This window comes from Musa acuminata, chromosome BXJ1-8, assembly GCF_036884655.1.
Source record: "Musa acuminata AAA Group cultivar baxijiao chromosome BXJ1-8, Cavendish_Baxijiao_AAA, whole genome shotgun sequence".
Lineage (NCBI taxonomy): Eukaryota > Viridiplantae > Streptophyta > Magnoliopsida > Zingiberales > Musaceae > Musa > Musa acuminata.
Genome location: NC_088334.1, coordinates 43,866,129 through 43,979,998, shown reverse-complemented (window position 1 = coordinate 43,979,998; position 113,870 = coordinate 43,866,129). Strand labels below are relative to the sequence as shown.

The 113,870-nt window shown below is 40.1% G+C and overlaps 14 protein-coding genes across 19 annotated transcripts; 9 read left to right on the top strand and 5 right to left on the bottom strand.

The window, feature by feature from the left end:
• The first annotated feature begins 6,440 nt into the window (after positions 1-6,440).
• On the top strand, positions 6,441-11,146 carry LOC135588049 (exonuclease DPD1, chloroplastic/mitochondrial-like). 2 transcript variants are annotated; one of them, XM_065079981.1, is made up of 4 exons: positions 6,441-6,690; positions 7,641-8,262; positions 9,171-9,376; positions 10,682-11,146. In XM_065079981.1, the coding sequence occupies exons 2-4, from the start codon at positions 7,718-7,720 to the stop codon at positions 10,903-10,905; spliced, it is 975 nt and encodes a 324-aa protein (XP_064936053.1). In that variant the 5' UTR covers positions 6,441-6,690; positions 7,641-7,717; the 3' UTR covers positions 10,906-11,146. The 2 variants fall into 2 exon arrangements, with proteins under 2 accessions (XP_064936053.1, XP_064936054.1); XM_065079982.1 differs by lacking the exon at positions 6,441-6,690 and adding an exon at positions 6,719-6,827.
• A 935-nt stretch (positions 11,147-12,081) lies between these two features.
• Positions 12,082-18,273, top strand: LOC135588047 (calmodulin-binding protein 60 B-like). The gene is made up of 8 exons (XM_065079980.1): positions 12,082-12,727; positions 12,812-12,887; positions 13,181-13,233; positions 13,844-14,334; positions 15,346-15,506; positions 15,584-15,784; positions 17,354-17,531; positions 17,619-18,273. The coding sequence occupies exons 1-8, from the start codon at positions 12,636-12,638 to the stop codon at positions 18,110-18,112; spliced, it is 1,746 nt and encodes a 581-aa protein (XP_064936052.1). The 5' UTR covers positions 12,082-12,635; the 3' UTR covers positions 18,113-18,273.
• A 1,147-nt stretch (positions 18,274-19,420) lies between these two features.
• LOC135588046 (uncharacterized) lies at positions 19,421-26,660 on the top strand. 2 transcript variants are annotated; one of them, XM_065079978.1, is made up of 9 exons: positions 19,421-19,704; positions 21,108-21,238; positions 21,340-21,425; positions 21,618-21,712; positions 23,310-23,406; positions 24,591-24,705; positions 25,144-25,298; positions 25,394-25,519; positions 26,167-26,660. In XM_065079978.1, exons 1-9 carry the CDS (start codon positions 19,523-19,525, stop codon positions 26,365-26,367), a joined length of 1,188 nt encoding a protein of 395 aa, XP_064936050.1. In that variant the 5' UTR covers positions 19,421-19,522; the 3' UTR covers positions 26,368-26,660. The 2 variants fall into 2 exon arrangements, with proteins under 2 accessions (XP_064936050.1, XP_064936051.1); XM_065079979.1 differs by lacking the exons at positions 21,618-21,712; positions 23,310-23,406 and having other exon boundaries at positions 19,422-19,704.
• A 966-nt stretch (positions 26,661-27,626) lies between these two features.
• LOC135588045 (uncharacterized) lies at positions 27,627-32,943 on the top strand. 3 transcript variants are annotated; one of them, XM_065079977.1, is made up of 6 exons: positions 27,627-28,318; positions 28,738-28,860; positions 28,954-29,012; positions 29,118-30,884; positions 31,908-32,067; positions 32,145-32,943. In XM_065079977.1, exons 2-6 carry the CDS (start codon positions 28,764-28,766, stop codon positions 32,804-32,806), a joined length of 2,745 nt encoding a protein of 914 aa, XP_064936049.1. In that variant the 5' UTR covers positions 27,627-28,318; positions 28,738-28,763; the 3' UTR covers positions 32,807-32,943. The 3 variants fall into 3 exon arrangements, with proteins under 3 accessions (XP_064936049.1, XP_064936048.1, XP_064936047.1); XM_065079976.1 differs by having other exon boundaries at positions 27,628-28,318; positions 28,703-28,860; XM_065079975.1 differs by having other exon boundaries at positions 27,629-28,318; positions 28,697-28,860.
• Positions 32,944-33,700: 757 nt separating this feature from the next.
• LOC135588044 (BRCT domain-containing protein At4g02110-like) lies at positions 33,701-45,441 on the top strand. The gene is made up of 10 exons (XM_065079974.1): positions 33,701-34,009; positions 34,094-34,183; positions 34,259-34,363; positions 35,271-35,372; positions 36,958-37,042; positions 37,960-38,026; positions 38,141-38,185; positions 41,919-44,042; positions 44,301-44,517; positions 44,708-45,441. Exons 1-10 carry the CDS (start codon positions 33,908-33,910, stop codon positions 45,248-45,250), a joined length of 3,480 nt encoding a protein of 1,159 aa, XP_064936046.1. The 5' UTR covers positions 33,701-33,907; the 3' UTR covers positions 45,251-45,441.
• A 355-nt stretch (positions 45,442-45,796) lies between these two features.
• On the bottom strand, positions 45,797-49,377 carry LOC135588042 (uncharacterized). 2 transcript variants are annotated; one of them, XM_065079972.1, is made up of 7 exons: positions 49,246-49,377; positions 49,077-49,138; positions 47,733-47,789; positions 47,064-47,111; positions 46,396-46,452; positions 46,091-46,153; positions 45,797-45,984 (listed from the first exon to the last, which is right to left on the bottom strand). In XM_065079972.1, exons 2-7 carry the CDS (start codon positions 49,119-49,121, stop codon positions 45,979-45,981), a joined length of 276 nt encoding a protein of 91 aa, XP_064936044.1. In that variant the 5' UTR covers positions 49,122-49,138; positions 49,246-49,377; the 3' UTR covers positions 45,797-45,978. The 2 variants fall into 2 exon arrangements, with proteins under 2 accessions (XP_064936044.1, XP_064936045.1); XM_065079973.1 differs by having other exon boundaries at positions 49,077-49,260.
• Positions 49,378-53,895: 4,518 nt separating this feature from the next.
• LOC135584908 (bZIP transcription factor 53-like) lies at positions 53,896-55,161 on the top strand. Its single transcript, XM_065081450.1, has 2 exons — positions 53,896-53,951; positions 54,218-55,161. Exon 2 carries the CDS (start codon positions 54,447-54,449, stop codon positions 54,879-54,881), a length of 435 nt encoding a protein of 144 aa, XP_064937522.1. The 5' UTR covers positions 53,896-53,951; positions 54,218-54,446; the 3' UTR covers positions 54,882-55,161.
• A 400-nt stretch (positions 55,162-55,561) lies between these two features.
• LOC135680362 (uncharacterized) lies at positions 55,562-56,356 on the bottom strand. Its single transcript, XM_065194243.1, has one exon. It carries the CDS (start codon positions 56,354-56,356, stop codon positions 55,562-55,564), a length of 795 nt encoding a protein of 264 aa, XP_065050315.1.
• Positions 56,357-57,150: 794 nt separating this feature from the next.
• On the bottom strand, positions 57,151-62,149 carry LOC103995316 (ATP-dependent Clp protease proteolytic subunit 5, chloroplastic). Its single transcript, XM_009415880.3, has 9 exons — positions 61,881-62,149; positions 61,691-61,795; positions 61,473-61,590; positions 61,315-61,407; positions 59,099-59,144; positions 58,861-58,933; positions 58,050-58,084; positions 57,875-57,963; positions 57,151-57,581 (listed from the first exon to the last, which is right to left on the bottom strand). Exons 1-9 carry the CDS (start codon positions 62,021-62,023, stop codon positions 57,381-57,383), a joined length of 903 nt encoding a protein of 300 aa, XP_009414155.1. The 5' UTR covers positions 62,024-62,149; the 3' UTR covers positions 57,151-57,380.
• A 1,225-nt stretch (positions 62,150-63,374) lies between these two features.
• LOC135680361 (pectinesterase inhibitor 12-like) lies at positions 63,375-64,049 on the bottom strand. Its single transcript, XM_065194242.1, has one exon. The coding sequence runs from the start codon at positions 64,047-64,049 to the stop codon at positions 63,375-63,377; it is 675 nt and encodes a 224-aa protein (XP_065050314.1).
• Positions 64,050-70,733: 6,684 nt separating this feature from the next.
• Positions 70,734-71,909, top strand: LOC103995490 (glycine-rich cell wall structural protein-like). Its single transcript, XM_065194241.1, has one exon. It carries the CDS (start codon positions 70,734-70,736, stop codon positions 71,907-71,909), a length of 1,176 nt encoding a protein of 391 aa, XP_065050313.1.
• Positions 71,910-84,116: 12,207 nt separating this feature from the next.
• Positions 84,117-86,987, top strand: LOC135680360 (uncharacterized). Its single transcript, XM_065194240.1, has 4 exons — positions 84,117-84,445; positions 84,541-85,654; positions 85,733-86,131; positions 86,235-86,987. Exons 1-4 carry the CDS (start codon positions 84,117-84,119, stop codon positions 86,985-86,987), a joined length of 2,595 nt encoding a protein of 864 aa, XP_065050312.1.
• A 15,430-nt stretch (positions 86,988-102,417) lies between these two features.
• Positions 102,418-110,520, top strand: LOC135588040 (importin subunit alpha-4-like). The gene is made up of 10 exons (XM_065079970.1): positions 102,418-102,752; positions 106,685-106,781; positions 106,877-106,968; positions 107,067-107,198; positions 107,313-107,498; positions 107,732-107,895; positions 108,016-108,094; positions 108,358-108,486; positions 108,708-108,835; positions 109,888-110,520. Exons 1-10 carry the CDS (start codon positions 102,528-102,530, stop codon positions 110,264-110,266), a joined length of 1,611 nt encoding a protein of 536 aa, XP_064936042.1. The 5' UTR covers positions 102,418-102,527; the 3' UTR covers positions 110,267-110,520.
• Positions 110,521-110,799: 279 nt separating this feature from the next.
• On the bottom strand, positions 110,800-112,348 carry LOC135588041 (uncharacterized). Its single transcript, XM_065079971.1, has 5 exons — positions 111,855-112,348; positions 111,634-111,758; positions 111,366-111,554; positions 111,213-111,264; positions 110,800-111,131 (listed from the first exon to the last, which is right to left on the bottom strand). Exons 1-5 carry the CDS (start codon positions 112,125-112,127, stop codon positions 111,012-111,014), a joined length of 759 nt encoding a protein of 252 aa, XP_064936043.1. The 5' UTR covers positions 112,128-112,348; the 3' UTR covers positions 110,800-111,011.
• Positions 112,349-113,870: the final 1,522 nt, after the last annotated feature.

Genomic DNA, 113,870 nt, shown 5'->3' with positions numbered 1-113,870 from the left:
CATTTAGAGGTTCTAAGGCTTGAGATGATTACCATTTTGGATCATGTCATCAAGCCCATTTTCTCTCTCATACAACGGAGCTTACTTTTGTAAGGATTTTGATGCAGTGGGAATAGTTATATATATATATATATATATATATATATATATATATATATATATATATATATATATATATATATATATATGTATTTTAATGATAGATGAATGAAAAGAGAAAAAAATAAATTGACGAAGAGAAGTTCGTCTATCAATCGTCAGATACGTGATCGTTGATTGTGGTATGATATCTAAATTAAAAAAAGAAAATAAAAGTTATCTCACTTATGTACTCACGTAAATTATAAGTTATTTCCCCTTATTAAAGATTAAACGAAGATTCATGGAGATAGTTAGGGGCTGCTTCTTAGTAGAATATTTCATAAAATATTTTGTCTCTTAATCATGTATAAAAATTTATTTTAACACAATAAAAGAGGATCACTTTTTGACCATTCGTATCTAAATACATTTACATCAAATTATTAACTTAGGCATTAGAGGGTTCAAATAAAAAAATATCTTTTGACCTCGATCTTCATCTAAGTGACACGTTATGAGTTTAGTGTTTTCATCTTAAATTCACCTCAGATAACCCTGTGCACACGGTTCTGGATCACGTATGGCTAAACGGGATATTAACAACATCTTCTCGTAACATTTTTTGCGCCAGAAGGAGGGCCCAATGTTGCAAGAACACCCACTTGTTGAACATTTTAATGAACACTTAAACGAAAAGGCTTTGCCCCTGACCCATAATACTTTCACTTAAAGGGGACAACAATTACCCTTTTTGCATATGGATGCATCCACCTTGACACATATGTTAATGTGATATTAGCATTTATTCAATTAACCAAGTTTCTCACCCTCAACGACGGCCCTAGGCCACCTATTTGTCCTCAACAAAGTATTTTTAAACCTTACTTGGCAAGTACAGATCCCTAACAAGCAAGATATAAGCCATCAATTTGCTTTTGCCCTAGTTAGCGTAATAGCCAATGCCACCAGCACTTGTCGAGATTTCCTAACCCGACATGGTGCCGACATTCTAAGAACACTTGAGATCTATCGAATTGTCGGCCAAGGTAGTACTTTAGTCCCTAATCGTAGATTTCAGCGGGTCGCACCACCACTCAAACCTACCAAAATCTAAGGCTCGGTCAACAAACTCAACGAAGGATTTCTTGTGGATCCAACTATAACAGATCAATTAGTGTTTGGAGGAGATGTGATGATGGCTCCAATAATCAAAGGGGGAAGTATTAATCGACCCCACATCGAGTTGGTCATCATTCACCCAGAAAATTTAAGATGAACTAATTCCAATGAACTTTCATCACCTATCCTTATAAGCGTTCGATGGTAGTGCTGACCTAATGAATGCATTACAGCTTTTCACGCTCAAATATTATAATATGACATTTCAGACACCTTTATATGTCACACCTTTCTGACTATGTTAATAGGTCCAACACGAGAATGTTATGCCCACCTAAAACTGCTCTCCATTAGTTATTTGCCTAACTTGTGAATGAGTTTGAATTTCATTTCCTTGGGAACATATGCCCATGGCCTTTAGTAACAACACTCCATGGACTTAGGCAAGGGGAGAACGAAATACATGCAAACTTTATTGCTTGGTTTACAAATAAGATCCGAGGTGTGGTAGATGCCCATATGTCACTTATAATATAGACATTCATGATAAGACTCAAGCCCTCTTGTCTCTTTTGGTTATTAATAGAAAGACCACTAGCAATTGTACTCGAGATACTTCAAATGGCTAATCAGTATGTTATCATTGAGATAATAGTTTCAGGCATGTGTGAGAAGTCACACAAGTGATCGAAGCAAGATTGGCTACAATCAACCCTAACCTTGAGGTCGATGCAGAAGAGGAGAAATCAATAACCTAAGTTATCTCACCCAAGTTCCAAGCTAACCCCCTTAAATATGACTAGAATTAATTTTTTTCATAAATAAAAGAGAAGAGGCTCTTAAAACACCCTCACCCGATGAAGACATCATTGGAAAAAAGAGACAGATCCAAGTATTAGTTTTACTAATATTATGGTTATAATACGAAAAATTATTATAACTTGAAAAAGCATATTAAAGAGCTCATATGTCAAAGACACCTTGAGCAATTCATTCAAAAGCACTGAAAACCTTCACCCCGACCTCAATATTATCATTATTGAACCTATCTTACAGGAGGGGCAACTTCTCGAGTTATAAGACTTACATCTGAGCTATCATTAAATAGTGCATAAGGATAGAAGATGACTCAATATAACTTTTAACGAGAAAGAGACGAAGTATCTTGACTTGAATGCCTTGGTTGTTTCTATGAGGATGATCAACGCTTAGGTAAAAATGTCATGATTGACACAGATAGCTTTGTTGATATTCTCTACTTTGATGCTTGCTAAAAACTTGACCTATCAACAAATGACCTTATCCCTATGACTTCCTCGTTGACGAGATTCACTAGCGATTCTATTTCACCTCTTAGGGCTATAAACTTGCACATCACATTCGGAGACGAGCCTTGCTCCAAAATTATAATGGCTAAGTTTATGATGGGGGATACTCTCTCGGCGTATAATGTGATCATAGGATAATACGATCATAGGCCAATCTACACTGAACAAATTGAGAGCGGTGGTGTTGACCTATCACACAAAGATGAAGTTCTCGATGAGAGCTGACATTAGAAGAGCTAAGAAGTAACACAAGGAAGTCACACAGTACTACTCGATGATAATCTCCCTATCGAAGAAAGCTCGACTAGAGGCACTACCTATAGACTTCATTAGTCCATCCCACATCCTAAGTCATTGGAGCCACTAATTGAAGTGCCCCTAGACAAAGCCAGACCCGATTGAACTGTCAAGGTTGGGGCAACACTTTCCCGAAGAGAGACGAGTACAACTTATCAACTTTCATTAGGAAAATGCTAAGATGTTCACATGATTGCCAAGAGATATATTAAGAATCAACTCTATCGTAGCCCAACATCAACTGAACAGTTCTCCTAAGCACAACCAATGAAGTAAAGGTCTCGCAAGTTTGCTCCTAACCACCAGCAAATAATTAGTGACGAGATAGATAATCTGTTAAGAGTAGGGTTTATTACCGAGATGTAGTAACCCCAATGACTTGCTAATGTTGTCCTTACTAAAAAAGCTAATGAAAAAATAAAAAATGTGTATTGACTATACTGATCTCAACAGGGGATACCTGAAGACTACTATCACATCCCTTGAATTGATCAGTTAGTTAATATTATCTCGGATTATGAGCTCATCACTTTTATGGATGAATTCTTAGAGTATAACTAAATTAGAATGACAACAGAGAATTAGGAAAATACTTCGTTCATCATGGACTAAGGCATATATTGCTTCCAAGTCATGCACTTCATGTTAAAAAATATTGAAGCAACATATCAAATTATGGTGAACAAGATGTTCAAGCATCATATAGGAGAAATGTTGAAGCTTATGTGGATGACATAATAGTGAAAGCAGAATGGCCAATTTGTAACTAGCAACTTTGGCCAAGACATTTTAAGCTCTAAAACAGTTTAACATGGGCCTCCTCCACCTCCATCCATAAGGGAAGTTCAATAGTTAATAGGTCAGAATTTCCTCTACTCTTGGGTTGTCTAAGGATGAAGCACCAACCTCCTCGGCCATTTGATGATCATGAGATTTGGATCAGCTTATGAGAGAAATGAAAGACATCCCGACCTACAAAGATAGAAGAATGAGGTGCTGAAGAGCTGATGCATATGGAAGATGAGACACCCAAGAAATGACTTGCCTTGAGATAACTTCTCATGATGACATCTTACAATAATATCTTCAAAAAAAAGACCAAGGATCAACTTACCTTATAGAGGAGAATTTAGGCTAAGAAGATAAAGCTCATGAGAGAAATCACAAAGACTTAAATAAGATAAAGAGCTTCACCCTCATAGACAAGAGTGATTTATAGGGAGAGAATCAATCTCTTTCCTATAGTATTGGATATAAGTATTCCTTCAGGGTAGGAAAACCTAACCTGTATGAGAATAAATCTATCACTACGAGAGGCACAAAGGAAAGAGAACCCAAGGTAGAGAGGTTAAGCGTCGACCTCTCATTTATCCAAGGTGGGTAGGCCACTGCCCAATGTAGCCGATCGACATGGTGTACCATGTAAGTTGGAAAAACAAAATTGATTGTAATATATGAGCACCTTGAGTAAAAACAAGCCTCCTTCACCCAAGGTAGGGAGGTCGGGCACCCGACCTCCCTCTTTTGCCATCACCAAGCTATGGAGGTCAAAACTTGACCCCTCCTCATTATCGAGGTGAGAAGGACAGACACCCAATCTATCATTGCTAACCTCCACACCTGAAGGAGAGATGGGTTTACATCGATAATGATTGATCTACTATCGAGGAGGGCCTATCGGCGAGGAATGACCATTTGTCAAGGGACAAAGGTTATCGATTCAAGGCATAGGTTAGGCAACTCCGATCCCCTTTGGCGTTTGTCCAATATACAAAATCGAAGAACCAATCGTGCAAGGGAGGCAAATGATAGGGTTATTCGACACGTATCATTAACCAATTGTCATTTGACACATAACCTTTGCATGATATCCAAGTTAGAAGAAGAAAATAAAGACTACCCCTCATCTATTTGCCCACGTAAACAAGGGTCCAAAGCATGCAATTGTTGGTTGTCTCCTCTATCTCCCACATGGAGAAAATGCCAATGAGAGGTTGTTGGAGGCAATTAAGGGTGCATCTACACAAAATATTTCACAAAATATTTTACCCTTTGACAATTATGTATAAAGCTCATTTTCAACATAATGAAAGGGGATCATTTTCTTATCACCTACGTACACACTCGCATGCTTAAAATTATTAAGTTGGGTGTCAGAGAGACCGAGTTAGGAAACATCTCTCAACCTTGGTCTTTATATATGTGACACCTCATATACTTTATGTTTCTATCATGGAAGCACCTCGGGCTAACGAGGACATCAATAACATCTTCTCATAACAGAAAGATAATAATAAAAATAAAAATATAATTATTTGACTCACTCTATCTGAAGTAGCAAAATGCTAATAAGAAGGTTTTGTACCTTGGTCCTCATATAAGAAAAGCTCAATTTACTCATTCGATGCATTATAATATTTTAATATCTTTTTATAAGTTCAAGATAAAAAAATATAATTATATTAGATCAAATATATAATTTTTTTTCTTTAATAATATAATATTTATGACTTGATTTGAAGAATATTTTTTTGATAATATTTTTGATCGATAGACATTCATTCTTGTAAAATTAAATATTCATAAGATTTTCAATCAAGATTTATAATATTCAATCAATATCAAATTTATTTTATTTTATTTTTCTATACCTTAAATAGATATTTATATCTGACAATTTATTATGAAAGATTCCTAAACTAATCAAATTTATTTAAATAAAAAGTTAAATTAAATTACATATTTCACTAGCAAAAGTTTACGATCTAAAAATTAAAACAAATAAGTTGTAACCTAAACAAAATAAGATCACCAAGGCTAGAAACTAAGGCATATGCGAGATGTTTAATATGGACCCTACAAAACCAACGATCGTCATTGTGTTTGAAGCATTGTGAAGCGACAACACTATGTGACAATATAGACTCAAATCAACCATATTACTTGAAAATTTTACATCATATAACTATTGATGAATAAGACTATATTTCATTTTTGAATGAGATTTTTACTCATAACCTTTTTATTATTATTTATAATATTTATTTTATTTTTTAAAAAATATCCCTCTAAACGTAAATTTCATCTTATTTTTAGTCCTATTTTTTGATACAATCGGTAATGATCCAAGTGAGTGAGTTTAAGGGGGATGGCCCCTATAAAGATTGTTAACAGAAGCGACAACAACTGTTCGAATGGTTGTCGAAGTCTGATTACCTTATGATGTTAGAGGCTTCTTTAAAATAGACTATGGAGGTGACAAATGAGAAGAGCATTGGAGGCATCAACATCAAGTGGAGAGGCGTAGAAGGGCGAGATGAGCGACATATATAACGAGCGATGTTGGTATCGAATGGATGAAATAAGGTATTACGGTGAAAAATAGAAAAAAAAAAAAGTAAGATATGTAATATTGGAGTTATAAATAAAAAATATTATTTTAATTTTTTTAAAGAATTTATTAATAGTAAATTATTGTCAATAATAAAAACAGATTGAATTTTAACCAGTTTTACAAATACTAATTGAATTAGAAAAACAGGCTGACTTTGAAGCTTCTGTTACAAATCCCAATTAAATTTCAACCAATAGGAGGAAAAAAAAGGCAACACGGGATATCCCCGCTTAAATCGCTTCCGAGACCGTGTCTTCTGACCGGAGGCACGTGCCGTGTTGAGTGGTTCTTGCCCCTTGATCCGGAGAACACCACCGAGCTCACGCTTCTCCCACCCCCAAGTCTACGGCCGTTTCCTCTCCCCACAAGCCAAGCAAGCTTTTCTATAACCACCACTTGCCCCACGCCGTGATCGTTCTCTATACCTTCCTTCCTCGGCCGTCCACCCTCTGTCGCGTGCTACTTTTCCTGGTACTTCTTCTTGTCTTAGATCCGCTCTTGTATGTATGATTTCTCTTGTTCTTCGAGTGGGTTTGTGGGCAGTCTCTGCTGGGATCTCTCATTCTGGAATTTTGTCGAGCATATGGCTTGTGGTCACGATTTTTGTGGTTTGTTGATTGATTGTCCGTGTTGACTGTTTTATATGTTTCATATGCAGTGTAAGGACATTGTAGCAATTTCAGAGATGCTCTTTGTGGTTTTATGTATCTTGTGCGATTGTTCTCTTTCAGGCATTTCATCAAGCATGGAGTAGCATATGGAAAATTGGCATATATAAGTTCTTTTTTTTGTTTGACGGTTGTTATTAGCATTTATTGTGATACTTTGCATGAATATTTTATTGTTGTATTAACACAATAAATCGCTTTCTGGATGTTCATGGAAATTCTGCGGTATCATTTAACTGTTCATTAAGGAATGTTTTCTTGTAGTGATGCAGGAATAACAGAACTAGCGGTCATATCTGTGTTATCGACTATTTTATTATAATCTTTGTATTATAGTTCATTCATTACGAGGGAAGATATTGGGTTACTGTTGCGTTACAATTTATTATTTTTTCATGGTAGTATTAATGCATTAATGTTTATGATTTAAATGAGACGTTTTTCCAGAATGCCTTTTAAGTATCTGATATTCTGATGAATTTTGGAATCAAGGGCATAGTACATCTTTGGTCAATAACTGTTACAGGATTTGCATAGATGTGAAGCAGGATTTCTGTGTTGGTCAATTTGGCAGTCTGGAAAACCTTTTTATGGTGGAAAATCGATCAAAATACTATACATGTCTTAAGGCCTTTGCCCGAATAAATCTCAGTTTGATTTGATCTCCTTACATTTGCATTTAGGATTAAAACATGCTAAGTTGATGCAGATTCTGGGAATTTTAGCAGTACACTGATGCACTTTTGTTTGCAGAACTCCAGATGTTGGTGATTTTCATATGAGTTTTGATGCTGGGAGATCCTTGATGCCAAATCCACTCTCTTTAAAGAATGTCCTTAGCTGCTATCTGGTCAGCAAATTTATATCAATTGTGGAACAGTCTCGGAAGCAGTTCAACTTTCACATTTCTCAGATTTAGTACGACATTGGTTCCTGAGAAACCTTATAACACTAGGCGACGTCAACTGCAACAGTTAAGACGCCTAGTACAAGTGTTGAGATGGGAACCACGGAGTTTTATTACATCATGTAGCCATCCTGAGTGGAAGGTTGAGAAAGTAACGGTCAGATCATCAACAAATAAAGATATCAATCAGCCAGAACTTAACAAACTTAAAGCTGTTCAGTGTTACCATATCCAAGAAAATATTTCTATCAGGAAAGCCTTTGACCGGCCTGCAACTATTCTCGTTTTTGATATTGAAACCACTGGGTTCAGTCGTCAAAATGAAAGGATTATTGAGTTTGCACTTCGTGATCTTATTGGTGGCAAGAACAGTACATTCCAAACCCTTATAAATCCTGAAAAAGATGTATTAAATGCGTATATTCATGGAATTCGCACTTATATGGTCAACAAGCCTGATGTCCCAACGTATGCTTGTCTATTCTTGAAGGCTTTAGATTTGCTTATCTGCTTGTTATTATCTCTGTTGGAGTAAACAATTCAATTTATGGTTGTTGCCAAAAAAATGAACCATTGGTAAATTATTGTGGTGCTGTTAAATTTTCTATCTCAACAGCAGAGTTTGACATAATAATTTTCAATTAATTGCTTCCAATATTCTAAATCATTTTTTAATGTAAATGCTTGAACAAAGTAAATTTATTGTCTCATTTATATTCATGCACATAGAGTTGGGCATGCATGTATACACGTACACACAAGTAAGAGGCACACAAACACAATAGACTGTTCTGAATTTGCATTTTTAGCATATTCATGGTTGCAACTGATGTGCATTGCTAACCATTTCAATTTTGGAAATGCTTCAACTGTGTATATAATGTAGTATGTAAAGATGGTTCATTATTCATATCCAAATATCCATAATGTAGAGGACATTGTTCTTTCCATCGGATTTCACATACGTGGTATCAGGTGACATTTCCATTTCATTGAACATTTGATCTCCTTATTGATGGTATTATGCATACATAAAAAGCATGGTATCTTGAAATAGAAGTATGAAGTTAATGCTACGAGGCTGCGAGTCAGCCATGTGACAACATGTCAAACAAGGAAATTTTGGAAATTTTGATGGAACCAGAAGATTGTCATCTTTCCTAGGGTACTGCAATTAGTTTGAGAAAGATCATTCTCATTCTTGCTTTTCTGAACAAGGATTGGCTTGTAAGGTCCAGCATGTGCATGCTTTTGTTGAAATGTTTATTTTATGTGTAACATTTTCTAAAATTGAACTTTCCTGTTGCTGGTTCCATGAAAAAGTTTCGATAACTATGCTCTATTTCCTCTATCTTACTTTCATTATTTTAGCATAGGTTTAGGGAGCTAGTTCCTATCCTACTGCAATACGTTCGGAGCCGCCAAGTGGACGGAAGACCAGTAATATGGGTTGCTCACAATGGACGTCGGTTTGATGTACCTTTCATGATCAAAGAATTCCAGCGTTGCTCTGTGGAGATTCCTCCAGACTGGATGTTTGTTGACACTCTTCCACTTGCACGCCAGCTGGTGAAAGCAGATGGTAGGTCACCGATTCATTTGTCCTATTTCTTGTAGCACAAATTTCTTTCCTAAATTACAAATTACTGATTCATTAGTCCTATCTGTTGATTGTATCTGATACCAGTGTCGATGACATTGACCAGAATAAAAGGGCATTTCATTAGAAATAATAGGTTCTCATCTATTTGATAACTCCAAGAATCAATAGATTCTAGAATATTTTGTGTGGCTAGCTATTACTTTGATCACGATTAGAATACTTAGTTAGTTAGCTTGTGTTAATTTGGTAATGAGATGTCACAGTGTAATAGTCCTAATGTCTCTTAATTGATTAGGTCATTGTCAGTTCTTCAAAAGTGGCAGTACTGGACACAATATGGTAATTCAGGTTGCAAGCCACATTTCTTGATTAGCCAATATCATGCAAAACTGTAAAATCTACAAAGTTGGTATTATGAAATTTGAGGTTTTTGTTGTATTAACTTAAGTTTGATTCTCGTTGGTGTTGGTTTATAACAATTTTGGTATATCCTGAAAATATATATCACATTTTTTTGTAATCCGTATAAAATTGTTTGTTCTACCTCTGCAGTAAAAAAATTGAATTTCAGAAATAACTTCAAGGTAAGTTAACTAGATCATGATACTGTTTTTCACCCCACTTCCTCTAGTGGATGTGCTCTTATTGTCTAGTGTGATTTACAAAGTCTTGCTAGGTTAAACTCACTCAGGACGCTGACTTGGGGGTGTTGTAACTTGACTCAACACAGAAAACTTGACATGAATGCAACACAAAATTAGCAGGATTGGGTGGGTTTGGATCATAAATAGGTTGACATGATTGACCCAACTACTAGAAGACTATAGGAACTGACACCAGTGACTTGAATCAACACTGTTAACTGTGTTGAATGTGCCATTTTTGGATTAGCTTATCAATCTCAACATTTTTGTCTTGTAAAGGGGTAGGTCCAATTTGTCGAAAATGGGTCAATCATGCTGTTCTTTGTGTGATTGATGAGATTGAGTTTGATTTTGAACTTTTGGCATGATTCCTAGGTCACATAGGTCTGGTATAAGTCTCTCAACCTGACACTAGGATGCATGTGACCTATTGACAACACCCTAGATCAGACTGTGCCTTGCTGGAAGTAGTTTAGGATTAGATAAAAATAAAATATACTATTATCGAGTTTTTACACGGCAAAGACATTACAGTCTTGTTGTTTTTATTTATTATTTATGAGAATAAAAAAACCCAAATACCCAGCCAAGTTTAATTATACTTTTTAAACTAGTTTTGTTTTTTTATTCAACTTTGCAGGATCAAAGCTTCCTTCCTTTTCATTGAAGGCACTTCGTGAGCACTATGAAATTCCTTTAGACGGACCAGCACACAGAGCAATGCAGGATGTAACGACACTATGCTATGTACTCCAGAGAATTACTTTTGATCTGAAACTGTCTGTTCCCGAGCTCATGAATGGAGCTTTCCGGGCTTCTGACATCATTAAAATTCTTCCTGAGAAACAAGATGGAGCTGTCTAACTCGAAATAATAGAAACAGTAATTTGCTTTACTCAACGATGTAACATCCGAAGTGTTACATTATCAGTCATCATTGTGTAAGGGTAGTTTCTGATTGTTTATCGTGTGGCCACTATGGAAATTAGTTATATTTTCATAAGTTGCACTTTGAATGTGTTAGAACTCTGTGTTACTTACAGAAATGGGAATTCTTGTTGTCTGATGAAAAATGTTCTCGAGTAACATGATTTGTCTGTTCTAATTTCTTCAAAGTGTTTTCTCTTCCAATAGTACTGATAAAATTGAGAGTGAGCTAATTTTAGTTTTCTGTTTGATGTCGTCATAAATTTTGATCAATGTTATTACATCTAAAGGCTTAAGTCAGTATATGAGATAAGATCTATATGCTTTTATATTCTTAACACTCCCTAAACTGAATATATTTATTTTATATTAATCTAATTAAAAGTATAATTGGCATTGCTTATATTTTAGATCCATTTTTGCAATTAATATGGTCACATGGCTTTGGATTTAGTTGTGGGTGTGGGAGTTAGAATACTGGCTACGATGTTTATGGTATAAGGATGAATAATTTAGTATAAATATACGCCATCCAAAACCTAAAATCTTGCATATATCCATTGGTGGTTGAGCTTGTTTGACCTTTAAACTTTATTTTACATTAAATTATCTAATAATTTATATGACATTAAAAATATTATCATATTTTAGGCATTTTATATAGTTCTCTAACTTCAACAACATAATAATTTTTCATACAGATCTTGACAATAATGGTGCATATGAAATACCTTTAGTATATGAAGGGATATATGTGATGCATTAAAATTTATAATGCTAAATTTGTTAATTTTCGATTATGCAAATATATATATATATATTATATTTATGCGTGTAAAACAATAACGTGATTTCAATGGAAGCATTGGCTTGGCCGTTGTTAATGCCAAACGGAATAAATACTATTTCCGCCACGTTCCCAAACGCCCACTCTTCTTCTGGCCGGGGAACTGACATTAACCCTGGTGGGTCTATGCGGGACCCATGAATAGGCCATTACCATGTCTCGGGTGAGCAAGCGGGTAAGTGCAAAATTTTTCAAAATAGGGTCCACTCACTAAAAGAATGTCGAAGGGGACATCGAAAGCGGGGGAAAAGGTACGGAATAAAGCGCGCAAACCACAAGCGCTTTCCCCGAGCTTTTGCTCATTCGCTGCCCGCTTTTACCTCGTCGACCGGCATCTAGGTTTCCGAATCGATTCCCCCATGTGGGATCCACCCCCCTATCGCTTCGAGGTATTCGATCGATCGCGACGGGCCCCTCACGTTCCCCGACCTCGATCGGCGCGCTCCGCCATCTTCCTCGCCCCTTCTCCGAATCTTCGCCGTTTTGGGTACCGTCCAGGGTAGATTCTGCTCCAAAACAGCACCTGTCGATGTCGTTTCTGCGGTCGGTATTCCGCAAAACCCTGAACTCGCGACCTGAGTTTGGATTGTTCGGGCCAATTTCGCGACTGGAAGAATATTGGAATCGTGGTCCCTTTTTTATGGGACTTGATCGATCTCTTTTCCCCACGGACGGGTGTGTCCTTTACGGTTTGGGAAGTTTCGGCGTGTCTTCGCCCCTAAAGTAGTCTTTTTTGCGCTTTCATATATGTCAGTGATTCCAACATCGTGCTACATTGACGCTGTTAAGTGTTCTGCTGATATCACCCCTTAGTTTCCTCATGATGGGTCTGAAGAGGGGTGTGGGAGGGGAAGGGGTAGACGATGGGGTGCCGTTGGTTCCCGAAACAAAGCGACAGCGAACCTCCCTCGAGTGAGTAGATTGTATGATTGAGTTAATGGAAGTCTTATAATTATTGGCTGATTCTTTGTTTTATTTGTGGTTTCTTCAATGCAGTTCTATGAGAGTAGTGATGGCGACGCAATATATACTGCAGCATTTGCCAAAGATAGAACCTTTTCTTCGAAGTGTGGTAAGATTAGGTTGATTGTCATTTTTCTTATGAAATTCGTACTCTCTGGTTATTCAAGTCTGTTAATTACCTTGCAGTTTTTATGTTATATGTGCATAATTGTGGGCTAATTCTCTATACGAATGGGCATCCTTTTCTAATAGCCCGTTCTTTTGGTGATTTTCTGGCACATAACACCTTTATCTCGGAAGTTGCATGAATCTGAGAGATATTGCATTTTTTATGAAGCTAAAATCATCCATATCAACTTTCAGAGGTGACTTCTTATTTAGTGATCTTTTTTTTCCTGCAAGGTGCAAGAAGAGGTGCAAAATGCTATATGGCGTAATATGCACTTACCTCCCAGGTAGGGTTTTGGGTTAACCGTGATGCTTAATTAAGTGTATTCGCCATGTCAGACGTGGTAATATTCCTATTAGAGCATGAGAATTTTTGCTATTATCTAGTTGACATGGTATGCTTTGATTCATAATACATTTGGCTAGAACTTTCAAATTTTCTTGTTATATCTAAATTTAATTTCCTGAATCCTGAGTCAATAGAACTTGTGAAAGCCAAGATGGTACTCCTGACAATGACATTTGTTAATTATGATTTTCTTTTTTTTTTTCATTGATTTTTGTTACACTTGCCTTTGATGACTATAGTTTTCTGTTTTACTTCTTATCTACGATTATTCCAACTCTCATGGTCCCCTCAATTGATATGCTAGCTGCTTCATTCAAACTATTGAAAATGTACTAACATTTATTTTCATTTTGAAGTATAAACGTATCATACGTTGATAGTCATGAATCATGTATCTGTGTTCTTATTCCTGCATAATCTACCCTAGTAAGACAAAGCATGCATTAACTTGATGAGTGATTAAATTAGCTGGTAGTGAAATGTCCTATATATTTTTTTTGCTATTATGTAATTGTGTGTTCTTTTCTTTTATATTTTGCATGTTATAGAGTTCCCCTTAACAAGATTCAGACAGCTGTGAGCAATCGATACCGTTTACAGTTTCGGAACAGCTTGCCTAGAACACTGTTTACGAGCAGCAAGATAGAAGCTGAGGGCCAAAAGCCTGTTGAGATTGTTGTAGTTGATTCTGACTCAAGAGAGATTATCACATGTGGTCCTCTTTCTTCAATCAAGGTTGAAATTCTTGTCCTTGATGGTGATTTTGGTATCGATGGGCAAGAAGAATGGACTGAAAAGGAGTTTGGTGATAGCATAGTACGGGAAAGAGAGGGCAAAAGGCCTCTGCTGTCTGGTGAACTGATGATCACACTGATCAAAGGGGTTGGTTGTCTTGGAGATGCCAACTTTACTGATAACTCCAGTTGGACAAGAAGTCGAAGGTTCAGACTTGGTGCAAGGGTTTCTCAAAGCAGATGCATCGATAGAGTTCAGGAGGCAGTAAGTGGAGCTTTTCTGGTGAAGGATCATCGTGGAGAATGTAAGTTTATCTAAATTTTACATGCTATGACTTTGCAGATTTGATGTGTTATCAACTTTATTGACAATCATGATATGTAATATTCTGGACATCATGTGCAAGGATCCTCGAGGATTTGTTATATTTCCTTGGGAACTGAACACTGGCAACAGTACATAACTAGTGCACCATTTCAAGTTAAGATGTCCTGTGTTATAATAGAAATCTATTAATTTGATAGCCCTGATGTCTTTGGAAAATCTATCAACTTCAATGGGAACATCCAACTGAACACATTATCTTTGATGCATGACAAAACTAAGGTTACTAGTTTAAAGAAATATTTGTGAACTTAACTAAAGAAACTACCATGGGATTTTTTTTTTACTTAAATATTCTTTTTTTGCCTTTTTTAGATATTAGTAGCTTACTGGCACAGGGTTTTTTAAATTAGGCTCGTATGTGTAACCTGGAAATAATTTTTTCTTCGCTCAACCAGCTGTTGTTTCATAGTCCTTGTTTGCCTTTTATTTATTTGTGAAAGTTTTTTATATGGTAATTTGAAAATACTTGCAATTTCTATAAACAATGTGAACAGAGTATCACTACTCTGTGTAAACAGGAAGAACAGAGCATTCAAGACATGATATTAAACAGCTTACTGGAGATCTAGAGGTCACTTCTGATCATTGTAGGAATCAAGGACCAACCTGATAAAAAAATTGCCATTTGCGTGTATCCTGAATTTATGTAATGTCAGTTAGTGAAGACACTATGGTGCCATTATTAGAATCATAACTTATTTTGTATCTCTTTGCTCTGATGATATGTTGAACTTTTAAATATTAACCAATCTATTGTATTAAAAACAACAACAAGCCAATCTATTTGATTGGTATGTATTATTCGCCTTCTCATTGAAGTCCATTGTTTAATGCAAAGATAAGTCATAAATTACATTTGGTCTACTCCATTACTTTTAATCTCGCAGCTGTTTACTCATAAATTATATTTAATGTGTTTTGATTTCAGTGTATAAAAAGCATCATCCTCCATCATTGAATGATGATGTATGGCGATTAGAAAAGATAGGTAAAGATGGTGTTTTTCATAAAAGGCTTGCAGATAGTGGAATAATGACTGTTCAGGACTTCCTGAGGAATTTTATAATGGATCAGAATACGCTGCGCCATGTAAGAAAGTCAATTAGTTCCCCGATACTGAGTTATTTTTTAACTAGTAGATTCTCATTTCTCTTTCTGACCTGTAGATACTTGGTAGTGGGATGTCAAATAAGATGTGGGAGGCAACAGTTGAGCATGCTAAGAAATGTATTGTTCCAGCAGAGAAGTTATACTCTTACAACTTTAGTCAAGGAGTTGTGCTCCTGTTTAACTCTATATATGAGCTTCTTGGGACAATAATTCAAGAAAAATTTTACTACCTGGATGAACTTCCTGCAACACAAAAGGTTTGTATTTCATTCTATGAGATTAAACAAAATTATTGTTAGTGATTCCTTTATTTTGTAATTAGTTATCACATTTGTTATGTACTAAAGAGAATTGCCAAGAAGATAATTGTATATTTTTTACAAAAATGAAAAAGAACCTACGACACTTAAATATATATATGCTTGCAATATAGATTTTTAAAATATATGGTATAGAGAGATATTGGCTTGGTATTCCTTCTTTAAGTTAGTCATCACACTTGTTATGTACTGGAATAGGTTCACCGAGAAGATAGATTTATATCTTTTGAGAACGGACAAGAAGAACTAAGACATGGAAATTAATATATGTTTGCAAATTTAGATTAAAGAATATGGTTATAGATTGATGCTTGATATCCAATTGGTAGGATTGAGGCTTCAGTTCTAGAGAATCAAAATCTATTATGGAGTTCCTAAAATGGAAGTCCTAATTTGTTGAACATGATCTCAAATGTATAGGTATTTAGGAAACAATGATATCTTTTGATGATCTTTTGCATGTGCTTCATGCCAAGACAAAATAGATGGTCATTGCTGTAGGTCATTTAGTGAAGGTCCAAACAACTCAGGCTCTCTGGATTGTATTAGAATCAGGAATCAACCGGAAACTGATTGGAAGTGCCCAAGTCTGATGTATTTTGAGATTCCTATAGCCTTGGAAATCTATTGGGGGCTATCATAGTTTTGATTGACCTATTTGTGGAATTTGTAGTTCTTGCCTTCTCGGTCTAATTTTTTATAGGTAGAAGAATTTGATGATTAGTTTACCAATGAAACATCCTGGTCCTTGGGTAATTTTGTGCTATTTTGGACATTGACGAATATATCAAACCCTAAACAAGTGATATTAGAATTCCCCGGTTTAATCTCATATTGGATGAGGAAGGACAATTAAGTTGGTTTATAAGAACTAGTAATAACAAGAATATTTTAGATAGGAGAAGCCTGCTAAATTAATCTTACAATGGAAAATGTGAATTTTCTCGAGAATTCATTGCAAATTAAGAATTCTTGCATTCATATAGAATATGGAAAAACTAAGATGATCCAGTAGGACCATCAGTGGATATGTGGTTACTCTACTAGCAGTGTAACAATCACTTATCACAAGCATTGATTTATTTGCTGAAGTCCTATGATGAAAAGGTCTAGCTGTGAAGCTGAATGCTTCGTATAAGTTATATAGCACATTATGGATGACAGGGAATGGTGTATAACAAAGGTGTTAAATGAAAGGTGCAAATCTTCTACAACCATAGTTTTGGAGGTTATCGACAACATTTGGTGCTTTTTGTTGCTGAAGGTGAACATAGCTTTTGTATTTGCTCTGGTTTCTAAATTATTCTGTAGGGAGAATAGAAAAGATGAGATCACGATAGTAGTCAACGGAAAAGACCAGTCCAGGATGGTCAGCATACACAGGCTTGTAGAGTTTCTCTACAGCTTGGATTGTAGAGGATTTCAAGCCATTATCTAACCACTAAAGTCATTTGCTGTGTGTGAATTTCCATATTCATACTAGACAATCGCATGTGGTTGTTGCAGGTGTTGATTGACAAATTAAAAGAAAATGCTTATAGGACTCCGGGTCTCATCATGGAGTTCATTCAACCAATGGTTGACAACCGTCAAAGGTTGCTATCACCTGCAACCAACACTTTTACTATCCCAGATATAGGCTGCTTGGATGAACACATTCCCTATATTCCCCTCACAAATCAAGGTAATTGTCATCCAAACTTCTAAATCAATTCGTGTTATGTTTTATACCTGTTGTGGGATTGTCTGTTCATACATGTACTTTTGTCAGGCGATCCAGTTCTTGATATGGGTTTACTGCATCAACCCATTCAGGCAGGGATTGGCATCATAGATGATCTACCTGAAATGAAAGACATGTTGCCTGAGATGGGTTTTCGTCTGGCACAGAGATCTGATTCCTTCCAATTAAACACTAACACAGGATTCGATATGCCATCAAGCAATCCTGCAACTCTAGTAGATGACCACCAACTGATGAGTTTCAACGCTCAGGCTGACATGTGCTCTGGTCAATTCCCCATGCTCTGGGATCAACACAATGGCTTGGTTCATGTATCAGATAGCAGTACAAACAGAAGCTGCACCCCAAATGTGCCTGATGCTGGTGCCACGACTTCATCTAGCAAGTGGGTTAAGTTGAAAGCAGTATCAAAGTGGATGGCGATTGCACGGCGCTCCGCGAGAAGAGTTGCCTACATGAATTCGGCTTACCCGACGGTATCATCGAGCATGTGTGCTGATACTTATGAAGGTTGCTGGTGAGAGGTGTCATCGCATAAGCAACAATGACGATTTATTGCACCTCAATGGCAACTAAGTAGGATTAGAGGATAATGATAACTTTATTGTACATCAACTACGAGAGGAGATCTGTATGTTAATCTTTTCCTTAACCAGCAGTTTAAGTTGTGTATTCACAGTGATGGTGTGATTGTCTATGACATCCCGACTCAGTTGTGGGTCTCGTGCGTAAGAGTCCAAAAATGTCCGAGAGGATGGTTTGGGTGTTTGTTGAAGAGCCAACTTGTAGGAAGACCAGAGTTGAGTGGGGTGCCCGACCCGATCCCTCCGACGCTTAAGGTAGGACTAGGGTGGAAAGTAGAATCATATGTAAACAATAATTGATATTGATAATAATAAATTGATGAATTTTATAACGGTTTGGGCTCGAAGGAATATTATACGATAAGAGCAAAATATTTTCTTCTATGTTCATAATTGTTCTTGTGCTTTGGTGGTTGTCATGTCATTTGGGTTTTGTCACTTTTGTCGACTGATTAACCATGTGATGAACTGCGATTAGGAGGTGAATTTTTCTCCTACATTTCTTCTTCAGAGATGCACCTTAGGGTCTTCTAAGGCGATGAGGCGTGTTTAATGCTTGTTTGGTACATAATGATTTGGTTTTCGAGTATCCAATATCCAATAATCTTGATGTGTCGTGCTTTGACTTCTCTACCCCAAGAGTGTCTCGGGCACAAGGTCATATGAAGGAGGTATCTTGTGTGTATTTTTATACTTAGCTCATGAAGGCATTTTGCACGTATTTTCATGCTTGGCTCGAGAAAGACGTTTGGACATATTTTTATGCTTAGCCTAAGACACGTCAGACGTATTTTCATGCTTAGACCGAGGAAAGCATCTCATATGTATTTTCATGTATAGCTCGAGGAATGCATCTTGAACGTATTTCTAAATTTAGTCTAAGAAAAACTCCATGAACGTATTTTCATACTTAGCTCGAGGAAGTATCTCTGACATATTGTTGTGCTTAGCTTAAAAAAGGTGTCTTGGGTATATTTTCATGCTGCTTGATTGTAGTTCTATTTGGTTCGATATCTTCGAAATTAGATGGGCTTGGTGCTTTCGAGATTGGATGAGTATGGTATTGATTGAGATTAAATTACGATAAATGTGAAAAAAATCTCGATTGACTTTAAATATGTATCAACATCGGTTAATCGAATTCTGATTTAGCATATGCAAATTTTATTGATGTTGCGTGGTGTTTTAGCATGTTAAACAGAATGCTCCACAGCTTGTGATGTATATTAGTAACCATGCGTACGAATGCTTACGGATTCATCAACATAGAGTTAACCACAACGGATCGAGGGGATAAGGTGTCGTCGCCTCGAGAGACCTCCGACGAAGGAGAGCGCGCAACAGGAGATGGAACGGAAGCTTTCGAAAGCGTCGCGATCGCTGACCTCGTCGGCCATCCAAGAGCTCTCCCACCTCGCCCAGCGGTGCGGGGCCATCAACCTCGCCGAGGGTTTTCCCGATTTTCCCGCTCCTCCCCACATCAAGCGCGCCGCCGTCGCGGCCATCAACGCCGATCTCAATCAGTACAGGTCATGTCCTTTCCTAGGTCTCCTCTTCTTTCCCTGATTCCTTCCTTCGAATAGCTTCTGTTTGGGCTGCTATCTGCTGCCGCTGCCGAGATATCTACTTGGGTGGTCGAGTTCAAGTTTTAGTATGCCCATCTCCTTCTAGTGTCGGGTGGCGATGAATTCGGTGTTCGGAATGTTGGTACTTGATGCCAAACAGTGATAAGTAGAATTTAGGGAATGCTTGGAATCAATCTATTGGAGCTCGTTTTGACGGTATTCAGAAATGATGACTATATGAAGTTAAATCGATTTTTTTTCTTCTGTTAGAGTAAGCATGTGGAAAGTTAATCCATTACAACCTTGACAACGCTCCATTTGAATTGATATGTTTATGCTTTTGATGCAACAATTGAAGAAGCAATATTTGCTGAAATATCACCATTCCATTGTACAATTGTCATTTGGCTTATGGTTTACCAACTTACCATCACTTGCTAACTGTGATGATCAGTATATTAGACTTTTCATGGAAGCCATTAGTTATCTTGCACTAACAACTTTTCTGCAACATATTGCAGAAAAGCATACCTGCAGGACTTGATATAGTTTGTTTGACACTTGATTGTGTAATTGGTTCCATTGCAAACAGTTTTAGAACTCCAATTCTTTGTCAATTTCTCAAATGAGTATGGACCTGAACTGAAATTGCGGTTGTGCTACAATTTTCTTTCGTAAAAGCTCAAGTTGTGACCATATATTTGGTTAACCTGGTTATGCTGTAGTTGGCCAAATGCATGTGCTCAATTCATACAATAATTCCCTACCATTGTTGGAAAGTACATATAAATGATTGATTTAACTCATTGTGATGCTTCAGGTATAACCTAAAATGCCACTGTAAAAGCCAACATTGAGCAATAAATATACATTGGAGCTTTAGGTACCTTGTACCTATCTCTCTTTGGATGGGATCTTAGTCCAACTAACTCTCAGAGTTTCATATAGCCAGACTTTTTTTTTCCTGATCCCTCTGTCTCTATTATCATCAGTTGTACTCAGTCATGACACATACTTTTTATTCGCTGGCAAGTTCAAGTACTCTTTTGCAAATCCATGAATCAAATCTTATTATTCTTTCACTTTGGAAAGAAACCAGACCAAACATCTTGTTGATTATCTTTTAGAAGATCTAGAAAAAAATTATGAAATGTCACATTTTAGGCACATGCTTATGATTTGGTTTTTCTGTTGTATGAAAATAGAAGTAAACCTGATTGAGAAATTGTATTTGCACTGATTAGTTAAAATTGTCAGTCTCCAATACATTAAAATTCAGCTTCCAGCAAGATTTTGTCAGTGAGTTCTATCATTTAAAATGTTTAATTACCTGTAACTGATATCAAATATTTTTTTTTTCCTTCAAGGCATGTTCAAGGCATTTGCGACCAGTTGGCAGTAATGATGAAACAAAATCATGGTCTTGATGTAAATGCTCTTACAGATTTTGTGATATGTTGTGGTCAGTCAGAGGCCTTTGCTGCAACCATATTGGCAAGTATGGATATTTCTATCTGTTTTTCAAGTCTTTAAAGAAAGAACCTTACCTGTGTTCTTGAGATTCTTAAGTGTATAATTATTGTTTATATTGTCTAGCAGCAATTGATCAGGGTGATGAGGTTCTGCTCTTTGATCCTGCTTACGAGACATATGAGTCATGCATAATTTTAGCTGGAGGTATCCCTGTAAGTTAAATTGTAATTTCAGTAATTTTGGAACTTGCGAAAAACAATTAACAACACTGCTTGTACATCAACGTTACTCTTCTGCACCTGTGATTTCATGACGAGGTATATCTTTTAAAGTTGTTTAAGCTGTTCTCAAGTCACTTGACGCGTCATTTGTCTACATTTTGGACCTTTAATCTATCACCAAAGGTCAATGTACCACTGGAGCCACCTCACTGGACACTAAATGTAGATAAATTTATGAAATCCTTTACCAGTCGAACAAAAGCTGTGGTTTTGAACAGGTCAGTACTATATTATCCAAATACTTATATAAGAGCACTTCCTTTGCATTTTGTTCAGTTTTGATAAAATTATAGATGACAAGGAATAAACTTTTAATACAATGCTGTCGAATCGATGTGAAGCATTAGTTCATTTTTTGTGCATTCTGGTTTATTTTAGTAGCTTATTTCTGCACTCATAACATGAAATATTATTTTTTTGTACTTTGCATTTTTCTATCCTTCATGTTTTAATTTCTATCATTAAACTGTTACCATTCAACCTAAAACATTTGAGATGTTTAGCTATGAAACATCATGTTGGATATGCTCAACTGCATTAGTTCCTCATATAAGTCTTACCTTTGACAAAACTGTGTATCTTGCATGTGCAATTTGATTCCAATCAATGATTTTGTTCATGGTATTGCATGTTGTGCTGACTACACATATCAGCATGAAAGCTTCTAGAAAACTCTTAGATGTTATTTATGTTTTCATAGACTGTTGCTACATAACTTATAATTTAAGAATCTCTTTCTGACAAGATTCTCTTTGATGCTGTGAAGGGGTTCATCTTTGATGCTAAGAACATCTAGTGACATAAAAGTTATAATGATATTATTGTATATTATAAATTAGAAAGCAGCTAACATCGGGATAAAATAAAGAAAGGAAATTGTGATCTTCCTACATGAATGCATTCATGTGTAATTCATTGTCTTCTGCCACAATTCAGTGATAAGAATTACCTGTGCCAGTGATGGTCACTAGGTTGGATGAATTACCCGTGTCATGTTTCCTAGAAACTGTCCCCCATATTAATACATGTAACTTCTTGTTTTTCTCAATAGGTTGTACTAGCAATATTCGTCGTTTCGGGTACCGGACCCATCTCGGAGATTTGTTGGATCAATGCATACCAGTCTGTACCGATGTACCAACACATGGTACATCGGTAGGTACCGGTGTTTTGGAGAGAAAGGAAAAGAGGGAGAAGAGGAAGGGATGGTGGAGGAAGAAAGAGGGAAGAAGAGAAAGCGGTGGAGGAGGAAGAAGGAAGAGGAAGAGAAAGAGATGAAGAGACATACCTAAGAAGTGATTAGGACAAAGATCATATGTGACGATGTGCAGCCAGGTCGTGGCAATGCGTGAGAAGCAGAGGCATCGATTGCGGTGAGAAGATGGAGGGGAGAAGTTACAGCATCAATCACGGCTGCGTGAGAAGCAGAGGTGGCACGGAAGTGGGATTTAGGGTTTCCCACTTTCCCTTTTATATGGTGGACCGGACTGGGGGTGGGTCCGCGTATCGGTTAGCGCTTGGACTGGTATGTGCTGCTCATTTTGTACTGGTCCGGGCGAAACGCAAGTCCTTTTGTAGTTCATCTTAGGTGTTTTTTCCAGTTGTTGGTGGATCACTTGCTTTTGAATGATGTTATCTATCCAAAGGTGTCTTATCTTGTCATCTAGTTCATTCTTAAAATAAGTATGAAAAAATTTCATGTGTCCTATCAACTTTATTCTTACCAATTCTTTTCAAAGTGCATAATATTAAATGCAGTGTTGTATTTTCTTAGAAAATTAGATTGTACCAAACAACTAATTAGAACTGGTACAGTCCACACAATCCAACTGGAAAGGTCTTCAGTAAGGAAGAGCTTGAAGCAATTGCTGCAGCTTGCTGCCAGATGGACTGTTTGGCTATTACAGATGAAGTATGTAATAAGATTTCTTGACTCTGTATTGGAACTGTCCCTTTCAAGCCAAAGATTATCTTTGTCATTGGGCTACACATCTGTGGTCTGCCTGCATTTTTGGTTATACAATTTTTTGCCATTGCAGAAATAAATAGCTCTTCACGTAACATAGTTGACTGTTAATTTTAAATGTGGACTCAGTCTCAGACAGAAACACATAAAAATCTTTCAGATAGTGGATTCTGAAAATTTTGGTATGGTATTTATCTATTTAAATTATATAAATAAACTTTTCATATATGTTGGATAACAAGAAATGGCAAATTTGCTTGAGACAGTTCTTGACTAATTGTTCCCTCATCTGCATATCCTAGTTACGTTACTACCTGTAAGCATACATAATGAAAAAGCATAAATAGTTGTAGTCTTGCTAAGTCTTAACCATAAACCAAATTAGGATCAAATAAGACCCAGCTGATATATCGAGTTTGGTGTGTGGATGTTGCCTTTTTTATCATCCAATTGATGCATAAATTAAATTAGCCACTGGAGGTCTATGATTTGGTGATGAACGTGGGAACTCTAGATTCTAAATTTGTTAATTATTTTTGACCTTGCTTGGCAGATATGAGGCATTAATGTGAAATCTCCTTGGTGAATTTGCAATTTATAGAGGTGTTTCCCTATGTATAGCTTTTTCTTTTTGGTTTTTTATCTCCATGTCTGACATTTATCATTATCTGAATCGAAGTATTGGATTATCTAATTATCCAATAGGAAATACGAGAAACAATAGGTCTATGAATGATATTTCCATCTTGCTTGGTCCTTCAATTTCATATATGGTATCTTGATAAAAAATATTTATAGAAGTACTGAATTATGAGAGGGACAAAAAAATAAAGAACCAACCCTGATGTCATAAGATGACAGTGGACCTAATTTAGTCAGTAACAAGAACAACTAGCCCAAAATCTTAATAAAAATTGCATGATTATCCAAATAAGTGATCAGATTTATCTGAGAATTCAAGTATCACATTGTATGGATAATAATTTGATAATCTATCACTTCTTTAATTGTGTTGTCTTACACAGCTTCAAGTATCATCGGTCACTACCAACAGTGTTGTAGGATAAAACTTTAGCCTGTAAGTCAACTTGTTTTATCATAATAATCTTTGTTTTTAACTTTTATTTCAGGTGTACGAATATATAACTTTTGATTTGCAAAAGCACATATCCCTTGCTTCCCTTCCCAAAATGCAAGAAAGGACAATCATCACATCATCCTTGTCCAAAACTTTTAGCGTAACAGGTGAGCAGCAGAGGCCACAATCTGATTGCAATGTTGCAAATGCTCTGGGTGTCCTGTTCACTGTCATGTATGCTTATGCTGGCAGCTGAATATGGAAATTTGGTAGCTTGCTTTTGTGAGTTATCTTCCTTAATTTACATTTTCAAAAGAAAAACTATTTGTGAATCAGCAGCTATGATGAATTATTGGCAACAAATTATTTGCAAAGTAGAGCCTTAAGATGCAAGCCAATTGATGACAGCTAACTTTATTTATTTTATAAATCCTCCAAATTGTTCTTTTGTTCAATTCTTGTTATGTTCTAGTCCAAATTCCAACTAGATTTGTCTTTTGTATCTTTGATATCCCAAAAAGGCCCTACTCTAGAGGGCTATTTTGCAAGTTACATCATAAACTATTCAGGCCAATCTTTTGGGTATTATGATTGAGAGCTAACAGGTTGGAGGATTGGCTGGGCTTGTGCACCGACCACCGTTGCATCAGCGATAAAAAATATCCATGTCCGCATCACAGATTCAGCTCCTTCACCTTTCCAGGAAGCAGCCTTGGCAGCCCTGCAGAGTCCACCAGGATATTTTAAGTCTCTGAAAGCAGTGAGCAACTGATCTTACTTTTTCTTCTTTTTATGTGGTTGAAATGAGACTACCTTCAGGAAGGCCTTCAATATTTTTGTTGCATAACACTAAAGGAATATGAGGCGAGAAGAGATTTTATAATCCAGATGTTATCTGATGTTGGCTTTCAAATAAGCTTCAAACCTCAAGGATCAGTTTTCGTGTTTGCAGAGCTACCAAAGAATTGGCTAGTTTCCGATGTAGGTGACATTGCTTTCTAACTTGTAAGGTCTTAACAATTTTTGGTCATTCTTCCTGTAGAATTATATAATGCAAATTTCCATCTCTGTGCAGCTAAATTCTCTAAATGTGAATTCTGAATGTCAATCTACTTGTTTATATAGCCTGTACGGTGTAGCAGCCAGAAGTCTTTTTCATGCTATTTTGCACGCACCAGAGAGCATTCACATGTATGCAGACGCAAAACTAGCTTTGTTAGTTGTGTTCTTAGATTACATCCGACCATATCCATAAGACAAAGTTGCTAGCAATCTGACACATAAACTTGAATATTAGATAATACCCAACATAAATATGATATCTCATATCATCGAGATCAACATTTTCACCCTAGGTTTTCCAGTCTGAGGGTTTGTTATATCTGCAGCATAGTAGAGAACTTGAATGCTCTCCATGGTGATCTTAACATTCCTATGAGAGAACACATGTACTTATCAATATTACAAAAACAGAGCTTGCATATGATTCAGTTTTGTCAAGAAAATATTGATCCAGCTCTTTACAGCAGCTTATCTGACATATATTATCACATTCCAACAAATAATTTTGTATAAATTGCATATATATTCCTGCTGACAAATGTTTGCTTAATGTCTATGTTTTGTAGATCGAATTTGTCAAGGTACTAATTGAGAAAGCGGGAGTGGCAGCTGTTCCTGGATGTGGATTCTTTCATGGAGACATTGATGATCAGAACCTGCGAACAAGATATGTTAGGTTCGCTTTCTGTAAGGGCAGTGATACTCTGAATGCTGCTGCTCGGAAGCTGCAAGATATTGTAGGGAGCACTGGACACTTGCAGCTATGACTAAAGGTAGTTCCTGCTGATTCCAACTAGCTAGTCGGCCTTTCTTGGAAGAGTTATTTACCACATTTCATGGCTGGCTAAATTGCATCCATTGGCCAAATCAAGATCACGGGTCCTTACCAGACTGTTGCCATCCATCAGTTGGAATTAGATCACTATTTCCCACTTTTTCTTTCCGAGTGCTAATGCCAACTTCAAATGCACTCTAGATGATGAAAGGAATATAGCTATTAAAATTTTAGGTAGAACTGTGGATTCTGTTTATGTTTTCTCAAGCAGTTTTTTGTGTGAAATCCATTGTTGACTATGATTTCTTTAGAAGATACTGGTGACTACAAATCATTGGGACTTTGAAAGGTTTCATCGTGACACCAACTTCACAATATGAAATGGATTAGGTAGCCAGTCTTTCTCTACTGCTCCATCTTTTTCTCTGGTCATGGGTATGTAACTACTAGTGCTGGCAATATTCCTTTGTGATAAAAGCATGTTGAGCAATTATGTGTCTATGTGGATTTGGAAAGGGTTATAAAGTAAAAAGTGATGTTAAAATATTTAGTCATTTATTACATGATAAACCGTACCGGCATTTCGAGGTTGGTTCGGTATGGTACGGTACCGATGTATCGAGCGGTATCCCAGGGTATATCGAACGGTACATCAGCACTTACCGAGTGATTTTCTCTTACTGTAGCACTTCTACAATATAGCATTATAGTACTGTAGCATTGTTATAGTGTATTATTATAGTACTATAGCATGGTCCATCCGGTAGCGGGCGGTTCACGTACCGGTATGTCATTGGATCGGTACGTATCGTCCGTACCGGATGGTATCATTCAAAATTACATGTCATGCCTTCAACACCTTAAGTATGTAGTATCAAAAGAAAATAACATTATATGCTGCTTCCTTTCAACTTGATGTTTGTTCAATGTCGAGTAATAGCGACTATAGCTATTTAAACGTAAATAAAAGAAATGGCTAAATTGATATTTTAAAAAAATAAAAAATATTATATTAAATGATGTATTTGAATTTGAGACTCATAATTTATGCGACAATGGACAAACTGATGCATTTGCGATGTTGCTCGATGCATTTCGTCGAATGTATCTTCAATCTCTATTTTAGTACAAAATTCTATCCTCACATCTTTCACTTCAAAAATATTGTCGTGTTTCTCATCTTAATTTGATAAATCATGTCAAATTTTGTTGTAGGATTCAGGTGAAGAAGACACACAGTCGTCAGTGTGTATTTAAAGCTTTTCCTGCGGTCATGGGGTGCCGTTGCTGCTGCGGACCAGAGACGCTGCACTCCAACACGGTGCGCGTCATTGTCCTCTTCCTGCGGGGCCCTTCGTTGCCACGTTTGTTCGAACTCGAATCTTGGAGCTCCACGTCCTCCGATCCTGATGTGGACCCCGCCGGACCTTTCAACCACGCGACACCACGTCATCGACCGGGGTCGTCGTGCCGTGGAGCCCAAGCAGTAGATCCCGACTGCCCGAACCGGTCCCGTAACACGAGGAGCCCTCGATCCGCCGTCCTTTTTCTTCGTGTTCCGTGATAAACGGACGAGATGGTTTCAGGGACGAGAAGCGAAGGGCCCGATGCGTATCCGCACAGACCGACATATAGGAGCGGTTGGAGCAGACTTGGGAATCGTTTGGAATTTGAAATGGATCTCCCTCCTCCAAAAGAGCCGTTGGGTTACGGTCTCCCCCTTTTAATTTAAGTGTTTTCTTGCTATATATTAATTCCATGGCGTTTCTGGCCATTACTTTATCAACCCGATCTCGCTCTCTCTCCATTGACGGTCTCAGGGCTAAACCCGATCTCTCGCCACCAACACCCTTGGCGTAGCCGGGACTCACGGGCGGTTCTTGGAGAGAGCAAGGCGGGGCGTGGCGGATCCCGTTGGGCGATTGAGTTCCCTCTGGGTTCAGGTTGGCCCTTCGGTTTCGGAAAGTTTGTTCTTCTTATGGTGAAATGGATCGGTTGGAAGCAAACTGTGATTTTTGGAAATGTTTTTCTCTTGTGCTGTTTTCTTGGTTTGTTCATGCGTCGACTGGTTTGAAGATTTAGATCGATCGGGCTCTTGTGGGATTTATTGAATAGATCTAAAGCTTGTACTTTGTTTCTCATTTGTTCTGTGAAGTTCATGTCTCTCTCTGTTCGAATCAGTAATTTTCTTGTGTTCTTACTTGGTTAATTTACTAGTTGAGAGTGCAAATGAGTAGGATCTGCGCTATTGATACCTTTGGACAGCTGAAGTTGTCTTCTTGCATTGAAGTACTTCGATTGTTTTCGTTCCTTTTGTGAAGTTACAGAGACGATGCGTTAAGGGTGAAATGTGCCTTTGAAGGGTTCATAAACACTGGAAGATTCACAATGGGAGGAGAAAGGGGTGGTTCGAAGACTGGTGGATTCTTTCACCTCTTCGATTGGAACCGGAAGTCAAGGAAGAAATTGTTCTCCAATTCACCTGGTAAATCTACTTGCCCCGTTCGCAAATCACGATGCTTAGTAATTCTTCCCTTCATAATTGGAACTGGATTCTTTCCTCATGTTTATCATGCAGAGGCCACGAAGCAAGGAAAGAGAAGCAACGATACTTTGCCGGCAACGCAGCTCCATTTGGTGAGTTGTCTTGTTGCACTTCGTCAAATGGAATTATTTTCTCTATAGGTTGACTTACCTTGGTTTATATTCATCTTTATTACTCACCTGTTATTGTATTGCCAGCTTGATGAGGATGAGATACTTGGAATAGCGAGTGTCAAAGGAAGTAGTGACTACAGTTGCGCTTCATCAGTGACTGATGAAGAGGGCAATGGGACAAGAGCCCCAGGAGTCGTAGCCAGGCTTATGGGTCTCGATTCGATGCCAACAGTGGGTGTCTCAGAGCCTTACTCCACTCCTTTCTTCGACACACGATCTCTTCGTGACAGCCATGGCCAAAGAAGTCCTGATTTCTACACAAATGAAAGATGCCACCATGTTCCTCATAGAGCTGAGGGATGTTTCAGGAAGACTATGGAAACAAGGTCTCAGAAGATGCCAAGCAGCCCAATAGAAAGGTTCCAAAGGGAGATAATACCTCCAAGGTCAGCAAAGCCTCTACCACTAAGCCACCACAAGTTGTTGTCACCAATCAAAAACCCAGGTTTCAGCTCAGCTAAAAGTGCAACACAAATTATGGAAGCAGCTGCAAAGATTATTCAGCCAGGGCTTCAAGTTCATCCCAATACAAAGGGAAAAATAGGGTCACCTTCAGTACCTATAAGAGTTCGTGATCCAAAGGAAAGCATGGCAGCTCCAGAGAGGACATCGCGGTTGTTACAATTATCCAGAACACCCATTGACTTGACTAATGTAGAGTTCTCTAGGGAACAGCCCTTGAACAGGAACTGGAATAGGACAGAAGAGATTGTGGTAGTCAGGTCCTCTCCAGATCCTTATGAAATCAATGCAGCTGGAGCAAGAGCTAAGGGTAAATCCATTTCTTTAGCGATCCAAGCTAAAGTTAATGTTCAGAGAAGGGAAGGCTTAGGTCCATCAACTAGGAGTACAGCAGTTCAGAAAGAGCAAGAAGAATATAAAGCAAACCAACCATTCAGGAGCCAAGCAAACAATCAAAAGAATAGGCCATTGAAGAAGTCCTCCCCGGCCAGTGTTTCTGGTGTCCTCAGACAAAACAATCAGAAACAGAATTGCCTATCAAGTAAAGGCAAATTGGGTTCAAAGCAGTCGATTTCTCATCAGCAAGGAAGGAAAGTTCTATCTGGGGATGCCTCCTCTGGAAAGAATAGGAATGTAAACAAGATTTCAGGAAACTCCAGAGTTGGATCCAGGAAACAAGTTCTAGAAATCACAGGCCTTGATACGGAAGGGTCATCATCCAGTAACAAGGACTTCCCGCAAAAGAAAAGGTTAATAGAAGGGAGCTTCAACCTTGAGAAGAGTTCACAAATAGATAACGGGCTTATGAACAGACATGAAACACATGTTAAACCTGATATTGTAGTAGATGAGCATACGAGGCGTTCTGAGGATAACAGAAATGCAACAGATATCATATCCTTTACATTCACATCCCCGTTGGTAAAAACATTTGGTGGATCTCAATCTAGCAATTTGATGGTGGATAAATGGGATAAAAAGAATGGAGGCTGCTTTGAAAAGAATTTTTCGGATGTAAACAGAAAAAGTCTGCCATCTCCAGGGTTGAATGTTTTAAGTGGTGATGCGTTGAGCCATCTTTTAGAACAGAAACTACGGGAACTGACATCTGGGATTGAACCATCCCATAACTTCATAAAAGCAGCAAAGTTTGCAGCTCCTGTTCCTATTCCACAGGATTCAAAATCTGGTTCCGATTGCTTGAGCTCTGTGACAGCAGACCATGAGGAGTTCCCAGTAAGGCCACCCAAAGATGGTCTTGGCAATTTATATGACACTAGCATTTTGTCGACAAATGATCAGGTGACTGGAATCAAGAATAAGCTGCAGGTATGTTTAATGTTTCCTGAATTATTTACCATATTACAATGATTTATGTTTATAAATTCTTTTTATTTTGATAAACACCAGAATATTTGTTTTGGTTATTTTGTTTAGTAGCCAAAACAGCTTTACCAACAATGGTCAGGAATAATTCTTATTACACCACTAGAAATTGTCTGAGCCTGCAACATGCTTATCATATTAATGAGTATATAAACAAATTTTCATTATTTTATTTTAAATTTATGATAAAGTCAGTAGTTTTAATCATGCATGTCAACTAATCTATTAACTTTTGAAGAATATATGCCTAACTCATAGAAAAAATTCAGGTTGGATATTGTCATTGCCTTTTACAATTCATTTATGCAATCTGGAATGGTTTAATTGTTCTTTCAACATAAAATGCACAAGTTACTCAGGGTTTTTAACTTGGTATATCTGCCAGACTAGAAATATAGTGCCTTTTGGACCATGCATTACATGAATATTTTTAAGTTGTCTCTGCAGTTTTCATGTGTCTTAGGTACCAAAATGATTTAGTTTATCAATGAGGTTTTGGCTCTTAAGATAGAAAAGACCAGATTCTAGTGTACATATTTATGCTTGACCCCATGATTATTATGATGTTAAAAATTCTTGCTAGCTGCTTGTACAGATAGTGTAGAGAATCACACTATTAATCTTTATTAAGCGGGCTAATTGATAAACTACTTCATTTATACTATATAGAAAATACTAACATATCTACTTGGAGAAAATGTGCCGACAGTTGAGTTTTCCATCACATCCTGTAGTCAACTGCTTCTCATTGAGGGAAAGTATGCTTCAGATTTAGTGACGGGAACATTTGCATGAGTTGGGAGCTGAATGGCTTATTCTTGATATTTGAAGCATCTAATTTAATAACAACAAGAAGCCATAGTGTCTGGGGTGGCCCTTTAAGTACTATCTAGTTGTAGAAATTAATTCCCGTGGCAAGTTAAAAGTTGTGTTAACTCCTCCTGGCACATTTTAACACTATTTCAGGTAGCAGAAAGGATTGAACACAGCAGCAGCAGTAGCAGCAGGAGCAGTGATGCCCGCAAGGAGGTGACCAACTACCATCATCACAGTCCACTTTCCATATTTGAAGCATCCTTCTCAAGTGAAAGTTGGCAGTTATCTGAGAGCTCAGGAAGTACAGATGGTAAACATAATTTATTTAATCCGTCTACTAATTTAGTTTGTTGTTATTACAATGAAATATTCTGTTTATTTCCCCAGGAAGCAATCTGTGTCCATCTTCTGTCAATGCTCAGAATATTGTTGACTTCAATTCTTCAAGGAAATTAGCTGAAACAGAGCCCGAATTATCTGATTCCGCTTCTTCCTTATCTAAGGATCTAGTGGAGCGGTCACAATTCAGTGGTGCAGACAATAAGAAAGCAGACGAACAGGAATTAACATATGTGAAGGAGATATTGTGCAACAACGGATTGACATACAAAAATTTGGGCTCATATTATTTAACTCGTGTTGGTGAGACATTTGATCCTATTCTTCTGAATGACCTTGAAGACAGCAGAAGTAAGAATGGGCAAGGAGAGGTGATAAATGATAAGGCAAGGAGCAAGTTATTGTATGACTGTGTGCAAGAATGTATGGACTTGAAACATAACCAGTACTTCAAATCAGGATATCAAGCATGGGTCAAAGGAACAACGATCACTAGAAAGGATTTGGCCGAAGACATTTACGATGAGATTTTAAGATGGAAGAACATGGGAAACTGCATGGTAGATGAGCTTGTGTTCAATGACATGGGCACTCACTTGGGAAGGTGGGTAGATTTTGAGCTTGAGGCATTTGAAACTGGCAAACAGATTCAAGGACAGATACTGAGCTCCTTGATTGATGAAGTTCTAGCTGATTTCCGCATAAAGTAGAGCATCATTTCTACCTTACCTGCTGCCTAAGTTAGCTGATTCAGTCCACTTAGCTTTGTCTAATAGGATGGATGTCAACAGAATGTACTGCTCAAACATGATTCGTAGCTGATGTATCCATTAATTTGATTCAACTAGATGGAAAGTATAACTAGTCTCCTGTTGTCTTTAAGCCTAGTTTATTTGGTGGCATATAATGAATTCTGTTGTTACAGTAGCAAACCATTCTTTGGTTTGCTCTCTCTTACTGCTGCCTTCTTTTAAGACAAGTGGGATGTTGAGATATGTAACGGAGGAAGAAATCCTTTCTCTCAATCAGCTACCATCAATGGGATGTGTTGCTCCAATTGGATAGATTAAAATTATTTTTATCATATTGTAAAAGGAGTGATGCTTTGAGGAAAATAATGGAAATGAGAGTATTCTCTGATGAAAAGTGAAAACAAAGGTTTTTTCTAAAATTTCATTTAATATAAAGGCATTCGCTTTTGAATATATACATATATGGATTATCAAATTTTATTTAATACAAAATATTTCATTTATATTATTATTTTAGTGTTCTATTTTTAATTTTTTAGAAAATTTATTAGACCTACAATCGCACTAATTGATCGATCCGTCGGTTCGGCCCATGATTTAATGACATGAGGTTTGACTAAGCCGATTCCGGCAACTATCATATAATGTGCCAACTCGGCTCCGCACCCGAGCCGGGCCAAGACAGCCCCAACCCAAGCGACCGGGCACGGACCCGAGCCGGCCTCGGGCTTTCCGAAGCAAAGCGAATCAGCACGTGACATGGGACACGTGAGCAGCTATTTTTCACGACAAGCCTCTTCTCCCGCCCAACGCTCCCCAAACGAAACCCCAACTCAAAAATCCCCCCTCACTCGCCCCCTCCCCACCAAAACCCCGCTCCCAAATCTTCTCCGCGCGCTTCGCCTCCTTCTTCCCCCACTGAGAAGCCGCCTTATTCCCAATCCAATCTTCAATCCCCGCCTCCTTGAGTTCCTTCGGTCGCAAACCCCGCTTCTTCGATCACCTGGGTTTTAGTTCTTCCGTCCGATTAGGGCTCCGTCGAACGTCCCCGGTCCCCAAATGCACCGATCTCATGGATCTTCGAGTTCAAGCGCCCCGGATAAGATCTTCGGTGGCGTTCGGTTCGTTCTCTTCGGTTTTGACACGGTATCGGAAGCTCAGGTTGGTCCTGCCCTGATGATCTCTTTTCACCATCGTACAAATTTGGCCATTATTTTTTGTGTTACTGGTATTTTTTTGTTTCAGTATCGCTCTGAGCTTGTGCGAAGAGGGGGAATCGATGTCGGTCGCTATGATCGGAGTTGTACTCATGTGATCGTGTCTGGTCGCGTCTATGTAAGTCGTACGATTTGATCAGGCAGGGTTGCTTTGTGAATAATCGATTAGTTACATGCTGATGTTCTCGTGAAGGAGGATCCTGTATGCGTTGCTGCCCGGAATGATGGGAAAATACTGGTTACTGAGTTGTGGATTGATGTCAGTTTGGACATTGGAATGCTTGCTGATGCTAAAAGGGTCAGTCTCTCTCGTCCTTTCTCAAGTTACGATGTTATGTAATTTGGTCATTAGATGCTTTTGGTGCAACTTGTCTGCATGATTGAAAGCAATTTAAGAATAATAGGTTGACAGCAAATATCTATAGAAAATTCAGTGTGTTTGCCACATTAATGTGAACAACATTTTATTTCCTTGTCCAGGCAGGCACCTAACTATTAATTTATGCTTGATCCCTGCAATAAATCACTAGATACTTATGGTATCCTGTTTATTCTGTTTTGCATTCAAGTGTTTTAAAATATTGATGGTTATAATTATCTAATTGTATTAATAAGCTAATTATGTCAATTTTGTCGATGCAACTTTGAATATTGATGATGGTGCTTTGTATTGCTGGTTCATTACAAAGGCAAGTTTTAATTTCTCTGGATGTTAACCTGAGCCATTACCATGCTTATGCTAATATTAGGGATCCTACTCTTGAAAGGCAAACAACTTTTTTATAAAATGCTGAATCTCTTGTGCTGACATTCTTTATTCGTATTACTTCAATACAGAAGTCCATGAGCCTGAATAATCTTATGACAACACAAGTACAAGGGGGAGACCTTTAGTTATATGACGACAGCCTTCTGTGACTTGAATTCCTAAAATAAAAATAGTGGAATTTCTACTGATTTACATATGTACTATCTTTTGCAGACAACATGCTGGACCATTTCGTGGGCTTATTTAAGTGCAAAATAAATGTGGATAATGATAAAACACTTTTCTTCGTAGTTCTAACTCCTTTGTATTGTGGTTCAATTTGGGATGTCTTATTGGCATCTTCTGCTTGTGTGTATCACAAGATATCCTCCTCATAACTTTTCCTTTCTACTTGTTTCTAGCTACTAGTGATGGTGTGCTCATGTCCTATTTGCAGATATTATATTGCCCTGTAAAAGATCTGAATGGAATTCCTGGCAGTAAGTCACTGCATATTTGCTTGACTGGATATCAAAGGCAAGAACGTGATGATATCATGGTAATACTTGTGTGTTTTTTCCCATTTGATGACCTTGCTGTGAGACAGGCATGCCATTAGCATCTTGCCATGTTATCACTATTGGACATTTTAAAAATGAAATCCAAAAACATATGCTAATGCTCTGCATATTTAAAGAGTTATGCTATATATTTATTATGGACAATTTTTTTTTTTTTAGAAAAGCTTGCCATTAACTTTTCCAACATGGTTGATCATGGAATCCATAATTCTGAAATGTTCCTGAAATTGAAATGTACTTTGACTTAAGGAAGGATCTTACTCTTAAATTAGTAAATATCATAGACAATTGTCTTCTAGACTTGTTATTTCTTGCACAGATGGGATGTTATTTTTTATTTTATTAACAACCATAGATTTAATTCTCATGCCAAATGAAAGACAATGTCAGATTTCAATTGACAAAAAAAAAAATTTCAAGGATCATGCTTTGTCGAAGTTAATATTAGCAAAAGATTTCACATTGCAAAATTCAATAGATTGAATTGCACACACAAACACACACACACACACACACACACATATAAATGTATGTATGGACCTAGCTTAGTCTATTTATTGATTTGGCAAAGCATGCATTTAGTGTGGTTGTAAGTATACAGACTGAATTGGGATGAGTTTCAGAAGTAATATGTTAACACTAGGTGTCAACTATTAATGAAACTTTGGATTTTCCATCTGCTGAAAAAGCCACTAGGTCTCTTGAGTCATGACAAGTTTCATGTTCTTAGCATATGTTAAAATCTTCAAATTTACAAGGACCAATCATTTAGCTGTCCTACATATTAATATTTAATAAACAATATAAGAACTTTCTAAAGCATGTACCAAATATATAGGAACACATCACCAGTCTGTATGTCTTGGTACCGGTCAAAACACTAGTACTGCTTGGTAGAGAGCAGTTTGCATATTGATATCCTCTCAGACCGGAATGTACTACTTATATTAAGTGGTATACATCAAAATTGAGGACCCTGATTCTGCATATATTATTCAATACTATTGATAGTGTGATGAAGATGTGTATTATAACATAGAACCTGTATGGTTAAAGTGAAGAGAGGCATCAAGAATTTTGTATGAACACTATGTGCCATTTAGATTAATAGGAAGATTTCATTAAACAATTTTTATAGTAGTCTTGCTCTATGGATTTGAGCATTGAGTTGTTAATAACTAGAATGTTGAGAAATGTGTGAAGTTGCTAGGAAATATATAAAAATAATATTTTTATTAATGAATAGTTAGACATAGTATTGGTAGAGGATTAAATGAGAAAACTCTTATATGACATGAATATGTTCCAAGAAGATTTATAGATGATGTAATTAGATGATGTGAGAGAATTAGTATAGTGGTTTGAGGAGAGGTAAATGAAAACCTAAGAAGGTTATACCTGAGATTTTAACTAATGATATTGCCGGATTGCAATAGTTGAGAGTTGAGACATTATTGCTTGTTTTTGTTGTATATTAAAATTGTTAATTTTCTTTCTTACAGCATATTATCTCCTTGGCAATATATTAATGAGTAACACAGCATTACTTCATATGATTAACAGAAAATGGTCTCCTTGATGGGGGCAAAGTTCTCTAAGCCTTTGATAGCAAACCAGGTTACCCATCTCATTTGCTACAAATTTGAGGGTATGTACTACATCTAGCTTAATAAGCAATCCTCATTTATTGCTTTCATACATCAACCGTAATGTTAGTCATGGCAAACTTGATGTGCAATACATGTTCTCTTTTCTTGTTATTTAAAATGTAAACACTAAATAGATTGTGCAAAATGATGCTTAACCTTATGCAATTTCCATCATTTGTTTTGACTATTCTTCTAGTTTACTTCTTTAACATTAGAACTTCATATCTTTTTCTTTGGTAATTCAATTCTGGCCCTTGTTTTAATTATCTTGAAATTGGTTTCATTTAAGCTTGACTTGTATATGGGAGCCATTTATGAAAAATATGGACTCAAAATCAATAATGATCACAGAGTTTGAACAAGGCTTTACTCACTGAAGCTATTCTGTATACAACTTTATGCTAGATGTTTTAATTGTCTAATGTTTCATTTTGTTGATTGTATTAATCTGTTAACTGATTTCTTTATGACAATCTTCTGCTGGCTGTTGGCATGCTCAAATAGTGTCTGTTATTATATATTGTACTGTCTACTTTAAATGGCAGAATAACTTGTGTAGGATTCTTGCTTTTTCAATATTCATATTTGTTGGTTAGTTGTGGTACAGAAGTGTGTATCTTCTTGAGTGCTCAATATTGAGCCCTATAATATGTCTTCATGTTTCCTCTTGGAGGTCTATCTGCATTGTATGTTGCATATGCAAACAAAGTGTGGGCACATTTAATATGTAAGGAAAATCTTGACCACCCTTAAAATTAATAGAAACATACAAGCATCCGAGGCACACACGGTCACACAAAGAGAGAATGGAAAAGTTGATTTCTTATAGTATATAGTGGAGATGCCCAGTAGAATAAATAAATTAAACCTATGGTGAAAATAAATTCTATATTTGACTTGGTTTATTGGCTTTCAGGTGAGAAATATGAGCTTGCTAAGAAAGTGAATATCAAACTTGTCAATCATAGATGGCTGGAAGATTGGTAAAGCAAGATTAATTTCCCCTACTTTTCATAAGGAAACATTTATATGTCAACCCATAGCTGTAGGAAAATGAAAATAAAATGCTGATGGTGTTTTTTGTGATTTTTCTTCAGCTTAAAAGCGTGGGCAATCTTGCCAATAGATAATTATACAAAGAGGTCAGGCCAATGCTCATACTTCTCTTTGTCATTTAGCTTCCTTATGGGCTTATTTGTTTATGTTTCTCATTTAATATTTTTGTTGAGGCTTTTTATTTGTTTAACCTATATATATTTAAAATTTTAAATAGGTCTTTGGTGTCTCCAAGCCTAATGCAGCTCGCTGTCTGTTGGTCTGGATATATTTTACCCCATAGATTTCATAAAGAATGTGGTTTAGTTAGCACATCAGTTAGTAATCCTTGAATGGAGATCATTATAATAATATCTTTATGGGTGCATTAGATATTATTTCATCTGACAAGGAATCTCAAATGAAAGTAAATATTTTACTTCTAGTTTTCACAGCATGGTTCTTGGAAATATCATTTGAGTATGTGCTTAAGAATAGAACACAGCTACTGTTTTACTAATAGTTCCAATGGATGCAAGTATTTACCAGTTAAATTGTGGTTTCTGTTGTTACATTTACTAAATCTACATGTCAATTTGTGTTGTTAGCCCATAACTAGTCATGGATAATAATCTTAATGCTGACGAGAGAGATGCGTTGAAGGGTTTAGGCAACCCAAGGGGAAGTTCGAGCTCTATTTAATACAATGTAGAACTATTTGTTGGAATTTCAAAGGTCCTTGGAACCTCATAATAAACATGGTCCACATGTCTAATTATGATTTCTTGCATTATTATCATGATAATGGTGATATAAGTTACATAACATTGAAGACTAAATAAAATATTTTTTATTAGTCACAAAGGTGGAAGTTACCTCAAAATATTTTAAATTGCCTTCATGATGGATGAAAGCATTAAGGATAAAATTAAGCTGAATTTATTGGTTGCTATGAAGCTACTATATAGGCATTATGGTTGTGTAATTTCATCTCATGACTAAATATTGTTGATTAAATTTGTTGACTTAAAGATCTATTGTGACAACTCAACCATTGTTTCTTTCTTAAGAACAATATAAGTCGAAGTTGCAACAAGTACATTGATATAAATTTTCTTGCTGTTAGAGATCACATAAAGAGGCATGAAATAGATATTCATCATATTAGCATTGAATTAATGATTGTGGATCCTATTACCAAAGGTTTGGCAGCAATACAATATAAAGGTCATGTGGAGCATATGGGGATTATTAGTTCATTTAGCATCTGATGTGATATATTACTTTAAAATTCTTATAAATAAAGTCTTTTTGTGTACAGAAAGTATGCATAGATAAAGTTTGTTGGACCCTAAATGATTAAGAATCATTCATAAAGTAATTGACTCATAAAGTGCTCATTTAGATGGTGTTATCTATTGTAATACATGGAAGGGAGTATTCTATGAATTGGATACAACCACTATGATTCATGTATTGCATCCTTTACATGAGAATAAGTTGTGATGTGACTAGAGTCTTTTTGGTCATTTAAAGATGTTATCATTCATCACCATTTTATGTTGTTGTGATATATGGACCAAGTGAGAGAATGTTGGAATTCCAAAGGTCATTGGAATCTCAGAATAAACATGGTTCATATGTCAAATTGCGATTTCAATTGCATTATTGTCATGATAATGGTGATATAAGTTGCATAACATTGATGACTAAATAAAATATTTTTATTAGTCACAAAGGTGGAGGTTACCTCAAAATGTTTAAAATTGCTTTCATGATGGATGAAAGCATTAAGGATAAAATTAAGTATGATATTAAATATTTTATGAATTGGGGTCCCTTGTCTTGCCTATATGTAGGCCTATGACTATCCATCAATGCATAAGCATCCTTGAAGTTTCATAACGCATAGACTAGAAGACACTCATTGTTCTTGAGTGTATCATCCAATAAGTTCAGTGTTCTTCTCCATAGCTTGTCCTTGGACAACTATGGTGGGAGGAAACTTCATATTCCGATGCATATTCAATTCATAGATTATTTTGCTAAAACTATTCTGATTTGATTCAATTTCTCAAAATCAACCTTGAATGCAGTATATTGAATTCTTATAATGCATCCTTATAGACATTAGTCACAAGTCAAGCACAGTGCAGAAAACAATTATCAAAACAATAAGAACTAGATAGGTGAGAGAGAAAAGAGGACACAAGCCCTTTATAGTGCTTTGATCACAAGTGATTTACACCCACTTCCCAAGTCCTTATGCTTGAGGTACAGATTTACAACCAATAATCTACAACCAAGGCAAATTCTTTAATTCTTTCCCTCTGCTCTTTCTTTTAAGCTTGAAGTTCAGATTTTTTTCTCATGAGAAGCACTTTCTCTCAATCTAATTACTGGCATATAGTACTCATTGACTTAAAAGCTAATCCTTAGCTCTCATAATCCTAAATTCTCTCAGTTCTCATTGAGCTTTATAATCCCATAAGTATACAGATGTTTCTCAGATGATCTAACACAAGGTAAAAAACCTAAGAGAGCTAAAATAGTTTTAGAGGTCATTCAGTGTTTTTCTCAATATCCACATTCAATATATTGAAAGTTGTATGATTTGGTAGCTCAAAGGGCATATATATAGACCGCCAAGAATCAGTTGAGGACTCCAACTGTCAAATTTATTAAAGTCACCAAGGACATATTGGCATGTCCTTGGCAGTGTGTGTGTGTGTATGTATGTATGTATAATCCAATTGTATTATGCAGTAAATTTTTTATCTATGTCATGTAAAATATTCAAAATTTTTATTTTCAGCCTTACATAGTTGAAGTACAAATAGTGGAACAAAAAATTTCTGAAGCGAGAACCATGAGGTGCATGATTAATTCTGAATTCCGTGGTATCATCCTCTCAATATTTCAAGAACTATTTTTGATACTCCCATTTTGCTCCCTACATCGTTTTCTCTCATCTTACTACACAGTGGTGATGACTAACATTATAATACTTAAGATTGATGGCAAATGATAGTTTTATATAGAAGACACAAATTTGAGAGTACACCTTAGCGCAAAGGTAAGGTTGCTCGTTTGGGATTTGGGAGACTTAAGGTTTAAGTAATACTTCTCTAAATACCTTAGTAAGATTGCATTCATTAATTCTTTCCAGACCTCACACTAGTGGGGGCCTCCTTCATTGGTTTGTTCCTTACCAATATCTAATTTGTAGTATATCAGGATCATCCCATATTACAAACTATGTGCAAATTCTTTAATGGATTTAATTCCTATAAGCTTTAATCACCTTTTTAATCTAATGGCTGTAAGTCAACTTATTCACATCAAATTGTTACATTTCCATTGCTTGCCCTTGTTGTTTTAGTAAGAATTTGATGAGTCATTCAGCTTACTTTATGGAACTGGAGATTTGTTAGGAAATACAAAGTCCTTGAGATGTCATGTCAAATGTCTGCAAGCTTGGTTGTCATTTAGTGAAATTATGAACACTAGCTCTATGCTATTGTATATCGAAGCCTTATCTTCACAAAAGCCCTCCATGTATGGAGAGAGGATCCTCGGAAACTTGTCCGTACATAGAAAATGTTGAATAAACACAGAGATGGCCAAAAGTGAAGCATTGTTTCTTTCCATGCCACTAAAAGAACTAACATGCTTTTCTGACTCATGATTCCTATATCCCTCCTTTCATCTTGTCTACATTACCATATCGAATCAAATGCTTCTAAATATGGTACAAAATGGTGTTTTATAATGTTATTTCAGCACTACCATCATTTATCATGATTAGTTTCCTTGTAAATATGTGTTCTATTTGAACAGTGGTTGGGAATTAGAGGTTTTGGAGGCCGAGGCAAAGGATTCAGATGAGGAAACTGAAGATGTTGGTAAAAAGTCAGTGGGGCGTAGTGGTATGGGAAAATCTATTTCTGATGGTGGAGTTCTTTCTGGGGATTCTGATTTGTCTATTCCATCGAGGGGAAAGCTCAGCATTCCAAAAGATACTTTTATGACAATTCACTCAGCTTTTGCTGATAATCATATCATGAATAATACATTATTTACGAGCCCATGCACAGACAACTTTTCTCGAAACACTTTGTCTGAATGCAGTCCTGGAAGCAAGGTCCATCATCAGAATGTGGGGGATGTTGCACAAACTAGCAATGATCATGCCATAAGAGATGCTATGGTTGGTGGGGAACTTTTTAACCAATCTGATTCTGGTAGTTTAAAGGAGGCCTATTCATTGTCTGCTAGAACTGTATCAACATCAAGTATGGTTGGTGTCAAATCAGTCCCTTTCTCAAAGAAGTCTCGGAATAAGTCAGTTTCACCAGAAGAATCACTTATGAAAGTTCATACTTCCCCGAAAGGACTTTATAAAGATTTTGATGTCTTATCATCAGAACCAAAAGGAAGTAGAGCAACTGATAAGCCAGCCAACATTCAAGGTTCAATGGCACATATTGGGATAAATAACGTGGAAGCAACCAGTAGTGTTTTGCCTCAAAAGAGAAAAGTTTCTGTTTCAGGAGGTGGCTCAAAGTCCCCTAAATCTTTGATGCATTCTTCCCTGCAGCGTAAGTCACCAGATACAGAATCTGCACAAGTAGAACCTGTTCTCCTTTCACCTAAAGAAAACAAGTATCTTGTGCCTATGGATGCCAACCACTCTTTGGAAGATGCAGTGCCTTCAAATTCAGTAAATCAACAGACAATTGTCTCTAGGTCCTTTAGCTGCAAGAGAAATTCACTCTCAAATGGGAAGCCTGCTATGATCAAATCTTCAAATGTCATTGAGCATAGCATTCCTATTCTAAAGCAGGGTTTAGATAAGCAGGAATGCAGAAAAGTTGATTTATTCAACATGGCACAGATGGCCACAAATGTAATTGCTTCTATGGATAGCAAGGCACTCCCAAATATTCCTGTAGATGATGAGCTAATGCAGGTAGATGATTGCGAAATTATGAGAAGCACTGCAAACCAGTTTGGTTCCTTGGCTGTTGGCAAACATACTGATGAAATGCTTTGCAATGATAAAAGGCCTGAAATATCTGTGGGTGGTCCAGTGGAAGCTGAACGCAGCACCCAATCTTTGAATGGTGAGACTGCCAGGATTGAAATTCAAAATGTTATGATGAAGGAACTTACACAGAACCATGTATTGCAGCAATTTGAGGCTTCCCTATCTTCTGATGGCAAGGCCATGACAACCAGAAATTTCTTGACCACTGCTAGTGCTGATGCTTGTAAAGGAAACAATATTAAAGTTGCATCTGGTTCATACATTAAGAAGGTTGTTGCCAAGAGGAGTTTGACTAGCAGCTCAAAGCATAATGCATTGAGCAGTAGGAAAGACAAACATGTTGACAATCCAGATAAATATCTCAAGGAAGCTGAAGTCATTTCAGGTAAAGTAGAGAAGATGAAGGTACCAGAGGATAAGAAGGTAAGCAGAAACTTGAGGAATGGTGTGGTTGAGACATTTTCTGATGAAGTTATGAAGGAAAGGGTGGAAGCTGCAGGAGTTTCTATCCCCGCAAATGCCAAAAAGGATGCAACCAGTGATCAGAAGGACATAACATCAATGGATCCAGAAAAGGAGAACAAGCCAGAGGAAGTTTCCCGACTCAGTTCTAACTGTAGTAATAGTTGCAGCAGTAAATTGGTCAACAAACATGATAAAAAATTTATTCAGAATTCTAATAATTGTCAAAAGATTGAAATAAGAAAGACCAAAAAAATTATATACTCGGAACCTGCATGGTTCATTTTAAGTGGACAACGCATTCAGAGAAAGCATTTCCAGGCAGTCATTAGAAGACTTGGAGGAAAAGTTTGCAGGGATTCCCACCATTGGTCCTATCCAGCGACACACTTTATTGCTCCAGACCCAGTTCGCAGAACAGAGAAGTTCTTTGCAGCAGCTGCTGCTGGAAGGTATGTTACTGGAATCAAGTAATCCTGAGGACTGAGTGGTTTATGAATGCTTTCCTATGAAGTTCAGGATTTGCTGTACCACTTAAACAATGCCTTTTATCAAAATTCTCATACTTGATTGACTTTTGTAGCCCTAAGACTTGCTTGATGCTTTTTCTTACGTATGTGGTATAGTAGTTAGCTATAAAAACAACATTTGCCGCTTGGTAGATAACTGGCACCTCATTCACCTAATCTGTAACTGACTTATGAATTCAGGTGGATTCTGAAAACAGATTATCTAACTGCTAGTTGTGAAGCTGGAAAATTCTTGGAGGAAGAGCCTTTTGAGTGGTACAGGAAAGGTCTTACAGAAGATGGTGCGATCAATTTAGAAGCTCCTAGGCAATGGCGACTCTTGAGAGAGCGGACAGGACATGGTGCCTTCTATAACATGAGTATCATCATATATGGAGAATGTATCGCACCCACTCTGGTAGTATCTTGTGGTTATATAGATAGATTTTTTTTCCATGTAATCCTATTATAGTGTCATTTTCCTTATAATAGCCATGAACCCAATGGACATTTATACTTAATAGTCTTGGTCTTCAGTACTATATTCAAACGTTAGTTTTGCTATTAGTTAATGTTCATATGTTTTTGTTGTGCTGTTACTGAACCAGGATACATTGAAGCGTGTGGTAAAAGCTGGAGATGGCACTATCTTGGCAACCTCTCCACCGTACACTCGCATCCTCAAGGCTGGTGTTGACTTTGCCATTGTCAGTCCAAGTATGCCACGAGTTGACTCGTGGGTGCAAGAGTTTTTGAGGCATGAGATCCCATGTGTAGCAGCTGATTACTTAGTAGAATATGTTTGTAAACCAGGTTATTCTCTTGAGAAGCATGTGCTCTATAAAACACACAGTTGGGCTGAGAAATCATTTTCAAAATTGTTGAGCTGCTCTGAAGAGATAAGCGAAGATGCCAGATTGTTGTCAGAAGAAAGCAGTGATGATCTCAGCTGTGCTGTTTGTGGGTCAGCCGGCAGGGGAGAAGTGATGCTTATCTGTGGTGATGAGGCAGGTGCTGTTGGGTGTGGGATTGGTACCCATATTGACTGTTGTGATCCTCCACTTGATTCTGTTCCCGAGGGGGACTGGTACTGCTCTAAATGCAGCAGCACGCACAATAAGACCACCCCCAAGCATGCAAGATTCAGATAATCCTCCAAATCTTTGTGAGTCTTCTAAATGTTCACGGTTTGTCTTGTAAGAATTAATGCTACATGCTTTGCAATGTCGCAAGTACAATAAATATATCATTCAATTTTGTAGCACCTTGTTTCCACTCCTGCCCTTTCTACCTAAAGCTTCATGGAATTGTTAAATTATTGAACATTCAGAGTTTATGCAGGATATGGATAGAAGAATATTTGTGAATAATATTAGCAATCTTTTCCCTTTTTGAATGAATGTCAAATGATGAAGGCGTTATTCGTATATGGATTTTTATCTTCTTGTAATTTTAGTGTTTTTGAAAATATATTGTAAAGTTAAAATCGACTTTGCAAAATTAATATTCACCATTATATATAATTTAGCAGCCAACAATGCAGATAATAAGCTAAAATCCTCACTGACATGATTAGTCCTGTGGATATTGCCGACTTGAAACCAAAGTTTCAGTTATAGAATGCTCCAATAACGAAAAGAACACATCTTCTTTACCACGGTGACTATATTTCTAGAATTAACAAAGGGTTGCAACCGTAGAGAAGTCCATGTTTCATATTCTCAAATAAGTGCAGAATATTTATCACCAACTCCATGACATTTCACATGAATGACTTCATGATTTTTTTAAACTTTTCAGCATATTTCCTTTTTTTTTTTTGGAGGAAGATGAAGGTTTAGCCCACCGATTCATCAAAGACTTCAATTGTACCAGCAGTTTAATCCTGCAAAACAATTAAATTATGCTTACTTAAGCTTGCCGTAAAACTAGCCATTTCAAGCTTATAATGTTGGATAAAAGAGGAACCAAGCTAAGCAAATGACGCTTACTGCATCTTCCACACCAGATGTGCATGTTGGCCTTCGTGGTGGGAGCTGATGATGCGGAGTACGCTGCAGTGAAAATGATGGCGTCAAACTAACAGAGATATATTGAGATCGATGAAGCAGAGTGAATCAATTTTCATGTTCTAGAGTATCATGCAGTGCCCTCTATCTAATTGCTACTTATGGTGAGCTAATACTCAGCCAGACAATATTAACTTGAGAAGGAATTAAGCTAAGAAGGCAAAAGAAATCTAAGATCTCCATGCTGTGACTGTGTGCTGATACAAAAAATGATGAAATAAAGATACCTTCAGCTTGGGCTTCAGAGACTCGATAGCAGTTTTTGCTTTTGGACTAGTTCCTTGCTGCAGAAAGGGAAAAGAAACATAGTTCATGTCATACCAGTCTAGTTATATGTTAACATTATTTCACAAAACCCAAATATAATTTGATTCATTATACCATTTTTTGGATTATTATCTTTCCACTACTATCAAGATATCAGAAAAGAGGAAACTTTATTTCGTACAGCAACAAGCGCGTTGAAATAATTCCCAATGAATTTTTGCGAAAAGGATATGACACAAGCAAAATGCTCCAAAACCATTTTAAGAAACAAATTACCTGAAGAAATTTTGTAGAGTGATATATTACACACCTGATCATGCGAAACCTATTTTTTGCTGTGATAATGGTAAATACCATTTTGGTTAAGATTTTTAGGTGGTGTGGTCACTCACAGACCCGATGTGAAGGGTGAAAAGCATTTTCCATCATAATTGTACTTTTAGATATCAGTGGGAAATAATGAAGTGAAAGCATGACGCGATTGCATTGGATTGCTTATAACGCCGAGTATAATCTGATTTCTTTAGACTATTTTCTGAAAAGGAAAATATTATTGCTGTATCCACTTCTCACACCCTGTATTTGGATATAATCATTTAAAGGTATCATGGAAGTTTAATAAGCTTACCTTGCCGAGGACCCAGTCCGCAGAATCAAAGTAGGCTCTTTCATGGTCCTGCAACCAACAAGAACAATACAAATTAATTATTACTTAATATGAGACATGTATTCTGGTCACCATTCAACTCTAGAGTCTTCTGGGCCATTTCTCTAGATAATTCCATATGATCATCTCCGACCAGTAATGACCATGTACATCAGTATTGGCCAAGATCTGAGACAAAATTATGGTCATAATCCATCAGAGGCAGGTTGCCCTTGATTACACTTGGCCCTTCATTGATAAAAGTCCTCCCTAAATATTTAGTCCAATACCTTCTCTAAAGAAGAATAACCTATCAATGCATCTTGAACAGGCATCTCCAATGAGATTGCTTTCTTTGTGAGCCTAATTCTAGCATGATGAGTGTTGATCCCTTAAAATATTTCTTAAAGAAACCTTAGCTTGATGATTAGGGCAAGAAATAATCAAGTACACTAGACACATGAAGAGCTTTAGATAAACATGCTAGGAGATATAATAAGAAGCTTATGCCACCGAAGCTTGTGCAATAACAATAATAATATCAGAAACCTATGAAAGGCTTGATGTAAGCCAGGAGTTAGATTCCTGAATCTATATGGTTTACCATGCATAAATAGTAGAAACATAATCACTCAAAAGAAACAAACTCACCTTTGAGATTAATGGTTTTTTTGGTGCAATTCCTCCATATTTTTTCTCCAAGATCACCTGAGATTAAGTAGCAAGTGATATGTAATTCAAAAGTGGATAAATAATCCAATGAGAGATGAAATATTTAATTCAAAACAAAGAATTTCTAGCCTAAGATATGTTAATTTTAAAAATGTAAATAGTGAGCCCAAGAAAATTATTAAAAAAACAGCTGTAGGATTTTCCCCTCTCAAGAAATGTATCACAAAGGAAGCCTTGAAACATCCTTCAATGTTTTATCAGAGGATACTTTTTGTGAAGATCTGAAATAATTGAAAGTTTTGTCTTCTTGTGTTCTTTTCATCCCAATATTATTTCCTTGACTTGACCAAAATGTCTCACCGTCCAATAAAAATAAGGAAATTGAAGATTAACTGCCTACCTTTAAACTCATCCGGACATTACAACTTGCATCTTGGATCAGCAGCACACGCCACCAAAAAAAACACAACAAAATAAAACAAAAAAGGGAAGCCATGTCCAAAGCACGACATCGAGACTCACAAGGGATGCACGGCATGACAATTACCTAATGGCTTGTTATAGAGCTTATTTGGTAGATTGAATAATCTCTTCTCCATTTAATATACAGAAACTTACTGCTATCACTTTACAAACTAAAAGCCAATAATTATTCAATGATTTAGCATGGAAAAAATGCCTTCCAAAAGTTATCAACTCTCCTATTTAGGTGGACCAAATCACATATGAAACTCTTCTATTGTGAGCTCTCATAGAGCTGATACCTGCAACTTTGGCATCGTACATGAGAATTTTCAGCAGTGATTCAGTTCACCTAAATAGCTTTAAACCATTCACGAATAGTACAAATTTATTCCAGAGTTTGCCGGTGAGAGCTCGTATTACTTTTGTTTGTTGCCCAATTCCTCAGCTAACCCTACAAGCAAATTGCCAAAATGGAAGCTAGCACTGAAACCATCAAAACTCAAAAGCAGTACCGCGTAACCTGCAACATTCTTTAAATTTTAGGTGGCTTATGAAGCAATAGACCTCAATCTCCTATTTCTTCTCCAAACTGAGTCCACCTAATTGTACATCCTCATTCTTTGTGCCTCCTCAACTTTTCCAATCCTAATTCACATTAATTTTCCTGCTATATAATAATTGCAAGGGATGCCTTAATTCAAACGTAAAAGAATCATGCCTCCAGGATGATCAACCCAAGCAAACATTCTTTCATGTCCACTGACTTGAGAAAAAATCGATCGACTTATGGATTTTAATGCTATATTTACTTGTAGAAGAAAGAAAAAAGAATGACATGACCAGGAATCACAATCATACCTCTTCACCCTGGGAAGCTCTATTCCCCTGATTGCAACCCGCCATCTCCTACCCTCCCCCCTCTACAAACACAAAGGTGAGGCATCAAACTTGATTCCAAATATCTAAACCAACATACCTCTGAGGAGCACAGAAAAGGAAGCGAGGATGGAGGAAGAGGGAGCAGCACCTTGAGACACCAGCAGAAAGAGGAAGAGAGAGAGAGAGAGAGATGTGGCAGCACAGGGAAGGCGAGGGAACATATTATAGTAGTGTGAGGGGAAGGGAGGGAGGGAGGTTGAGTGTGGTGCGGTAAATTGGAATCCAATTAAGGGGGGCGGCATAGCGTGAGAAAGGTCGAAGGGGGAGGGGGAAGAAGAAACCCAAAGCGTGCGTGCGAGGACGTCGGATTCTGGTCCGTGTTGGCTCGTGCCAACTCTTCCCACACCCGCCAACCTCTCACGTGCCGATGATGCGGGCAGCAACTGCCCCGCCGACACTTTTGGTCTCTGCGTTTGACCCTTTCAAGATTCTTCCCCCCTTGGATTTTGTCCAAATCTTGAGAGCCCCAACCCAAGGAAATCTAAAATCCGCCGTCCATGCAGTGTATTTTTGGGGTACACAATTCATTGCAACTGGACTCAGATGGGTACCATGTCAGGCTTTTATGAGTTATATATCAGCAATAACATGCTCATATGGATTCACAACTATTAATCACACATCTTATAATTCATACATCCTTAGGATTCACTTTCTTTTCTATGTATTATGATCCACAATTATAAAAGGAGAGCACTTGAATTATCACCCCTTATGGATGGTAGAATGTCTATCTCCACAGTAGGAGATTACTAGTTTACCCTTTATTCTTTACAAGTTGTTATTCTTCAATGGATTTTTAAGACTTATATATATGTTACTATATTTTCATATGGTTTTATGTCCCTAAGATTCAAATTTTTCAGGTGGTCATGATTCACAAATATTTAAAAAAATTATTTAACAAGATTTGCAATGTCTCATTCACTGTCTTGGATGGTAGCACATCTTTTTCCATGACTCTTCATCTTATTTTTTTTCAAGATTTTTGAGGAAATAAGTTGACTTAAGTAAGTTTTGTATATTGATTTTGGATCTAACAAGACTTCAAAATTATAATATATGGGATGGAGGCCAATATCCCTCTTAAAATAATAAATAAATATCTTTTAATACTTCCATTATGGTTGACTTAAATGATAATTATATCCTACTTATATAAAGTTCAAGATGACTTATGAAGCCTTATATATGTTTGTACAAAGTGACACCAACTTAAGAACATTATTAATCTTTCCCCATCCCTGTTAGGTCTTGTATCCACTTCATGTGTAGGCTACCTTCCACACGATGCAATTACGTTGAGAGATAAATTCAATCAAATTATTTTCAAGAATGGAATAGGTTCCAATATGGACTGAAAATGAAATGTAGACAACCTTGGATATCAAATGACAGTTGGTTATGATCAAGCAAGGATTGAATGCATCATTTCATATGAAAATTTTAGTTTTGTCACTTCACATCAGATGAAAAATATCTATCAATCAATAGAAAGTGAACCAATGCAAGAAGGAGCATTTCTTAGGGAAGATGGATTTCCTTTTCTAGCGGCATGGGCAAAAGGGTCCTTCCACCTTGAAGGATCAACATTAATTGATTAAAAAAAGCCTAATTGACCATAAGCAATTAATGATTAGTTTGTTTATATAAGGAAGGAAATTAATCAAAACCATTTATTTAGATTAGCAAGTTTATCTTGTTCTACTTGTCACCCTTTGTCTTGATTATCATTCTATATAAGTTTTTTTATCAAAAAAAAATATTACTTGATTAATCTATGACAAATAGTTTCATGCTCATTGAAATAAAAAATATCAAATAAATAAAGAGGTATTCACACCTCTAATACAATAAAATTCTTAAAATTATTAGTATACCCTATGTTTGATTAATCTATGCAAGCCAATGTGCTTTCAGATTTTTCTCTCAAGATAAATGAGAGAATTTATATTCAATAAACTCTTAGTCGATTCGAGATATATCCTTATTCATATCTTACTTTTGTATTATTAATAATTACTTATGTATCATCCTACTCAAGTTAATTTATGTATTTTCACATTGGATTATGACCTTGCATGAGCTTAAATGTGGGATCTAGTGATATTTTTTTTGAAAAAAAAAAGGATCAAATAAAATTAAGTTTCACAACACTATTAAATATCTTAGTTTAACATTCTTCATATAAAAATATAAATGTTTTCTTATATACATAAGACTAATCAAGTAGTTAATTTTGTCAACACCAATATAATAATATTACATCCCTTAGGATAATTCATGTACATCTATCTCAGGAGTCACAGATTTTAGTTTGTAGTATATGGTAATTTCACTTTCAGAGACTGTCCTGTAACATCAAATGGTAGGGATAAGTACTCCATGAGCATTATGAGTGGAGTGAATTGGCTACACAACATGTGTTGGGAGTTGTAAGCATTTTGTGGCAGTCAATTGCTGATGGATTGATGTCTGAGATCTACTCTCTTGGCTTTCCATCACTAGTCTCTCTCAGCACTCAAAGATTGCTGCAGGCTCCACCAGTCGAGCAGTCCACTTCCAATTAATGATTTGGTGGGTGTTGTGTTTACGTGAAGGAGCTGCCTCAATCATGACCTATTGTGGAAGGGGAATTAATTGTGAGTTGCTACAGTATAGGGTAAGGTGGATGCCTTGCTTTGCATGAATCAATGGTTTAATTACTAGGTTTTATGGCTGCTAAATGATCCATGTAGGCATTTTGATGACCATATATTGCACGATTCCATCTAATGAGATGGTTAATTTATTGATTTATTAAACCTAAATGACTGATTCAAGAAAAATTAAACTTATGTTCTATCAAATTTTTGATGTAAATCTAGATTTTGAGGTGTTACAATCTTCTCCATTTAAGGGTATTGAAGACTTCAAGAATCAATAGTTTGATTTCTAATGTGAGCAAGTCATCAAGAATTAATTCAAATATAATTAATCTACTAATTTATGAAGCCTAAATCACTAATAAAAAAAATTAATTATAAATTAATAATAATGATATAAGACTAAATTGATAGAAATACTTATAAATCAATGTTTATAAGCTACAAGTAACCATCTATATATATTTGTTGCTTTGATATCATATACACAAAGCCCAAATCTATTATGTATTAGTCTTTTTAATTTTTGATATGTGACTAAACTGATAGAAATAAGTAACTAACCATCTATAAATATTAGCTGCTTTGATATTATATTTGTGGCTACAAGAATCCAACACACATAGCCCAAATCCTAAGAAAATAATAATATTAGGCATGATATGATGTGAGTCTAATGATGAGGACTGTGTTGGGGGAATGGGAATTTAGCTCTACTATCATAAGGCAAGTGGGTAAAGCAAGATGAGTAGTAGCAGTGATGATGTTTGGCATAGGCTTTTTGTTGGAGGATATGTTTCTTCTTCTTCTTTCTTTCTTGGATCACAAATGAAAACTCTATCCTAATCCAATCTATTAACCATCGTTAACACACTCCCTGAGGCCTACGCAACCGCACGCAGTCCCATAAGCCAAAGTCTCAACCTCCATTCAATCGTTTCAGCCACTGTCAACACTTGGGGACTACGCGACTGCATGCAGCCAAGAAACACCCATGTCTGGTCTTCATACAGAAGTACTGATGATTATGATGATGAAATGCTTCCTTTCTTTTAGTGAGTGAGATGGTTTAGCCATTGTCAAAGTCTCCTTCATTCAGAATCATTCCCATCATAAGTTGGGAGTTGATCTCCGATTCCAAGAAACATGAGCCGAGTTGATCTCAGATTCAGCTCAGGAATGCGAGCTTAAATCAGCCAAAGTTTCACGCTTGCAGTTCTCTTCTTTCTTGAGGACTACAAGATTTAAACGTCACAGAGAGAAGAGAAATTGGATTGACTGAAAGCTCAGCAGGATAAGAACTAGGAAAAGTAAATGTGAAGGTTACAGTCTGCTCTCTTTTTCATGCTTCCTAATCTTCCAAGGCCAAAACCATGGACTTGGAGGCATCTTTGCACGGCAAATCTAAGTGACATCCTTTGTGAGTGCATGCATGCGTGCTGTTCTTGAGAATATAAGAAGCTCTCAATTACCTCCATAGGATGATAAATATTTTAATTGAATTATCACAAATCCTACATACTTAGAACTTTTATGAAACTATGTAATCAATAATAAACTCTAAGATCCCCTTTCATATGAGATCAAACTTGATAAGTGAAACTAAATTCAACTGAATGATGCAAATCAATTGGAAAGAACATTATATAAATATTAATTTAACATCGAATTGGATAGAGAGATGTAGATTCAAATTTTGAACAGGCAACCACCTTTGATACTATGATAAGTATTTTTAATTGAATTATCATACATCATAAAACTTCAAATAATTAAAAAGATCCAATGAGCCCCAATTTTAATCTTGATTTCACTTGCTCAAGACTTTGCATCTTTGTCATTTTGACATCTCAATTACTAATCTAACAACATAAGAGGCTTATAAGTTAAGCCCAAGTAATTAGAAGCAGACCAACCCGAAGTAGCCCATTTGCTACTCTCCTCCAACCACACCTACCCAAACGGCAGCAGTAATTATATGCCCAAAATGCCCCCCCACGAAGCAGTGAACAGCCGCTGAAGAAGAGACAAAGATACGCCCAAAATGCCCCTCTCTTCCTCTATAAATAGCCGAGTTTGGGTATCTCTCTGTTGTCTTTTCATTAACTGGCCGCCCTCTCTTCGGTTCAGTCGTCGCCGTCTTCTTCGGGTAAGTCTTTCTTATTTCTTCCCTTTTGTTTTTCCTTTTTTTTTTTTGTTCGATTTTGTTTAGTGGTGTTCTGCTATTTGTCTGATTAGTTTCTAGTAATCCTGCTCCCAAAATCTGATCTTTGGAGGGTTGGGTTTGCCATCGAGCTCCCCTGTTTTTGCTTTGTTCTGAGAACACTACCTTGCTTCTTGTGGGCAACATCCTTTGATGGTTGATTCTGTCAGTAGAAACCAGGGTTTCTGAGACTAGTTGTAACCCCTGCACAGATGTCGAAGTTTGCGCGCTTGATTTGGTGGAGAACCGTCATCTAGTTCTTATGAATCTCGCTATTCTGCGCATCTGCTTCCTCCACTCCTTCTCGGTGGTCTTCCTCTACTGGTTCTACGTCTTCTCATGAAGTAAAGCTCGTGGCTTGATCCATTCATTTCGAGAAAGAACCGATTTTGCCTGATTTAGTTCCAACGAAGTAATCAAACCCTTGGACAAAAGAAGACCATGTCTTCCTTGCCGATCCGCGGATCTACGGGATGTCAAGAGTCCCCCCTGGTCGGTATCGACGAGCACAAGCGAAAACGGATGCTCTCGAACAGGGAGTCGGCAAGGAGGTCCCGGATGAGAAAGCAGCAGCGCTTCGATGATCTGATAAGCCAAGCGGCAGAGCTCAAGAACCAAAACAGCCAGATTGAGATGCAGATCAATTTGCTGACCCAGCGTTACGGTGAGGTGGAATCTGAGAACGCTGTCCTCAGGGCTCAGTTGACGGAATTGACTGAGAGATTGCAATCGCTGAACTCGGTGCTCCGCTTCTTGGAGGAATTTAGCGGGATGGCCATGGACATACCGGAGATACCTGACCAGCTCCTGAAACCATGGCAGCTTCCTCGCCCTGCGCAGCCTATCTCTGCCACAGCCGACATGCTTCAGTTCTGAGTCAGCCTTGTGATAACTTTATGTGGTGTGTCTCTACTGGCTTGGTCTATTAGTTCAGAGCTTGCTTGCTTCCTACTGTTCATACTGTCCTGTCTTCTCTCAGTTTGTCTTTGAATCAGTGTCTTTTGGAGTTCTAGTTCTGCATGCAGTGTGATGAGTGTATGACTGCATCTAGTGACATTATGCTGCTAAATGTCTTTGAGTGGTTGCTTGATGTAATGACACAACTCATGTTTGGCTGAAGCTGTCATGAAAATTTATGCTTCTTCCTAGTTGCTAATTCTCTATTTTTGATATATCCTGCATTGCTATCAGCAATCATTTCTCATAGGTTTCAACTTTTCTTGCTTGTGTGATGGTCCATTGGGTGATGACAAACTGAAAGGGAATGAATGCTTGGTTTATCCATTAGTCCAGTGGTAGCAATCTGTAGTCTTTTAAGCTGTTGTGAGTGGCATATCTTCAATGAGTTTGCCTCCAACAATTGTTTCTTTCAATATGAACCATAGATCAAGGTTATCAATTGTTTACACATGTAAAAACATTTCTTTGATTCATTTCTTTGTTCTCTGCCGTAAACTTAGAGATGAGAAATAGAGTTCCACTACAAATTGACAATAGTAGACGACTCAATGCCATCAACGATATCTATTAGGCATTACTACTTTACACAATATCAATCAAACCTTGTGATCTGCAGTGAGGTGGTCTTCATCTGCTTCTCTACAGCGGCAAAACAAGAACTTCCCTGCGCACAGCAGCCCTTGCACACTTCTCACCATGCCTGTCGTCACAATGGCATGGCTCACAAACCAGCCAACGTAACCATCCAAGTCCATGTCCTTCGTCAACCCTTTCTCTACTGCAGCAAACACCATTCGGGCAATGTCGTTCTGCAGCATCGTTATCCAAAGAGTCGCGAACGCCACTGAGACCACCACTTTGTCGGAGATGTCTTCTTGGACTTCCTCCCCGAAGATGGTGTCGTCGGCCACCCGTTTGACCACCATCCTCGCCCATACCCTCATCGTCCTGTGAAGCCCCACGAAGAGGACTGCACGCTTGATCCACGTAATGCTGTGATGAACGAGCGCGTCGTCGATCGGTTCGGCTCTGGAGGCGATGGTTACCTCGGTGCCGAGGCTGAGGCAGACATGGAAGAGGCACAGGAGAGTCCATGCAACCGCGGCAGGAAGCTTGACCATGCGGCCGGTGAGCGAGTGCACGAGAGCAGCGAGACAGACGACGGAGACGAGTCCGTTAATGACAGGCAGGGCGGCGCGCTGGAAGACGGTAGCGAGGACGGAAGAGGGCGGAATCGAGGGGGTGGAGGCGGCGGTGAATCTGTCGAGCGTGAGGAAGGAGGCGGGGAAGAGGAGAGAAATGGTGATGATGGATAGCGTGTGGAAGAAGTGCTTGAGAAAGCTACGGATGAACGGTTCCTCCTCTTGTCTCTCTGGTTTGCTTAATCCCATTGCTCTCTCTCTCTCTCTCTCTCTCTCTCTCTCTCTCTCTCTCTGTAGGTGGAAGTAAGACTAACGGATTAAATAGGAAGAAGCACAGAGGTGGAGAGCAATGATGATCATGGCGCGCACGATTCTTGGCACTCGAATGCACGTACGTTGATCGCACATGGGTCCGTTGGTTTCTTTGAGACACTTCCTTAGATTGACGCATTATAAATGGAGATGGAATACATGGATTGAAGGAGTAGAATAAAATTTGCACAATTGAGCGTATAGGAATGTGTTTTGCGTTGAAAATAATACGGTGCGAATATAGTTTATGCATGAATTGTGCCACTTGCACATCTTATATTTTCTCCTTTGTTATCTATCCATTCTACAAAGTATTGAAGTCCATTATCTTTAATATTATACCTAAAAGGACAGTTTTATTGTGATTTAACATTAATGACAAGTTAGAATACAAGATTACAAGCACTTACATTTTTATACCTAATTGGCTTTTTTTCAACAAAATAAAAACTTATATCAAAGTCCAGTTTGGATTATTATTATATGTGCCTTTATTCCTTTTTTTTATTAACCCATGAATTCAACCACTTTGACTCATGACTGGGGTAGAACAGCAGGTTACTATCCAGGTTCGGTTTTAAAATGTTGGCTAAAACAAATAATATGTGTGAATCGATAATAAACATCTCTGGGACATCGGGCTCCTACCAATTCGGGGTTTGAGAAGAATCAGAGCCTTACAGACCTCAAAATATAATCAAGATCACAATCATCAATCAGACAAGATAAAATGAAGCAACTACAACATTCCTTTTCTGGACCTAATTGTAAAACTTGTGGGTAATAAAGTCTCGGTATCCATAAAACCATAGACTAATACTACATCTGGAATTGTGCATGCAGTACTTTGCAACACAAATAACAAAAACACTGCTCTCTTGGGCAATTTGTTCGTAGAATCACCCTTCCTCGCTTATGGCCACAGAAGTAACATCTAACAATGCATTTAGCTGATCGGCAATCACTCTTGCGTGGCTGGTAGTGGCTGCAGAGCTTTGAGAGGATTCATGATCACACCATCGATCAAACCATATTCTTTAGCTTCTTTGGCACTCATGAAGTAGTCCCGATCAGTGTCTTGGTTGATCCTTTCAAAGCTTTGACCAGTGTGGTATGCCAGGTATCCATTCAAATTGGCCTTGTGATGAAGCATTTCATTTGCCTGCAAGTCAACATGATAAACAGTGATATTTTATGACAACTGAGTTTGAGACTTTAACCAAGAATCTCTTAAGAATCATCGGGTTCCCAAGCCCTAACATCAAAATGCAAATTAAGACTGGATGATAAATAATCGCTACTTGACACTCTGGCAGGCATCTAAAGTCCACATTCTCACGTCCAGTCAAAGACTGACTAGACATCTCAGGACAAATCATACATCATCCACATCGATGTGTTAAAGTATCTACAGTTTTATGAAAATTTTCACAAAAAAGAAAATCTGGCTTTTACCTGGATGTCTATATCGGTTTGCCCACCCTGAGCTCCTCCAAGAGGTTGATGAATCATAATCCTGGAGTTTGGTAAGCTGTATCTTTTCCCTGCAATAGTTTTATTTGCACAAACATAAAACTAATGGAAAAGCCATTATCAACTTGGTTGAGTAACCTAAGTCTAGAAGACTTACCCTTTGTGCCAGAGCTCAAAATGAAAGCACCCATACTGTTGTTGAAAGATGAAACAATGAAAAAAAGCCAGCTTAGTGGCCAGTGGAGATGGACATAACTAAGAATATAATAAATCAAGAAACACAAGCAATTTCGGTGATGGTGATAAATTGATCGAAGGGGAAAACAATTATAAATGAAGCAGCTTCTATTATAATCACATTTACAGACAATAATGATGAACATAGGCACTAGTAGACACTGTTTATGCCAGTAGGTGGTGGAGATTTTACTTATCCTTTAAATTCATCAGAACAAATTTGAAACGTACTTCAATTTCATTCTGAAACAGTGTTTGTAGGTACTAGAGTAAGATATTGTTATCTGCTAATCCCCAAACGTAAATTCAGAAGTTCAGGGCCCAAGTAAATAGTTATAATTGTCATTGCCAGTGGCCAGACCAATCAATGCACATAGAACAGAAAAGAATTTCACAAAGGATCAACTAGGTTCCAGTCATACACAACCAATATGACACAGAAAGCAAAGACCATATTACTGTCTGAAAAAGACTGCATATCAATTTCCATGTTCTGTACTCTGTATTTGTTGATATCTCTTCACATGGCTCCATGTTTACATGGAAGTTCCAACAAAACCACCAAAAACAAGTGCCTAAACATTTGCGCTCTAATTATACACAAGTAAATTAAGTAGAGCTCGACAAAATGCATTCTCATATAAGGTGGAGCAGATGTGCGTTAGAATAAAATGCGTTGTGCCGGTAGAAACATTACCATTATGTTAGAATAAAATGCATTGTGCCATTACCTGGCTGCCAGACCAACACAAACAGTAGAAACATCAGGCCTAATGTGTCGCATTGTGTCAAATACAGCCATGCCTAGAAATGATACAGCTCAAACACTTTAGAATAAAATGCACAACAGAAAAGTAAAGATAATATTCTTTAGTAAAAGGCCAAAGAATAGTTCACTCTGTGCTCACCACACAGCTGCGTGTAAAGATAATATTAACATACATACGTATAAAGCAGAAGAAATGTTACCAGCTGTAACTGATCCTCCTGGAGAGTTCACGTACATGACAATATCCTACAAGACAACAAGATAATGATTTAAGATGGCTTCCATAACTAAGATGCTCTAGGATTGACTTGTTTATATGAAAGGACTAAAAAAGAAATCATATGAAAATGGCATTTACAAAGCATAGAGATCAACAAAGAAAAATTCCTAAGAAAATTCAGTTAAGAAGGAACAACATAATCAATTGAAGTTTTGAAAGAATAAGATTCATTTTTTTCTTTTTCATCAAAAAATAAATGACACCAAACATTTCACTGAATATCTTACAGAAAGTTATGCATTTAAACAGGAGGAGGCAGATCTCTAATCAAAGCCTGATCATGTAAATACCAATAACTTGAATCTAAAAGTTGAATGATCACATGAGAAACCACAGAGTCACGAGAGAAATCAAGATTCAGAAAACTTTTTTGTACATTTTATACCCTCGATTTCAACAACACAAGACAGCTTAAATATAAAAGTCCTGCTGTAATAATAAAAGAGATTAATATTCATAACATCCTTTTAGCTATCTGTTATGATGGTTACAAAACAGCCAGGTATTGTCAAAATTCTCACACATGGTGGGACACTTTAGTATCCTGCTGTAAAATCATCAAAAGGGCAGTAAATGCACTTAAATTTCGCATGCACACTTATTAACTTAAGATGAAGGAGCAAAGAGATATAAATATCGGAAACTATTGCTTCTTGTAGTTTTGCAGTTTCTGAGGTTCCTGCTCTCATTTGTGTTGTTATTGTTAAGACCCAAGACACATCATATGCAAAATAATTTCATAAAAAATACTTGACACAACACAAAGAGACATGGTAGTCCAAATCTGTGCTCTAATATGATATTGAATCAATCATAAATATACCATAGAAAATTAATGCAGCAAATAAATGATTAACCAAGTTTATAAGTTTTAAAGTGTAAAGAAAAAAGTGAAGAAACTGCAAGATGGAAGAAGACCAAGATAGGAAAAAACAAAAAACATCATTGGGAGACAAAAAGATAGCCAAGTCCACAAGGCTGAAAGGAACATTGTTTCTTTTTTGGCCAAAAATAATCATGATATCATTGTTATAAATGTGTCAACCAATGAAGCCTTTATTTGTAGACTAACAAACTAAAATTGCAGCTTAGGACCCAATCTTATACTTTACAAGTTTAAAATCATCTAGAACTCAGATAAATTTTCTGCTTTATCTTGTCACCATTCTAGCACAAAAATGAAAGATAACCCAAGGTAATGACAAAAGAAGACTTATGTTAAACAAAATCAACATCGAAAAATTAATTAAGTCTAGGAAATAACTGAAAAAAATCTAGACTCAACTAAATCAAATTAAAAAGAAGACATAGTTCTTTGTCCTAGAGTAGGATGCATCAACCCTTATGTTGAATTTTCTCAGAAGACACTTTAATGCCACAAGCCAATCAAGATTCATATCAAATTATAGCAAGGGAAAAGGTTTTTCTGATAATAGATGCATGGATTAGGTCTGCAACAACTTAAACTAAGAGGTTCAACGCACAAGAGCAACATTTGAAAACTATATTGGTCTGTGAACCATGGCCTAAGCTGCTTGTTATTGCATCACTTGTGTGTCCCTAAGACCTGGGAATGGTTCACTTGTCTATGAACCATGTAATAATTCCTAAAATTCTAAAACTTGGTTATCATTGAGCTACATCAGTTCTGAACTATACAGCATTAAGAGCTGGAAATGAAAAGACAATACTATGATAGTTCAACAAATCTCAGAATTACCGACCCAAATTTCCAGTGCCAGTGTGCACCTTATGAATATACATATAAGTAAATATCAAGCTCGTCATAACTTGTGTACATCCAAGATGTATCTCAGAAATAGCTCCATATAGATGTGCTTCTCTTCAACACAAAACAAAGTTACAAGTTATGACCAAGCATAGTGGATATTTACCACTGGTGAGAACTAGAAACAGGAAGCTAAATGAAGTTCCCTATGGATATAACTCAAAATAAGTAAAGTCAATGAAAATGTCTGTTGAATATCCTAGTGGTTCACATAGTTTCGTGTAGTTAATAGGTTTCGAATTAGAGTCCATAGAAGAGCATCTTTATGCATCTTACTGTAATACTTGTGAAAGAAAACTAGTTAAGAAAGCATAGAAAATAGCATATCCATTTGGTAAGTAAAAGACCTTTGTAGGATCAACAGCGTCCAGATATAAAAGCTGCGCTACGATTATATTTGCCATGTCATCGTCCACAGGTCCGCCGAACCGAATAATTCTCTACAAACAAGAGTTGGCTATAAATCAAGAAAATCTAACCACAATAGGATATCCCAAAATCATACATGCTGGAAGAGTTGGCTGATGACGCTCTGAAACCGCTCCTGCACCATGGGCGGCGGCCCCTGCCCTCCCTGTGCCTCTATCGGGAAATAGGGTGACGACGGCATCACCAAATCATCCCTAAATTAGAACCAAATAAAAATCACACACGCAAAAAGGACAAATCTTTACTCAATTCCTAGCAACGCGATAGAAGAAACAAATAAAAAGAAGAAGATACCTGATAGACCAAATCCCTTTCCTCTGAGATCGTTCGGGAGCCCAGGAGTTAGCGGAATAAACGGCCTTGGGAGAGCTCCAGCTGCAGACGAGCCTCCTACCCTTCCTGGTAGAGAAGAAGCGAACTAAACGGTAAGATCAATCATCCTTTAGGAAAGAAAGAAAAGGCGAGAATGGATCAAGAGGGGTACTTGGGAGAAGCGGAGGAGGACTGGGGATGCAGAAGAGGGCTGCCGAATGAGAGGCGAAGGGTTCCCCTCGCGAGGGATTGGAGGGGGGAGGCGGCCGCGGAAGATGGCGCCGTCGTGGTCGTCGTCGCTGCCGCGAACACCATAGCTTCTGCCGGATCTTCCCCTTTACCCGACTCACCGCGCTCTCTCCTCTTATCCAATTCGCAAGGTAAAGCGGAAGCCGTCGGTTGCTTCCCTGAGACGAATCTGATCTGATAAGAGAAGCGAGTCACTTGGAATTAGGTTTCTATTTGGGCGATTTTTCTAGAAAACACCCATATTTGAAGTATTTTTCAATCAATATTTTTGTTTTATTTTTTTCAAATAATGCCCGAAGTTAAGAATAGCGAAACTATCTATTTGTTATAATATTATTGACATGTTACAGTATTTTAACCATCATAACAAAATTACTACAAAATTTACTTGAAAATATTATAAATATTTTTTAAATTTTAATCAAATTAATTATAAAATTATAAATATAATATTATAGTGATATATGACGAATGACAATAAAAAAAAAAGCAGCATATGATATCATTTATAATATTTTTAATATCCTAATAATATATAATAAAATATTATTAAAAAAATATTATAATAGTTGAAGACTTGTTAAAAAATGAGCAAAAAATTTGACATAAAACTTGTAAAGGGTATTTTAGGTTTTTTAAATTGAGGGTATTTGAAAAAAATTAAAAGTGGGTACCTTTTTATTTTCATAAAAACATCTAAAATACCCAAATAATACTTAAATTAAGGATATTGTTTGGAAAATATTCGAGTATTTTCTAGAGAAACCGACCTTTCAATTTTCTTCTCTATTTATCCAATTACATATACGCCCCCACATTTGCTCTGAATTACAAAACTATTCATTCATCTTTACCAACGACAGCGATCAGATTTCACGAATATTAAAGCCTATCTAACCCGCTTAGATCATTAGCTTTGAGATTGGCACTTGCGTCGAGTTGATAATTATTATCAACTATTTTTTTGTGAAAATAATTATCTCATTTGGTAAACAATTGAACTTGACATTCTATTACTTTATATTTAGTAATTAATTTGACATCTTAAAATTATTATTTGAATTTTGTATATAATAAATGTATATTTCACATATACTTTTATGTTTTTATCTTTTCATTTTCTAATTTTAGATAATTTTAAATTATCGTTATCCAATTTATGCATGACATTGGCACCTGACACGATAATACAATCATCATCGTTAATAGCATCCGATAAATTATTAATTAGACCAAATTAGTGATCATAAGATCTAAGATGGCTGATAATTAGGCCAGCTCCCATTTATTGATAATATAGGGAGTCACAAAAGAGGATGAAAACCAATTATAGGCACAAACCACATCTCCATTTGCATGCCACAAACTCCTCCCTCTCACTTTCTCTTCCGCTGCCACCAAGAAAAAGCTGCAGCCATCACTGGAGGATCAACTGGGCAAGAGCGAGGGCATTGCTCACCATCTTCATCAAGAAATCATCTTGCTTGGCCAAGGGATTTGCCTTATAAATCTCCGCGAAAGCATCATCGCATGTGCCGTAGTACGATATGACTGCACTCAGCATGCTGTTGGCTGTGCCTGCATCGTGCCCGGCGACGGCGGTGCTCCCTGTCGCGAGATCATCGAATGCATCATCGTACTGTTTGACGCAGACCTCCAGTGCCTGCTTCACTTGGGGGGTTGTGGTTGGGTTGACGGCAAAGGTCGACGCTATGGCCTTCGCGGTTTGGGTGTGATCGACGGTCATCTTGATGTGCATGGCGAGTAAGGACGCAGCGTCGATGGCAAGATATGACTGGCCGTAAGTAGTGGACGCGTAGATGCAAAGGAATGGGTAGTCTGTGTGGGAACATATGCCAGCGACCTCGCCAATTTTGTTCGTGGGACCGGCAGAGGCGAAAGGGAGGAGGGAAGAGAAAAGGGAGAGAAGGATGAGGAGGAGGTGGCTTGGCCTCATGGTTGCTGGCTGAGGAATGGGAAGCCCGGCGCCGAGAACAAATGCATGCGATCCTAATAAATAGCAGGCGAAGAACTTTGCTGGCCTCAGATTTGTAACTGCAATGCTCTCTATATTAAGCCTATGTGCAACCATATTTATCGTTAATAAATATAAATACATATATTTTCACCAATAAATTTATTTTATATATTAATTGATCTATTTTCAAGATATCATCTCTATTATTATTTGATAGGGATGATTTTATCTTATGCCAACTCATCTGCCACCGAGGTCGACCGACACCTAAATAGGGCTCTAAGTCATTAGCTGACGTCGTACTACATCCCGATGTGCCTCGCATTAATGATATCAAGTGATTCATCTAATCTTATCTTAGACTAGCCAATAAAAAGGCTCAGGGATCAAGTATAAAAAGGAACCCATCAGTTCATACTGAGAGAGGATTCTTTATACACCAACTCAGTCATACAACTTACACTATTATCTTCTCCCTTTCGCTGACTTAAGCATTGAAAGGGCTATACGATTGTACCGGACAACCACCAACGTTGACCTGTCATATAAGATCGTCGATGATTAGGAGGTGACTCTACTATCAGGATGCAGCCACGAGATAACCATCCGCCCATGGACACCTGGATAACCCAGCCCTAAGGAGGAACCTTACAACCAAGAAGGTCCTATATCGCTACCTGATCATCTCAAACCGAGTCCTCACTAACAAAATGACTTCATTTGGTTGAGCCTATACTTTCGATAGTGGACCAACCGTATTGACTCATCAATCGATAGTACTCATGACTCATCTTTAACTAGGATTATATGATTAAGTAGTATATAGTACTAATAATAATAATATAAAAAGTTGAGAATATTCATATTATATCCTATCCAACTTTGGGCAACTTAAGTATTCTAATAATGTTGTGGATGAACTGAATGGATAATTGCACGAGTGCAACATCCAATCACTAAAATAACACCGAGATTGGAAGTTTCTTATTAATCAAATTTAAAATATTATTATTATCATTATTATTATTATTATTTAATATGCAAAAGTTATTTTAACATGAGTATCTTTTATATATTGTAGATTTTAGTTGATAGAATATTTTTTAAAAAATATATGTATAAAAAAGTGAATTCGACGTTAAATCTCCATTGAAAGTGGAAGTTATCACGTAGGCCCTATCTTTAAATCTGACAATTAAGGGTTTATTTGAATTATAGGCTATTTGTCTCCTAACAATTTAGGCAAAATGAAGCTCATATTTGATACAATCAATTTTGATTATAAGTTTGATATGATGGTATCGATCCAACTTGTTTCTGAGAGTTATAGTGTGTGGAATAGATAAAGAAATAAATCTTAAACCAGATCAATCCTGAATTTCTCGAAGGTAAAATAAATATTCACGTCTCATATCACTTATCGTATTCTTGTGTGGAATAGATCATGTTAGCATTGATCTGATTGATCACGGGAGAACGATATCTAGCTTAAGAGCTAAAATCTAATTCAGTAAGTTCGGAATGATATAATTGAAACGTCGTTTTGTATATCATTTATGTAATTACCGATTTGATAGAAAAACATTTTCTTCGAGTGTTATATGTGGATGTAGTATGTACAGTATGTTTTTTTTGCCATGAGTTCTTATCGACCGATGATAATGACAGTATTAAAATTTTTTGTCATTGTCTTTCTACCTTCTATTTATTGTAGTTTAGGATAGTATTAACAGAACAAGAGGGTCAACATTAGCGAAAAGGATTGCATTTGGTGGAGGTTCATCAATCAAGGGGCATTCTGGTTAGTTTTTGTTGGCTTTTCTTGTATAACTTTAGGGAGGAAAGAGAATAATAGAAAGAATTAGGAGTACTTTCAATCGAAGGATAAATATATATTATCCTTTTAGTTATATATGATTAGTATTTTGATTTTTACATTTTTTAAAAATAATATTAAGATTTTTATATTTATGAAAATAAAATATTTTATTATAATTATCCTCACATCATCAATTTTGTAGTGGTAAAAATATAATTTCATATAAACTTTTGACGCTAGCAAGAATGTAACATATATGGTCACCTTTCTTGTTGTTTTTTGGGTTTCTAATCACCGAGATCTTAATTCATCATATATTTATTTTCACAAAACAATTACCCTTAATTTTTTATATGATGTCATGTATACTCTTTTTCTCTGTGTTTTTTCTTTTACTGGCACTATTGTGGTTTTAGCGAATGAAGAACTTTTAGGCATGGTTGGTGATCGACATCAGTATTCTCATTTTCACTTCCCACCGTGAGATGTTTCTCCAATCCCCCCTTCTCCTACTTAGCCTAGGGGACACCGCACTTCCACTCCTCTCCCTTACCCTAGGCGATCGATTACTGGTGGTGCTATGCACATCTATCGAACTCGTCGTCACTCCCACCGTTGTCTGCCTTGCCCTAGTAGTCCGACATCTCGATCATGTTGCAATCCTCCACTAGGGCCTAGTAGCACTCCAATGCCTTGGCGGAACTCCACTCTGCTAATTGTTGCGATGGCAGACCACTAGTCCAAGGTGCCTTCCGGGTACACCACCAAGGCTTGCTTGAAGAGCTTGTCCTCCTATCACGTCCATAGCCTCGACACCGCCCCCCATGAACTGCTTGGAGAACATAAACATCAAATCACTTCACCCATTCGTCTTACTCTTCTTTTGCAAGGAATGGGGGGGTTGGTGGCACAATATTTTTTACTCAACATTGTCATCGGTCTATCATCCATAGCGCAACTGGAGGCACGTGAGATTGGTGCACGAGGGTGGCATTCCAAATGAGATCTGAGCACCAACCTCATGTGCCACCGATGTTGTCGATGGTTTATAGTCTGCAGCGCAACCATAGATGTGTGAGGGTGGTATTCTAGAAGAGATCTGAGTATTAGCCTCGCATGCCACTGGCATTACCGACCTTGTGCCCCACCGACACCGCTATCGTCCACAGAAAAGTTTATAGAAAATTAACTTTTTACCCTTTTTATTCACGATGAAATTGACAACATGTACAAAATTGGGGTAAATGTTTTACTTTCATAAGTGTAGAGATCTCAAAACTATTTTTTAAACTATAAGAACCGAGATGCTAATTCTATTTAATTATAGAGTGTAATATGTAATTACCCCTTTTAATTTACTTTTAGATTAATCCAAAAGCACCTATTTATATTGACTAAAAGATAAAATATAAGTTTTTTAAAACAAAAAAAAATCTACTGTATCCCAAATAAATATTCTCATCCTAATCTATTTATTTAAATCTAAATATTTATTTTTTACTTTATCTAATCTAACTATTTGAATTGATTAACACACCCCCTAATTTGAATAGTCGTAACTTAAAGTTATCTTCGGAATAAAATATTTCTTTCACTAAAGTTTTTGTGAAGATATCAATAAACTGATCTTCGATACTGCATCCATTATTTTTTGCATCTTTAATATTTTTCAGAGTCTTCAATAGTTGCTCATCTTCACTTTTCTAAGAAGACTCGTCACAACCACGTTGTCTTTTGATAGTTGATACTTTTTAGTTCGTTACCCTTTTATCAAATTTTTTATTGAAAGTTATCATCCTCATCTTCATCACTACTGGTGCTCTTCTTTTTTGTAGTCTTTGTAACAAGTTTACCAATGGTAGATGAAACACAATCTAAAACTTTTCGCTTCTTTAATTGTGGCTCCTCATTGCTATCATCAAAACTTTCATCAACTTTAGTTTTATTCTAAGGCATCTTCTTATTAGTTTGAATTTTAAAGAACTTATTATATGAGATAGTTTGTATAGATCTAGAAAAATTTTAATGGTCATAACTTTTATGCTATAATGTCTATTCATTAATAACAATAGCATGGAAGGAGAAATCCAAAAATAATAAATGAAACACTTTATTTTTTTTTTGTTATCCTTAGAATTGCTATCAATTTTTTTTATTTTTTTAATCATAAATTAAGTATTTTTATCATAAAAAATAATATAATATTCTTTTTTCATCGATTGCCCTAACCTAATGATATTTTGTCTTAAACTAGAAATAAACATCAAATCATCAATAAATTTTTTTATCAGATTTGGTGTTCATAGAAATTATTCATTTGCATTCCACTTGAATCTTAATGTCATTTCCCATTTAAATCTGATTGAATCATCGAGTCTTTGAAATAAATTATGTCCCATGTCATGTGATTACTATATTCACTATCTAAAATCCAAATAGATCTAGAATATTCTTTATTAGATGCTATAAAGAAAATATATTCTTCATCTTTTTTTTCATCATTATTTTTCTCATGATAATTTATTTAATTTTTTTCTAACAATCTTTTTCAAGATGATCATATTTTTTTATAATAAGAGCATGGATTTTTATTTTTGTACTAATAATCTTTTTCAATATATATAATCTTTTTATAATAAATTTATTGATAGGTTTCTTTACTACCTTTGTTCGAGTTCCTTTAATCCTCATTTGATCGATCATAACCTCTGCTAATTTATTCTCTCCTTTGAGATCTAACTTTTAAAATTTTCTTTTGGTCCTTTTTTTTTATCTATCTTCATTTAAAGAACATGTTTTGAAATTTTTTCTTAAGATATATTTACTTTTTGTTCATGAGCTAAAAAGGAACCCATTAATTCATCAATAGATAATGTATTTATATCTATAGCTTCTTTTATAGTAGTATAAATTATATCAAATTTTGGAGATAAATTTTATAAAATATTTTCTACTATAATTTGATATTTAAGATTTTCACCATAAGATCTCGGTTCATAATATAGGATATTTTTTAAGAAGAAATCAATGAGAGATTCAGAATCTTTCATCATAACAATTTCAAATTCATATTATAGAATTTAAAGTTTTGAAATATTTACCTTGTTTGTGTCTTCTAATACACTTTTTAGTATTTTTCATACTTATGTTGATGTCATGTCATAATGATTTGGGAAAATAGGGAATCATCTTATTTTGCTTATTGTAGCATATAGCTACATCTTTTTATATATTCTCATTCATCTTATTTTTTTTTTATCTTTAGTAATATTAGAATCTTGTTGATCATACTTAACAAAACCATCTTTTACCAAATTTCATAATCCTAATGAGATAAATAAAATTTTCATCTTAATAACTCAAAATTGATAATTATCACCTTTGAAGATAAGAAGAAGTAGATTATGAGCACTTACTCGTCTTCTTGTTTTTTTTCTAGATCTACTAACAATTTTATTTTATTGATCTTCATAGAACTGTTAGTTTTTCTATAGAATTTCAAGTAGCTTTTGGATTGTTCCAAACGCACCATTTTATATTGATTAAAGGATAAAGTATAAATTTTTAAAATAATAAAAAAATCTATCATATCTCAAATAATTTTTTTCATCCTAATTTATTTATTTAAATTTACATCTTTATCTTTTACTTTATCTAATCAACTGTTTAAATTAATCTTAACAGTCTCGTCATTTTTCATGTCTAATGACATGACTTAGGCAGTAGGAAACTTGAAGAGCAGGCAAGTGTTGCCTCAAGAACAGGGTTTCCTTCACCAAATCTACGACTTGATTGAAAGATACATTCTGCCTAAACGAAGTCACTTTCCAGTACAAAAATGACAGCGTTGTACTGTACAGTAGATTTGGTAATAACTCTCTGCAAGCACATGAGAAAATTAGCCAATTGAATGTGTTCCCTTTCTTCTCTGTCAAGGAGTGTTGATGACATTACACGTTGTCTACCATCCTAGCTAGATTAAGAATCCTGAATTATTTGAGACAAAGGTCACAATAATTCTCATAAAACAAGGAAATGGCAAGCATCACATCTACATTTTTATTCAGCAGTAAAATGTATATCCATTTTGATCAGCTTCCTCCGCCATCTTCTGAGATGAACAGTTGCTGTTACAGGCTACAAAAGCAAGAAAAGTTGGCCTTCTGTTCTACTCTATTTGGTGGCCACAATAGAGGAACCAAAGAGTGTCAGACCCTGTGCATGAATCAGAGTACACCACCAAGTTTCTATCCGTGTTACACAGTATAGTATTAATCGAACTTTTTCTGTGAGCCCCCTGTTGATAACAAAATGAATGGACCATAATCCAGCATCCAGCATGTGATATCATTAAATGCAATGTTTCTTGTTCGCCCGAGCATATCTATCATTTTCATGCAGTCCTATGCAATATCTTGCTGTTATGTTGCCTTTTTCTTTCATCTAATGTTCACTGGCAATATAGGCTTCAGTTGATCGTTCACTGGTAGTCACTTCTCTGTGATTCTACGAACATAACGCTCATAATTTGTTATAAGTGTCTTGCTCTGTGTCGTTTCAAGCAAGGAGAAGGCTGTGTCTTCATGGAGGCTTGAAACCTAGTTTGCCAACGCAGCATGACGTTACGGTTCCAGTATTGCATCCGAAACTTGCAGCGTATACGTAGATGCACGTAACCCGAGTGCGTAAAAACCAGGGAGGGGGCGGCGGTGTCGGAGAGCATCGTGTTGGTTGAGATCGACGCGTGGCATTCAATGGGAATCGCCACTGGCAGAGTGATAAGACTTCACAGCCCAATTCTGTAGACTTTGGTAGGTTCGGCTCTGCTGGATTTGTGGGTATGAACTGTTGTCCAATGCACAGAGAGCTCCCGCCAACCACCTGCATTGAATTCTTGCTCTATATATCTATGCTTCAGTCGCTCAGAGCTAAAACACAAAAGAGGAGCGAGTCCTCCTTTCCTTGAGGGTGTCGAGGAGATGGGGAGGGCTGTGAAGTGCGCGTGTAGCCTCGGACTGATGGTCCTGGCGATGGTGATGGTTGTGGGGATCGCTGAAGGGCGTCGGCTTGAGAAAGATAACTTGCTTGGCGGTGGTGGGATCGGAGGAGGGTTCGGTGGTGGAGTTGGTGGGGGCTTTGGTGGCGGGACTGGTGTCGGTGGTGGCTTTGGAGGTGGTAAAGGTGGAGGGGGTGGTTTTGGTGGTGGTGCTGGTGCTGGTGGCGGGGCTGGAGGTGGCTTTGGAGGTGGAGCTGGTGCTGGAGGTGGCTTTGGAGGCGGCAAAGGTGGTGGTAGCGGGAGTGGTGGAGGTGGTGGTTCTGGCGGTGGATTTGGAGGTGGCAAGGGTGGTGGAGCTGGTGGAGGCGGTGGCTTTGGAGGTGGCAAAGGTGGTGGAGCTGGAGGAGGAGTTGGTGGTGGAGCAGGTGGCGGAGGTGGTGGCTTTGGGGGAGGCAAAGGAGGTGGAGCTGGTGGAGGTGTAGGTGGTGGAGCCGGTGGAGGGGCTGGAGGCGGAGGTGGAGCTGGTGGAGGTGCAGGTGGTGGCTTTGGGGGAGGTAAAGGAGGTGGAGCTGGAGGGGCTGGAGGCGGAGGTGGAGCTGGTGGAGGTGCAGGTGGTGGCTTTGGGGGAGGTAATGGAGGTGGAGCTGGTGGAGGTGTAGGTGGTGGAGCCGGTGGAGGGACTGGAGGCGGAGGTGGAGCTGGTGGAGGAGTAGGTGGAGGGGCTGGGGGCGGAGGTGGAGCTGGTGGAGGTGCAGGTGGTGGCTTTGGGGGAGGCAAAGGAGGTGGAGCTGGTGGAGGTGCAGGTGGTGGCTTTGGGGGAGGTAATGGAGGTGGAGCTGGTGGAGGTGTAGGTGGTGGAGCCGGTGGAGGTGCTGGCGGAGGAATCGGAGGTGGAGCTGGTGGTGGTGCTGGCGGAGGAATCGGAGGTGGAGCTGGTGGTGGTGCTGGCGGAGGAATCGGAGGTGGAGGTGGTGCTGGTGGCGGGGTTGGCGGTGGCTCCGGCGGAGGTTTTGGAGGAGGAATCGGGGGTGGTAATGGAGGGGGCTTTGGCGGAGGAGGCGGCATTGGTGGAGGCTTTGGAGGCGGCAGCGGTGCAGGTGGTGGATTGGGCGGTGGAATCGGGGGTGGCGGTGGAGGAGGAGGTGGTGGTGGGTTCTAAACGGTTCGCACGAAGTTTGAAGTAAGCCTAAGCTATTTATACTCCTATCTCATGTAATGGGAATTAGTATATTCCCAGAAATAAATATTACGTAGTTTATGGATATACTATTCTCTCTCTCTCTTTCTTCTTGTGCATGTGTTCACGTTAAAAGACGATGTACAAACGTCATACATGTGCGCAGCTATCCATACAGCAGCTGTGTGACACGACAACACTGATATGGCGTAGTCCAAAAGATCGGCCAAAGTCTGACCATTGAATCTAAACATGCAGCCGCATAGGCATAGACAGGTACATGAAACGGCATGAGTTCAGCCACGTGCATGATAGACTTCTTTTCGAAAGACCCACTTCAGCTGCGGGCCATATGGGTTGGCCAAATTAATTATATTTAGATTGATGAAAAAATTTATAATCGATTAAATTTTTATTAAATTAAATTTTATCTTTATAAATATATATTGAGTTTGAAGATCTTAATGAGAGAGGTAAAATAAGTGTTCGTGAGAATAATCAAAAGGAAATAATGGCGGCATGATGTGTACGGCCCCACTTGGGCGACGGCCAAAGTCTGACCATTGAATCTAAACATGCAGCCGCATAGGCATAGACAGGTACATGAAACGGCATGAGTTCAGCCACGTGCATGATAGACTTCTTTTCGAAAGACCCACTTCAGCTGCGGGCCATATGGGTTGGCCAAATTAATTATATTTAGATTGATGAAAAAATTTATAATCGATTAAATTTTTATTAAATTAAAATTTATCTTTATAAATATATATTGAGTTTGAAGATCTTAATGAGAGAGGTAAAATAAGTGTTCGTGAGAATAATCAAAGGGAAATAATGGCGGCATGATGTGTCATGACGACGGCCCCACTTGGGCGCCACTGCCCGATGCGGAAGGCAATAACGCTGACTCGACTCGCGCTGACGTCACCCGCTATCAGACAACGACTTCCAACCCCTCACGCTTGATCATGGCAGGGCAGGACGACTACCGACCCTCGCCCATACCCTGTGACGATCCGGTTCTCCACGCAACATCAGTAACGATGTCAGACGCCATCAGAGGTGCGACCTCGCCTCACATAAGCAGGTACATCAGGTAATGATAAGCTTCCCTATAAATACCCTTGCACTTTAAACAGGTGAGGGAGAGAGAAAAAAAGACAACTCTCTACCGCATCTCCTAACTTGATCGTCGGAGGGGTCGGGTCGAGCTCCCGACTCGACCTGTGTGCAGGAACAAGGGCAAGGTCACACCTTCCTGATGTCGCGCCAAGGCTTCACCCCCTGCGCTACGTCCCATCCGGACAGCTTTGACCGGCCACCCCAGCTGTCCCAAGGAGCACCGCGCCAGATCCCCGCACATTCGGACCTGAACCAAGCCGCGTCGGCCCCAAGGCCACGGCATACAGTTGTTCCTCGCAACAAATTGGCGCTAGAAGGAGGGCCCGAATGTCGACCGATCAGCAGACCCACTTCGGCGAACCCGCAGCTACGGGGTCGCGCCCGGTCAGGACCCTAGGGGATCATCCCTCGCGGGAGGAGCTCCGAGACGAACGCCCCGCCACGACTTTGGAGCGATACTGGCGGCTGTTCAACGACCCGGGCTTGTCGCCGCCCGATGCCTCCGTCGGCCCACCACCTGTTTCGCCCGAAGCCTTCCATGATCTCGCCCACCAAGTGCGGGCGCTAGCGGGCGTGGTGCAGACTATCATCCCGCTCGTCTCCCAACCAACGCCCCCACATGCAACCCGACCTCTGCAACAGCAAGAACCCGCCCCCCGGATGCACACGCCGCTCCCCGAGCCTCCGCTGTCGCCTCAAAACCAAATGGCCCAGCTCGGGGACCGGGAGGCGGAAGGCACGTCGAGTCGCCCGGAGCCCGATCAGTCGTTCGCAAACCCGATGAACACCCTGCAAGCCCAGTTGCATCTCTTCAATCAACGCCTCAACGAAGTACAACAAGAGATTTGCAGGTCGAAAGGAGAGCCCGGAGCGGACGGATACCAAGGGTCCCCGTTCGCACCCGAGATTCAAGATCAAGCCATCCCACCATACTTTCGACTCCCATCCCTGGACGCCTATGACGGCGCCACTGACCCCGCGGATCACGTAGCCGCGTTTCGCGCCCAAATGGCGCTATATGGGACTTCTGACGCCTTGATGTGCAGGGCATTTCCAACGACTTTGAGGGGACCGGCCCGCGTATGGTACGACGGTCTCAAGCCCGGGACCATCTCTTCCTTTGACCAGCTCGCCCGGGACTTTGAGCTCAACTTGCTCGCCTACGCCCGCCCGAAGCCGTCCGTGACGTTGCTCCTCGGGCTCAACCAAAGGGAGGATGAGTCCCTCTCCCACTTCTTGAACCACTTCACGACACAGATCCAAGGGCTCTCGGACGCTCACCCTTCTCTATTGATGCAGGCATTCATGATAGGCTTGCGGCCCTCCCGGTTCTTCTGGTCCCTAGTAGAGCGACCCCCCACGACGATACCCGAGATGCTCCAACGTGCGAGCCAGTTCGTCGCCGCGGAAGCATGGATGGCCGGGAGACCCGGGGGACACAAAGCGACCAAGCCAGAGCCGCCCCGACAGCAGCAACCCGTGACATCTCGGCGCAGGTTGGACCGATCCGACCCGCCGACTTCGAGGCCCCCTCTCCCAGCCTTGAACTCGTCCCGAACGGAAATATTCCTTTACATAAGGGAGAAGGGATTGCTCAAAGAACCTTACCCGATGAGAAGTCCATGGGCGTTGGCGAACCAATCGAAGTACTGTCGCTTCCACCGGCAACATGGGCACGACACTGAACAGTGTCGGGAGCTAAGGAGACAAATCGAGGAGCTCATCCGTAGGGGGCACCTCGGTCAGTACCTCCGCCCAGACAAGGAACCTTCGTCACGACCGGAGGGTCCCGTCGAGCGACACATCGACGTAATAACAGGCGGCCCCACGTCTGATGGGGATTCCATGACCAGAAAGAAAGCATACGCCAGAGCCGCTCAACCGAAGCTCCCAGACACACGCCCGGGCCTAACGTCACCTTCCCGGCCAGGCCATCTGAACAGGCCGAGCACGACAATGCGCTCGTGATATCAGCCAGAATCGCCAATGCGCAGGTAAGAAGAATCATGGTCGATACCGGGAGCTCGGCCGACATACTCTACTTTGACGCCTTCCAGAAGCTCGGCCTATCCAGAGACAACATGAAGCCGATATCCTCGGCGCTCACCGGATTCACCGGTGATTCAATCTCACCACTAGGGGCGATCACTTTGCCCTTGACCCTGTTGGGAAATCATAGGGGGGGAGTGACATCATATGCGCAGCGGAAGAACAAGAAAACAAAAATCCCCGATTCCCAAAAAGATGTTCATCGTCGTGCGAAGATTGGTGCGCAAAATCCGCAAAAACACAAAACTGCGTATAGAGATTGTGTTACCTAGGGAGATCGTATATCCCTGTTTCCTTGCAGATTCTTAGGAGAGGGTGAAGGAGGTCAAGCGTCCTCCTCTCTAGCGGTGATCCACACAGCAGGGTTGCGACGACGCTCCTCAAAACTCCAGGCCTACTCTGAGGTGGAGAGGGAGAGGAGAATAGGAAGGGCAAGCAAAGACTCTAGCCTATGAGGCTGTGAATCCCTCCTATTTATAGAGATCCCGTGTCAAAACCCTAATGGGTTCTTTCCCTAGTGGGTATTGGATCTGCATCCAATAAGACAAGGGCTCCGTCGGATATCTCATATCCGAACCTCTACTCATCGCAATGCCTACCATATGTGTGTGACCCTCTAGGCCCAATATCGAGCTGGCCGTGAGTCATACCTGTCAGAACTCCTTCTAACTAAGTGAATTATTATCTCTGTAATAATTCACTCGACTCATCGACTACGGAAGTACTAGGCCACTACGCCGTAGTCCCCAGACGATACAGGGGAATCCAATCCATTGGACCTGTCTGTCCTCAGTTACCATGTACCTATAGTCCCTCATCCATCTAATATCCCAGAGACCGTATATCGAGCATGGTGCTGTCAGACCCATACGGTTTCTACTCGAGTCTCGCTCTAATCGGATTCTCCCGGAGAACTCTTTCTCTCTCAACCCGAATGACCCTGGCCAGGGATTTGTCTGAGCAAGAACACATGGGATATTCCTCTCATGATACCGAGAGTGGATGATCCTCTATCGACACTCAATAGCCCTCGTAAGGTCGACTACCACTCCCAATGACCAGCTGTACTAGATCTGGGAACAGCCAAACCTATAAGTCTGGTATCAAAGAGTGGAGCACTCATACAGGACATCCTTGGTGTCTCAAGTCTAAGAACCAGATACACCACTAGGACTACGGAATCGTTGTCTGACAATAAGGCATCATCAACCATCCAGCATTCCGTAAGCGGATCAATCAGTGAACTCATTCTCCAATGAGCACTTGTACTGTATCCCTAGTGTCCCTACACGAGCAGCTATGAGACCAGCTGCATCCATCATATGGACGGGTATACAGCACACCAGTCTATCCGGTTATCACGATGTCCCTCTCGAGTAACCTATGACCGGGATTATTTAGGATATGTGTTTAAAGGTGAATCGATCTCATTATCGTGATCTCATCACGATCCGATTCCCATTGCACAAATCTAAGGACATCACAATATATATGCATTTATGCAATAGTTATAAAGTGATATACGCCAAAATATAATAAGCAAAAAGATTCTGTATCAAGTCACACGTGCCATCACTCACGTGATTGGCTTGCTGGGCACTTATGACTAGCAATCTCCCACTTGACCTAAAGCCAATCACCTATGTGTCTGATCCCCATCAGACCCCTGTGACGCTCAAAGACAATCTGAGACAATGGCTTTGTAAGTGGATCTGCAATGTTATCTTCGGATGGAACTCTTTCCACTGCTACATCTCCTCGGGTTACGATCTCTCTTATAAGGTGGAACCTCCTCAGAACACTTCTGATGAGACCCGGGTTCCCTTATTTGAGTAATCACCCTATAGTTGTCGCAATATAAGGAAGTCGACTTGTCGCTATCTGTATCGACTCCCAAATCTGTGATGAACTTCTTCACCCAGACTCCCTCCTTTGCTGCATCTGATGCAGCAATGTACTCCGCCTCTATGGTCGAGTCAGCAGTGGTATCTTGCTTGGAACTCTTCCAGCACACTGCTCCTCCATTCAAGGTGTACACATACCCTGAATTTGACTTGCTATCATCGACATCAGATTGAAAACTTGAGTCAGTGTAGCCTTCAACCTTAAGGCTATTACCTCCATATACTAGTAAAAGATCCTTAGTCCTTCTCAAGTACTTAAGGATACACTTTACTGCTTTCCAGTGCTCCAAGCCTGGATCCGCCTGATACCTGCTCGTGACACTCAGAGCATGCGCTATATCAGGCCTAGTACATAGCATGGCATACATGATAGACCCTATTGCTGAGGCATAAGGTATCATATCCATGTTCGCCCTTTCTTCTGGAGTCTTTGGGGACATACTCGTAGAAAGCGATATCCCATGTCTCATCGGTATGAGACCTCTTTTGGAATTTTCCATGCCAAACCTTTTGACAATAGTTTCTATGTACCTGGACTGGGACAAGCCAAGCATCCTTTTGGATCTATCTCTATAGATTCTAATCCCCAAGATATAAGATGCTTCTCCTAAGTCCTTCATGGAGAAGTGTCTAGATAACCAAGCCTTTATTGTGGATAGCATTCCTATGTCATTCCCAATGATGAGGATGTCATCCACATATAACACCAAAAAGCTAATAGCGCTCCCACTTACCTTTCTGTATACACAAGGCTCATCTTCGTTCTTAACGAAGTCATAAGATCTGATTGCCTCATCAAATCTTATGTTCCAACTTCGGGAAGCTTGCTTTAGTCCATAAATGGATCTAAGCAACCTACACACCTTATCTGGGCAGTTCTTGGACACGAATCCCTCAGGTTGCATCATATACACCTCCTCCTCCAGGTTCCCGTTGAGGAATGCGATTTTCACATCCATCTGCCAGATCTCATAATCATAGTGTGCTGCAATAGCCAATAGAATTCTGATGGATTTTAGCATTGCTACGGGTGAGAAAGTTTCGTCGTAGTCAACACCTTGCCTTTGACGATACCCCTTAGCCACTAGCCTTGCTTTATAGGTCTCTACCTTTCCATCTACTCCGATCTTTTTCTTAAAGATCCACTTGCAACCGATGGGTACAATACCTTCGGGTGCATCAACTAGGTTCCAAACCTTATTGGAGTGCATAGAATCCATCTCAGAATTCATGGCTTCTTTCCACTTCCCGGAGTCTATACTCATAATAGCCTCCTCGTAGGTCTGAGGATCAATATCCTCTACATCCTCTGCTCTAATATGTCCCACATATCTCTCAGGAGGATGGGATACTCTATCAGACCTGCGTAAAGTTGAAACTTGTGTATTAGATACCTGAACAGACTCGGGCTGTAGAGTGGTGCTTGAGCTTGGTTCTCCAACCTCGCTCAATTCTATCATTCTCCCACTGTCTCCGTCAAGAATGTGTTCCTTCTCAAGGAACACTGCTCTCTTAGCTACAAAGACCTTTTGGTCCTCGAGATGATAGAAGTAATACCCACAAGTTTCCTTGGGGTATCCCACAAATTTACATCGCCCTGTCCTTGATTCTAACTTATCGGGGTTGTGTCTTTTAACATGGGCAGAGCAGCCCCAAATCTTAACTACTTTAAGATCAGGCTTCTTCCCTTTCCATATCTCATATGGTGTAGACACCACCGACTTAGTTGGAACTCTGTTCAGAAGGTAAGCTGCGGTTTCTAGGGCATATCCCCAGAATGAGATGGGTAGGTCAGCGAAACTCATCATGGACCGTACCATATCTAATAATGTACGATTTCTCCTTTCAGAGACACCATTGAGCTGAGGTGTATAAGGAGGTGTCCATTGGGATAATATCCCATGGTCCTTGAGGAAGTGAGTAAACTCTGTACTTAAGTACTCACCTCCTCGATCTGATCGAAGAGTTTTGATACTCTTTCCAGTCTGGTTCTCCACCTCATTCTTATACTCTCTGAATTTCTCAAAGGCCTCGGACTTGTACTTCATTAAGTACACATATCCATACCTTGAGAAATCATCAGTAAATGTAATGAAGTAGGAGTAACCTTCAATGGCATGAGTTGACATGGGTCCACATACATCACTATGTATGAGTTCCAACAACTCAGTGGCTCTCTCTCCAGTTCCACTAAATGGAGAGTTGGTCAGTTTTCCACGAATGCAAGGCTCACAAGTTGCATATGACACATAGTCGAATGGATCTAGATATCCATCATTTAGCAACTTTTGAATCCTTCTTTCATGGATGTGACCTAGCCTACAATGCCACAAGTATGCACTGTTCAACTCATCTCGTTTCCTTTTGGACACATTTATATTCATGATATGTGGAGTGGTGTCTAACATAAATAAACCATTATGCAATGTTCCTTTCGTGATGATCTTATCATCTAATAATATCGAACAACCATTGTTCTCAAAAACAAATTTATATCCACTAACTGTTAAACATGAAATGGAGATAATGTTTTTGATAATTGAAGGAACAAAATAACATGCATCTAATGCAATAAAAGCTCCACTAGGCAGATGTAGGGCGACCTCGCCAACAGCTAATACAGCAACTTTTGCTCCATTACCCATCTTGAGGTCCATCTCGCCTCTCTCTAGTCTCCTAGGCCTTGCCAGAACCTGCAACGAATTACATATATGATAAGCACTACCGGTATCTAATACCCATGTGTTATCATAAGAGTCTGACAAATGGAGACTGATCATGAATGTACCTGAAGCTTCATCAAGCTTTTGTTTCGCCCTTTCTGCAAGGTACTCTTTGCAGTTTCTCTTCCAGTGCCCATCTTTACCACAGTGGAAGCACTGGCCTTTGTCCTTTGTTGGGTCTTTCTTAGCAACCTTTGCTTTACCTTGTTTGCCTTTGCCCTTTCCCTTCTTAAGGGACCTTTCTGCTTTCCTTTTCTTTCTGGTCTCACCAGTGTAGAGAACTGGCTTCTCTTTCTTAATAGTACTCTCTGCCTCCCTCAACATATTGAGGAGCTCTGGGAGAGTCACCTCAAGCTTGTTCATATTAAAATTCATTATGAACTGTGAAAAGGAATCTGGTAGGGACTGAAGCACAATGTCCACACACAAGTTATCCTCTAGGACCATTCCTAGACCTGTGAGTTTCTCTATCCACTCAATCATCTTTAGGACATGGTTCTGAACCGGTGTCCCCTCAGACATCCTAGCGCGGAAAAGGCTCTTGGATATCTCATATCGTTGAGTCCTTCCCTGTTCCTCAAACAATTTACGGACATGTAGGAGAATGGATCTGGCATCCATCTTTTCATGTTGTCTCTGTAACTCTGGAGTCATAGAGCCCAACATATAGCACTGAGCAAGAGTGGAGTCATCAATGTACTTCACGTAGCGAGCGATCTCATCCTCGCTTGCCCCTTCTTCGGGCGTAGGCATCACTGTATCAAGGACGTACACGATTTTCTCCGCTGTGAGAACAATTCTCAAGTTACGGAGCCAATCCGTATAATTTGGACCAGTGAGGCGGTTGACATCAAGTATGCCACGTAAGGGATTTGAAAGCGACATTTTCTGAAAATAAAGATGTAGCAAAAATGAATAACATGCAGATTTTGCAAGAAATAAACTATCAAGATATGGACTTCTATCTTAATATGCTCCCACTATTTTACTAACGAGTCACGCGACACCCTCAGCACGTGAAACGGAAGTCTCCGGCAGACTTCTAGTGGGGATCAGGATCCAATCAGCGTCTTAGTGTAACCTCGAGGGACTCGACCAATCACACTAAGCCTAAAAGGTAGACAACTCTTGCCGATCACAACTCCTTGTGATTCCCGTCCTGTTCGGCCTCCGAATCACCATGGCCTCGAGGGACTCGACCAACCATGATGCTCGGTTAAGTCAACACCTTCGTTACAAGATGAGTCTGATTTGATGATATACCCTCGAGGGACTCGACCAAGCATATCATGCCCTCAGGTCACCGGTGACATCTCTATGTCGTAAGCAAGATAGCGAATCGCGATATAGGTGAGTCTCGAGGGACTCGACCAACTCAACCTACACCGGGATTCGGTTCCTACTCATAACGATGGAAGGCCACGTGGGTCAATCTAATTGCCTCACGTTTACCGACTTAATATTATCGAGAGATGTTTCTATGATTTGGTCTCCTAATATGACATGTCACACATATACATATTTAATATATATCTACATCGCATGCAAATATATATACATATCTAGTATGTGTATAAGCAATCACACCAGATGATCATGGACCACAACCTAATATGATTAGGCCCGAGCCAGTAGGCCTAATCACTCACATCAAGATCTATGTGTGCAACGGTGCATCTCCATGCCTTGTGATCGTCCATCTCGTCCTCGTCGGTTCCGTCGACATCTTGATGCATCTCCATGCATCACGATCGTCCGTCTCGTGAGTCCCGCTATGGCTTCCACGCTCCCGCTGCGCCTCCTCATGTGATTACAACTTAATCATAGGCACGCAGGCCCGACAATAAACGAGAAATATAATGGAGGTTCGCAGACCTCAATAATAATAATCACAAGTACACACATCACACGGTCCATGATCATCCGTCCACTCATCATACATCACATGTATAAATAATCATCATCATGTAGGACTACTAGATAATAATAAAAATAATAATCAACTAAACCTTTTAATTAATTAATATTTTCTGAAATCAGGGATATATAGGGAATTTCTCAATTCCTAAGGGTATTTTCGTAATTTGGACAAAAGACAGAAACTGGAATTTTTCAAATTCCAAGGGGCAAAACTGTCTTTTGCGCCGAAAACCCTAATACCCTTTCCCCTTTTCGCTGCTGCCGCCGCCGCCACCCTGCCGGCGGCGGCCTGTGCGGCGGGGCGAGGGCACTGCCCTCGCCTGCAGGCGGCACGCCCGCTGGCGGCGATGCCGCTGCGGGTGGGCGCCCTCTTCGGGCGCCGCCGCCTCCGCGGGCGGTGCTGTCCCGCCAGGCGGCCGCCCCTGTGAGGGGGGTTTCGCCCGCGGGAGTAGCGGCGGCAGGCGTCGCTGCAGGTGGGCTCTCCCTTCGGGCGTCGCTGCCTCCGCAGGCGGTGCTGTCCCGCCGGGCGGCCGCCCCTGTGGGGGGGGTTTCGCCCGCGGGAGTAGCGGCGGCAGGCGTCGCGCGTCGCTGCCCTGCGGCGGCAGGCGTCGCACGTCGCTGCCCTGCGGCGGTAGGCGCCGCTGCCCTGCGGCGCCTCTGCCCGTGGGTTGCCAGCCCCGTCGGCAGCAAGCCTGCTGCAAGCAGACCGCCGGCCGGCTGCTGCAGGCATAGCGCTTGCGCATGCGCCGGCGCTGTGCTGCCTGGCTGCGGCTGCGGCTGCCGCTGCAGGTGGCTGCAGGCATGCAGATCGAGGGCAGCAACTGTTGCTGCCCTTCCTCGCTTTTGCGTCAACGATTTTGACGTCAATATTCTTCCTAAACACAACACACGCAGTTCAAAAACCAATCATTCGCACGAACAACCTGGCTCTGATACCACTGTTGGGAAATCATAGGGGGGGAGCGACATCATATGCGCAGCGGAAGAACAAGAAAACAAAAATCCCCGATTCCCAAAAAGATGTTCATCGTCGTGCGAAGATTGGTGCGCAAAATCCGCAAAAACACAAAACTGCGTATAGAGATTGTGTTACCTAGGGAGATCGTATATCCCTGTTTCCTTGCAGATTCTTAGGAGAGGGTGAAGGAGGTCAAGCGTCCTCCTCTCTAGCGGTGATCCACACAGCAGGGTTGCGACGACGCTCCTCAAAACTCCAGGCCTACTCTGAGGTGGAGAGGGAGAGGAGAATAGGAAGGGCAAGCAAAGACTCTAGCCTATGAGGCTGTGAATCCCTCCTATTTATAGAGATCCCGTGTCAAAACCCTAATGGGTCCTTTCCCTAGTGGGTATTGGATCTGCATCCAATAAGACAAGGGCTCCGTCGGATATCTCATATCCGAACCTCTACTCATCGCAATGCCTACCATATGTGTGTGACCCTCTAGGCCCAATATCGAGCTGGCCGTGAGTCATACCTGTCAGAACTCCTTCTAACTAAGTGAATTATTATCTCTGTAATAATTCACTCGACTCATCGACTACGGAAGTACTAGGCCACTACGCCGTAGTCCCCAGACGATACAGGGGAATCCAATCCATTGGACCTGTCTGTCCTCAGTTACCATGTACCTATAGTCCCTCATCCATCTAATATCCCAGAGACCGTATATCGAGCATGGTGCTGTCAGACCCATACGGTTTCTACTCGAGTCTCGCTCTAATCGGATTCTCCCGGAGAACTCTTTCTCTCTCAACCCGAATGACCCTGGCCAGGGATTTGTCTGAGCAAGAACACATGGGATATTCCTCTCATGATACCGAGAGTGGATGATCCTCTATCGACACTCAATAGCCCTCGTAAGGTCGACTACCACTCCCAATGACCAGCTGTACTAGATCTGGGAACAGCCAAACCTATAAGTCTGGTATCAAAGAGTGGAGCACTCATACAGGACATCCTTGGTGTCTCAAGTCTAAGAACCAGATACACCACTAGGACTACGGAATCGTTGTCTGACAATAAGGCATCATCAACCATCCAGCATTCCGTAAGCGGATCAATCAGTGAACTCATTCTCCAATGAGCACCTGTACTGTATCCCTAGTGTCCCTACACGAGCAGCTATGAGACCAGCTGCATCCATCATATGGACGGGTATACAGCACACCAGTCTATCCGGTTATCACGATGTCCCTCTCGAGTAACCTATGACCGGGATTATTTAGGATATGTGTTTAAAGGTGAATCGATCTCATTATCGTGATCTCATCACGATCCGATTCCCATTGCACAAATCTAAGGACATCACAATATATATGCATTTATGCAATAGTTATAAAGTGATATACGCCAAAATATAATAAGCAAAAAGATTCTGTATCAAGTCACACGTGCCATCACTCACGTGATTGGCTTGCTGGGCACTTATGACTAGCAGACCCTAGGGGCCCCGCCGAGGTTGAAGACAGTAATGACCACCTTCTTGGTGATCGACCTCCTCGTCGCATACAACGTCATTCTCGGTTGGCTGACCCTCAACAAAATCAGAGCCGTCGTCTCGACCTACTACCAAACTGTGAAGTTCCCGACCCACGCCGAGACCGGAGAGATCACAGGAAGTCCTCAAGAATCCCGACGCTGCTACCTGACCGCCGTCTCGTTACACAAGAGGGCTAGGCTCGAATCACCGTTGGCAGACCCTCGGGAAACGCAGAAGCCAGCCCCCCATCTTGAGCCGAGGGGGTCCACCATCACTGTGCCACTGCTGGAGGATCGGCCTGAGCAGACGGTTAGGATCAGGTCAGAGCTACCCGAGCAAGAACGAGGACAGCTCGTCGGCCTCCTACAGAAGAACGCTGATGTCTTCGCCTGGTCGCCCTCTGACATGACCTCAGTATCTCACCTGACGCCCGCCCGGTAAAACAAAAGCTGAGACGGCAGGCCCCAGAGCGGCAGGTAGCCGTGCGAGAAGAAGTGGCTCGACTCTTGGAGGCAGGCTTCATAAAAGAAGCCAGATACCCGCAATGGCTATCCAATGCAGTCCTCGCCAAGAAAGCTAATGGAAGCTGGAGGATGTGCGTTGATTACACCAGTCTCAACAATGCATGCCCGAAGGACTGCTATCCCCTTCCGAAGGTCGACCAGTTGGTCGACGCCACGACAGGTCATGCCCGCCTCTCATTTATGGACGCCTTCTCGGGATATAACCAGATCAAAATGACACCCGAAGATCAAGATCACACGGCCTTTCTCACCGATCAAGGGGCTTACTTTTACAAAGTCATGCCCTTCGGATTAAAGAACGCCGGGGCAACATACCAGAGAACGGTGAACAAGATGTTCGCCCACCAAATCGGGCGGAACATGGAAGTATACGTTGACGACATGATTGTGAAAAGCCAAGAGGCCGGAGCTCATCTAGCCAACCTGACCGAGGCATTCGCCACGCTGCGCAAGTTCGGCATGCGACTCAACCCCATGAAGTGCGCCTTCAGCGTCACGTCAGGGAAGTTCCTCGGGTTCATTATACACGAAAGAGGAATTGACGCCGACCCGGAGAAGGTCCAGGCGATCATCAATATGCAATCACCCCGGACGATCAAAGACTTGCTGCGCCTCAACGGAAAGCTCGTCGCCATGTCCCGCTTCCTTGCCCGATCAGGTGATCGCTGCCTCCCCTTCTTCAGGGCGCTGAAGAACCCGAAAGGTTTCCAATGGACGGCAGAATGCGAGGAAGCCCTCAAGCAAATGAAACAACACTTGGCCAACCTCCCTCGGCTTGCCTCAGTCTCTCTCGGGGAGAAGCTGAGCATCTACCTAGCTGCCTCCCCACACGCAGTAAGCTCCGTCCTGGTTAAGGAAGGTTCCGGTGAGCAGCTCCCGGTCTATTATATCAGCCACATCCTCAACGGTCCTGAGGAACGGTACCCACCGATTGAGAAGCTAGCGCTCGCGCTCATATTGTCCGTCCGGAAGCTACGCCCCTATTTCCAGGCTCACCCGGTGGAGGTCATTACGGACTAGCCGCTTCGACAGGTCTTGTCTAAGTTCGATGTTGCAAGATGACTTCTCAAATGGGTGGTGGAGCTCGGCGAGCATGACATTCAATACGTGCCCAGGACAGCTATCAAAGCCCAGTCCGTGACCGACTTCATCGCGGAGTTAACCCAGATCAGGGACGAGATCCTCGGACAGCCCCCCGAGGCTTGGGTCCTGCACATCGACGGATCAACCAACTCAAAAGGTGCTGGCGCGGGGCTGGTGTTGCAGGCTCCCGACGGGCGGTCGTTCGAGCGCTCCCTCCGCTTCGGGTTCCGGGCCACCAACAACGAGGCGGAATACGAGACGCTTCTAGCAGGACTCAAGTTGGCCCTCGAGATGCAGGTGGTCGCCATCCGCGTCCTCACCGACTCCCAACTAGTGGCCGAGCAACTCAACGGGGGATACGAGGCCCGCGACCCGACCATGGCGAAATACCTGGCACAGGTAAAGAACCTGACCGCCAAGTTCCTTCATTTTACATTATCTAACGTCCCAAGGGGAGAAAACGAGTGCGCCGACACACTAGCTAAGCTGGCATCAAAACCAGCCCCCGAAGTCAGGCCCGAGGTCGAGGAGCTACCTGCCCGCGCCATCGAAATCGCAGCCGCAACCTCGAGTAGCGCACCTACTACCTGGGTACAAGAACTGCTCTGCTTCAAACGGGACGGGACTCTCCCGCCTGACAAAGCGACAGCTCGGCGCCTATGCACATGCATGGTACACCGAGGTGGGTAGACGGCTCTACAAGCGGTCCTTCTCGAACCCCCTCCTACGGTGCTTAGAGCCCGACGAAGCCCGGACCGTCCTGGCTGAGGTCCACGAAGGGGTCTGCAAGGAACACATCGGCGGGCGGACCCTGGCACATAAAATACTCCGCCAAGGTTATTACTGGCCGACCATGTGTCGGGATGCAAAGGCCCACGTGCAACGGTGTCACTCATGCCAAGAACACGCCCGCACACCCCGGCTACCCGCAGTCCCGTTAAACCCCATCGACTGCGCGTGGCCGTTCACGCAATGGGGTTTGGACCTCCTCGGTCCCTTCCCCCCAGCTTCGGGACAGCGGAGATACATCGTCGTAGGCGTAGATTATTTCACAAAATGGGTAGAGGCCGAGCCATTGGCGACAATCACGGAACGACAAATAGAAAAATTCATGTTGAAGAACTTGGTGACTCGGTTTGGCCTGCCGAACACCATCATCACGGAATATGGGCCCAAGTTCGTTGGTCGAAAGTTTCGGGAGTTCTGCGCAAACCACGGAATCCAGCTAAGATTCAGCTCAGTAGCTCACCCTTAGACAAACGGGCTGGCGGAGGTTACCAACCGGTCCATCCTAGACGGGCTCAAAAGAAGAGTATCCGCGGCCCGATCAGCTTGGACAGACGAACTCCCGAGCGTGCTATGAGCGCTACGCACCACTCCCAAAACCGCAACTGGAGAGTCCCCTTACAGCCTCGCATTCGGAACTAAAGCTGTTCTCCCACCCGAGGTAGCCATCGCCACCCTTCGAACACGAAGCTATGACAAGGAAGCCTCGGACGAAGGATTTCGAGCCGCCCTCGATCTGCTGGAGGAGCGGCGCGCCGACGCACACGTAAGAGCCCTCTCTTATAAAAGAGCGGTCACGAGAGTTTACAACCGAAAAGTACGACCCCGACCCATCAAACTAGGCGACCTAGTCCTACGGAGGACCGAGGTCAGCGACCCGACCCGGGCACGAGGCAAGTTGGCTCCCAGCTTATCACGGACAAACTTTTAAACAAGGTGTTTAATGTAATGCTTATGTATGTTCGTGTCTTTTGGCATGTTCATGCCTTGTACAGCATGTAAAGGGGCGGCCGAAGGCTTAATAGTCCCATTTTAGTTGGGTTGGTGGCCTCTTTAGGCTTGTAAATAAAGGTTATGTCATGTGGACACGTGCGAGAGATATTCGGTCTGTAATGGACCATTTTACCCTTTGTTGTGCCACTGTTCAGAGCTTGTAAAGTCTATTTGTAATTTGTATTGTCTATGAAGTGTTTTTCGAAGATGTTTGCTTGTGGATCCCGATTGAGGCGTTCTCTCTAACCCGTTCTCTCTTTTGGTGGTCCTAAGGGTCAATGGGAGGCTTCGGGGAGGCTGACCTTTGCGGACGGACACGCAAGGGTGCCACACAATTTAGGAAAAACCAGCTAAGTCCGTGACAAACTGGGAAGGCCCTTATCGGGTGACCGAAGTCATCGGAACCGGTACATTCCGACTCACCACAATGATGGGTCACCCTGCCAAGGACTTGAAACACCCAAAATATCAAAAGGTTCTTTCCGTAAGCAAAGACTTGGCCAAAGACAGAGCCGTACCAGGACGCAGACAGTCAACTGAGAAGAAGAGAGAGACCATGTCCATTCAAAAAGCGCGTTACAAAACAAAGCAAAAAGTACAGAGGTCTTCATTCCTCGGGGGTATCTGGGCTGTCGTCGAAGGGAACCTCAGCTGGCATGTTGGCGCCCAGATCCTCGGGGAAGGAACCAAAGGGATCCTCTACGACCTCCGAGTCAGGATTGTGCGCCTTGAAATGAGCAAGGGCAACTCGATACCCGTACTCATACGAGACCTGCCCGGTCCGAACAAGGCCGAGCTGGAAGCCCGAGGAACCCTTGTAGTCCTCGATCAGCTTCTTATCCCTCCCCGGCCTTTGGCGGATCTCGGCATCAAGGGCCTCGGAGGCCCCCCGCGCCTCGGCTCGCGACTCTTCGAGGCGCCGGATTAGTTCGAGAGAGTTCGTCCTCACCGAGCGAGCCTCGGCCACCGACGCCCTCAAATACGTCTGGAGCTCCGCATTACGCTCCTCGTACGCCTCCAGCCGCGCCTGGAACTCCACGAGCCGCTCCGCGGATGCCTGGAGCTTAGATCGAAGGCGCGTCACCTCCATCTCCAAATCCGAGGCGCGCTGCTCGGCCGCCGCGATCGCCTCGGGACCCGCTCTAGCCCGAGCTTCTTCTGCCTACCTCCGGAGCTTGGCATTGTGGCTGCTCAGGGCGGCGATAACTCATCCCGCGTCATGGACGCGGTCCATCAGCGCGGCAACGTAGTGGTTGCCCTAGGGAAAGGGTGAGGTCAAAACAAAGTCTGTCCAAAAAAACGTACAAGCAGGAGGATGAAACAACACTTACCCACAACACCGACTTAGCGGATTTGCTAAGCAAGATCTCGGAGGACAGGGTGTACAAATCCCGAGCTATGTCGGGATGAAGCCCCCCACGGACGAATCTGGCCGCACAATCCTCGTCGGCCCACACCCAGCTGCCCCGGGTGAGACCGTCCCACCGGCCCACTAACGGATTGGTGCCCGCGCCGCGCGGGAGAGCGCCCACCTCCTGCGCCAAGTAAGGCTCGTCCTCCCTCCCGAGCGGAAGACGGAGAAGCTTGCGTATGGAGGGCTGATGAGGCGCCTCCACCGCCGCATCCCCACTCGTGCCAGCCTCGCCCTCCCCGAGGCTCCCCGCGGCGTTAGCCGCCGGTGCTACGGCGGCTTCCACCACCGAAGTTGCGACCGCCTCAGGACCCTCGCCCGGAAGCACCCGCGCCCTCTTCCGAGCCTGACCGGCCTCGACATCCACGGGGGCCTCCCTAGTACCCGCCCTGGCGACGGAAGGCGAACGACCAGACATGGCCGAAGAAGTTTTTCCTCCATGTAGGGCTTCGAGAAGCACCATCTCTGTGAAGAAAGGCCAAAACTGACAGGTATGACTCACGACCAGCTCGATATTGGGCCTAGAGGGTCACACACATATGGTAGGCATTGCGATGAGTAGAGGTTCGGATATGAGATATCCGACGGAGCCCTTGTCTTATTGGATGCAGATCCAATACCCACTAGGGAAAGGACCCATTAGGGTTTTGACACGGGATCTCTATAAATAGGAGGGATTCACAGCCTCATAGGCTAGAGTCTTTGCTTGCCCTTCCTATTCTCCTCTCCCTTTCCACCTCAGAGTAGGCCTGGAGTTTTGAGGAGCGTCGTCGCAACCCTGCTGTGTGGATCACCGCTAGAGAGGAGGACGCTTGACCTCCTTCACCCTCTCTTGAGGATCTGCAAGGAAACAGGGATATACGATCTCCCTAGGTAACACAATCTCTATACGCAGTTTTGTGTTTTGCGGATTTTGCGCACCAATCTTCGCACGACGACGAACATCTTTTTGGGAATCGGGGATTTTTGTTTTCTTGTTCTTCCGCTGCGCATATGATGTCGCCCCCCATGATTTCCCAACAGTGGTATCAGAGCCAGGTTGTTCGTGCGTATGATTGTTTTTTGAACTGCGTGTGTTGTGTTTAGGAAGAATTTTGACGTCAAAATCGTTGACGCAAAAGCGAGGAAGGGCAGCAACAGTTGCTGCCCTCGATCTGCATGCCTGCAGCCACCTGCAGCGGCAGCCGCAGCCGCAGCCAGGCAGCACAGCGCCGGCGCATGCGCAAGCGCTGTGCCTGCAGCAGCCGGCCGGCGGTCTGCTTGCAGCAGGCTTGCGGCCGGCGGGGCTGGCAGCCCGCGGGTAGAGGCGCCGCGGGGCAGCAGCGCGGGCTGAGGCACCGCAGGGCAGCGGCGCCTGTGGCCGCTGCTCCCACGGGCAAAAACCCCGCAGGGGCGGCCGCCAGCGAGGCAGCACCGCCTGCGGGCGCTGCCTCGCCGGCAGAACTGCCCGCGGAGGTGGCGACGCCCGCGGGGGCGCCCACCTGCAACGGCAGCGCCGCCAGCGGGCGTGCCGCTTCAGGCGAGGGCAGCGCCCCGCCCCTCGCCGCACAGGCCGCCGCCAGCAGGGTGGCGGCGGCAACGGCAGCAGCAAAGGGCAGTAGGATATTAGGGTTTTCTGGGCAAAAGACAGTTTTGCCCCTCGGAATTTGAGAAATTCCAGTTTCTGTCTTTTTGTCCAAATTACGAAAATACCCTTAGGAATTGAGAAATTCCCTACATGTCCCTGATTTCAGAAAAATATTAATTAATTAAAAAGTTTAGTTGATTATTATTTTTTATTATTATCTAGTAGTCCTACATGATGATGATTATTTATACATGTGATGTATGATGTGTGGACGGATGATCATGGACCGTGTGATGTGTGTACTTGTGATTATTATTATTGAGGTCTGCGAACCTCCATTATATTTCTCGTTTATTGTCGGGCCTGCGTGTCTATAATTAAGTTGTAATCACATGAGGAGGCACAGCGGGAGCGTGGATGCGACAGCGGGACCCACGAGACGGACGATCGTGATGCATGGAGATGCATCAAGATGTCGACGGAACCAACGAGGACGAGATGGACGATCACAAGGCATGGAGATGCACCGTTGCACACATAGATCTTGATGTGAGTGATTAGGCCTACTGGCTCGGGCCTAATCATATTAGGTTGTGGTCCATGATCATCTGGTGTGATTGCTTATACACATACTAGATATGTATATATATTTGCATGCGATGTAGATATATATTAAATATGTACATGTGTGACATGTCATAATAGGAGACCAAATCATAGAAACATCTCTCGATAATATTAAGTCGGTAAACGTGAGGCAATTAGATTGACCCACGTGGCCTTCCATCGTTATGAGTAGGAACCGAATCCCGGTGTAGGTTGAGTTGGTCGAGTCCCTCGAGACTCACCTATATCGCGATTCGCTATCTTGCTTACGACATAGAGATGTCACCGGTGACCTGAGGGCATGATATGCTTGGTCGAGTCCCTCGAGGGTATATCATCAAATCAGACTCATCTTGTAACGAAGGTGTTGACTTAACCGAGCATCATGGTTGGTCGAGTCCCTCGAGGCCATGGTGATTCGGAGGCCGAACAGGACGGGAATCACAAGGAGTTGTGATCGGCAAGAGTTGTCTACCTTTTAGGCTTAGTGTGATTGGTCGAGTCCCTCGAGGTTACACTAAGACGCTGATTGGATCCTGATCCCCACTAGAAGTCTGCCGGAGACTTCCGTTTCACGTGCTGAGGGTGTCGCGTGACTCGTTAGTAAAATAGTGGGAGCATATTAAGATAGAAGTCCATATCTTGATTGTTTATTTCTTGCAAAATCTGCATGTTATTCATTTTTGCTACATCTTTATTTTCAGAAAATGTCGCTTTCAAATCCCTTACGTGGCATACTTGATGTCAACCGCCTCACTGGTCCAAATTATACGGACTGGCTCCGTAACTTGAGAATTGTTCTCACAGCGGACAAAATCGTGTACGTCCTTGATACAGTGATGCCTACGCCCGAAGAAGGGGCAAGCGAGGATGAGATCGCTCGCTACGTGAAGTACATTGATGACTCCACTCTTGCTCAGTGCTATATGTTGGGCTCTATGACTCCAGAGTTACAGAGACAACATGAAAAGATGGATGCCAGATCCATTCTCCTACATGTCCGTAAATTGTTTGAGGAACAGGGAAGGACTCAACGATATGAGATATCCAAGAGCCTTTTCCGCGCTAGGATGACTGAGGGGACACCGGTTCAGAACCATGTCCTAAAGATGATTGAGTGGATAGAGAAACTCACAGGTCTAGGAATGGTCCTAGAGGATAACTTGTGTGTGGACATTGTGCTTCAGTCCCTACCAGATTTCTTTTCACAGTTCATAATGAATTTTAATATGAACAAGCTTAAGGTGACTCTCTCAGAGCTCCTCAATATGTTGAGGGAGGCAGAGAGTACTATTAAGAAAGAGAAGCCAGTTCTCTACACTGGTGAGACCAGAAAGAAAAGGAAAGCATAAAGGTCCTTTAAAAAGGGAAAGGGCAAGGGCAAACAAGGTAAAGCAAAGGTTGCTAAGAAAGACCCAACAAAGGACAAAGGCCAGTGCTTCCACTGTGGTAAAGATGGGCATTGGAAGAGAAACTGCAAAGAGTACCTTGCAGAAAGGGCGAAACAAAAGCTTGATGAAGCTTCAGGTACATTCATGATCAGTCTCCATTTGTCAGACTCTTATGATAACACATGGGTATTGGATACCGGTAGTGCTTATCATATATGCAATTCGTTGCAGGTTCTGGCAAGGCCTAGGAGACTAGAGAAAGGCAAGATGGACCTCAAGATGGGTAATGGAGCAAAAGTTGCTGTTTTAGCTGTTGGCGAGGTCGCCCTACATCTGCCTAGTGGAGCTTTTATTGCATTAGATGCATGTTATTTTGTTCCTTCTATTATCAAAAACATTATCTCCATTTCATGTTTAACAGTTAGTGGATATAAATTTGTTTTTGAGAACAATGGTTGTTCGATATTATTAGATGATAAGATCATCACGAAAGGAACATTGCATAATGGTTTATTTATGTTAGACACCACTCCACATATCATGAATATAAATATGTCCAAAAGGAAACGAGATGAGTTGAACAGTGCATACCTGTGGCATTGTAGGCTAGGTCACATCCATGAAAGAAGGATTCAAAAGTTGCTAAATGATGGATATCTAGATCCATTCGACTATGTGTCATATGCAACTTGTGAGCCTTGCATTCGTGGAAAACTGACCAACTCTCCATTTAGTGAAACTGGAGAGAGAGCCACTGAGTTGTTGGAACTCATACATAGTGATGTATGTGGACCCATGTCAACTCATGCCATTGGAGGTTACTCCTACTTTATTACATTTACTGATGATTTCTCAAGGTATGGATATGTGTACTTAATGAAGTACAAGTCCGAGGCCTTTGAGAAATTCAGAGAGTATAAGAATGAGGTGGAGAACCAGACTGGAAAGAGTATCAAAACTCTTCGATCAGATCGAGGAGGTGAGTACTTAAGTACAGAGTTTACTCACTTCCTCAAGGACCATGGGATATTATCCCAATGGACACCTCCTTATACACCTCAGCTCAATGGTGTCTCTGAAAGGAGAAATCGTACATTATTAGATATGGTACGGTCCATGATGAGTTTCGCTGACCTACCCATCTCATTCTAGGGATATGCCCTAGAAACCGCAGCTTACCTTCTGAACAGAGTTCCAACTAAGTCGGTGGTGTCTACACCATATGAGATATGGAAAGGGAAGAAGCCTGATCTTAAAGTAGTTAAGATTTGGGGCTGCTCTGCCCATGTTAAAAGACACAACCCCGATAAGTTAGAATCAAGGACAGGGCGATGTAAATTTGTGGGATACCCCAAGGAAACTTGTGGGTATTACTTCTATCATCTCGAGGAACAAAAGGTCTTTGTAGCTAAGAGAGCAGTGTTCCTTGAGAAGGAACACATTCTTGGCGGAGACAGTGGGAGAATGATAGAGTTGAGCGAAGTTAGAGAACCAAGCTCAAGCACCACTCTACAGCCCGAGTCTGTTCAGGTACTTAATACACAAGTTTCAACTTTACGCAGGTCTGATAGAGTATCTCATCCTCCTGAGAGATATGTGGGACATATTAGAGGAGAGGATGTAGAGGATATTGATCCTCAGACCTACGAGGAGGCTATTATGAGTATAGACTCCGGGAAGTGGCAAGAAGCCATGAATTCTGAGATGGATTCTATGTACTCCAATAAGGTTTGGAACCTAGTTGATGCCCCCGAAGGTATTGTACCCATCGGTTGCAAGTGGATCTTTAAGAAAAAGATCGGAGTAGATGGAAAGGTAGAGACCTATAAAGCAAGGCTAGTGGCTAAGGGGTATCGTCAAAGGCAAGGTGTTGACTACGACGAAACTTTCTCACCCGTAGCAATGCTAAAATCCATCAGAATTCTATTGGCTATTGCAGCACACTATGATTATGAGATCTGGCAGATGGATGTGAAAACCGCATTCCTCAACGGGAACCTGGAGGAGGAGGTGTATATGATGCAACCTGAGGGATTCGTGTCCAAGAACTGCCCAGATAAGGTGTGTAGGTTGCTTAGATCCATTTATGGACTAAAGCAAGCTTCCCGAAGTTGGAACATAAGATTTGATGAGGCAATCAGATCTTATGACTTCGTTAAGAACGAAGATGAGCCTTGTGTATACAGAAAGGTAAGTGGGAGCGCTATCACCTTTTTGGTGTTATATGTGGATGACATCCTCATCATTGGGAATGACATAGGAATGCTATCCACAGTAAAGGCTTGGTTATCTAGACACTTCTCCATGAAGGACTTAGGGGAAGCATCCTATATCTTGGGGATTAGAATCTATTAAGATAGATCCAAGAGGATGCTTGGCTTGTCCCAGTCCAGGTACATAGAAACCATTGTCAAAAGGTTTGGCATGGAAAATTCCAAAGGGCAAACATGAATATGATACCTTATGCCTCAGCAATAGGGTCTATCATGTATGTCATGCTATGTACTAGGCCTGATATAGCGCATGCTCTGAGTGTCACGAGCAGGTATCAGGCGGATCCAGGCTTGGAGCACTGGAAAGCAGTAAAGTGTATCCTTAAGTACTTGAGAAGGACTAAGGATCTTTTACTAGTATATGGAGGTAATAGCCTTAAGGTTGAAGGCTACACTGACTCAAGTTTTCAGTCTGATGTCGATGATAGCAAGTCGAATTCAGGGTATGTGTACACCTTGAATGGAGGAGCAGTGTGCTGGAAGAGTTCCAAGCAAGATACCACTGCTGACTCGACCACAGAGGCGGAGTACATTGCTGCATCAGATGCAGCAAAGGAGGGAGTCTGGTTGAAGAAGTTCATCACAGATTTGGGAGTCGTGCCGGATAGTGAGGAGCCGATTTCCCTATATTGCGACAACAACGGGGCAATTGCTCAAGCGAAGGAACCTAGGTCTCATCAGAAATCTAAGCATGTTCTGAGGAGGTTCCACCTTATCAGAGAGATCGTGACCCGTCGGAGATGTAGCAGTGGAAAGAGTTCCATCCGAAGATAACATTGCAGATCCACTAACAAAGCCATTGTCTCAGATTGTCTTTGAGCGTCACAGGGGTCTGATGGGGATCAGACACATAGGTGATTGGCTTTAGGTCAAGTGGGAGATTGCTAGTCATAAGTGCCCAGCAAGCCAATCACGTGAGTGATGGCACGTGTGACTTGATACAGAATCTTTTTGCTTATTATATTTTTGGCGTATATCACTTTATAACTATTGCATAAATGCATATGTATAGTGATGTCCTTGGATTTGTGCAATGGGAATCAGATCGTGATGAGATCACGATAATGAGATCGATTCACCTTTAAACACATATCCTAAATAATCCCGGTCATAGGTTACTCGAGAGGGACATCGTGATAACCGGATAGACTGGTGTGCTGTATACCCGTCCATATGATGGATGCAGCTGGTCTCATAGCTGCTCGTGTAGGGACACTAGGGATACAGTACAGGTGCTCATTGGAGAATGAGTTCACTGATTGATCCGCTTACGGAATGCTGGATGGTTGATGATGCCTTATTGTCAGACAACGATTCCGTAGTCCTAGTGGTGTATCTGGTTCTTAGACTTGAGACACCAAGGATGTCCTGTATGAGTGCTCCACTCTTTGATACCAGACTTATAGGTTTGGCTGTTCCCAGATCTAGTACAGCTGGTCATTGGGAGTGGTAGTCGACCTTACGAGGGCTATTGAGTGTCGATAGAGGATCATCCACTCTCGGTATCATGAGAGGAATATCCCATGTGTTCTTGCTCAGACAAATCCCTGGCCAGGGTCATTCGGGTTGAGAGAGAAAGAGTTCTCCGGGAGAATCCGATTAGAGCGAGACTCAAGTAGAAACTGTATGGGTCTGACAGCACCATGCTCGATATACGGTCTCTGGGATATTAGATGGATGAGGGACTATAGGTACATGGTAACTGAGGACAGACAGGTCCAATGGATTGGATTCCCCTGTATCGTCTGGGGACTACGGCGTAGTGGCCTAGTACTTCCGTAGTCGATGAGTCGAGTGAATTATTACAGAGATAATAATTCACTTAGTTAGAAGGAGTTCTGACAGGTATGACTCACGACCAGCTCGATATTGGGCCTAGAGGGTCACACACATATGGTAGGCATTGCGATGAGTAGAGGTTCGGATATGAGATATCCGACGGAGCCCTTGTCTTATTGGATGCAGATCCAATACCCACTAGGGAAAGGACCCATTAGGGTTTTGACACGGGATCTCTATAAATAGGAGGGATTCACAGCCTCATAGGCTAGAGTCTTTGCTTGCCCTTCCTATTCTCCTCTCCCTCTCCACCTCAGAGTAGGCCTGGAGTTTTGAGGAGCGTCGTCGCAACCCTGCTGTGTGGATCACCGCTAGAGAGGAGGACGCTTGACCTCCTTCACCCTCTCCTGAGGATCTGCAAGGAAACAGGGATATACGATCTCCCTAGGTAACACAATCTCTATACGCAGTTTTGTGTTTTGCGGATTTTGCGCACTAATCTTCGCACGACGACGAACATCTTTTTGGGAATCGGGGATTTTTGTTTTCTTGTTCTTCCGCTGCGCATATGATGTCGCCCCCCATGATTTCCCAACAAAAACGACGATCAGTTAAGCAAATAGACCTCGAGGAAAAAGAGAAGAACCCCTAAAAGAACCGCCCCTTGGAGCGTACCTAGAGGCACCGAGCTAAGACCCGCCTCCACCAACCATTGCTCGGACATATTCCGGATGGCGCTGGAGGCCGAGAGGATCTCTCTAAGCCTCTGGAGCTCTCGGCACCCCTCGTCGTCCAAAATCGGCGCGGTGTTGTCTATCGCACACGCCACCCAGCGGACCCCGAACCCCCAATCTCCCGAGAGACTGACAAAAAAGAAGCGCTCCTTCCACCCCTTATTACTGGAAGGGGCCCCGCCCACTCGAAAACCCGCTCGGGCAGACAGATGGTAGCCCCCCGACCCCTTACAAAGACGAAAGCAGGAAAGGAAGAGGGCACAGGTCGGGGTTATGTCGGCATAATGGCACTCCCCCAAAAACGCCACCAGATAGCGCCATGAGTTCGGCGCCATCTGGGACGGGGAGATACGCCACCAGGAAAGACAGGAGACTATGACGGGGTGTAGAGGGAGGCGTAGCCCGGCCTCGAAAGCATCGAGGGTGAGGGCGAAGCCCCTAGGAATCGGGTCATACGCCCGTTGATCGGGCTCAACAGCAAGAAGGACAAACTCCTCCGGGATGCCATAGCGATCCCGGAGGAGGCTCAGCGACGACTCGCCCACGGTGGAGTCATGGTCGTGCGGCCACATCAGGGCCTCAAGGGCCCGGGCCGCCTTCTCGTCGGATGACGAGGTGGGATTCGACGAAGCCGCCGTCTCCCCGGCTTTTGACAAAGAAGAAGACAAATGGGAAGAGGGAGACACCATTCTTTCTGACCTTTAGCAAGAAAAGGAACGGTTGGTGCGAGTAAAACGATGGAGTACGAAGTAGCACGACGAAAACAGATGAAGAGACCCCCCAGCGGCTAGCCTCATGCTACTTATAAGCAGGCCGCATCCCGCCAAAACGGCAACCCTTCCTCTCCCAAAGTGCGCTGCGAAGACCAATAGCGTCACCTCACCATAAATGCAGCCTGACGTGGCAGCCAGCTGCAGCGCGATGTAAAGTACGGAGGCGCTAATCATATCAGCCTCGGAAGCGCTAATCGAATCAACCTTAAAAGCGCCAATCGTGTCCGCCTTAAAAACGCTAATCATATCGGCCTCGAAACCCGACGACCCCTAGAGAGGGCGGCCCCTTGACCTTCCCTAGGAAAAAGAGAACCCGGCCAGCCGCGCACGCTTGAGCGATCAATCGCCGGCCAGAATAAAGTACCTCCTCGGCTACCTGTCGCTCGAGGTCATCCCTCGGCTGCATATCGCTCGAGGTCCTTCCTCGACCACATAATGCCCGAGACCCGCCAACGCGACCAGCCCGCCTGCGTAGTGCTTCTCGGCCACATGACCCACACGACCACGCCTGCGTTGTCTGCCCGCCTGCGTTGTTTGCCCGCCTGCGTTGTGCTAGTCGGCCGGATGACCCTCGCGACCACACCTGCGCGGTCCGCCCGTCTGCGTCGTGCTCCTCAGCCGCGTAATGCCTGAGACACACCAGCACGGCCAACCCGCATGCGTCGTGTTCCTTGGCACCATGTTCCCGAGACACACCAGCACGGCCAGCCCGCCTGCGTCGTGTTCCTTTGCACGATGTTCCCGAGATACACCAGCGTGGTTAGCCCGCCTGCGTTATACTCCTCGGACGCATAATGCCCGAGATACACCAGCGCGGTCAGCCCGCCTGCATCATGCTCCTCGGACGCACAGTGCCCGAGATACACCAACACGGTCAGCCCGCCTGCGTCATACTCCTCGGACGCATAATGCCCGAGATACACCAGCGCGGTCAGCCCGCCTGCGTCATACTCCTTGGACGCATAATGCCCGAGATACACCAGCGCGGTCAGCCCTCCTGCGTCATGCTCCTCGGACGCATACTGCCCGAGACCCCGCCTGCATAAGACGAGCTCGACCCCATGCCGCCTGAGATCGCTGCGGCACCAAGAGTGGAAGCCATGCCTCGGACTCCCTCCCCCGATTGCCACAACCGACGCATAGCTTCTTCCGGGGGGGGGAATATGATAGGGGAAATAATGGCGGCATGATGTGTCATGACGATGGCCCCACCTGGGCGCCACTCTGCCCGATGCGGAAGGCAATAACGCTGACTCGACTCGCGCTGACATCACCCGCTATCAGGCAACGACTTCCAACCCCTCACGCTTGACCATGGCAGGGCAGGACGACTACCGACCCTCGGCCATACCCTGCGACGATCCGGTTCTCCACGCAACGTCAGTAACGATGTCAGACGCCATAAGAGGTGCGACCCCGCCTCACACAAGCAAGTACATCAGGTAACGATAAGCTTCTCTATAAATACCCTTGCACTCTAAACAGGTGAGGGAGGGAGAAAAAAAAACAACTCTCTACCGCATCTCCTAACTTGATCATCGGAGGGGTCGGGTCGAGCTCCCGACCTAACCTGTGTGCAGGAACAAGGGCAAGATCACACCTTCCTGACGCCGCGCCAAGGCTTCACCCCCCGCGCTACGTCCCATCCGGACAGCTTTGATCGGCCACCCCAGTTGTCCCAAGGAGCACCGCGCCAGATCCCCGCACATTCGGACCCGAACCAAGCCGCGTCGACCCCAAGGCCACGACATACAGTTGTTCCTCGCAACAATCTTTATGATTGATACAAGAGATATACAAAGCGAGTTATACTTTAATCAAGATAATTAACTAAGAGCTTCATAATTAATCTTATATAGTGAAAATTTTAATTTATTTTATTGATATAAGTGAGATTTATTTAATCATATTTATCTAACATCAGCTTTTTGATATATTTTTTATTTGATACATTTTTTATTATTGATCTCTGGATTTTTTTAGTATTAAATTTTTCTCTTCCTCCTTAATAAAATGGTATTAGTATCCAAAAGATTCAATGATTAAAGATTCAATAAGGATATCATAAGTTATTTTTATTAGCTTTAATGTGAAAAATTTTGATGAAAGAAATTATTTCACTTGGCAAAAGAGGGTGAAAGATCTTCTCCTTGAATAAAACCTAATAATAAGGGAGAAGGAAGTGAAAAAAAAAAGCAATAATGATTGGGAGGAGGTGGCAAAGTGCACGAGAATTATTTGTCTTTGCATTGCTAATAATATTAATGATGATTTTATCATAATTATTTGAAAAAGTTAGAAAAGTTTCCTATAACAAAAAACTTACCTAATAAGTTGTATTTAAAACAAAAATTACAAAGGAATATTAGATCAATCATTCAAAACAATGTATCTCTAATTTTAAAATACCCATATTATTCATTAAAATTTCTGTTTATTATAATATTTTTGATCTGTCACAAAAAAAACTCCGTAAAGTTTACTTCAAATATTGAACATGATATAAATAAACTTCTATTTCAACTATTCTAACTTATAAGCCATGATATTATAAGTAATGATAATTAAATTAGATATATATATATATATATATATATATATATATATATATATATATATATATTTGACTCTTTCAAATATCATTAATATCAAATAATATAAATTATTCCTCAATTGACTTAGAACCCTAGTTCAATCGATCCAATTGAACTCAATTTACTAGAACCTAATTGAACCGATCTCTAATCCTCATTTAACTAGTTTAGAACTATCCTAAACTAGGACAATTTGAACTAGATTATGTTCAATTTAAGTTAAACTAACTTGAATAAGTTAATCAATTCGGAATCACCTTCAATTGATCTGGACTAATCAAGTCTATTTTAGTTCAATCAATATTTAGGCTCAAATCCAACAATAATATTGAGCTAGATTGGACCAATCCATCTACTGGTCATATTCATTGAATATGACTGGATATGCATTGCATAAAGTTAGCTCAGCCCTAGCCCATGGACTAGTTAAATGCATCGCATATAACCATGATGGTTGAGCTGAGTTAGCCTACAAGGCATGACCCGTGGGTTGGGCTTGGCCTATGGGCTATGCTTGGTTTATTAACTGGGCCTAGCCAGTGGGTTGTGGCTTGACTTATGGGTTGGGCCTGACCTGTGAGCAAGTTCAGTCTAATTCATATCCAATTTCATATCATAATATATATTAACTAATAATTATATAAATAAAAATATAATAACATATTAAAAAATAGATTGAGAAATAAGCTTTAATATAAGGAAATAACCTCCTAAATTCAAATAGAAATCATAATTTCGTATAATTTCAATACATTCTAGTCAAATAAATTTTAAATCATTCAAAATATCACATTTTAAATTTCAGATAAAAAATATTAAAAATTTTAGATAACATATTTTAATCTAATAAAAATTTTAATCCAGATAAGATTAATGATAAGTTGTGATACCAAGAAATACCATATATTTAATACATAAAACATGTAAACTTTTAACATATTTAAATCTAAAAATAAAAACCTTAAATAAGGGTCAAAGAACATTATAAAAAAAAAAACTTCAACTAATAGATTTTAATACAATAATAAAAATTTTGACATTTAAAGAAACAATTATTTTCAAACTATAAAACTTTTAATATTTAAAGAATCGAAATAAAAACTAAAACTTTTATTTTCGAAACCTACCTCTCGTGAACAGGGTATAACTTCTCGTTCCTCGTGCTATTAGGTTAAGTGAGGAACAGAAATCCCTCCCCTTAAATATGAAATTTTTTTTTATTTTTTTATATTTTATTTAATATAAATTATTTTTATTTAATATACTAATAAATATGATATCATTGGAATACTTAATAGTTATTTCCTAATTTATATTAACAAGAAAATATATTAAGAAATAATTCCTAACTTAATTATTTGATTTGATTACGTATTACAGTATTTTTGGTAATATTTATAATATTTTTAATATATCAATAAAATATTATAAATATTATTAAAAAAATATAAATAAGGAAAAATGAAAACACTATAATAGCTAAAAAGGGGTAAGAAAATGAGTGAAATTTTTTATGAAATTTTTTTTGAGAGATATTTTAGATTTTTAAATTAAGAATGTAATTTGAAAAAAAATATTTTAAAAATACCTAAATATGAATATTTTATAGGAAAATCGACCTAAAAAAATATGTGTTAAATTTTGATTTACTGAAATAAATACGAAAAACTGCGAATTGGGAGGGGGCATATTAGTAATTTAATATATATATATATATATATATTTTTTTTTTAATTTGAGCCCCGACCACTTCTGATCGCTTTCCGGTAGCCAATGTTGCTTTCACTTCGGAACTTCCCAACCCCAAATTCTCGTCTCTTCGAATCGATCCGATACATATAGAAACCGAGAGGGGGTAGAGCCGTCGGAGGGCTCGAAGGGGGCGAGGATGTCGCTGCGACCGGGGACGCGGGCGGAGGTGCGGAAAAAGTCGTACAAGGCCGGGGTGGACGTCGACGAGGGGCGGCGGCGGAGGGAGGGGAACCTGATCGAGATCAGGAAGAGCAAGCGCGAGGACAGCCTCATCAAGAAGAGGAGGGAGGTGCTCCTCCAGGCCGCGCAACAGGCGATCGGCGAGCCGCCCGCCCTCTCTCCGTCGGGGGTCGACAAAAAGGTGCGGCTTTTCCTTTTTTCCGCCCTTGGTGTGACCTTGATCTGTCGTGGCTTTATCTTGGAACCTAATCTACGGTTTTATTGTGCGTCGTTTTGGGTGGATCCGTCGGAAGAAAGGTTTAGGTTTGATCTGAGCGGAAACGTCTTCTTTGCGATCTTTAACGTTCCTGTTCGCATAATCGTAGTTTGTAGTTTGCTGCAATAATGTGGTTGAAACCCCATTTTTTGTTTTTCTTCATGGTCGGATTTGGGCTTTGTTCTTGCACTTCTTCCCTTTCCTGAAGATTCAACATTTTCTGAAAATTCGAACTTAGAGCATTATTAATGTTGGTGAGATCAGCACGTAATTTAATGTCATGGATATTATTATTAGTATTATTATTATTATTATTATTATTAATTAATTAATTAATTAATTAATATTATTAATGTTGGTGAGATCATGATATAATGTAATATTAAGGATATTAACCAAACAATTATTACAGCGATAAACCTATAAAGGTGTTCATATGAAAAGCTTCAAGGTATGCTATCAACTTAAAAATTTTGTCTTGGACAATGTTCTGCTGAAATCACTGTAGACTTCTGTTGCAATTAAAAGTGGCTGGGAGATATTGTTCGATCTTTTTTCCTACCCCAAACACAGGCCAATTTCTACTGGCCTGATTTGGAAAAGGTTCTTGAACCTCCTGTTCTCTTAGGAAATGAACTTAATATCCCTAATTAACTACTCTTTGGACTTAAAATTCTTGCTCGATCTGGTCTAGGAGTCCAGATCCCCGCTGATGCATCATGAAAGTGTGCCAAAATCTTGTCACCTAGTGAAATTAAACCTGCCAACCACAATGCAACCATTATAATAATAGATCATTGGTGGTAGTTAACATGTCGGGTAAAAGAGACAGATATCCTTTCTTGGAGGAGCAGGAAAACGATAAAAACAGAATACTACGATGCAATTAAAAATAATCATTTCGATCAAGAAAATCGTTGTAGTATTTAAATAAGAGGTAAGACTAGAACACTTACAAGATATTCCCAAGTGCACATACTCTATCTTGCTTCATGAACTATGGTCCTATTAATAGGACCTAGAGGTAACTACCTCACTCCATCATATCACTCATGATTGAGTTAGGTGTAGGAACTATCCTATAACTTCTAGATCATGGGTTACTACCTAGAACATGATAATTACCTAGATAACTACTATGAATCAATTCTCAACACTCCCCCTTGATTCATAGTTACATACACCGATTTATAACATGAAATAAATATGCTTTTGAACTAGAAGCGACTTGGTGAGGATATCCGCAACTTGTTCATCTGTTCCATAATACTTCATGTTATGACTCTATTTGCTACAAGATCCCGGATGAAATGATAGCGTATCTCTATATGTTTCGTTCTTCCATGAAATGTTGGATTCTTCGTCATTGCAATTGTGGCTTTGTTATCACAAAATATTTTCGTTGCTTTTTTTTGTTCTTGATGAAGATCTTCTAGAAGTCTTCTAAGCCATATTGCTTGACAAGCTGCTGATGTTGCGGCTACATATTCTGCTTCTGATCTCGATAATGCAGTTGTTGCTTGCTTTTTTGAACTCCAATTTATAGCTCCTGATCCGAGGCTAAAAATATTACTCGAAGTACTCTTTCTATCGTCTAAAGCTCCTGCCCAATCACTATCAGTGAAACCAAATAATTTACATTTAAAATTATGAGAATACCAAATACCATAATATGTAGTTCCAGCAATATAATGTAAAATTCTTTTAACAGCTCCGAGATGATGTTTGCTTGAGCTATGCATAAACCTAGATACTACACCAACAGAGAAGATAATATCTGGTCGAGTATGAGTTAGATAAATCAAACCTCCAACCAAACTTCTGTAGTATCTTGCATTTGTCAGATATGAACCATCTTCAAGTTTCAATTTCTCATTTACATTTATGGGTGTTGTTGCAGCTTTGCAATTAATCATGTTAGATTTTTTGAGTAGATATGTTGCATGCTTTTTTTGTGAAATAAAAATTTCATTTAATCCTTGCTTCACTTCCAACCCAAGAAAATAATGTAGTAAACCTAGATCTGACATTTCAAACTTATTCATCATACACTTTATAAATTTTGCTAAAAAAGAGTTAAATGAGCATATATATATATAATATCATCAACATAAAGACAAATCATTAGAATATTATATTCACCTTCCTTCTTTAAATAAAAAGTATGTTAATTATTGCTCATCTTAAATCCATTTTGATGAAAATAATGATCAATTTTATTGGACCATGCCCTTGGAGCTTGTTTAAGCTCATAAAGAGCTTTCTTTAGTTTATACACATTTTCTTCATGTCTTTAAACCAAAAAACTTTCAAGTTGAGCAACAAAAACCTCTTCATATAAATCTTCATTTCGAAACGTAGATTTCACATCAAATTGATAAACATGCCAACTCAAGTGAGCAGCTAAAGCCAAGAAAGTTCTTACAGTTTCGAATTTAGCAACCGGAGAAAAAGTTTCGTCAAAATCAATATCTTGTTGCTGTGAATATCCTTTTGCTACAAGTCGAGCCTTATGCTTTTGGATACTTTCATTTGCATTAAACTTTGTTTTGAACACCCATTTTAATCAAATATCTTTCTTTTCTTTTAGTAGATCCATTAGCTCTCAAGTTTCATTTTTCTCAATTGATTTGATTTTCTCCTTTATTGCTTTTCGTCATTCCTCTTTTTCAACTGCTTCCTCAAAAGTTATAGGATCTGAAATAAACAAAGCAAATGTTGAGTCATAAATTTCTGTTAGTGATCTGAATTTTCCTAGAGGGGTTTCATTTGAGGATCAGAATTTGAATTGCTACTGGGTGAGGTTGACGTTGAACTTGTTGGAGTAAGATCTGTCATTTGATTCTGTGGAGTGTTTAGTTCTGTTGGAATCTGAATGTGTTCCACCTTTATTGGTTTCCCAATTCCAATTTGCCCTTTCATCAAAACAATATTTTTGTTCATAATAACTTTACTACTAACAGGATTATATAATCGATATGTTTTGGATTGTAAGGAACAACTAATTAAGATGTATTTTTCAGATTTTTTTATCAAGCTTGTGGTGATTTTGTGAATTCACCAAAACATAAGCAATACAATAAAAAATTCTTAGATGACTTACACTTGGTTTTATATCGTACCAAGCCTCAAAAGAAGTTTAATTCATAACAGTCTTTGTTGGTGAAATAGAAACAAAATTTAGTTCTTAAATTCTGTTTTTAGCATCAAGTCACATTTAGTTCTTAAATCATCCAAGAAAGTAAGGGTGGGAAGTGTGAAAGTGCAGCTTGACTTGCACTTCCCACATAACTCTTCCACATTTTGCTTGTTAAGACTAGTTATTACAGGCACTATGATAGCTATACACTAAAGTTTACTCATAAATTATCCATATTTTACTTTGAAGGGTTTTCCATTGTTTTGAAACAAATTAGAGCAATTATATAAATGTTGAATATGTTTTATAGCTACAATCATATTTTTACTTTTTAATAACGGTTGATTGGTTGCTTCACTGAAAATCTAGATTTTAGCATCATACATGCATGCAAAATGATGCTTAACTTGAAATATCTGAAACATCAAAATGCCTTTGTCATTGAGACGTCTCAAGTGTATAGCCTACAACGTGTGCTCAAGCATCTAAAGGTTCTTGTATCATAAATATGTTTGCAGATTTTGCAATTCTTCAAGCTTATCATGAAACATAAGTTCTGATAAATTTGGTTGGTAAAAGATGAATATACCTTTTCCCATTAAATACATATTGATGGTTGATGAGGAGGCGATGCAATTTTTGATATTTTTGGTTCTTCTCTTTGTGTTTTCTAATGTTGTTCCTGCTCTAATGTCAGTTATCTTTGTGTCCATGGCAGTTAGAAAACCTCCAAGGAATGGTGCAGGGTGTATGGTCTGAAAATCCCAATACACAATTGGAAGCAACTACTCAGTTCAGGAAGCTGTTGTCAATTGGTGTGCAATAATTTTTTTTCTTAAGGATTTTAGTAGGTATCTGCATAAGAGACAAAAGCCATATCTCTCATCCATATTTCATAACATCTTTCTAGAGCGGAGCCCTCCAATTGAAGAGGTCATTAAGGCAGGTGTTGTCCCACGTTTTGTGGAATTTCTTTCACGGCATGATCTGCCACAACTGCAGGTATTTTCATTTTTCACATTTTAAAGTGTAATGCTCTAAATATGGCAAGATTCTTTTAGTTTGTAGACACAAAACTCACTGCTATCATTCATTTGCAGTTCGAGGCTGCATGGGCACTGACCAATGTAGCTTCTGGAACTTCTGAGCACACACGAGTTGTCATTGAGCATGGTGCAGTTCCAAAGTTCATAGAACTTCTTAGTTCTCCAAATGATGATGTTAGAGAACAGGTCTATGCACTATCTCTGTTTTTCTTATGCATTATTTCTCTTTTGAAAGGTTAATTGCCTTAATAACTTCCATGATGTTATGTCAGTACTCTTATCTTTTGATACTTTGAACAGGCTGTATGGGCACTTGGTAATGTAGCTGGTGATTCACCAAGTTGCAGAGATCTTGTTCTTAGTCATGGGGCACTTCTTCCAGTAATGGCTCAACTAAATGAGTATTCAAAAATATCAATGCTGAGAAATGCCACATGGACGTTATCTAACTTATGCCGCGGGAAGCCTCCAGCACCATTTGAACAGGTCTGAGGAAGTTAAACTGCAATTATTTTCCCTTAATATGGTTTCTTGGCCATTAAATTTATACATATCACCCATCAAAATTTATTTTATATTTGCATTATTTCACTCATATGGTTTGCCAAACACTAAATATACATGTGTGCCCTTTGATTGATTTTACTTGATGGTGGCAAAAGATCTATGTGGCCAATTCCAAATAGTTGGGACTTACGGTTTTGTTGTTGTTGTTTTAGACCAAACCAGCGATTCAGATACTTCGGCATCTTATTCATTCAAGTGACGAAGAGGTTCTAACAGATGCTTGCTGGGCCCTCTCTTATCTTTCTGATGGAACAAATGACAAAATCCAATCTGTCATAGAGACAGGTGTTTGTCCAAGACTTGTGGAGCTTCTGCTGTATGTGTTTCCACATGTATAATTTTTTGTCAATTCAGTTATAATATACTTCCTTCTATATTTTTGTCTTCCTCTCCTTGTATATTTTCTTATTATTTACAAGATATTGATATTCTGCAGTCATCCATCACCTACAGTTCTTATTCCTGCCCTGAGGACAGTTGGGAACATTGTTACTGGAGATGATTCACAGACTCAGGTACTTGTTAAGTCAGGCATTGAGGTGATACCTTTTAAGAAAAAAAATTGATGGTAATTGTTGACTATGGTTCAGTTTGTCAGTTTTCTTATGTGTGACTTCATGCCATTTGTTACAGTGAGTTCATGGTTGCGTATCTTCATACTCTATATATGGACTGTAATCTATACATGTTAATCCATGGGGTACCTAAATATTGCTGACTGTTCTATGTGTGCCCCTTCCCATAATACTGAGACTAAGATGTAAAAACATACTTGCAGCTAGTTATAGAGAAAGGTGCTCTCCCTTGTCTATTTCAACTCCTTACACAAAGTCACAAAAAGAGCATTAAAAAAGAAGCTTGCTGGACAATTTCCAACATTACAGCAGGGAATAGAGCTCAGATCCAGGTAACTACTGGTGCTATATCGTTCATCTGTGCTATCTCAACTGGGACTTATAGGAATATAGCATGCGGTAAGCTTGAATCATAAAGTTGGTGATCATATGGTTTGAGTTTGATTTGATCGGATTATATTGTGCTCTTTGAACTTCTAGATTTATTGTGTTACTTTCTCAAAGTAGCGCTCCTTTTTAGCTTCTTTTTGTGATCCTTGTTCAATTGCAACAGGCTGTTATTGATGCAAATATTATCAGTCCTCTGGTACATCTACTTCAACATGCAGAATTTGATATCAAGAAAGAGGCTGCATGGGCTATATCAAATGCCACTTCTGGCAGTTCCAATGAGCAGATTCAGTAAGCTTCTAATATTTCTTATTCTTGAAGATTTTACTTGCCCTAAACTTTTTGATCTTGTTCTGTCATCAATTACAGCGACCATAACAATTTTTGTTGTTATATCAATTTGTAAATACTCATCTTAGTTACTTTTGAAGTTCTACAGTCTTGTATTAATTGTGATAAGTCTCTTGACTTTGATCTTTTGGGGTAATAGTCAAGAAGTCTGTTCATCATAATTGTGCATTAGGGATTTATTTTAATTTATATGACATGTCTTTCATCATAAACATTTTAGGAACAACGTGCTTGCATGACTAACTTCAGTGTATAAGAAAATTGCACGACTATGGATATCCACAAACCTTGTACACTGAAGTTATTTCCTCTTGCAAATGAAAAGAGTTTTTGAACATCTACAAAATTTGTTAAATTTTAATTACAGATGCATCAATCTGACTCCTGAAAGTCATTGCTTTGTTGTTTTAGGAATTTCTTAATTATATAGCTCCAAGATATCTCCAAGATACCTTTTAGGAGTCTTTTTGGATCTTCTTTTACCGTGGATTACATGTAAAGTACAGTAAACCGAAACAACTTGAGATATTGTCATTTTGCGTCTACCTGAGATTTTTTAATTAGTGCTGATTGACCTTAACTTTACATTTCAAGTTCAACAATCTTGTATTATTCTTGATACTCGAGCCTATTCACTTTCTTATTTTGTATCATTTTTATTTTTTTACTCTATCGATCATAAACGTGCACAAGGGACTTTTTTTGTTTCAAATCTATCTGACATTTTTTGCATGTTGTAAATTGTAGAAACATGGTGCTTGCATATAAATTTAAGGTTTGGGGACATATACAGTGCAGTTTTCTTATGCACCAAATAATTTCCACTTGCATGTATTCATTAAACTTAATTACAAATGCAACAACCTGACTCTTGAAGTTTTTGCTTTGTCCTTCTAGGGCATTTGGTAAAGATGGGTTGCTCTTAGATATCTTCTTTACGAATTCTTTTGAAATATAATGGAAAACTAAGCATATAATTGAGTTTTTTGCAGTTATTTGGCGAGCCAGGGTTGCATCAAGCCTCTATGTGATCTTCTTGTCTGCCCAGACCCTAGAATTGTGACTGTATGCCTTGAAGGACTAGAGAACATACTCAAGGTCGGTGAGATCGAGAAGGATCTTGGCAAATGTGGAGTAAACCCTTATGCGCAGCTTATCGATGAATGTGAAGGATTGGATAAGATCGAGAATCTGCAGGGTCATGACAACAACGAGATCTATGAGAAGACCATAAAGCTACTGGAGAGGTATTGGGTCGAGGAAGAAGATGAAGCACAGGATGCACTAGGATCTACTGAGGGTGCTGAACATTCGTCCGAGGTCGCCATCAGCCAACCCTCTGTCCCTTCTGGTGGCTTCAAATTCAATTGATAAATGTGAAGTCTGATCAAAGACTAGGTTTTCCCCTTTCTTTATCTTTCTTAATCTGTGTGTAGATCATTCTTATTCAACCATCAGCCATGTAGTTGACATGCTTAGGGCTTACATCTGGGTGAAAAAAACTGAAAGGCAAATTTGTGGATGCCTACCCTTTTGATACTTTGGATTTGTGGGTTTGTTCCATCTGCATTCCAAAGAAATAAAATTACTTAATGTTTAAGAACATTTAGTAGATTATGATCTCACTATTGATTCTGTCTCCTTGTATGAATTTTTCAGTTTTCTCTCTAGTGCAATGGTTAACAATATTCTGCAACCTGCTACTTCACTATTGTGTAGATCAATCATATGTCTCATAGACAACCATCTTGTCATCTAATTTCAGTTTTATGAGGAATCTTTGCTAATTCAGTGACTAAACCATGGGAAAAGAAGCCCATAGTTAGTAAATGTGGTAACCAGAGATTCTTATGTTTCAGTTAGATCTTTCAACCATGGAACTTGTAGGGTGCAGTTCTTGCATGTAAAATCAACACAAGCACTTCTATTTCATCACAAGAAGCAATTAAAGTTCGACTTACAGATCCAAATGACTCACGGCTGCAGCAGATAGTAGGTAAAGGCTTCATGCTTGATGACAATGCAACCCAGCTGATGAGTGCTAGATGTAGGGAGAGAGATCTTCTGCAAGATCCTCTACCAATCATTCTTATCTGCTGCTTGATAAAGCTCTCTATTATTGAACTACTTGATCACTGTCCTCAGCTTCAGCTGTTGCAGACTTCAGCCACCGTGCGAGGTTAGTCAAGAATGGTGTATAAACGAAGTAGCAGGTTGATGTCCAACTGACTAATCCCTGGAAGCAGAGAAAGCAATTTGCTGTGGTAATCTTCACTGTGTAATTGCAAGAACAACTCGACAATTGCTAGACTCTCACCTCACCAAAGAGTTGGACATCAGCACCAGGGTAATTCCACAGATGAAACAGTCTGAAGTTTGAAGGATTTCCAACATCAATGGAGTTGAACATGCTTCGATCACTTGTTATTTGCAGAAAAATGGAGAGAGAAACAAGCTGAATTCTCCTTACTTGATCATTGGAATCTCAGCTAGGGGGCATGCAACACCAACAAAGCAAGCCAAGGCAAATCCAAGCCATGTGCCATCCAGGAAAACCCATATGAACTCTGCCAGTGCAAACAAGGTGTAGGCTTCGACATTGTCAGCCACTCCAGCTTTGTACAGTTCAGCACTCAATTCGATGAAAGCTGCAAGTGTTCTGATGAACCAAAACCAGAGACTTGCATGAGGTTGAAGACCTTAAACACAAGGGGAAGCAAACAGCTGAGATGGCATACATCAGTGAGATTGCTGTCTTCTCCACACTCCCTACTCCAACCTTCGATTTTGAAGGTGCTTTTTCATCCAAAAGCAGCTGCAACAGTCCCACAGTGCAATAAAATGCCCCGAGCATAGGAGGAACCTGATCGCAGGTTAAACATCATTCCATCAAACACCTTCAAGGCACTACAAAGCACGTAAGAGTAGAAGTAACAGAGAGAACAGAAGAGGGTGGTACCCAGATATTGGTGTGCAGAGGGCCAACATCAACTGCTCCATTTTGGTAGATCATAAGATTCACCCTCGAGTGTAGCCCATCAAGAAGAGGACCCAAGAAGAAGCCTGCGCCGAAGAGGGTAAGGGAAATAGAAGGCCAGGTGTCTTTAAGGCCTTTCTTACTCACCTCTTTAAGGCTGCAAGATGTCGTTTGTAGGAAGCAGTGAGATCTGGAACAGCGAAGGGAATCGAGTGGGAAGGATGATGGGTAGGTCGATGCCACCAAACTATGCATCGTCCTCTCTATCTACAGCCTCGGTTAGATGATGCTTTGCGCTGGAAAATCTTCGGCAGTGCGCTTTGATCTGAATCACTGGTAAACGCAAGGCTACCATCTTCCTACCTTTGTCCACATGATGACAGCAATCATTTTTCGTTTGATGTGAGGTAACGATAAGAAACGACCAGATCCAAGGACTACTTGTAGCCACTCCCCCAGACCACTAACAGACACTCTTCGGTCGACGTCACATCCTTGATGAAGGCTAGAAGAACTCCGTGGTCTTTGCCCCTGTGTTCGGTAAGTGTTCGACCAAATGACTCACAGAAGTCAAGCCAAGTGACAAACGCTACACTTCGATCAACGCTTGTTTCAGCTTGTAATCTGAATGACGAGATTTATAATCAATCAATTTAGTTTGATTGAATGTCGATAAACATAACAAAACAAGGATATATATATATATATATATATATATATATATATATATATATATATATATATATATATAAGTTTATCATGTCACGATATATTGCTCGATAAGAACGATACATACCGGTCCAAATAGATGATCGGTACGTGGACCATCCTATACCAGATGATATATGCTAAAGGATCTCGTATCACCTGATATGAGGTTAATATCAGTTAAAATAGTTAAAATCTATTCATTACTGACTTGTATCGATCGATACCGATTGAATTTCAATCATTACGAATGGATAGCGATTAGTTCCAATGGTCATATCCATTTAAAAGATTTTTAAACTTTTTTTACTTTCTAATTTTTAAATCTCTTTTCACTTATTTTTTTTATCTAATTCTCATATTTACACTCTTTTAAAATTACACAAAGTTATAATTTATTATTTGAATCAAACCTGAAAGGCTAATTAGGGAGGATAAACATCGAAGTTAAAAAATAATTAAAGGTATATTTTTTAATTAATTTTTAATAATGTATAAGATGATTAAGTTTATTTTATATTCTCCATGTTTAATATATTATTTGAGGTATTTATGATGGTAAAATAGTATTCATTAAGGAGTAATTAAGACTTTTAATATTATGATTAGTGTGTTTAATATTTATTTATTGAGATTAAATATTAGAGTGTTTGACATATTTGTAACGTTGGAAAAAAATAATTATGGAGTAATTAACTATATTAATTATATGATTAATGTATTTAATAATAATTTTAACCTAATTTGATATATATTTAATCAAATTTATGTATTTAATGTCTAGTGTGTTTGACATAATCATTGTAGTAAAATAAGACTAATTCAGGTTTAATTAATTTTTTAATATTATAATTATTATATTTAATAATAAATTTATCATTATTTGACCCTTTATTGGGTCAATATTATGCATTTAATAATTATTAGAATGGGTTAATTTTATATATTTAATAATTATTAAAATATTTGACATGTTTATTATAGTAAAATAGAGCTAATTAGAGAGTAATTAGGGCTAATTATACCTTATTATTTTAAATTAAAGCTAATTATAACTTACTTATTTGATTTAATTTTGATAAGAACAGGATACTAAAGAAATAAACACAATGCTTAGAATCATACTCGAAAGAGACAAGAACCATTATCATTGGTAGTGTTTTTATTATGAACATATTGGTAAAGGTAAAAGAGTCAGGTTGGTGATGATGCATTTGACAAGCGAGTATTCCAATATTGTAAAATACAAAAAAAGACTCTAACGTAGGTCTGTAAATCATTTTAAGATAA

Coding starts and splice junctions, on each gene's coding strand:
- LOC135588049 (XM_065079981.1), top strand. CDS start 7,718: ATGTCCTTAGCTGCTATCTGGTCAGCAAATTTATATCAATTGTGGAAC. Junction 8,263..9,170: donor AACAAGCCTGATGTCCCAAC/GTATGCTTGTCT, acceptor ATTTTAGCATAG/GTTTAGGGAGCTAGTTCCTA. Junction 9,377..10,681: donor CCAGCTGGTGAAAGCAGATG/GTAGGTCACCGA, acceptor TCAACTTTGCAG/GATCAAAGCTTCCTTCCTTT.
- LOC135588047 (XM_065079980.1), top strand. CDS start 12,636: ATGATGGGTCTGAAGAGGGGTGTGGGAGGGGAAGGGGTAGACGATGGG. Junction 12,888..13,180: donor AACCTTTTCTTCGAAGTGTG/GTAAGATTAGGT, acceptor TTTTCCTGCAAG/GTGCAAGAAGAGGTGCAAAA. Junction 15,785..17,353: donor AACTTCCTGCAACACAAAAG/GTTTGTATTTCA, acceptor TGGTTGTTGCAG/GTGTTGATTGACAAATTAAA.
- LOC135588046 (XM_065079978.1), top strand. CDS start 19,523: ATGGAACGGAAGCTTTCGAAAGCGTCGCGATCGCTGACCTCGTCGGCC. Junction 21,713..23,309: donor AAAGCTGTGGTTTTGAACAG/GTCAGTACTATA, acceptor GAACTGGTACAG/TCCACACAATCCAACTGGAA. Junction 25,299..25,393: donor ATTTTAAGTCTCTGAAAGCA/GTGAGCAACTGA, acceptor ATAACACTAAAG/GAATATGAGGCGAGAAGAGA.
- LOC135588045 (XM_065079977.1), top strand. CDS start 28,764: ATGGGAGGAGAAAGGGGTGGTTCGAAGACTGGTGGATTCTTTCACCTC. Junction 30,885..31,907: donor GAATCAAGAATAAGCTGCAG/GTATGTTTAATG, acceptor ACACTATTTCAG/GTAGCAGAAAGGATTGAACA. Junction 32,068..32,144: donor GAGCTCAGGAAGTACAGATG/GTAAACATAATT, acceptor TTATTTCCCCAG/GAAGCAATCTGTGTCCATCT.
- LOC135588044 (XM_065079974.1), top strand. CDS start 33,908: ATGCACCGATCTCATGGATCTTCGAGTTCAAGCGCCCCGGATAAGATC. Junction 34,184..34,258: donor TCGTGTCTGGTCGCGTCTAT/GTAAGTCGTACG, acceptor GTTCTCGTGAAG/GAGGATCCTGTATGCGTTGC. Junction 44,043..44,300: donor GCAGCAGCTGCTGCTGGAAG/GTATGTTACTGG, acceptor TTATGAATTCAG/GTGGATTCTGAAAACAGATT.
- LOC135588042 (XM_065079972.1), bottom strand. CDS start 49,121: ATGGCGGGTTGCAATCAGGGGAATAGAGCTTCCCAGGGTGAAGAG. Junction 47,112..47,732: donor AAAAACCATTAATCTCAAAG/GTGAGTTTGTTT, acceptor TGTTGGTTGCAG/GACCATGAAAGAGCCTACTT. Junction 46,154..46,395: donor CTCTGAAGCCCAAGCTGAAG/GTATCTTTATTT, acceptor TTTTCACTGCAG/CGTACTCCGCATCATCAGCT.
- LOC135584908 (XM_065081450.1), top strand. CDS start 54,447: ATGTCTTCCTTGCCGATCCGCGGATCTACGGGATGTCAAGAGTCCCCC.
- LOC135680362 (XM_065194243.1), bottom strand. CDS start 56,356: ATGGGATTAAGCAAACCAGAGAGACAAGAGGAGGAACCGTTCATCCGT.
- LOC103995316 (XM_009415880.3), bottom strand. CDS start 62,023: ATGGTGTTCGCGGCAGCGACGACGACCACGACGGCGCCATCTTCCGCG. Junction 61,408..61,472: donor TCAGCCAACTCTTCCAGCAT/GTATGATTTTGG, acceptor TCTTGTTTGTAG/AGAATTATTCGGTTCGGCGG. Junction 58,085..58,860: donor TGTGTTGGTCTGGCAGCCAG/GTAATGGCACAA, acceptor TTTCAACAACAG/TATGGGTGCTTTCATTTTGA.
- LOC135680361 (XM_065194242.1), bottom strand. CDS start 64,049: ATGGTTGCACATAGGCTTAATATAGAGAGCATTGCAGTTACAAATCTG.
- LOC103995490 (XM_065194241.1), top strand. CDS start 70,734: ATGGGGAGGGCTGTGAAGTGCGCGTGTAGCCTCGGACTGATGGTCCTG.
- LOC135680360 (XM_065194240.1), top strand. CDS start 84,117: ATGACCACCTTCTTGGTGATCGACCTCCTCGTCGCATACAACGTCATT. Junction 84,446..84,540: donor GAGCAGACGGTTAGGATCAG/GTCAGAGCTACC, acceptor ACATGACCTCAG/TATCTCACCTGACGCCCGCC. Junction 85,655..85,732: donor TCCAGGCTCACCCGGTGGAG/GTCATTACGGAC, acceptor TGGGTGGTGGAG/CTCGGCGAGCATGACATTCA.
- LOC135588040 (XM_065079970.1), top strand. CDS start 102,528: ATGTCGCTGCGACCGGGGACGCGGGCGGAGGTGCGGAAAAAGTCGTAC. Junction 102,753..106,684: donor CGTCGGGGGTCGACAAAAAG/GTGCGGCTTTTC, acceptor TGTCCATGGCAG/TTAGAAAACCTCCAAGGAAT. Junction 107,896..108,015: donor AGACTTGTGGAGCTTCTGCT/GTATGTGTTTCC, acceptor GATATTCTGCAG/TCATCCATCACCTACAGTTC.
- LOC135588041 (XM_065079971.1), bottom strand. CDS start 112,127: ATGCATAGTTTGGTGGCATCGACCTACCCATCATCCTTCCCACTCGAT. Junction 111,759..111,854: donor CTCTGCACACCAATATCTGG/GTACCACCCTCT, acceptor ACCTGCGATCAG/GTTCCTCCTATGCTCGGGGC. Junction 111,265..111,365: donor GCTGAGATTCCAATGATCAA/GTAAGGAGAATT, acceptor TTCAAACTTCAG/ACTGTTTCATCTGTGGAATT.